Raw genomic sequence first — 140,594 nt, 5'->3', positions numbered from 1 at the left:
GACACAATGGAGTAGGCTATATGTATATACAGACAAAATGTATTTTATGAAAATAACACCAAATATGTATGTTTTCTGTCTGTCATAAATCTGTCATAAATCCTCTTCCCTTAGTACAGCCTGTTTTGCATAGGCTAGTAAATAACAATTATCATTTCCTAAAATAATTATCTCAATAGTTGATAAATTGTGATTAAGCACTCACTGCACTGAGGAGGATTTTGTGGTAAAACTCCCTGCACACTTAGTGATTTTTTACAGTTTTTTCAGTTATTTAACAATTTGTTTTTATATTGAATATTTTGTCTTTGTTGATAGAGAGGAAAAAAATATCTGATTTCAATCTAATTTGCACTTGGACATTACAGATGCATACAGGCAGCAGTCCGTCAATACACAAAGCTGTGTTTTTGTCTATAACAGGAGCCCAAGCGCTCCAGTGCTTGCGTGTTGGGTTTCATATTGACATCCTCAGTGGGACTGTTGGATGAGAGCAGAGAGCAATGGGATCCCCCATAAGGGACAATCGTGGCCATCATCTTCATATCGTGCTCCTGTCACTGGACTAATGCTCTGAGGAAACAACGTAAGTGTCAGACATTTAAAAAGCACATGTTAAATGTCAGTGTAAATGTCAAACATAGGGCTGCAGAGATATTGCTGGATTTGAATGGCCAGATGAAGGCTGTCATGAGCAGATGCAATTTATTGGGGAAAAAAGGGATATTTCACTTAATAGTTTATGAAAGCTGAATTGTTTGCTTTGAGAATGATGTATTAGTTCAGTGGAGGACAGTTAACAGCAGACAAATAGTGATTAAAAGAGGAAGCAGCAATCAACTGAACATAGGTCTTGTACACAAATCAGGATGTCTCTGTATCAGCATGCATATTTAACAAGGGAAAGATGCCCCGACATAGTAGATATTAATTTCATTGAATTGTAAATACTTTACCAGTGAGGAAACAATGCCCTGTGTGGTGTGCGTGTGTATGTGTGTGTATATGTGTGTATATGTGTGTATGTGTGTGTGTGTGTGTGTGTCTGTATGAGTGTATGGGCCATGTTAGCCTGTCTGATGGTTGAATGCATGGCTGCCTCTTCACGCTGGTTAAAGCCAGGGAGGAGACAGAGAGGAGGAGGATGTGAGTTAACCACAGGCACACTGAGTTATGGGCAAAAAGAGAGAAAGAGAGAAAGAGAGAAAGAGAGAGAGAGAGAGAGGAGAGAGAGGAGACAGAGATGAGGATGTGACAGAGTTAAAGCATTAATGGGGGTCATTTGAAGCTGATGATAATTGAACACATGGCTTGGGTTTGAACTATTGTATTTCCCACAGCTTGGTCTGCTTTTGTGGTTGTTGCTATGATCCCTAAACCTTGGCTTATCTTTATTATTGAGTGATAAGTAAAAGTTTGTCTGCTTAGCGATGACACTGAATTATCATTGTAATACAGCTTTGAGTCTGGACGGACAAATTCATGATGTTATTTAGTAATTTATGAATTTAATGATGAGTCATTAATTCATGGGCACATGTGCGGGGTCGTGTCAGGATGCATGTTAATTTAAAAGCAGCTGAGCGCTCTGAACACCCCTGGATGCACTGCTAATGTGCTAATTCATTACTGCTTGTGTTCAGTTGAATTGCGTCGTCACTGTGTTGTCCATCTCTCTCTGTCTGGATTCTCTCCGCTTCATAAAAGCCGATTATATGCATGTCCAGCCACTCTCTGTTGCCTCTTGACCTCATCACCCTGCCTGTTGCCTCGCCCACAGGGTGTTCAGGAGAGTGGTGATGGGGGGGCAGAGGACCAGCTGCCACCAGCACATAGAGCTCTATAGGCCTGGCAGAGGGACTACTCCAGCCCCCTGCTTCTACGGGCCTTCTGGCCCCTCAGGGCGAGGGGGGGGCACCAGCTTCATGCCACCAGCCCCACCTGTCTAGCTCCAGGCTGACGACTGTGACTGATTGGACACACAAAGCCACACAAACATATTGTTGCTTATTGACCCTGAAAATGTAATCTCTCTCACCTTTGATTTGCTTCATCACTGATAGATTGTTTTAATCTTCACATCCTACACATTTTATTATTTATTTCATACAGTAGTATGATAATAGCCAAACATAAAAATCTTGTATTTCCAAAAGTATTTTTGTAAAGAAGTAATTCTCTAAAAGTGCTCATATCCGAGGGGACTGAGTAATCTCTTATCAGAGCAACGTTAAAACACTGCCCACATGGGAGGGGTCTTTTGAAAACAGTCCATATGCTCATTTCCTGCGTGACCATGTCCACACACACAGTTACAGTGGGATACACAGGGGCAGTTTGCTCTGAGGCGTGAAAGAGCTCGAGCTAAGTGAGGCCACTCCGGAGCTCTTCTCTATATTGATTTCCCATTATCAGAGGCCAGTCCCACTGGAGTCATTAGTGCTGGGATCAAACAGACAGACAGAGAAGGAGACTAATCCCAGTCACTTACACCAGCACGGGCAGATCACCTTACCTCCCTGAGGGCTGGAGGGCCAGAGTGGAGCAGAGAGGAAACCAGAAGAGGGGGTGCAGTGCAGGCCAGTGCTAGGGCTAACAGATGGAGATGAGAGGAAGAGCCGAGGTGGGGTTTCACAGTGCAACGTTCACGGGCAAATGGTAGACACTCTTTGATCACTTTATTTGGCTTTTTCAGTATTGTAGCAGAAATGCATTGTCTTACGGTCTTCTCTCAATTTTCTTTTTTTTCCCTCTTGAGCGAGATTTTGTAATTCAAGATTGCAATGACAGATGATTTTCTTTTGTTCAACTGTGACAAATTGTAACAAATATAATCCCTCATCTGTCTTTCTGTCAATAATTTTATGGTAAAGATTCTATGATGAATGGTTTTCATGTTGCTCCACTTGAAAAGTCGACACCACAGAAGGAAAGAATATGAAATGTGAAATACTCTTTTGGTCCCTTGCTTAATAATTTTGGTGGATGTATTTATTCTCCATGGATTCGAGGAGAGCAATGAATTTGTAGGATGAATCAACACCATCCATCTTATTCACTTCTGCCTGCCAGCCTGGTTTGGTCAAGCTTTATATTGTATCCACACACATTCAGTGAGCATAAACCAGTCTACAGACTCAGTGCTCAGGCGGGGGTGACCCTGGCCTGACCCCCCCACTGACCTTCAATCTGTTCCCCAACCTTACACCACAAGCGCCGGGCCTCTCCAGGATGTTCTTTGCTGGCATAGGCCTCAGTGTGCGTTGTGATGGATATCTCCTCAGACAGTACCCTGTGTGGCCAGTGTGTGCGGTGCCTTACCCTCTGCCCCCTCCCACCGGTGTTAATTGATTCTTGGTGTGCTTCGCTGATTGGTGTGAGGACCCCTAGAGGCGGGATCTCTCTGCATCAGTGCCCCCTCAATCGTTTACTCTGTGGTAGCACCTTTCAAACGCACTTAGCACACATAATTACATTTTAGAAGGATCAAATCTACGCCACGGGAGCGTCTCCAAAAGAGCGGCACGGGACTCTGGTAGGGATTAAGATTGTTTGAGTTTTTCACAAATAAAAGTGTAAAAATAATCTCCATCAACAACAAAAGCAAGCAAAAACAATCAAACAACAACCTTAAAATCTCTGTGAAATAAGCTCACTCTTTTCCTAAATATTTACTGGCCACTCAAAAAAGTTTTGATGACATGAATCTATTAAAAATGCTGTAGAACCAACAGGGCCAGAGCAGCCTTAGACATGTATGTGTGTTTGAGGGGGTTTTCACACCCTGGTAAAGAGGAAGCTGGCTCGCTGACATGAGCAGATTGTATGAGATGATCCACTTAGAAAAAAATGAGTGTCTTCGAGGTGATTCATGGACAGTATAGGTGGGCGTAGGTGTGTGTGTGTGTGTGAGGGGGAGCAGGCCAAAAGACAGTAACACAGATGAATCTTGGGTTATTAATTTCCAGCCGCGGCCCCTGGGTGAGATGTTAATATAGGGCTGATTGTGACTAATTTCTTATTAATTGCTATCAGCGATTACATAGTGGCCAGTAATACGGCCTAATTTGTTGAAATGAATTTGGTTTTCAGAAGGCATTTTAAGTGCTGCAGGTGGTTGGAGTGTGCCCTTCTTTTTGTTTGTCAGTGGTAAAGTTGTAAAGTGGCATTGCTGTGTCCATGCTGTTAGTTTTGTGAACTACTTTTGTGGTGTAAACTGTTACTATACAGATAAATGCCTTCTTTGTCTTACGTTTTGTTTTGTTATGTTTTGTTATGTCTTGAGAGCTTGTACACCAATATGCTGTTTTAAATGCCCACGATGATTTTTATTTCATTTATAGAAGCTCACACATAAGTATGATGTCTGTGGTCATTACTGCCGGGCACAGGGACGTGTACGTTGTTGTGTTGCTTTGTTGAATGTTTATAGCTTCCGTTAGTGCAGTCGCAATGACCACTGAGGAACCAGTAGATACAAAATCCAAATCCCTCTATAAAAGAGAAGATGCCCTCTGGGCAGCCATAGCTCATAGTTGGCCTGATTTAGTGGCAGCCTGGAATCTGGGCTTGAATAAAGACAGAGCGAGCGAGGTGAGAGTGGGGGAGAGAGAGAGAGACAGAGGAAAAGATAGCTCCCCGTGTGATAAATAGCCCCAGCTCTTTCTATTGCATTAGCCATCCGGGCCGATAGATTGCGAGCCCAATAGACCCAGACGTATGCGATTGGTTTCTCATATAAAAGTTGCATATTAAATTCCTTCACAGGACTGTGCCCCCCAAGCATGAAGGAGGGATGGGAGGAATGGGAGTTAAAACGCAGAAAGTGCAGAAAAGACTGGAAGAGCAAGAAAAAGGCTTTTTATGAGAGGTGAGGCGCTGGAGAGAGTTGGGGAGGACTCAGAACAAGGAGAGGATAATGGCAGCAGGAAAGTAGCTTGATGGTACCAAAGACAAATGGTGATGTCATGTATTTAATAAGTCCGTGGATATTGGACGATGAGTGAGACCGTGCGTCCATTTAATCAGTATTGCTTCCCAATGAAGATTTCTCTCCTGTTTTGTGCTCGCTCCCCCTTCTTGTTTTCTCAGCCGCTCTCCACATGCTAACGACCGCTCTAATTGTTTCCAAGCTCATTAAGATGCTGATGTTTTAATAGTAATTAATCCGTCATTTGCCTACATGCAAACACGGGCCACTGAGGTTTGTTCCAACACACTGCTAATCCAGTAGCCTAGTCAAAGGAGACAATATCCTGCTAATTTAGCTCATCACGGTTAATTGGTTGTTAAGTGCCTTTAATTACCAAGCAGGCTGTGGGATTTGGGTCGGCAGAAAAAGAGGGAAGGCAGTAGTTATGTGCTGTGTGTCTAATGGCTCTTGTGTGAACTTTGATAGCTGATGTAAACGACTAAAGGGCACACAGACACACAAGTGTTGACCCGCTTCTGCATCCTTTGCTCCTTTCCTTCTTTACTCTGTCCTTCCTTGTCCCTTCCTCCATCTCTGTCTTCCTCTTTCTCCAGATATTATTAACTCATTAAGTTTTTTTCATTATTTTTAATAAAAGATGAGTTATGGCTTTAGCCTCAGTGTGGCAGCATCCCCTACCTCCCCCTACCTCTGCCTCCATTTCTTTCTCTCTTTCTCTCTCCAAACCTTTTAACCACTCCGTTCCTCCTCTGTCCCACCCTCCAGGGCCTTTCTAGTTCTTTTTGACCATATTGTGTACATCCTCTTATCTGTTTGACCCCTGAACTTCTGCCTTTGACCTGGGTGTCGCTGGTTACCACCTTCTGTCCATCGTTTTTGCTTTCGCCTCATTCACTTGCGTCTATCAATCATGTCTCCAGCTCATAGCGCTGAGCAGTCTTTAGATGGCATTCATAAGATTTATGATTCATGAATCCACAGCGTTTGATGGAGAGAACAGACAGAGAAAGTGGAAAAGAGAGCGAGAAGAAGAGGGCTCTGTCGATGACACACTTGAATAATGACAATGGGTATGATTGATAGCCTGTGTAGTGCTGGCCTGTTTGTGTGGCATTGCTCTGTTGAAAATGTAGCGTTTTTACCACGGATTAATTTGATGTAAAAGAAGCAATGATTAATGACCTTCATGTAGTTTGGGCGGTCAATGGTCAGCTCAAAAAGCAGAGAAAATGAAAGTGCGGAGGAGAGGAGCAGTTGACCAGAGGTGTCAGGGGACGCATACAGCTTATAGAGGAAAAGAGACGCTCAAAGAGATGAACTCTGATGAATGCCTCACTGCTGCTGCTGTGTTAACCATTCACGGTTTTAGCCATTAAAAGACTTAATCAAATATTAATGCCACTTCAGTGTCATTTCCTCACGTTTATGACCCCTCTTCATATTAGTTTTAGGAGGTTGTCCTGTCTCTATTGCAGAAAAAGTTTAATATAGTGACATTTGTATTAAGAGGTGTAATAGTGTCGTACAAAGTTAAGTGAGTGGGAATGAATTTTAGATATGAATTTAATACTTCAAAAAGTAATACTGTATAAGGAATAAAAGGTAGGTGTGGCATACATTTCTGTTTTCATGGCCAGCTGGAGTCTTTTACTTCCAAGATGTCATATTCCCTCACTTTGTACAATTTAAAATAAGTTAGAAAATAAGTACTTGGATTTTTTTTTCTTTATTATATGTTTTCAAATGCTGAGACATGATAGATTTGCATGGAGCATTTATGGGTTTGTACATTCACATCAGGAAATGCAGGAAAAACTGCAGTTGTACAACAAATTCAGATTGTGGTAATGGACTTAAAATGTCAAATTATTAATTATAGTCAGAAACATTATAGTGCATTGTGGTCTTCAAAAAAAAAAGTTTATTTGTAAACATTTTACTAAATATGACTTAAATGAAATTGTACTCTTAAATTAAGTTTTATTTCCATTTATTTGCTTTATTTAGCAACTGAATTCATTTATACCATAGCCTATAGGAAGTTGCAGATTATGGTATAAATGGATAAATTTGCCTTTACACAGAAAATACTATGGCAATACAATTTTCTATTTCTGAAACAGAACCTAATCTTGTTTATGTAAAAGTCCAAGTGGCATTTCTGTAGCAGTTAACATGGTTTCATCTTACACCAGTTATATTCACATGCATCTACAGTCTGCCGATGGTAATGACTGAAACAAGAAGCAGGACTTTTGGCAGAAAACACATTTGGCCATATGGCTTCATCTGGGGCTTGAGCTGGTGTCACACATTGTTTGTTCAGAGCTACACATTGACACAAAGGACACTGAAGCAAAGTTAACGTCTGTAAAAACTAGACGCTGTCCATTTTAGCTGGTGTCTTGGTTAACCAGTTGTACCTTGTCTTCGAGACAGCTTCATCTTGACAATTCTTCCCCTGTCATAGTTTACGCTCAGCATGACCTGGGCTTAAAAAGAATTAAATGTGTTCAGTAAACATGTAGAAACCTAGTGTCAATCCTAATAAAAAGTATATAACTGTAAAATTACTTATTTTATTGCAAAAATAAATAATATTTGACAACTTTTTAAACATCTATTTCTTTCTGCTTGGATTAGTAAAACTTTATAATTACTACAGCTTAATTTGCCTTAATAAAGCATGAACAAAGACTTTATAATAAACAAATAATAAAATTCAAGATAGGATAAGCCTGAATTTGTATTTGTGCTAATTAAGTGATTAATTACAGCTAAGCCTGAATCAGTCTTAATAAAATATTTGCTCATAATGAATTCTTTGTTCATGTATTATTAAGGCTATAAATCAGGTGTAGTTATTATTTGGTCTGAGATGTTTGTCAGCTGGTATATGTAAAGAAATATAGAGAGCATTTATCTTGAGTACCTTCACGCCATCTGATAGTATGTTTTGGTTCATTGCATTTTTGTATTTTACGGACAAAAGGCTGACTTCTTTAATATTTTAGTACTGTAACAGGGACTTACCTGTCATTTCCATTGACGTCTGTGGGTGTGGTGCCATTTGTCAGTTGTACAGCTGTGGTTGGAGCTGCCCCGCTGTGTATTTCTTGAAGACTGAAGCTCTGGTCTGTGAGTCCTGCCCTGCATGTGTTGGGCATGTGTCCACACAATAGTGTCACCTCTGTAAGGTTATCTCTGGCTAAAGGTAAACAAGATGAACGTGTATGAGTCAAATTTAAATATGTTTCTCACTAAGCTGAACTGCTTCACTTTTACCTCCGGTCATAATGGGCGATGGCTGTCTGCTCCTCCACCCACTGAAGGGCCATCTACACCTGAGTATGTGTGAGTATGCTGACCTGAAGTCTCTGTTCAACGCTCCATATAGAAAAGGGTTCAGGGCGGAGTTGGCATAACCCAGCCACAGCACTATGGGGTATTCTGGCACTGTGTTGGGGTCAGGGTGCTCCTTTAGACCTAAAACTGTGAACATGATAAAATATGGCAACCAGCAGATCACAAATGCCCCTATGACTGCTGCCAGTGTCACCGTGGCTTTGTGCTCTCGGAGTGTTATTGCTGTCACGTTGGAGACCACATGGGTAACAGTGGAGGAGTTTTTGCGGTTGTATGTGGTTACGCAGGTGGGCCGAGAGCTGGTGATGCGCTTGGCCTGTGCTCGAGCTATGCGCAGTATTTTCAGATAAGTCCAGCACATTGCTATAAGAGGAAGGTAAAAAGTGAGAAGAGAATCAGTGAGGACGTACGGCCGGTTGAGCTCAAATCGACATCTCCTCTCCGATGCATATGGGCCTTGATTTTGCACTGTCCCGTTCACAGTGTTCCAGCCCATTTGGATGGGCAAAAAAGATACAGCTACAGACACTGTCCAAACTGTTATCATTGCTACTGCTACTTTCCAGGGTAAAACCATAGAGGTATATCTAAGAGGCATGGTTACAGCAAGGTACCTGTCAACACTGATGGCCAATAATGTTAGAATAGAGGCTGTACAAAGCATTACATCCATGGATATGTAGAAGTTACAGAAGACGGGACCCAGAGGCCAGTCGTTGTTGAGCTGGAGGAGGGCAGAGAAGGGGAGGACCAGGACCCCCAGTAAGAGGTCTGTTATCGCCAAGGAAACGATGAAGCAGTTTGTGAGGCAGCGGAGACGACGGGACACGCACACAGCCAGACACACCAGGACATTACCCCCCACAGTCAGAGCGATCAGCAGGCACAGGATCACTGCGAGGGCCACATTCACCATGGTGCCATTGACTTCTCTAAGGATTCTGTGCTGGCATCCTGTTTTCTGCAAACTAAAAAGACAATATTGATTTAGTATTTTTATCACACTTTTGAATTACTGATTACATTAGAGCTGCACAATCTATCACAACAGACTCAAAATCACAATTTGAATTGGCATAATTCACACAAAAGGCTGCAATTATTTAGATCATACAATGTCCTCTGCAAAGAACAATATTTCGTGTTTGTTTTTTACAGAAAAAAATAATAATTTAGACTTCTACAAACATGTTCTGAAATTTATGAATTTGTGAATCAGTTCACATCACTTGTTATTTCAAATGTTAATATCATACTTTTTAAGCATATACCACAAAATCAATCTCTCTCTACTTAGAAGCCACTAGAAAGATGGCCTTTTTTATTTGTTTCAAAACTCTAGATTACATAAAATTATACTTACTGGGTGGTCCATTTTAACAGTAGATACTGTCATCTGTTATTTTCTTTTATTTGAATGTAATATAAAAGCTGCTGTTGAATTATCTGCCTAACCTGGATGCCATATAATCATAACTGTATTCTGGCTTCTGTAACCCCTGGTATTTTAGACATATGGCTGTGACATTTTAAATCCTCATTTGGGTTGGGTGTGGAGTAGTCTGTGATGCCAGTTTCTTTCTCCATTTCTCATATAGTCAGCGGGCCATTGTGTTTCCCGTCGTGTCATCTGTCCTGCAGTGACCCCTAGCGGAGAGAGAAAAGTATTACAGTCAGTAAATTTTTTTATTTTTTATTTTTATATGGCCATCAATCTATTTTAGCTTTACCAAACACATTTTAGCTTTACCAAACACACTACCCGGACCATTCCTAAATAAATAATAATAATAATATATATATATATATATATATATATATATATATATATATATATATATATATATATATATATATATATATATATATATATATTTTCATGCTCATTTGATTGACACAAAAATTTAAATGGGGTTACAACACTAAAGCCATTATTGTGTGTTCTGTTGGATTAGAATTATTCCACCGGGCCAATTCAAATGTCTATTTATTGTACACAACCCCGCACTATTAAAAGAAAAAAAGTAATTTCCATGAATAAATTACTTTCTTGTTATCTGTAATGGATTCCTTACTTGCTATAATAAGCAGCCTCTGTGTTGACATTGTTAATTTTCTAAGCAAAGACAGCTGTAGCGTGTCTGCAGTCATGTAATAATTAACCCTGTGGAGTTTTTAATGAAAAATTCAGTGCTCGTAATGAAAACTGGATATTTGTGTGAATGTTTGAATTTAGGTGCACTGTGTACCTTTTCTGGAGTGGGTCCACAATCTATTTGGAATCATGTCCATGGAGATGTTATTGGCTTACTTTAAATTGTCCACAATATAGTATTAAATTAGTTTGTCTTGCATTTATTCAACTAAAGGTGTAACTCTGTAATTTGGCTTACAAGTCTCTGTGGAGATTCATAGTTTAAGTGGAACATTCTAGGAGACAAGCAGATGACTGACCCTCCAGCAGACACAGTGCACAGTTACACAGTGCACTGTTAAATTATTGGTTAAACTTAATGTTAGAAAAAAATGTCTCTCCTTTTTCAAAATGCGGTGTTACATGCTATAATAAACATAACAGTGTTGTTTATAGCTTTGTGGCCATTTAAGGAGCCCCACACATGGAAAGTGTGCTGTGCATGAATGTACGTCAGTGAGCAGTGGACACTGTTTGCTCTTCTATTTTTCAACACTGTAATGGATTATGGGACATGGGCCAAACACGGTCCAAAGCAGCTTGCTTATCACCTCAAAGAGATACAGAGTCCTTCAGCTCACTAGAACAGCATACAGAGCCACCATAGAAAAACCCATACCCTAAAGAAAATGTTGACATAAAATAGTCAAATTATATAAACAAATTAAATCATACAACATAGCTAAACAGATAATAATAATCAGAATACAATACAGATAATACATAATCAGAGTGGAGACTAGAACTTTACACTATAGTGGGGAGTAATGTAGCCAAAATTTTACTCATGCCAGGATACTGTTAGTTTAAAAAAAAAATGCAAGTAATAGAAAATAATCTTGAATCTACACATTGAGCCATCCATATTAGTCATGAAAGAGTGAAAAAGTATTGCAGGTGTCTTATTATCAAGAAATAGACATTTTGACTAATAATTTGTTTATAATTAAGTTGCACGTAATATACAAAAATACAGAAAACCCATGTATTCTCTTTAAAATGTTTAAATGCCTTTATTGGCTATGGCATGTCTAATAGACCTGAGTTCAAATGTGTTTCAGCCTTCTGGCCTTCATCAGCAGGACAAACAAAATTCAAAAGGTGATAATAAATACAAGTGTTTCACCAATAGTTCTCCACGTGACAGGCAATGTGAAAAGTAAACCTATGAATCTATGAAGTGAAGAGTGACTAAAAACAGATGATGGTGTTGTGGTGTTACCCCGCTACCAAAAAAACACATTTAAAAACAGTGAATAATTTAAACAAGAATAGTAAATAACTATAAAAAAAAAGGCCCTCATTTAGTCCGGGGTGTTGAGGTTGTAGAAGTGTGCAGATCCAAAATATTTATTGTTGATGCAATTTTTTAAGTCTGTTTCCTTTTCACTATTCATGTATGCACTATTTATTCTGTGTGCTTGGAGGCCGGGCTGTTATTATGGAAGTCCAAAAAGTGTCTGGCCATCAGGGAATTTGTAATGCCTGTACAGTTTATTTATGTTCTGCCTGTCTGTCCTGTAGTGGATTTTTTGTCATCCCTATGTAAAAAAAAACAAAAACTTGCAAATTCACCAGATCAGCCTAGATAGATAGATAGATAGATAGCAAATGAGGTTTGGCAGGAATTTAAATGCTTTATATTATATTCTTTGTGTGAATTCTGCCTCTGAATGTCCAGAAATCTTTTAGTCTGATGTTGTTATAAGAACTACAGTTACTGCATTTATAGGAGCCCACTGGTCTAGAGTCCTTTTGGAAATAGGGGGTTGATAGCTGTGGACCAGTGGGGCATCTTTTGAACTTGATTCTGGAAAAAAAAAGTCACTTTAAATTGTGTAGATTAAAAAATATATATATGGCAAGACATGCCTCTAAGACTAACAAGAAGCATTCTATTTTTAGTATCACATACAATTCTGAGGCTAACACAATAAAACAAATCACAAAAAGGAACTGGAGTACTATTGTAAGTGATAATACTACCCGTTGTACTACCTCTTGTAACATTTAAAAGATGCCCCACCCTCCAGGATAAACTGGTCCACAGCTATCAACCCCCTATTTCCAAAAGGGCTTGGCTTGACTATTATACACACAAAGAATATGCCATAAAGCATTTCACTTCCTGCAAAACCACATTTGATATCTACAGAATCTGCCAAATTTGCAAAGAGAGACTGATGGCATAGTAAATATAAACATAAAATAAAATAAACAATAATGGCTTTCTTTAACTGAAGGATGTACTGGCATTTCCAACGCCATAAAAACAAGAAAAAAATCTGAAAGGGCAGGGCTAGAAATACAATTATGTCCCATTACTGATACTGCACTGAAAAACATGTTGCTCAAGTATAGGAGTAAAGGTATGGAGTCTGAAAAATATTCCAACACCAGTAAATGTAAGTTCTATCTACTTTACAATAAGATATTCTTGGACGTAATAAAAAAAAAAGTAGGCCTACTCAAATAAATGTAAATATTTCACTGTATTCAAGTGAACAGTTTTGTTTCGATTTGTGAAATAGTATGTGGTCTAATCTTTCTTTGGTCTGTTTCTAAAGTAGATCCAGAGAAAACACTGATAGCAGCACTTGCCTCTGAAACTATATCAGCTCTGCTCTGTGAAACTGGAGCATATTCAAACATTTTCATTATGTAAAAAGTCACTCAAAGGTATGATCTCTTACCCACTATTGAGAACAGTAGTCTGGACTACTGGGAACTGCTTACAGCAGAGTGCATTTATGTAGGTCAGCCAACTGTATAACAACCTTGTATAACCCCAAAATGTATAATGTATATTTAATAGATTATGTGTGAGCTTCATACAGTTGTTATTCCCCTGAGCTGAATGGACCATTCCCATGCTGCAGTTTCGGTCTAAGTGTATGGCTGTATTTATTTCCTGTGCTTAGCCTTGAGTAAACAACTTTATTTAGGAATTAGAATGCACAAGGATTCCTATCACTTAACAGAAAATGATTAATGGCCATTGTGTACTTATAAGTGTAGAAGGTATGCAGAATTTGAATACTGAGTATATTATTTATAATAAAAAAAAGGAAAAAAAGTGTGTATTTAAACTTCAACTAATACATTTGAAGTTATATTTCAAGATATTAATTTTTATCAGTGTTGCCCACCCATAGTGACATGTGTGCAAGACAAATTTGGTATTGTTGCTAGTTGTTGCTGTTGTTGTCACAATTGTTGTCACATGTTGATTAATGTGCACTGTCCCATATTTAATAAATAAACATAAACATAAACATAGTTGCTATGAGCACTTCAAGAAGGGTCAGTTTGCACCTGGAACCTAGAACTAGAAGTAAACTAGGACTAAAACAGGACAAAAGCAAGTCTACATCTGGACTAAACTGGGGTTAAAGCAGGACAAGTGTGAACGCAATTGTTCTTTGTGATGTGATTAATCACTATACTTAATAGAACAATCGTGTAATGAGGGTTCTCTTTTGTTTTAGAAAAGGGACCAAAGATTGTAACTGGTCTTCATAGATTTTTGAACAATGGTTCTTTGTCTTTCTTCAGTACAAATTACACCATAGTCTTCATTTATAACCATATGTAGTGCATGTAAGGACATCCATAAAAGTTAAAACTGATAAAAAATACATATAATTAAGAAGATGAAATAGTACATCATAGCTCACAATCTCCTTTATTTCTCAAACTTCTCTTTAGTTTTGCGTAGTTGCAAACACACTATCTGTGTGCAATGTACTGAGGAGGCATGCATCGTCTCCCCATCACCACATGAACAAAGGTGCATGTCCAGGTAATGGGTTTGGAGGACTGTAATGGACTATAACAGCTGAGTGTTGTTTGCAACAAGATGTTACAGCTGCAACACTCAAAGACGAGCCCCGAATCTTCACTGTGTTTTAGGATTCTGTTTTATCTCATGTCTGTGTAGTAAGGCTGCATAATATACATGTACCCAAGTGTACCCACTTGGCAAATTACTGTGTAAAAACAGCTACATCATTATAGTTGCAGTATTTAATAAGCATTAATTCATATTTAATGCAGTTTATGAAGTTTGTTAATGCAGTTGTGAACAGGTTTCATTTTCCAAGATTATACTGCAAAGAGAGTTTTTATTTATTATAAAATAAATATAATTATTTAGTATTTATTAATTTTTGTTTAAAAAAAAGCTGAAGATGTTCATTGGAAGCTTGCTGACAATAGTGGGAACAATAGAGGGGAGACCTATAGCTGCAGGGCTCAAATTACAAAATTCCTAGTCATTAACAAATTCCTTAATGTATAATATTGTAAATTTTGCTGTCGCTGCAGGTTTACAGTAGACGTAAGCTGCAGATGAACCTGAATATGCCCCTTGTAGACCTTCCATTACTGTGTAAGTGATGTGGCAAAAAGGGTCCAATCTGGTTTTTGGATGAAAGGCAAGAGGAGCTCTGGTGCGGTGCCTCTTTAACAGGCATGAGTTTGAGCGCTGATATGAGTAATGAGCTTATTTACCTCTCAGCTGGGACACCATTTGTGAGATTCTCTAAATACCAAGTCCTCATCTTTTCTGTGATCTTTTTAAACCAGCCAGATGTGCCCTCTTTGGAGAAAAACGCAATGAAATGTTTGCTCTTCATCCAAAAATATGTGAAGGGGCTGGTTTCAATGTTTTACCCAAAGTCCTGATTTCATTTCATCTTTCAAACATCATTAACGGTGGTATTTATAACACCAGTAGGGTGCTCAGTAATAGATAAAATGACTCATATTTCATTCAATTATTCATCATATTTAGCTTAGTCATTTGCTAAAAATACCCACAAGTTATCGTATAATTCATCCTTATAGATGTCTCCTCTCTTTAAGCCATTTACATTCTTCTCAATTATATGTCTGGGGTTTTTATGGGTAGTGAACAATTGCAAATCTATATTAATTATCTTTTTATAGCAAAATGGTTTCTTTTAATGGCGAATTTAACTTTCCTTGCACTGTAGCTGTAATAAAAAGGTAAATTTACAACTTGCATAGACTGCACAAACTAAGCACGAGGAACCGCATAATGCAATCAGACAACGGGTTACCTCATTATATGAAAAAAATGAGACAGCAGAGTCACGGCCACTTTCTCATTTCCATCTATATTTGACATGATATCAGTTATGTTATTATGTTATTGCACACAGCAACATCCTTATGGGTGGGCTTTTTGTTGTCTCCTTCCTGTGTGACATTGTGGAACACCTACGTGATCCTGTGAAAAAACGGTTAGAAACTAAAAGGTGTTGAGTGACAGACGTGGCCGCTGACAGGGATTCAGACACATAAAATATTTATAGAGTCCTATCAGCGTGCGGTACTGTGGAAGTCAGGCATAAACAGCACATTAGATGGCTCCCCTTATGTCAGTTCTGACCTTACATCACCTCCGCTATGTCAACAATACAGCTTCTCTATTCATTACCAGTGCCACATACTCAGACATTAGCCAAGACAAATAGTGTAAGGAGAAAGCATATTTGTTCTGTTGTGCTGTGGTGACTTTGACTGCGTACTGACCCCGCCTTGACACCTAACCACATCCTCTTTTCACCTAACATTCATGTGATGTATATTTTTAATTTTGCAACTGCACAGTACATTTTATGTGGTTTGGATTTCACATGTTTTTCATTTCTAATAAGTAATCTACAATCTTAGTGCATTTTAGTGTATTTCTATACTCTGTTAGGGACTCCACAGCAAATTGCATACTTTCTATACAGCTAATACAGATCCAACAACTTCTTAATTTGGGTTTTGGAATAGAATAACTTAACTCATAGTCCCCAATGTATTAGCATTATAACATTTTTTAAAATCAGTCAATCTATCAATCATAATACTACTGCATTTTAGCTGTGCATAATAGTGTTTTGCCTATTATTTAAAATGACTGGCCCAGTTACCTTTACACGTGTTGGTAAAGTGTAGTCTTTCTTGTCCTTGTTTAAGAAGCTATTTAGACTTATTGAGGTCATTTTTAGCATAGAGCAAATGGCTCAGGTCCCAATTTGCACCTTGACACTGGAGTAGAATATATGTCTTGGCACAGGTTGTACCCAATACAGTATACATATAGTAAAATCTAAGTTAGTATTATACTACTTTGTAGTATATGAACTTATCTTGTAACTGTACACTAAGATCAATGCCACTTGTCAACTACTCAGCTATTATAACCTCAACCTTTACTCATACTGTGAAGCCAGTTTATGACATGACATTGTTGTTGCTTCAGGCTTGACTTTCTACATTCAAATACTTTACAGCCTACTTTGCATCTAGCTTCACAAGTTAAATCTTATTATATCATCCCATTCACGATAACATCACTAGTCATCCTTATGTTTCTTTGCCCACACCTGTTTCCTTAAATATATAGTAGTAACACTTTAAGTCCTTTCAGCCTTAGACAAAATGAATTCAAAGGTGTTGATTTTTAGACTTACCTCTTTGCTGCAGAGCCTGCCTTGTGCCGACTGCCCCTGCTAGTCCGCTCTGCTCCCGGAGTGTAGGGGAAAAGCACAGTCTCTCTCTCTCCTTCTCTCTCTCTCTCTCTCTCTATCTCTTTGTGTGCTTTCTATGCCTGTGCATGCTTGTGTGCGTATGTGTGTCTATCTACTATGTGTGTGGTGTGTGTGTTTTTGAACTCAATGTGGGAACGAGAAGTGAGGCAGCGCCACAAGCTCTAGTCACAAGCTCTGGTCTTTTTTTTGTGCAGCCTATGTCTACACCTATTATTGCTCTTTCTGTTTCTTTAGACAATTTGTTCTCTATAAATTATTTTTATAGTGTTTTTAATAGCTTTTCTGCTTCTCATCATATAGACTTCTTACACTTACCTTTGCCAGTTTCGCTCCAAAATTCTACCATTACATGCTGTTGGGAGTGACCCATATGCAAACATGCTCAGTATTCAGTTCAAAATGGCATCGCTTGCAAATGAGCATTATTTGAAAGGGCGAGATAGTGGGTAATTTATGCATGGATACGTTTTGTTCCCCCCTCCGTCAAATGTCCATGGCTTCTAAACCACGTGAAAAGCTCCTTTTCCTATATTATGCAAAACTGACTCTTGTGAGGTTTAAGCCATGTTATAATGGTGTTACTTTCTCAAAAACATACCTGGAGTTGTGTTTTGTTTCTTTCACAGATGTCTGAGTAATCCTTGTTCTTACTCTTTCTACATTTCCAAATCTCTTAATACTCTGTTCCACCTTGTGATGTCATGAAGGTGTAGTTTTCAAGTTATTAGCAATTAGCAATTATCAATTCCTTGTCTGAAATCATGATTGAAGGTGTATGGAGTTTAAAACCACATTAGAGCACTTCCTGTGTTACCACATGACATCGCAAGGTGGAACAGAGTGTTAACTCCAGGTATGTTTGTGAAGAGGAAACCTCATAACATAGGTGAGAAAACAGTGTAATATGGGCCCTTTAAGCTTCCTTCAGGATAGTGAGAGTCATGAATAGCTTTGGGGGTAAAGCTCTGAGAATTGGCACCAGATGGACCACTGTGATGTCAATGACCCCAAAGGTCCAGTGATTTCTAAATGTGCCTGTCTATTCCTGGTGCATGCTTTTTACTCATGTATATTTTATGAGGTTTTGGTGGCCAAGTGTGGATTTTGCTTCTTTCCGTCAGTTACATTTTTTTAGGGTTTTGGCAGTTTAAAGTGCCTGTGACAGGTTAGACCACTCATTTTACTAAAACACAATTAAGATCATTAAGATTTTTGCAAAAACATTCACTCTCGTTTTCCCAATTTGGCAATTCTTTAGGCTTAAAATTTTACTTCCTTGTTGAAAATTGTAACATAACACCAGGTAATTCCTGAACTGTTACTTATCAAAACTCTGTACACAGACATTACTATCTGACAAATACAAATATAAGAAACCTGAAGTATGAGAAAAATGTGTATATGTAAATTGTGCCAAACTTATGGATAGAATTTAGTGCCTTGTCATCAATATGTTTAGAACTCTTCACTTCCTGTAAACTGGTGTAAAACTATAACTATGTATATATATGTATATGTCTATATATCTATATATATCTATATATATATATATCTATCTATATCTATATCTATCTATCTATCTATCTATATCTATCTATCTATCTATCTATCTATCTATATATATATATATATATATATATATATATATATATATATATATATATATATATATATATATATATATATATATATATATATATATATATATATATATCTTTGTCCCTCTTGGATAAAGCCCAGACTTTGTTATTGCTATGTTCAAATCTAAGTTGGCTCAAAATTTAATCTTCCTTCCTGAATGAATATCCTTGATTTGACATGTTTGATTTATATCCCATTGTGTTAGTGAACAGTTGTAGCTGTTGCACGTATTTAACAGTATTATCCCTGCCCCCATTTCTCCTTGTGAGTCACTTCAACAACTTTTTACTTTTGTAATTCAAGTGTGATAACGTATCGGGTCTTATCACTACTCCACTATTCCTCTTCCGCCTTTCCTTTGAGAAAAAATTTAAACATACAACAATCAAACATACCTTTACTATTCATCATGCTATGTCTTGTGATTGCCAGTATTTGACGTAACCCTATACTATAATAACTGCTTTGCATAGTGTATTTTGACCTTCCTTTCAGGTCCAGCTTTAACTGACATGAAGAAATTTGAGCCACAGCTCAACAGCTAGTCTGTTAAACCAGGAGCAAGCCCTTGCTTCCCTCAGCACCTGTTATACACCTCTTCCTTGAATCACTTCTCACAGCTCTCACTGGAGGCCCAAGGGGGAAAAGGCTCATTAGTGGGCGCTGTAAATGTGTGAAGTTTTACAGACTTTAACGTTTGCTTGTTGTGTTTTTTGGTGTACGGCGTAATTACCCATGGACATTCCTTCACATTCCTTCAAAGACAATCCTGATTAAATTCAACACGATGAACAGTGGGGTAAAGACAAAACAGTGCTGGTGTTTGCAGAGCATGCTTCGTGTCAGGTAAAAGAAATTATGTTTATATCTACTGATGTGTTGTTTTTATTCTGTACAAATCAGCAAGTTTCTGCACAATAAACTAAATATTGCTAACCTTTGGTGCACTAGCAAGTGTTAAGTTAACTTGGTTTAACTTGGTAAACAGCATGATGTTGTGTGTGCCATCCTTTGTACAGCTGCTTTTAAATTCATCCACAATTATAGTTAGCCAATCTCAGAAGGATGACATAAAATTTATCTTGAAAAAATCCCAAGCAATCCAAAAGTCAATAATAATTAAAGTAACAAGCCAACATGGTTAAACTATACTTCTAATGTAGACTACTCCAGAAAGAAGGATGTGCTCTACTATAGTTTTATCCACTCCACATGTTTATTTGTTTTTCAGTAAATTGATGTAAATGTTTATTTTTATTTTTTTTTATTTCATCCCACTATTTTACAGGAGAAGCTTCAGTGGATGCCAAAAGCCCCATACTTGTCCCCTCTGTGTTTTCTGTGATCAGCAGGAGGGTCTAACAGGTCAAAAGGTGGAGGTGTAAATTTATATCTTTGTACTATATTTGATTACCCAACCTCTTGTACGTAGCCTGTATTCATTTTTTATTTACTATATTTTAAAAGTTTATAATTCTTTATTTGTCTTGCTTTTCAGAATGCATGGATTTTGAATGTGGGTAATATATATATATATATATATATATATATATATATATATATATATATATATATATATATATATATATATATTAGGGGTGTCAAATTATCGCGTTAATTGCGATTAATTAATTATTATTAATTATTTTTATATTTAGCGCGTTATGTTTTTTAATCGCGTTAATCTCATTTTTAATCTCTAACTTTAGTGTTTCTGTATGCGAGTTGCTTTATTATAAAACCTGTTTTTACGTGTTGTTGGGACAACAACAACACACACACAAAAAACACATTTATACATTTCTTTATTCATTGCCGGAAACCCACACAAAACGCGCGCAGTAAGAGCGATGTAAACGTCATGTTAACGTTGGCGGCGTCAGTCGCACAGTGGACGAGGTCGTAGAGCCAGTAGAACAGAGTCAGCAGTGCACAGGTAAAAACACATTCGTGTCTTGGAAATTCTTCTCCCGACGTGAAATATAAAAGAAAATAACAAATATAATATCGCCTACAACTTAAATGTCACTGGTGAAAACAACCTGCATAGGCTCATGATGTCTGCACTACTGTCCTATAGTGACCTGCCACATGAGGGGACACGCACACAAACACACACACAAACACACACCTTCATCATCGTCATTAACCTGAGAATGCGCGGACCACGTTTCCTTCCGTAGACACTGCGCGGACACTGCTGTCCTCCCATGAGCCGCGTGTGGATCGTGTTTTCTCGCGTACGCGGCGTAAACCGCGCTTCCTCCTGTGCGCCTCTAAACCAGAACTAACACCAAGACTAAAACCAGGACTTATCCAGTCCAGGACTAAACCAGGTCTAAACCAGGACTAAAACCAGAACTAAAACCAGAACTAAAACCAGGTCTAAACCAGGACTAAACCAGAACTAAAACCAGAACTAAAACCAGAACTAAAACCAGAACTAAAACCAGGACTAAACCAGGACTAAACCAGAACTAAAACCAGAACTAAAACCAGGTCTAAACCAAGACTAAACCAGAACTAAAACCAGAACTAAAACCAGGTCTAAACCCGGACTAAACCAAACTAAACAGAAACTAAAACCAGAACTAAAACCAGGTCTAAACCAGGACTAAACCAGGAACTAAAACCAGAACTAAAACCAGAACTAAAACCAGGTCTAAACCAGGACTAAACCAGGACCAAACCAGAACTAAAACCAGAACTAAAACCAGGTCTAAACCAGGACTAAACCAGGACCAAACCAGGTCTAAACCAGGACTAAACCAAGACCAAACCAGAACTAACACCAGGACTAAATCCAGGACTAACCCATTCCAGGACTAAACTAGGACTAAAGTAGGACTAAAGCAGGTCTAAACCAGGACTAAAACCAGGACTAAAACCAGTGATCTCATATATAAAGCATTTCTCTATCAATAATATTTTTCATATGGTTAAGGAAAGACTGGACTTTTTATTGTCTTTAAGTAGACAAAAGTTATTATGTTCAGATTTCCTCGTCTTTGCTACTTTACAGCAAACAGTTTCTTGTTCATGGAGACTTGGGCTCAACAGCCAGGTTGGGGAGATTTATTAAGCAATAAATGACTTTATAAAGTCACTTTTTTTTGTTCTATATCAGTCTTTTGATCTGCCACAATAATGTAATAATGAATTTAAATGAAAATACCTCAAATTGAAGGCTTTTCTCAGCAATTTTTAGGTGAGATTAAAATGAGATTAATTAGATTAATTAATTACAGATCATAATTAATTAATCTCTCAGTTTTTTTAATCGCATGACAGCACTAATATATATATATATATATATATATATATATATATATATATATATATATATATATATATATATATATATATATATATATATATATATATATATATAACATTTTCTTATCATTTATCTTGAAAATATCCCAGTTTTTGTGAATTTTGATACTCAGCTTCTTTTTTTACCACACAGTTCAAGATGAGCCAGTGATGCTTCATGGTCAAGAGGAAGAAGATGTCCATGAGCCCATGATCACAGAAGCATTATACAACAGCCAGAAGAAGAAACAGCTTAATATCTTAAGGGCTTATTATTATGCACTCAAAGAAGAGAGCAACCAGCTGAAATATTGCTTCTTGATAACATGATAACTGTTATGTGTGGCTTGTACTAATCTTTGGACATCTGTTGCCCCTAACAACTTTGTCCAAAATTAAACAATACTGAGTTTAATTTGAGTATAATACTGTGTAGAAGCAAATGTAACCAGAATTATTGTACCCTTTTCCCCAAAACTTTGCTGCCCTAACTGTTGTCACTCTGCTGTCCACTTCGTTACTATTTGAACAATCCAGAAATTTGATAACAAATTGAAAATGCAAGATGGTGTTTCCCTTTCACTTGTACATTGTGCACTTGACTTTTACAGTGAATGTAGTCCTACACATATTTATTCTACTGTAATTACATGAGGCTTATCCGATCATTGCTTCCCAGTTCTTTCATACCAGTAGCCATATTTCAAAATATTTACATTTATTGGACTAAAGGAGAGGCTTAACCAGAAAGTTTTGTTTGACCATTTCTCAGGGATGTTATGGTTATACATAGTTTTGGTTATAAGGCATCCTCTGAGTTGTGTCTGTCGCTTTACTCAGCTAAACACTTGGGTCAGTGGATCCTCCACAGCTCTGTCAGGTCTCCATGCCATTCCCGTGCGACATATGGGTCCGCCGGCCTGCCTCCATCGGCTTTTACCGAAGTAGCTTTTTAGCACAAAAGCTCTTCACTTTTGCCACCATTTTAGCCCCGCCCTCAAGAAAACAGCACAATGTTTACAAACTTTGAAGGGGTCTATCTATTGGTAATGATTGTAGTATACACAGTTGTCAAAAAGAAATAAATAGAAAATCAATACACATATGCAACATATTGCAAAAGATAGTACTAAAATTATAGATTCTAATTTGAACAAGTTAATACTTGATCTTTATTTCGAGCTATATCACAGCAAAACAAACAGAAAGACTGACTCATAGACCGACTCATCCAAATGAAAGATTGATGTTTGAAATGGAGCGGGAAGAAATACTGAAAAAATTAAATAAATGGGACACCTTTTTTTTAGAAGTGTTACTATGATCTTGATCTAAGCCTATATTAGAGTTATTTGACCACATTGTAATTTTGTGCTTTTTAAAATTGTGATATGGAACTCAATCATAGAGCCTTCCTACCTTCCTTACTTTATATTCTTCCTTCCATACTATCAAAATTGAATTTGAAACTGTACATAATTTTACTGTGCTTTTCAAGAGAGACCCCAAGATGCTTGACAAATCAACAAAGGGCTGTAACATAAATAGAATAGAGGTTAATAATGACATTTTTTGATGAGTGTATTGCGTCAGAGGAGGGGGAGTGAGTTCTTGAGGGTGGGGGCTGCAATGACGGAGACTAGGATTTTATGTGGATGTGACAAGGAGTTGGCAGAACGCAGGCGGTGGGAGGAGTGGAGGGAAGGGCGGAGGGGCTAGAAGAGGTCAGTGAGGTATGAGGCGCCTGATTATAGAGGGCTTTGTAGGTGATGAACAAGACCTTCAAATCAATGCGCTGTCTGTGGGATGGGGAGCCAGTGGAGTCATTGGAGGACAGTGGTGATTTGTAACGCGAGCAGGACTGAGGAAGGAGCAGGGAGTTCTGTGCATATTGTGATTCTTCAGGAATAGGTTCAAGTATCACACACAGATGGACAGAAAACATATCATATCATCACTTTATTCATGGGTTTCTTTTATAACATTTTGAGGAAGTTTCACCATTCAATAGATATATTTCATGTTGAAGTATGCTATGGCCAATAATTCATCACGTTGAACTCCATGGATACCCTCAACAACAAAACACTGGTCAGTATATTTATTTTTTATTTATAATCTGTTCTTGTAGTCTGTCTCCTATTTATTTTAGTTTTAGATTCTTGATTGACGATGTTTAAATTGTCTATATTACACTATTTTCTGATGGTAATACAGGAAGTTCTCCACTGTGTTTGTAAACTCCATACGCATTCACTAGAATGATTTGAATATTTCAACTCCGAATCTCTATGAAGAAAAGGTAAAAGATAGCTATTAACTTGACATCACAAGGTGGAACAGAGCATTTTGAGCTTTGGAGATGTAGACAGACTAATAATAAAGGATTACTCAAACATGTGAAACTGAAACAACACACAACTCCATGTTCTTAAGTAGGTAACTACATTCTATGGCTTAAAGCTCAGAAGACAAAATTTTGTGTAATATGGGACCTTTAATGCCATACTTTTCAGGCAAATGCAATAGGATCTCTATGAAAAAAAGCAAGTGGCACGCCCTCCACTAGAAAACATATGGGATGCAGCTTTAGACACACACAGTGATTTCAAGCCAGTTCAGAATATTTCTAACAGTGAATATTCTTTTAAATGTGGTCCTGATGTCCATATGGGTGTATAAAGCCTGCTGATGAGAGCTGGCTCCTGTCCTGCTCCATGTTTCCATAACAACTGAATACATTTAGGTCTGTGTGGATCTGTGTGTCTGTTTGAAGGTGCCAATGCTGTTTACCTGCTTAGCACTCCACTCACCTCTGTAGTGCCATCTGTTGTGGAGATAAGTTAAGTTTATGCCATGGCTTGAAAACATCCCTCTATAAACAGTGATTTGTGATCGTATGTTTGAAATCTAGTTAACCGTTAGCAGTGACTTATTTTGACCTTGCCAAGGTTGTAGTGGTTTATTGTTATTGTTTGTTTCCTCCGTCACGTTCAGCCTACCAGCAATGCACTTTCATTGTCATCTGTTTGTGTCTCCAAAGTTTTCACAAGTTAACTTTTTGTTCATTAGAGAGAACTCGATATGTTATTGTGTCAGTGTCATAAATTAGTATATATAGTATAGTATTATTGTTTATGGTCTATATTTTCTTCAGCAATATATCATACTTCAAAATGTGTTATCATGATAAAGAAAACTGAACTTCTACCTAAAATCTACCTAGACTGGATACTAAAATACCAAGCAATGCTAAAACTACTGAAAATAAATACACAATTTTAATGCTGAAAAAATCCTAAAAATACATCGATTTGAATAATCTTGATCTATATCAGATCGCAGAATATTGAAGAAACTAATATTATTTTATATGCTTATTCAAATCTCACATTTTGGAGACTGATGTTATATCAGTGGGTGTATGTATGCATGTATGTATGTATGTATATGTATGTGTATAAATATGTATGTGTATATGTATGTATATGTGTATGTATATATATATATGTATATGTATATGCATGGTATGTGTATGCATGTATATGTGTATGTGTATATATATGTGTACAATACAAAATGCATTAAAAATTATATTTTGTATGCATAATATGTAATTTATTTTGCTATATGTAAATATTTGTAAAGTTCCGTGATCAATGTACAGAAACAACATTTTTGAAACTATGTCATGAATAGGGGTGGGTTCATTTAAGTTTTTCTTCTTCCCACTCCTTTTCGAGAAATGTGCTTTTCTGTTGTTTACAATGTGTATGTAGTATATATGATTATTGTTTCTCTCTTGGCACAAACTCGAAATAAAAACAAATCAATCAATCAATCAATCAATCAATCAATCAATGTTTAAAGACACACACTTGGCTATAATGTGAACTATTAATATAGTGACATGTCAAACTCTATCATATGTAACTTTGTAACTTTTCTATTGGAGGATTCACCATCTGCTTGTCTCCATGGTGATCTTGTTGCTTTGTTTGTGCTAGAATGTCCCGGTATGGCATTAAATGTATCCATCTTGCATTTACACATAACATGAGTTAAAAAATGTGCATATTCTGTGACTAGGCTCCCCTGTATATTCTCATCTGATGTCTCCTTGGAGATAAATAAGTGTAATGCCATACTGTGAAACATTCCAGGCAACATCTCCATGCTGGTGATGGACCCTCTACCAGAAAAGTTACATATTGCACCTTTAAGGAAAAGCCTCAATACCACTTTTGATTCAACCATGGTGCTATCAATGCAATATCATTTTAATAGTTGTCTTTAATGTTACCATGTTGTCATATGTCTTATATACTTATATATCTGGAGATAGAAACCATTTGAGAATGGTTCAACTGTATAATTTTTGTTTTTAAATTTTTTCATTATCAATACTTAGCAAAAGATAGTATTGATTAATATCACTGATTAAGTCTTTGTATGTGATTAAATCCTGCTTAGCTGTGGGTCGTCCTGATCATTACATGAACATACATTATTCATGGATGCCTGTTGTTGAGTTGTTGTCAAAGTGGGTTGATGTTACCATGTCAACATCATATGAATTAGTATTTATATTCATCCTGGAGGTGTGACTGACTGACTCATATTTTAATATATGATTGAGGCTAAGGAAAATATATTTTGAAGAACTAAAAGAGCACTAATCACAAACAAATATAAATGAAAATGTAAAAGATTATAACTATTAAATCCCTATGGCTGCAATTTTTCAGGTAGTATAACATCCTCTGTACACACCTAACAACCCATGTGACTCCATTTGGTCTTGTAGCTTAGACCTCTACAGAAATATTTTAAAATGCTTGTGATTCCTGCATTGGTTTACCAGTAAATATTCCAATCTATTCTCAGGTGTTAATTTTTCTGACCATGTTTACAATGTGCACCGTTAGAGGTATACCACACAACTTTTTTAGTGGAGGTTCAGCCAGCTGCTTGTCTCCCTGGAAAATCATGCTGTATCTAGGATGTTTCACAGTATAGATTGGTTTAATCTATACTGTGAAACATTCTACATACCTATCACAAGAGAGACAAGCAGGTTACAGCAGAACAACCACATTACAGTTCAGATCTGTGGTGAGTCGCCTCTATTTACAGGAGGAATTATTCTATTTTTGAGCAATTAAAAGACTCGTAATGAATAAATGCTAGATGCCAAGATAAGCTTAATGTCATACCATGGAACATTCCAGGGAAAGCCAACTTGAATAAATAAATAGCATATTTAATCATAATTGCAATACCTGTCAATCACAATTGGCTATTTCCCCAGTATCATTCAAGCAGAACACAAAATGCTTGGCCAAGTTGTGAACCTTCAGATATCTCCTTTCTTGCCACTTTTAGCTTGAAATTCACCTTTAAAAAAAAGAGAGTGGCAGAAATGGTCTCATCTCCTGTTTTCCTTTAACTCTAGTGTCATATTGCTGTGTGTCATTGCATTGATCCTCCCAAGTGTATCGAGTAGAAGCGTCAGGAGGCGAGGGGCAGGTGAGGACAAAACATCTACTCTAAATGAGGATGAGAAGCAGGCATTTCCCTTTCAGCTTATTGCCTGAATACTTTTGATTTGTGGGGAGATTGTTCAGGCAAAAAGAGATGCCAAACAAACAGCCAATGTCAGCCAAGGTTAAACATGTGAATTTAGAGTGCTTTGTTATCTATTTCATAGAAACCCCATTGTCCAGGGCAGTGTTCAACCAACGGTACAGGGGCCTTTAGGGGTGTGGCAGGGGGTAATAGTTTCAAGTTTCAAAAGAAGGTGAAATTGAATTTGAAAATAAAAATAATACATTTTTACTAAAGTTTACATTGTTTAGAAGGAGTCTGGATATATGTTCTACTTTTTATATGGTTAAAAGTAGAACATTTAATTGTAATAACAGACAATATTGATACTTAGCAGTGACAGCACGCTGGGGATTTTTTACACATAGACAATCATATGCACACATAGATATCCATGTCTGTGTAACTGCATGGTGTAATTTTCTGCTGTTACCATGGGAATATAATGAACCCATTGGAAAATACAGCCAAAAAAGGTTTAAGATGGATGGATTTAAACGACTAATTTTCAGGCGCCTATGATCAATACAAGCATTTATGGTCCTGTTAGAGTGATTTTTCAATAAAAAGTGAGAGGGACTAACAGAAGCTTGTGACTGTAATTTTATGTGTGAGAGACTTGTTTAAGAGCATAAATCATCTCATTTGTTACCAGAGCTTCCGATGGAGTAGTACCTTCAGTTAGTGTAACCACCTCAGGGAATGCTGGTGGCATCAGCTGCAAACTATCAATACTACTATTCTGTGAGGCAAAGTTCGGGGCAGTGCTCTAGACAAAAAAGGCTTGGAACCTCTGGGACTCTCCTGCAATACTTTAGGGGTACTTGATTTTGTCCTGGTTTAGTTCTGGTTTAGGTCCCATAGTTTGGACCCAGTTTGTATCTAGTTCAGTCTAATTTACCCCCATGTTCCTAGTTATTACTACTTCATTTCAAGGTCCCTTTTTGTATTTCTAGGCCATTCAATTGTTCAGAGAGGAGGCTGCCCGGATAGTCTCAGAGGTGGTACTTTGTATAAGGACTATATCCTGTTTTATCCCAAGAATCACCTTTAATTTGACATTATATAGGGCCAGTGCTTACAACTGAGGCTTTACCTGCTGCATAGGACTTCTCTACGCAGTCAACCACTTCCTGTCAACTCAGTGAAGGAAGCAAGACTCTAGAGGCAGAAGAGGAACAGGCGTGAAGGGGGAAGGGTCTAATGCTTTAAATTAAATGAAAAGCAGAAGTAAGAAGTTGAACAAATGTCCCCAAACTGAAAGGGAAAGAGTAAAACCAGGAGGTAAAACAAAAATAGGAGTAGAGACTAGCTAACTGTGAGCGGAGAAGAAGGTGTGCTTTAATTATGGCGCCTTGGACCCGGACTACAACAGAACGCTATGGTGTCGGTAAGTCTGTTCAGATTGTTAAAGATGAATTTGTGCTTTAAATCCAGTTTTTCTTGCTATGGATTAAGAATTAGTTAGTGGACATGTTTTTAAGGTACAGTTTATGCAATTCTGTTCTGTGTACAGGAAATGAGCAGGTGCCACACAGCCAACAACCAAATTTTCGTATATCAAAATAGGAAGATAATATAAATAAAAAGCTTTTCGTTTGCATACTTATTTGCACATTGGCAGAATTGTCACTTTGCTAATACATTTTGGTTAATTTGTCACTTTGCTAATACATTTTGGTTAAATAATTTGGTTGTTTTTATCAGCTTCACAAAACATATATGCAAATTGTAATTGTTCCCTTGGAGGTAAAACTTTGGCCAGACTGTTTTATACTTATAGGTCAGTATTATAGAGAATATTGTATAGGTGTTTTGATTTTTACCTAAAGTGACTTATCTTGTATGGATATGCCACTGTGTTCTGCTGATAGAAACATTGTCTAGCAACACATGCAGCAAACAAGGAAGTAAGGGGTGTATCAGTTTGAACCCTGTAGCAGCTGAAAACCACATGAACTCTGAGGCTGTTAAATTGTAACCTTTTTGTCTATTCGCTTCAACATGCTTCATTCCTGTTTCCATTCCTGTTACAGTAACTCAGATTAAGTTACAGTAAAGCGATCTGATTCATACTTGGTCATTATCTCTGTGAACCAAGCTTCATTATGAAACACTTTATTAGACTATTTAGTAAAAATAGCAGATAAAATAAAATAAACTTGTAGTGTTACATTTTAACTTTGGGTATAAAGTGATTTCTGAACTTTTGTGGTTACTTTTACAGTCCATTCACTTTTTGTGTGAAACTTGACTTGGACAAACTTTATTTACATACAACAGAAATTACTTTGATGTAATCACATATTACAATATTACAGCAGAAAACATAAATGGTACTAAAATTCTAAATTTTACTTGAATCCCAATATTGACATTTACAGAGAAGTTTTAACACATTTCTTTTGGATTGAGAAAATATCATCAGGGTACCATCCTTGGGCCTATTTAAACATAAATTATACATTGAGAGGTTCATGTTGTCAATATCACCTCCTCACCCCAACATTGGATGGTTAAGGGTTGTTTTTCTGACCTTGGTTTAGCAGCTGGTATTTCGTGTGTGCTCCATTTTAGTTCTGAAATGCAGAGCAGACAGTCTCTATAGGCACATAACCCCACAGAGTGCCTTTTACCTTACATTACTTCTACTTGAGTTCACCTCAAAGTGCTTGGTACAAAACTTATGTTACTCTAACACTGAAGTTTCTCTTTACTGTATGATAAGCTCTGGAGTGAATATGTCATTTTTGTACCCTTGTGTATCTTTTGATTTTCTGTCTGTTTGTAATGACAGAGATAATGTGAGTGTCCTTGCTGTACTGAAAACAAATTCCACTAAATTGTTTGTGTGGCCATTAAAAAGATTCTGATTCATTCTGTGAGTAGTGGTGGTGTAGGAAGAGCCACAGAAAAGCTCTAGCCTAATTATTTATTATGTGGGCATTTTAGTAAGACTAATGGGGTTTATTGTCTATGATATATTAAGAGTTATGGCGTGCAGTGTATTAAGTGCAATAATCTTCCTTTATGTTTTAGTCAAATGGAATTTCCGAGGCAAAGGAGAGCAGCAGCTTTCTCTGGAGGTGGGAGAAACTGTTCACATACAAGAAGAGTGTGAAGGTATGAGTGCTATTACTATAACATGTAAAAATGAATTTGTAGTGATGAAAACTAAACCTTAATTTTTTTACTAGAATTTTGCCATTTATTGATGCAACTGCATGTACAGTTCAAAAAACTATATTTTATATGTTTATTTAACTTTTTGTGCAATTTATGCACAGGCTGGTATAGAGGATATCTGGCAAAGAACAAGACACAAAATGTAAGTTAGCACACACATCAAATCAACTGATCTAAGCATTTTTCTGCATTTATTTCATGCTAATTAAGTATTGTGAATATTATTTTTTCTTTAGGGAGTGTTTCCAGCAAGTTTTATTCATGTGAAGGAGGTCCTCATTGAGAAAAGAGGGCAAGTTTGTTTTGCTACCTTATATAGTGTACATCTTAATACTTTGCAGCCGATGTCATCAACATTCCCCAGGGTGTGATGCTAAGTATAGATTCTGCTCTGTTTGAAGCTCTGTTACTCAAGTTAGACTTTAATCTGGGCTTTATTTTAAAACAATCCGACTAGAAAGAGATGACTTAGATGAAACTACAACAGCTGAGATGATCTGTGCTCTTAAAGAAGTTTCTTACGCATAAAATTACATCCACGAGTATTTTTTCTTGAGTTGTCAGGTAATCTAAAAACTTTTTGGTAGTTATTGCTAATATGTGCATTGTCACCATGGTAATTGATGAACTTTGCCCCATAGAAATACACCCTCAAAGTGCAAAGTCAATACATTTCGCATTTGCCAATAACATTTGCCAATAACATTTGACAATAACATTTGCATTTACTTATGTTCAGAGATGAGGAGGTGGTCATATCAGCCTGACATGCCTTTGGTCAAGGAGGTGACCACTACACTGAGAGAATGGGGGACTATGTGGAAGCAGCTCTACGTGGTACAAACCAACAACAACAAGAGCCCTTACAATCTATTTAAATACAGGTGACTCTGGATAATTGTCTCATTTCTTCCCTTACAGTCGAACAAAGAGGCTAGGGTCAAACAGGTCCAAAGGCTTATGTGCGAGCTGATGGAGTGGCGTTCCCAGCTCTTGTCTGGCACCCTGCCCACAGACGAATTCAAAGAGCTGAAGCAAAAAGTCACCTCCAAGATTGACTACGGCAACAAGTATGACTGCTCTCAGACTACACGTGTTTGCCCCCATTTCATGCCCTTTTGTAGTCTAAATGCAGCTGCTTCTGATCTTATCTTAATTATTGCTTTCTAATCTACAAATGACTAATTGCCTGTTACTTTGCTGCAAGGATTTTAGAGCTGGATCTGGTGGTGCGTGATGAAAATGGCAACATTTTGGATCCAGAAAAAGCCAGTGTCATCAGCCTGTTCAGAGCTCATGAAGACGCCACCACTAAAATCAATGAACGCATCAAAGAGGAGCAGGTATAGGAGGCTTGTGTGCTCAAATTAACATGGATGTTTTACATTTTCTTTCATGATGTAAGACTGAAGGTTCATGTGCAACTGAACACAGCCCCGTCAGCCAGAAATATGTATAATGAAGTCATTTTCCTAAGTGCATGAGCGTGTCCTGATTTACAGAGAAAGTGACACATACGGTTTTAAAGGTGCACTTTGTAACTTTTTGGTGTTGGCCACCTTCTTGTCTGATGAAAATATTACTATTTTGCCTTGAATGTTCCATAGTATAGCATTAAATTGATCTACCTAGTATTTATTCAGTTGCAAGTATTGCTTCACAGATCTGACCTGTATCTATCATTTTAATGCTATACTATGGAAGCAAAGCAATAATATTTTCCAAGTGACAAGCAGACATTGGACCCTCCACCTGAAAAGTTAAATAGAGGGCACCTTCACAGATTGTAGAACATTTTACCAGAGCACATGAAAAGGCTCAGTATCCTAAAGCCTACAAGTTGTAATGCCACAATTAAAATTAAAACAGTGATCTAGCAGATAATAAAACAGATTTGCATATCTTCATGAGGTCCAATAGAATATACAGTGAAATTACACAGACATACATTATGTAATATAGTCTCAATGTTAAAAACATGAGGCTAATGATGTTTCTTTCATCTTTTCCAGTCAAACGTTCAGACAGAGCACTGCGGGATCTCAGCACGGATCCAGTCCTCCCCGACCCACAGTCTGTATGTGTTTGTGAGGAATTTTGTCTGTCGAATTGGAGAGGACTCTGAACTCTTCATGTCTCTGTACGACCCCATCAAACAGACCATTATCAGGTAAGAATCACACTAAAGTTGCACTATGTAACCTTTTGGGTAGGAGGGCCACCACCTGTTTGTCTCCATGGAAATGTATTGCTTTGTCTAGAATGTTCCATAGTAAAGAACAAATCATTTATTCAATTACAAGTAATTGTTTTTTCATTGCCATTACCTTAAAATCCATTTTTAATGTGAGAGGGCTCGTCTCTCCACAGTTCTGCCCTCTAACTTGGCCTTAAGGTGCCCCTTCTTGTCTCTGTGGAGATAGATTAGCCTGTATATTGTGGGACATTCCAGGCCAAACGATAACAGCTACATAGAGAAGTAGGTGGCCGATCATAGATAATAGGATAGAATAGGAGAGAGGAGATACTTTCCCCTATACTTGCTTATGTCTAATTATAGAAACGTGTCGTTTGGTATTTGTTCATCAATCTGGCCAACTGCAGAGCTAAAGCTGCTACCGATTAACCTTTAATTTCCCATGCACTTATATGTTTTCCCTAAAAGTCTGCCTCTTGCTCCCCATTTCCTCTCTGATGGAACAGCACTAAATGACTGTGTTCTTAAGGCCTAAATAAGAATAGAAAAGCAGATGACAGGGTCATAGATACAGTGAGCGACAGTTTAGTGTGGTGTCTGACAGAGCTGATGGCACGTCCTGTCACTCACTGTCATCCTTAATACTTCTCCTGTTCCTCCATTTAGAGCTTGAATTATGATATACTTTTATAGACACATGTATCCTCTTCAGAGTTATACTTTGTAGTCATACATTTCTACTGTTCAGCATTAGAAAAAATGTTTGCATGGGTATTTGGACAGATCTGTCACTATTCTTGTAAGTGTATATTTTAGTACACATATAACCTATCTGTGCACCTCGAATATCTAAAGTCTTTTCTATCTTTGAGGTTTCCAAATAATTTAAACACCTTTAAAGCAGTCAAACTAATGTCATTATTCTATTCGGTCTTAGTTTGCTGTGGTTGAATGTTAATGTTAAGTGTTGACACTATTTATCATCAGTGTGTCCAAACCTAATCAGTTGAGTCAACTCATCTTACAGTGCTGTGGCATGCACCTATCAATAAAGCATGCCCAGCTTGTCTCAAGTGGCCTTCTTATCAATATGATGCCAAGCCAACCCAGGGCTATTTAAACCTTCTGTGGTAGCATAGACAGACTAAAATAGGCAATACTACCACAATATGTAAAGATTTGTGTCTCTAGGTAAATAAGCTCTGCAAAATGCATTTCACCCTCAGTTTACCAGTTACCAGGCTACATCCATTTTGTTTTACCATGCTGTAGCATACAATCTAGTTTTCATTTGTCACTAAATTCTCAAAAATGCCCTTATTGAACTCTAATTCTATATTTTTATTTATTTTTTTGTACAGTGAAAATTACCTGGTCCGCTGGGGAAGCGGTGGCTTTCCCAAAGAGATCGACATGCTCAACAACCTGAAAGTTGTATTTACCGTAAGTCACCACAAGAGGGCACTGTCATTCCACACTGTATGCACTACTCACGGTGCCATGAGCAGTTTAATGTGTTTTTTTATTGTTATGTTTTAGGATTTAGGAAACAAGGACTTGAGTAGGGAGAAGATTTACCTCATCTGTCAGATTGTACGAGTAGGAAGGATGGATTTGAAGGAGTCTTACAGCAAGAAGTTTACTCAAGGTTTAAGGCGACCCTTTGGAGTGGCAGGTACACCATATCTCACATTCACAGCAGTCACTACAGTATATATTTAGTTCATAGTCTATTTCTTCACATTTTAATTTACTAGTTTGTTGCTTCAGGTAATTTGGCCCAGAATCTCTCTAAGGAAAGTTCTGTGGTGCAGCCATAATAATGATACATCCACAAACAAAACTAAAATATTTATGATGACCACTTGTGTTTTTGTTCTGCTTTAGGCCTTTTTGTTTTGTATCCTCCAAAGAGTTAATTTAACACAACAAAATGTTAAGGTTAAAGATATGCTATACTTTTTGGAACTGGCACATCATCTGTATGATTCAGTGAAAGTAGAAAGTTAAACTATACTTCAGAACATTTTCCATGGAAATAGGTGAGTTTATTGCCATATTATAGCAAATATTAACAAATAAAAAAGTGTCAGGTTTGTGAATATGTAAACCAGCTCACAATAAGGATACACGCTTTTATATCAGTTTATTTTTGGGCTAAATAGTTCCATAGTGTGAATTATTTACTTGATGAATAGAGCAAATATACTTCAGTGAATAAAGTAAAGGCACAGGTTGAAAGTGGTTAATTGAGAATGGACATGTTTTGAAAAGCTGTGTAAGATACCGTTGTTTCTCATTTGTTTTATTCCTGACAGTGATGGACATCAGTGACATCATTAAAGGAAAGATCGAATGTGATGAAGAGAAGCAGTTTTTCATCCCCTTTTCTCCGTATGTAATATGGCTTAAATTCATAAACACACATAATGACCTATGGATTTAGTATAATTTTACTAGAGATTATTGATTCAGTATTTATTTAATAGCACCATTACACTGACTATTATGGTATGCAGTGAATGAAACTTTAGAATACTAAAATTGCTTAATGCTGTAGGTAAGCATTATGTCCTTAGGCTTGTTACCTTTCCCTTGCTTACTTTAGTCGCAGTGTGTGGCTGGTTGCATCAAGAAGGACATCCAGCACCATGCATACAAATTTTGACCAATCATTGCAGATTGATTGATTTGTTGTAGCAAAAAATTTACTGAATCAATTTGTTTGCTCTATATACTTTTGAGTGAAAATGTTTTTAAACAGTTACTTATATTTATTATATTTATACTTATATTTATCACTGTTTTATGGTTTTCAGGGTTGTTGCTGAGAATGATTTTCTTCACATTTTACTAAATAAAGTAACAGGGTCGAGAGGAGACAGTGGTGGCCAAGGTAAAATGCTCCACCATTTATGTAACATGACAATATGGAAGTTACTGTTGCAATAATGATGGGACTAGGGAAAAAGCTAATTATCCATGATGTTTTCTATTTGTTTAAACACGGACTGGAACCGGATTATTCTATAATGCATTTCTATTGGCAGAAAGTTCAGCAGTTTTCCACACATTAGCAAGCAGACAAAACAGTTTTAAGATTGTCTGAAAAAGAAAAACATACACAATATATTGAAACAGCATATTTTCAGGAACCTTCTGTTTATCTGTTTGTCTAGCTTATGACTGTAATTTTATATGAGAGAGACTTGTTTAAGAGCACAGATCATCTCACCTGTTGTAGTTCCAACCAAATCAGCTTTGTCTTGGTCAGATTATGTTAAAATAAAGATCAGATTTAATAAAACTTGAGTAACAGAGCTTCTAACAGGGCAGTGCTTCCAGTTTGCTTTACAACCACAGAGAATGTTGAGGATATCAGCTGCAAATGATCAATACAACAAATTATTCTTCAATTATTCTCCTCTCTAACTTATATTGTAGTGTATAGTTAGTGTTAGTTTCCATAACATCTTTAAATTCTCTTAAATATTAATAATTATTTTGATATTATTTTGGCTATGAAAATTATGACACAAAATATAATTTTTGTCCCATATCTAGTTATAGTGTGTCCTGATTTAGAGTTATTTATGGTCAGTCAGTATAGTCAGTCTCTCATTGCCCCCTGTCTGAGTACAAATGAACCACATTAATTTGATGGATAGCATTTGCCCTTGAGCCCATTTTTAAAAACGACTGAGCCTTTACTTCTTCCACTACAGCTTTCACTATTGTCACTCACTATCTCATGTTTATGGGGGCTTTGGCTGTTCTGAATGACACTTTTTAACATAGAAAAAAATACTGGTTTCCAGCTGTGATGTTTTTCTCCTTTCCCCTTTCCTCCTGTCCCTGAAGGCTCCATGTTTAACCCAGATAGATTGTAAGAGAAGCACCAAGGAATGAAGATTTAGAAACCATAGAATCAGGCACAGTTTGTCCTAAACACTATGGTCTTTTAATTTCTCCTTCCTGTCACTTTGAGGCACTTTCATCACCATATTATTTGCAAAATGTTCCCTGTTGGATCTTAAATCTGTCACTCTTGTCATTAGATTTTATGAGTTGATCAGCCCTTAATCTTAACTGTTTTGCAAGTTGTCACAAACTAAACATTGTTATGGTTCGCTGTGTTCCTCAAATTATGTCTTTGAACCCAGACTTGCATTTCATTTATCTGAATTCATATAATATATTACCATTTAATTGAATTAATTTAATGTTGGGAAAGGATAAAAAGAAATCAACCTCCTAACAACCGGGTCACATTAACTGATAAGGGATGGAACAGGATTCCCTGCAGAGAGCGTAAGCCCCAGATTTAAAAGCAATTTTCACAGTCTTTCGGTCTGTGAAATTACATTTTTTATAGTATTTTAGCAGTAAGTTGAGATATTTTAGCTTGTGTACCTATATCATTATTTTGTACAATACTTTCAGACATTTTTTGTCATCAAGAGATTTCAGTAATCATAGACCTTGTGAGGAGTTCTTCATTTGTTTGACTTAAACTCCTCTGACATTTTCAGAAATGGCATGTGTTTGCCTCTATTATTGCTTTTGAGTGTTGCTATGCGACCACCAGATGCCTGTATTTCAGTTTGACTTAAGTTGTTTCTGTGCTTTAAAATAAAGAAGTCTACACTTTTACACTTTTTAACCGTTAGGTGTTTGTACACACAGATGAAAATTAGCACTAAATAAATTGATTGTCCCATATAAAAAATAATGATAACCATACAATTTCTTGAATTTTGTCAGCAACAATGAATCTCATTTTAATATTATAAGATCTTTATTAAATTGTGACCTACTTTGTTATTTTTGCTCTTGATGATCTCTTCTGTGTATCCATCTCTTCATAGGCCTATGGGTGACCATGAAGGCCCTGGTTGGAGATATTGTGCAAATCAGGAAGGAATACCCTCACCTGGTGGACCGCAGCACAGTTGTGGCTCGTAAACTGGGCTTCCCTGAGATTATAATGCCCGGGGACGTACGCAATGACATCTATCTGACTCTGCAGGGCGGAGACTTCGACAAATACAATAAAACCACACAGAAAAACGTGGAAGTCATTATGTGGGTCTGCGATGAGGAGGGCAAGGTCATACAGGTGAACAGGGGAATTTTTCCACTACGAGATTGGTTTGTTGAAACAGAGGTGGGGTGGGCCAGATAGAAAGCCTGGCACTTATCTAGAGTTTATTCAAGCTGTTGTAGTCTGAAGCGCATGTGGTGTCATCCTAGAGAAAATAAATCTATACAGTAAATACACACAAAATATCTTTAGCACAATGTTTTTCTTTCTCTTTTTTCACAGAACTCCATCTGTCTCGGAGCCGGGGATAAACCAGTCAGTGAGTACAGATCTGTCATCTACTATCAAATCAAACAACCTCGATGGATGGAGACTTTTAAGGTGCGCTGTCACTGTCGTGTTCATTTAAACTATACAAACAAACTGTCATGGGTAATATCAATACATATAAGTTATGTACTATGTAATATATGTCAATAGCCAAAACCATTACAACTATTCTATTTTTATTGTTATTTATTTGTTAACTTCAGTTCTGTCAGTTCTGATTATGACTGCATGAATTGGTGATACTGTTGATGCAACTGGTGAACTAATATTTAAACAGCAAGTACAGCATTGTGTTCACAAGCACCACATAACATAATAAAAGAAAGCAAGCATTTTTAGGGCTGTTTGGTCATTGAAAATATAGCATTTGAATTAATTTATGATGTTCTAAAATTTTCAGGTTTTTACTGTCCATTTTCTGTATATGCAGCACTCTAAAGCCATGCTCCCTCCAACAGCTAATTTCGGTGGCAAAGAAATAATTTAAAAGACAAAATTACTTTAAATGACCTCATATTCTAATGCTTTATATCGTTTTATATTACCCATTAACAGCAGTACTGTATTTGCTTAATTCATCTGTCCAGACCTAGACCTTGTATAAGATAAATTTTCTTCTATTCTTTAATAACTTGTGTTGTGCCCCAGGTGGCTGTCCCTCTGGAGGAGATGCACCGGATTCATTTGCGCTTCATGTTCAGACATCGCTCTTCCCAGGAGTGTGCGTATCTGGCCTGTTTCCTGTGTTTTCACTTTGACGTGATCATCCACACTCTAATCCAACACTTTGATCCCCGGAGTGTAATTTGACACCAAAGAACCGAATGATTGGAAGCTGTTTAGGAAATTACCCCTAGCTTCATTACACACCCTTGATTATAGGAATAAACAAGCTTATCTTGCTTTGAACTATTTTGTGGTTAGACTTTATCACCAGTGGAGTACCAAATATGTATTTATATAACTTTTTTTTTTTTTTTGAGTTTTACATGGTTTAAATATTTTATTTTATTACAAGTTTTATTAGTTTTTATGTTTTATGTTTTTATGTGTTGTATTTATATAATTTATTTTAACATTGGTGTTGAATGGTAGAGCTATAACCTAATAATCATAATATAACTGTTTCAAACCTGACCAGCTATACATAAATGATTGATTTGAAATAAGGGGAAACTCTTTAAAAGTGCTAGATTGATGAAACGAAAATAACAGTTTACATGATTAGAATGTTCACTATGTAACTTTTCTGGTGAAAGGCCTGCCACCACATTATGGCATTAAGTTTGTCTGTTCTGCATTTAATCATTTACAGTTGTTTTAATTGCTAAAAAGTACCTCAAAAACATGTATTCTTACTTTGAGCCTCTCCTCAAATGTGAACTTGGCCTGGTCTTCTGATTGTCTTGGAAAAACATTTAATGCCATACTATGGAACATAACAGACAAGGAAATAAAAAGTGCCAGGTGTCTGGCTCTCAACCAGAAAAGTTACATTCACACTTAATAATAATTTATTCATTTCTTACATTGTTTATCTGTAGCTAAAGACAAAAGTGAGAAGAACTTTGCAATGGCGTTTGTGCGTCTGATGAAGGAAGATGGGACTGTGCTGCAGGACGGGCTGCATGACCTGATTGTGTTCAAGGTTAGGAACAGAAACAAATAGTGCAAACATGGTTTAGGCAGAAACTTGACTTTTCTAGGCAAATGTTTACTCACTGCATTCACCAAAACAACCTTCTGGATTGTGCTGGAAGAGTGTAGTGGAAGCAGTTGGGTTGTGCTCTTCTTCAATTCCCAAGACAGAAAAACAAAGATTGACACTGAAATATGATGAGGCACCAATAAACAATACAGTGCATTTGTTTACAACGTGACTGTATTTTAAAAACTAATAACACATCTTGTATTATTTTATATCTTAGCAAACCTCAAAAGACTTAACAATCAGTTTATTTCTCATCCACACTGCGCCACAGCAAAGCATTACTATGTAGTATTTGAGTCTGTTCAAAAATTATATGTTTGCTAATGGCTCAACTGCTTTTGTCACTAAGTAACTTAAGAAAGCAGTTTGGACAGTCTGCCAGCAGGTAGTAAAACACAAGGGAAAATGCTACTCCTAACTAAAAAAAAAGAAGCTTTATATAAACTGTACATATATGCTTTTATAGTATTTTGCAAGGGAGCAAAAAGTCATGTTTGTTGTTTGAAATTAGACAGCATCCAAGAATGTGTGAAACATACTAGTGTATAAAAACAATTATGCACAATGAGATCTGGGCATTCATTTTCACAGTTTGGCAGTGATTTGAGTTGTGTTATTGGCAAACCCAAACTTACAGTAAATTGTGTTTGGTTGTAGATTGAGGCCACCCAGACAGGTTGACTGAAGCCAAATAGATTTCCTGCCAAAGGGAGCAGAGCTGAGATTGAATCCCGTATTGATTAAACGCCAAATGCAATAAAGATTAATTACTAGAGATTCACTCAAAGACTAACTAGATAGACCTCTGCAGTCTTCTTTCCTAAATGTCTCTCTAATCCCTGCACTTCTCTCATTCGCTGTGCCACATATGACCTATTACGTTTTGCTGCATCATTAGTGTGTTAATTGACTTTCAAAAGATGAAAGTTATCACAGTAAAAATACAGGTTAGGCTATACTGTATTGAAAGGGCACCATAGCTTTATTGTAAAAGTTCTATGCTACCTATTCTCAAACAGGGAGACAGCAAGCGCATGGAAGATGTGTCCTCCTACTTGACTTTGCCCTCCACTCGTCACCACCATGGCGACCTCCACAAGGGGGCAGCACTGGGCCGTAGCTCCAGCAGTTTATCTGGAGGTGCAGGAGGGCTTTCTGTCAGCTCCAGGGACAGCTTCACCATCTCTACTCTGGTCTGTTCCACTAAACTCACTCAGAATGGTATGTTTATTTTTACCAAGTCAACTACAGATCAGTTGTTAAGTTAAATTAAGTTTTTGCCCCATAATTGAACTAGAATGGCTACTTTGGCAGTACATTTGTTCGTGTCATGCACTATGTAACTTTTTGTCAGTGTTCAGGCTGGAATCTTCCACAGTATGACAATAAACAGCTCTACCTTACATTTATGAAATTACAAGTATGTTTAGTGCTCAAAGATACCTAGAAAGATTCTGGCTTTGAGCCTCTCTCCTCAGATCTGACGTGGGTTTGTTTGGTCTCCGTGAAGATAAAACGGTTTAATACTGTTTGTGAAACATTCCAGTAACATCTCCTTAGAAAAAGGCATTTGATGGACTGCCCACCAGAAATGTTACACAATGGACTTTTAATTATGTCAAATATTGTGTTATTTGCTTAAACAATCATATTACATGTTTTTCACTAATTGGACTTGAGGTTAATGGGATTAGCTAAAGAGTACACCGTTGGTGCCAGACAACAGTGTCTTTATTTTATCATTAAAAACTCCACACAAAGTGACTCTCCTCCGTCCAAGTGCTTAGTCACACATCCGCACAGGTACAGGTGCTCTACAACAGCTGTTACTGAGGAAGCCAGTCCATCACTGTAATGAACATTATCCTGCAATATTAATCACCTGTGCGGCTGGATCAGACACTTGTGCATGCTCTCTCCCACACACACACGCGCGCGCGCACACACACACACACACACACTGCATCTCATGTGCACGCTGTGACCAGGGCCACCAACAGATGTGCAGCTTTGGCCTGAAGTGACTGAAGGGGAGGCAGTGACTATAAAGTGGCCAGCCCTTTGAGACACAAACATGTTGTGTGTCAGTTTTAAGAAGGATTAATAACTGCAAAACATTTCAAATGCCAACGTGACAGTGTGCTAGAGAATAATCATTTCAAATAACAAAAGTTGAACAATTTTATGTGGTTTTACAGTTGAAATGCAGACAATTCAAAGGTTGGATTTGTTTATCACCTTCATGTTAGTAGTAATAATTACTTTAGTTCATACACCGTTTGTTAGGCGTGTCACAAATGCATTATAAATTATATAACTCACACTTTTGTATTACAGTTGGTTTGCTTGGATTGCTTAAGTGGAGGACTCGCCCCGAGCTTCTGAAAGACAACCTAGAGAAATTGAAAATTATTGATGGAGAGGAGGTGGTGAAGGTCTGTGGGCTTGTGCAACATGTATGAAGAGTGCACTTACAGTCTATGTAACTCTCATCTTGCCTTCTGTACGAACAGTTTCTACAGGACACACTGGATGCTTTGTTCAACATCATGATGGAGCACTCTCAGACAGATGACTATGACATCCTTGTATTTGATGCCTTGGTGAGTCTGAATCTAATACATCTTGTCATTAGATGGCTTTGATTGTCTGATAGCGTATGTATGACTCTACGGTGACACACAGACATGTCTATCACTCTAACTGTTGCCATACAGTGAATACTCTGCTTTTCCAGATACATATTATTGGGCTCATCGCTGACAGAAAGTTTCAACATTTCAACACAGTGCTCGAGGCATATATCAAGCAGCATTTCAGCGCCACACTGGCTTACAAGTAAGTCATACAAACCATAATGCTGTGCAGCCAATGTCTTTCCTATGTCTGCCTGCTTAAGTTGCAATATGAATTTAAAATCAATCCAAGATGCTTTTGAAATATTTAAACTTTATTAGTTTGGTTATCATCTTTCCTGTCAGGAGTAGAAACTGAATTATGCATGAAGCATAATTTCATTTACTAAAACAAGACACCACACCAGACACCCTAATTAAGATTTGCCTTCTATTTTCATTTTGCACTTTTAAATACAAAATGAAATTGTTCTCTTGTCTTAATGTTCCCATACCTGCTACCTGTCATTACAGCTGTGTACCTTCATAGTTAAAGAGTTAAACTCTCTCCCCCACTTTGAAATAGTAAATCTTCTGCAGAGAAATAGTCAATTCATGTACTAAAAGACGTCTGCTGACGCAGTCACTATATTTAAATTGCACCCACTGAGACAGACTCTTAAAAAAACGTGACGACTTGTGGTAGGATATAAAATTACACAGAGCACTCCATGCACTCTTTACTCAAAAGTGCTTTATTTATTTATGGATAAAAGCCCTGCAGGGGGCACATGTGTTGGAACATGGCCGCTTTATGCCATTCATCTGCAGGCAAATCCAAACCTCAGTAAAAGGTACATCTGTTGAGGTGTGAAATACCATTTGGCCATTTTCTCTGCCTCCTCCTGCTTTCCTATCACATTTTATTTTCTCTCCTATGCTCTCTCCACCTGCCCCCAAAAATAGATTAGCCTTTTATCACAAAATTCACTTACAGTTTTACCTGCACGGTTGAACTTTATGACTTGTCATTATACTTTTGATGTATCTTGTTCCCTATAATGTTTTTGGGTAATAGTGTTATTCATGTGACTTTCTATCCAGGAAGCTGATGTCTGTGCTGAAGAGATACCTGGATGTGTCCAGCCGAGGGGAACAGTGTGAGCCCATCCTCCGAACTCTCAAAGCTCTCGAGTACATCTTCAAGTTTATTGTGCGCTCACGGATGCTCTATTCCCAGTAAGTCTTGCTCCAACTTATTAATAATAAAACCAGTGTATTAATACAAATTTGACACACATATATTAACCTTTCTGCTTGCTAAACATTTTTTAATTTTTACAGGATTAACAGTGGTAATTTGTATCATTCCTGAGCTATTTTAGTTAAAATGTATTATTTTTAGCATTTGAATAGGTTTTGTAGTGGTCCATATACAATTGTGTCATGTAATAGGTTAGTAAACAGAGCCTTTCTGAATTCAATACATTTCAGATGTATGGATTATTTCATTCTTATGTGCTCTTTGTGCATATATTTCAGGGCTCAAATATCCAATTCAGTCCACTTTATTTATGAATATACTTTACAAATATACACTTTATAAATATACATGATTTTTGTGAATAAATGTTTGAACATTGGGTCTCATTTTACTCTGGTGGTCTCTCATCGAGAGGAGCACTTTGGACACATTGACAGTGGAACCTTAAAGTAATGCTTTTTGACGCCCCCTTGAGAGTGGGCTGCTGATTACAGCACTAATGTCCCTAATAAGCATTGATGATGAAGTGTAGTGGTGTAGTGGAGCTAATGATGGGGCAGGGATGCTGAATGAGCAGACAGTGAAACACCAAGCAGACCAACCTCCAACACCAGAGACTTATGACACCCCTGGTGCTGAGCCAAGAGCTGCGCTACTCGATAAATGTAAACACCATTTATAACTGCGGCTCGCAAACTGATGCTGACAAGTCAAAACCACCATCTACTATTTTATCCTATGTTTGCCTGTGGGTTACTTAAGGCTTCTCCAGCCAAAGGGACTTACACAGGTGTCAGCCACAATAGCCTGAAGGGAGGCTTTGGGCTTAAAGCGATTTTTCCACAAAAGGGCCATTGAGAGAAAGAGACTAAAGAAGCATTTCCATTTGAAAGTTTAGCCTGTTGCTGGTATGAATTGTGCTGCTCACTCACAGACAAAGCTGTTTTATGGTCAGCCACCTTTTTTTTCAAACCTTTTCAAACCTTTTTCTTTGATCCAGTGGTTTCAGATGTGTCTTGCAGTCATATGGTTTATTTTTCAGCCCTGCTCTACTAAATTGTATTTTTTACATAACATGTTAAAGGTGCATAATTATGTAGTATTTTTGGAGGGTCCTATAACTGCTTGTCTCCATTGAGATTATTGCTTTGCCTGGAATGTACCATACCTGGGCAATATCTATTTTGCTTTTATTCAATTACAGGTGTTTTATTTCTCAAAAATACCTTGTAAGATGTGGTCACTGCTCTCAAGATCAAATCTGTAACATAATCTAGTGCATTACCTGCTTGTTGCCAGGGAGAAAGATAAAGTAAATGCTGCAGTATGGGATATTCCAGCCAGAGCAATGTGTAGACAAGAAGATAGCGGGCCCTCCACCATTTACATAGTTCACCTTTAATATGGTGAATCATACTTTCAAATCTTGTTGTAAGTGGATCTGTCTATAGGTCTTCATTTGCATTCTAGGTTCAAACATCAGGGCACCATCATCAGTGTGCATGTATGAGTGTGGGTGCATTACATTATCACCTTTATTATTCCCTCTGCAATGACTAATTTCACACCACATTCCAGCAATGGCCTTGTCTTTCTTGAGAGAAAACCAGCTGTTTTCAATTTAATTTATTTTTGTAGAGTTCAAAATCACAATAGCCGTCTTCTTGCTGGGCTTCACAAAACTGATTTAACTGACAAAAAGTCTGACAACGAAATAATCACTGGTCAATAAAAGACAAGCAGATCAACCTTCAACCAAAAATGAAACCAAAACTGTTGGTGACTGTCAAATGCTCTTCATGCTCAGTCAGTGTTTAGTGCTGTCTGGACAAGATCTCATGCAAAAATAAATACAAATGGCTTGAACTACACAATTTAGTTAATGTATTTAATTTGGTTTAGTAAATTATGTTCAAATTTTGTCTTGTCTTATTCTCATGGACGAAATCTCGTGTCTCATCTTCTGTCTTGCCCCCCCCCTACTGTCTACCTCAGAAAGTATGTTGGACACTTGGAGTAGATTGTGCACTTACCTTCACCTCTCTCTGTCCTTCACGCTACAGCTTTTGGGTGGACTAGTTCCTGTAGTCTGGATCACTTCTCCTTCCCTAAAGCAGCAGTGTGCTCCCCATTCCTCCTTTGTGCCTCTGCCCTTGTGTCTTCTCTCTTTCATCCTTCTATGTCCTAAAATATTTCCGCTCATCTCAAAAAACAGATTCTTTTCAATTCAATACGTCTATAATTTTGATTTAGGTTTTCTTAGACGTTTCAGCCAGTGCTCATTCATCTGTCGAGCTATAAGAGTATTATGTGTCATGCTAGAGATTTGAAACATAACCGCTGACAAATCGTATAATGTTGAAATTAATCTCTTCCACCACAGCCTTCATCAAACTCTAATTCACTTTTTTCATTTTTATTTCAGCCATTTTAAAATCGTAGTTGCTCTTTTTGTCATTCACAGCCTCATCTGCTAGTCTCATGTGTTTTCTGTCCTCCATCTGTCATGAATATTATTTGCTGAACTAACTGACATTTGTGTTGCTGACTTTTGCATGTCCACATTGTATCCGTTATAACACATGTTCCAATTTTGTCTGGTCGTGCGTAGATGTGCTGAAAAATCAAGTCATGTTTTTTAATTTTATCCTGAATTATGTATTTATTTATTTATTAAACCAGTATTTTAACAGGAAAGTCCCTTTAGATAATTCAGAGAGATCTATGCAAGAGGCACCAGTAAACAGTTACAAATAATTGAGTAATGTATCATATATGGAATTTAAAGTTCCCATATTATGCAAAATTGATTCTTGTGAGCTTTTAGGCATGTTATAATGTTATTACCTCTTTAAAAAAGCGTATCTGGAGTTGTGTTTTGTTTCATTCACACATGTTTTAGCAGCTCTTTCCTATTATTCTATCGACATCTCCAAAGATCAAAATGCTGTTTCACCTTGTAATGTCATGAAACAGTAGTTTTCAAGTTAATCTTTTGTTGAGATGGACCATTTTCAAGGTTGAAATCATCCAAATGATTTTAGTGAAGGTGTATGGAGTTTAAAAACACAGTGGAGCACTTCCTGTATTACCACATGATATCACAAGTTGAAACACAAGTGTTTTCTGTTTGAGGGAAGAAATCAGCCTAAATATGCAGGGTTTATCTGTTAAGCATGTGAGAATGAAATAAAACATAACTCTTGATGAGGAAACAACTTTATAACAGAAAATAGCATAATATGGACCCTTTAAGAGGTAAGTCTATCTGCTAGGAGTTCATACACTAGTACTACAGTGTGATTGGTTAAATTTCACTGTGAGGCTGGCCAACAAGAGGAGTGGGTGCAGAAATGTGAACAACACATCATGTTGGTCATGGAGCTGCATTATACAGATATGCACCAAATCACTTCAACAATTTTTCCCAATTGGCAGATCACAGGATCATATATTACATATAATGACCCTAAACACATTACCTTTCAATGCACAGTGTATTACGGCATCTCTCTATCACTACCTGCATTAACTCAAGCATCAATATTTCATAGTTATAGACCATTGCAGTATGGGAACACTCGAGAGCTGCAATCGCATAGATTGCATGGCCTCTGATCCAGCCATTTGAATATTACAAACACATCCACTTGCATATTTTCAAAGCTTTTAGTATATCACCTTGCTATGAATTTCTAAACAAACAAAATATTTTCTTTCAGGCCGAATATTACCCAAGCTTCTTTGACTTTACGGTCCATTCTATATCATTTCTCGCATATCTGTGTTATGGTCTAAAGACAACAACATAAAGTGCATCTAAGAAGCTATTAGGACACTATATGTGAGAATGATCTGCACCATTGTTACACAGTGCTGAAAACTCCCACGCTTACACGCACTGTTAGACTGGATTAGACAGAACAATCAGAACTGTACCCTGTAAAAGCCAGTGATAATACCTTGTGTTTTAGGCCTAATCCTATCCCACTTGCTAAATTCAGCACGTGGTAATCCGTCCCCATAGCACTCATAACTCCCATTGTAATTAATGGGCACACAGCTCCATGGAATTCCAGTGAGATGGTGAGGACAATGGACAGTTCACAGGTGGAGAGAAAGAGCAGGGTGACTCGTGGAAATGAGCCCTGGGACATAACTTATGAACCCTAAAAATACATATATTCACACTTTCAAAGTTAACCTTTATGGTGCTAAATTAAGGATGATTTATGTATTTCTCTCAGTTTTTCTTTCATTTTGGAGATTCTTTTCCAGTTTTTTCATCAACCAGTCTGAATTCTAGTACTGCGTGAGATGAAGAATGCATTGATTTGTTTTATATCTGATGCCTTTCTGACGTACATACCTCGAGTTATATATATATAATTCTTTTTGTCTTCCAAGGTTATATGAGGGAAAGGAGCAAGCTGAGTTTGAAGACTCCCTGAAAAGACTTTTTGAATCCATCAACAATCTGATGAAAACAGACTACACCACCACTCTGCTCAACAGGGTATATATGTCCACTCTTCATTTGTATAGACATGTGCTGTGTTCCTATCCCCTTCTAATCTTTAGTTTCTATTGATCATCTGGCCATCTACAGTGTCAGTGTTGAGGATATGAGCTGTTGTAATATTTAAATACAAGGTTAGGTTAGGTTGATTTATTCGTACCCATAGGTAAATTTGCTTTGCAGATTTGAGAGCATAGAATCATCCCTATAATAGCTTTCACTCACCCAAATAGCTTTACAACTGAGTCCACAATCACAACGGTTAGTGGTTTGGTACAGCTTGCCTGATTGTGCCAATGGCCAAACACAGAATCATAATAAAATATTCACACGTAGGAGGAAGTGTCTTGTCAAAGTATACAACTTTGAGCAACTCAACACCTGTAAGATCTAAAATGCTTAATGTGACTTATGCAAGCAGAAAAACACATTTTACTTTAACTTTCACAATGTAAACAAACAACAAACTTTCAATTAAGTTGCTATTAAAATAATTAATAACTTTTAGCTCCAAAATGCACCTCATACAAGCAGAAAAACATTTTATTTTAACTTTCATAATGTAAACAAAAAACAGGCTTCCCATGAAAATGCTATTAAAAAATTAAACATGTTTAAAAGTTGCTTATATTACAGTAGTATCAAGTATACAACCAGTTTCCTTGTTTGTTGACAGGTTGCTGCTCTGAAATACCTTCCAACAGTACTCCAAGATGTTGAGAAGGTTTTTGATGGAAAACTGCTCAGGTAACCAGTTGATGTCTACCATAAATATGCCAAATGTGATCTCCAAATTATTCCTATTTTATTCCTATTTAAAGATTTTATATTAACAGGATTAAATTGATTTTTGTGAGCTTTAAGCCATGATATATTGTTACAAACATACCTGGAGATGTATTTTGTTTCATTCACACGTTTGGGTAAACCAGGTTTATTAGTCTTTCTACATCTTTAAAGCTCAAAGTTCCACCTTGTGATGTCATGAAGTGGAAGTTTTCAAGTTAACATCTGCCATTTACCTTTTATTCAGTAGAGACTGGCAATTCCAGGGCTGGAATTGTCCAAATGACACATGACATCACAAGGTGGAACAGACAGTTTTAAGTCTGAGAGAAGGACTCAGCCTAAATATGCAGGGTCTGTGTGTTAAACGTTTGAATGAAACAAAACACAACTCCAGGTATGTTTGTGATGAGGAAGCAACATTATAATGATAGATCAGAAAATACTTTAACACGGGCCATTTACCAAAGCAAATATGACCTCAAAGAACCACTGTTTAACCAGACATTTATTGACGCTGTTTTGCTATTTCTAAAATTCATTCACTTGTCAAGCACAATTACCACCGCTGAAACTGGAAGTATTTTCTCATTATAGCCTCATTACTTTAGTGAAAGAATAATTAAGATGTTTGACCAGTCAGCTCTACTGTTCATTATCAACTGACCCCTCTGTGACCTGTGTCTTTGCTGTTTATTTGCAATATTCACATCTGCCCCACCAGCTCCGCAAATGAAAACATGCCAGCACTGTGTCACAAAGGTGCTACCTCCAACACCTGCACAGCAACACCATTGGAAAGGCAATATGTCATTGACCTTATCCTTAATAAAACTTTTAAAAACAGTATTATGCTACAGATAAACATGCAAAATCACCCCAAGCCTGAACTTTAAAGCAACATCCCTTTTGAATCGTTGATCAGAAGTGCCCAAGGCTGAAACAAGTTGTGTGAATACCAAACATAGACTGAGAGGTGGACATCAAAGTCGTTGTATTCTTGTCAAGTTTCTTTAAGCTTGTAACCTTGCGATATAGTGGAGAAGTGTGCTTAGGGGGTACAATATTGTGTAAAAACTAATGTGCGTAAAGCACAAATACAAACTTGACACACATAGAAATGGTGTCATCAAAATGAAATAGCATCAGTCAAACAAAAAGCTTACCCTTCAGAAAGAAAATACATTACAAAAATCTAAGAAACATTATTGATTTTGGATTTGCAATGACACTGATTAATGATGGAATACAGTTTTATTTAACCAGCATTTTTATTTTAACCACATCTGATCATGCATGGTTACAGCACTATGGCAGTTTGTCTTGATTTGATTAAATGCCAGTAAGACCTATTATGGAAGCTAACATATTACATTCACCTGCATGTGACACTGGTGCTACATGTATGCTAATGGTAATCAAAACCCAGTGGAACATTGCATTTAATGGTGCTGTATTTTCTATAATCATTGAAAGTGCCTGTGCAGACTGTGTAGCAGAGTTAGGGCCCATGAAACAAAGTGGTGGACACAAAACAAATGAAGATCGAATGGTTGCCATGCTCCTAAGCGCTCAATCTTGCTAAGTGGCTCCTGCACTCCCAACCAGCCTTTTTAATTATTCTAAAATGGTATTTGGGTTCAGGCTCTACCTGTGTCTTCATTAGGCTGTGTTTAGTCCGTGTCTAATTTTTTATTCTCACACAGCCAAAGTCATTACTCAGCTGAGGAACAAAAGCAAATAATACATTATCTTGTGTAAGTGTTGTGCTTCTGGAATTACAAAATGTAGCTACCTCAAACGGACAGTAAACTGCGGATTTTAACAAAACATTTCTAGCAAGTGAACAGTCTGTACCCCAAGTTAATGTGCTAGAAGCTGGGAAATTGTACATGCACTGTCAGAGCATCTCAAAAAACACTTATCTTGTGGCATGTACTTGGACTGCAGTTGTCGAGATTTGTCACATGTAGTCCAGGGAAGGAACGGCAATATTTTTCTAAAGTGTATTGCCCAGTCTCTGTGTATGTGTGTGTTTTGTACTCTGGCTATCGTAAAATGTATTTTCTTTTCTCCATCTAGCCAGTTGTTGCATGACTTCTACTCCTGCATTCCTCCTGAGAAACTCCAAAAACAGAAGGTGCTTTCCATGACTGAGATTGTCAGCAGTCACCTCTTTCAAAAACAAGGTTGGCCCTCTGATTTTACACAATGCACAACTTTGCTGCTCTCTCATGTGCCACTGTCCATTTGTGTAAACTCCTTTGTTATGGCATTACACTTGAATGGGAGATTATACTAAAAGGTTCAGTGTTCTGTGGTTATGTCATCCATTGTCAGGCGGTTTTCCTCTTTGTGCTTTATGACCATATCACGACTCTGTGCTCCAAGGCTTTTTTATATGATAGCCTTTATTATGAAAGTGTATTGTCATGCTGCATTTGCTCCTTTGTAGTCCAGTAACCCGCTATAAAGGCACCTGGATCGTCCACTTATTTGGAAGTTTTAAAAAGGGGTTTTTGGCCATTATTGTCAAGGTCTGTAGTGAGTTTTACAACTGCAATTAGATTTAATGAAGAATAATTGCTGTGACTGACAATGTAAAACTAATCCGTGCCGGAACAATGATTTATGTGCCTGGATGTTTCTACTGAATGGCATTAGACTGATCAATTATGTCTTGCAACTGGGACTACCTTTCCACCGATCTTACCTGAAAACCTGAAACTTGAAATGTCACCTGCTGTCTCTGTGGAGATATTTAATTTAATTACAATACACTGAAACATTTTAGGCACAGCAATGATATCCCCAAGGAAACAATTAAGTGATGGAGCCTCCACCAGAAAAGTTTCATGATGCACTTTTAAGACAAAAATATACCTATGTGAAATTGCTTTCAGTGTCAGATTTGTATTTTTGTGCTAGATTTTCCCCCATATATAATAACGATTTTACGGCAGAAAAGATTAATGCATTGTTTCACCTTGACCCATTTCTACTTTAAAAAAAAATTTTTTGTCTTACTCAAGTGGGGTCTAATCTTAAAATAGGTTGGCTTCCACAGAGGCACAGTGGGATGTGGATTGCTGTTGTATAAGAGAAATATGAATGACAGCTCCACAGATATGCCAAATATACTATGGAGTGATCACAGTTTAATGGCCCTGTACCTGATTTTTCCCATGTATTTTTGCCCCAGCATAGATATATTGCACATGCCAGCTCTTGAGGCCAAATATGTCTGCTGCATGATGTCTGCAGTAATTATAAAGCACTTTATGGTCTGATAATCAGGGTTTACATGATCAAAACTCTGCTCTGATGTCTGAGAGTTATGAAAAGCTCAGTGAATAAGTAAGATGCTTGGAATAAATAAGGTAAGTGAGGAATAAATTTGGACCACTGCAGACTATTTAAAATGATCTAGTTCTGTTTTTCATGTTTTTAAGAGAGAAAAAAATCAGGTACAGCACCTGTAAATGTCAAAGGATATGGCAATTGTTCTATCAGAAATCAGTAGTCCTTCACCCACCTCTTTCCATTTATACTAGCATTACAATCAGAGCAACAGCAACACAATCACACACACTGTTATTATCATCAGTGTAAGAGGGACCAGTCCACATGTGCTGTCCTGTTAGACCCTGCTATTGTCAAAAAATACACTATTTGTATGGGTATATACTCATAGGAAAGGATTAACTATTTTATTTAAAAGTAGGGGTTTATGATATCGGCTGAGATACATGGTGATAATGGTCTGTGCTATGAAACAAGTGAGAAGTCGAAGCTGCAAATACAAATACACAAATGCGTTGACTCACTGTTTCAATTATAATACAAACGTCATTAGAAAATGCCAAGTATCTCATTAGTTTTGTAACACTTTTCCCTTCTTGGATCTATATTTTAAAATATAGCATGCACAATACATGGACATTGGCTTGAATGGTGGAAACTTTGAGTCACTGTAAATTATCAATTTGCATGAAATCAACTGAAAGTAAAAGGTTTAGACATTGTGATTATCAAATAATTCAGTGCATCTGTTATTATTGCAAAGTGCAGGCGCACCACTCATTAATTATTTTTAGACAGCAGAGGTGTTGCCACTTCAGAATTGGACCCTTGTATTGATTCTTGCTCAAATCATTCATTCCTCAGTGGTCTGACCGATGGGCTCTCCCTCTGTCCACACACTCACAGCCACTACCCTACGTGACATTGAAGAAGGGTCAGAAAGAGAGAGAGAGAGACAGAGAGAGAGAGAGAGAGGACAGATAAAATAAACATACAGTATTTAAACACAGGGAGGGGTAAAAACAACATGATCCAAGGCATAACCTACGGCTGACTGCCTTTGGGACCCATAAATATATTTAAGCTATCCATCCAGTGGTCAGAGTGTGAACTGTTTGTTGTTAGCAATGGGAATTGGAGGGACAGACCAGCAAAACATGACATAATGGCTAGTGAGTTGACACAAGTAGAAAAAATAGATGATGAAGCAATGTGAAAGATGAGATTTGAATTATGAATAGGGTGCAGGCTGGAGAAAACATCTCAGAGACGGACAAAGGGGAAGTTAATGAGAAGAAGACACAGGTCTTACTTTGCCATTACTGTTTAGAAATGATTGATATTTGAGTCCTGCTCACAATAAAATGCATTTCTCTGCCCCTCTCCTCCCTCTACAGTGCCTCAGATGGATTTCTTATTTATTCATTGCTTCATTTACACATTGGTCATTTACAGTAGTTTCTCTCCCGACCCATGCTTTTCAAAATGAGCCCTGACAGTCAGTGAAATTGAGATGCATTGGGATGCTAATCAGAAGGCCTGTATGTGATGTGATTTGGTCAAGAGGGTGAAATATGTAGGAGCTTTGAATTATATATTTATAATGGCTAATGGCCTGAGGTGTCCTATCACTGCACTGCAGTACATATTTAATAGGGCTACCTGTCGACCAGAGCAGGGCTGGACCTGTCTCTGGGGAGATCTGTCAGGCCACTGTCAGTGGAGCAGCTCACACACATCTGTGTGACATACGCCTCACATGGGTCATTATTTTCCTTCGTTTCTCTATCTAAAAAAACAAAATGAAGGCCCTTGGCACACATTTGACTCAAAACATAACAACAGTCAACAATGTATTTTTCTGGATTTAGATTTCAGCACTGGCTGTGATTTTAATGGGCTTCTCGGAAGAATCTGCTGTGGTGCAACAGTGGTGCAGATCTGCGTAATCACAAACTGTTGAGTGAGGGAAACTTTGTTCTTATAAATGGTAAATGGTCAATGGTCACATTTTTCTATAGCGCTTTCCACCTTCAAGGCACTCAAAGCGCTTTACAACAAGGAACCACTCACCCATTCACACACACATTCACACACCAGTGTACGCAGACACTGGTGTGTCACACATAAAATAGTGTTCAGGAATATTTATACCATTTGGCACCTTCTCAAAGTACAAAATGTTATTGCCACATGCATTGCAGAATTGTAGGGAATACAAGAGTCATGAACTTTGAGTGGATTTGTTTCATTGATGCAGCATACGGCCCTGGGATTAGAGACTTGGCAGCACACAGTGTATATACATCAAGCAGCACACACAGTGTATACATAAACATAGTGGGGCACATGCGCTCTCATCCCATCATATGTATTAATCTGTTTCTGACAAAATTACATTTACAGGCCACGTTATGGCTCAATTTAGGCAAATTACGCCTCACAGAACAGTGTGACAGATTGAGAGCAGCTGCTTAGATAAAGAAAACAGATCAGGGAGAGCAGAGAGCAGGCTTACATCGGGATGAGTCTGTCATTTTGTTTGCCGTCTAATTTTCCAAAGCTGGTCAAAGCCCCGGATTCACTGCACTGAACTGAGCGTCTGTCTGGAAAGAAAGCAGATTAAAGAATGGAAACTCAAGTAAACAAGTGGTAAATAAACAGTCTCTTTCATTGTTTTAGTGTGTTATTTTAGCCATATTCACACATTGCTCTAACTATGTCTTTCGCAATATGACTTAACAGATGCAGTTGTCTGACGAATACCAGTGACTCATGAACTGTACAGTTATTATCACAGATTTAATCGGAGATGAGTGAGCTCTGTTGGGCCCACACTCTCCACCAATCAGCATTAGCCTCGGCTCACTTTAGACTTAAACTCTCATCATAATGAATGAAGGTTTATCCATCTGGCTCCAAAGACGTGATAAATATCACAAATTACACTGTTTATTGCTTTAAATTAAGTTTGGACGCATACATTCAGACTGGCTCAGAGGAAGCAAATAGTTTTACACATTTGGGTTCACTTAAGGATAAGTGTTAGTGTGAGCTCTGGGTAATTGTAATTCTGGCTGAAATGGCTGACTGACTATACGCTGGTGATTTAGCAAGCTTGTGTTTGTTATAGCAAAGGGTAGAGAGATCTGCAAACACAAAGGGTGCTGTTCCTTATTGAATTCATTTATTATTTTGTTATTACACAAATATCGTCCTACAGTAACAAATATGCAAGAGTTAGCTAAGAGGAGACTTTTCATGTTGTTGTCCTTGTGATAAATAGACGGAATAATGAAAAACATAGGTCTAATTAATAATGAGCAAGGTTTTTATGAATTAAAGTTCCATTGAACACATGCAAATTAACACCAATAGTTGCAAAGAATTAATGACACAAATTGTTTTCCAAATTAATTGTTAGAGCAATGTAATATTATGATAAACATCTTTCTCTGTTACCTATGGGATTTTGCAGTGTCTTCCATATTACATTAAGTAATCAGACTGAGAGGTATGCGTTTCATTCCATTATCCATAAGTAGTATTTTATTTGATGACAGCTGACAAAATGTTAGCAACCAAGCATTGTCTTGGCAGTAATTCACTGGACCACTGCAGCAAATCTGTTCTTACTTTAGCTGCTCAACAACTAATGGATGGTTTAAAACTTAATTAAGAGCTTTGGAGTGATATAAAGTTTCTCAGTGTAAGAACAGCATTATAGCTGTATAGTTGCTGACCATTTAAAAGCAATCTTTGTGAATTATGAAACATTTAATTACGTACATTTTTGTAGCCAGCAACACAAACATGAACAAGCAAAATTAAAGGCCACTGATTGCTTTCTGCCACTTTTGAATCTAATATAATGTATTTAATCTATTTATCTGCTTAGAGTTACAGGGTAAAAAAGAAAAGTTAGAATGTTAGATCACACTATTAAAAATTATATGTGTAGTAATTTGCAAATTGAGAATATTATACTGGAGAAGTCATTTGAGTTTGGATTTTGGCATGAAGAATACACTGACTACCCCCTCTTCGTGGATGGACTGCAGCCAAATTGATACAACTGTGCGTGTGATGTTAGATTTGTGCTGTCAATAGACTGGGCACTTGTTTTAAAATATATTGAAACAGTTGGAGCTCTGAACGATAAGAAAAGAATGAGGTCTAAATAAGAAATGATAGAAGGCACCTACAGTGACATGGAGGGATTGAAAAGCCCTTGAGAGTCATTTAGTCAGTCCCATGCAGGGCAGCAGTTGGCATATTCCCAACCAGATTTTGTTGTTGTTTTGCCAGCAAACCACTACATTATCATCTTTCTCATTACTCCATCTTCCAGGGAGCCAAATTGACAAATTAAACGGTGGGAAAAGTGAGATTTAGATGTCCCCCAAAAAAGAAAAAAAAGACTCCTATTATGGCGTGCTATAGTTTATGGTGCTTGCCTGTCAATGAGAAAATAGAGTGTGAAGACGATGAGCTGTCTGCTGAGCCATCGAAATTATACTCAGTGTTGATGTGACAGACTGCCAGCCAAACACATCCTGCATTTCCTGTTTCTTTTAGCACATCAAATTGTATGAAGGCCTTGGATTACATAATGGGCAAACCACAATGCACACACTAAGGGGAGGGTTGAGGCATTTATTATTGTTCCTGTATGAAATTTGGTCTCTGCTTTTGGCCCATCTTCCAGTAGTGCTGTGGCAAATCATCAGGAGCTCAAGCTTATGATTTCTTTTACCCTCCATTTGAAATGAATACATTGCAGTTTTCCAATCAATTTAGGATTCTAGAGATGCCAATTGAATAATAAAATACATTTACATAATGTCTCCAAACAACTCAAAATAACATAAATAAAGCTCCTGAAAGCTAAATTGAAACGATTTTCTATTACTATTTTTTTAATTATTATTTTTGTGGTGAATATATGAGTCTAAACTGTGGCTGCAGTGGATAGATTCAGAAGAATTGTCTGTGAATTGTCTGTTCTTGTGTCCTGTGTCTGTACTTTAATTAATAGTTGTTTATAGAGAGCTTCATTTCTCCTAACATTGTTAAACAGCTTAACGGCACCGTAGCAGAATAAAATCACTAACCCGCTGTTAAAAAGTGTTGTGTGAAACTGGAAATGTCACGGTCCAATTGTTTGGACATGCTGTTTTATGCTCTTACTCATCTCTTTTTGAAAATGCAACTCCACAAACATCTGTCTCCCTTTTGTTTGAAGATGGTCCAACTGAGTTTTCTGAAGACTGTCCAGTGCAGTGTGTTTGTTTCATGTGCATTGTTTGAACAATTATTTGTCTCTTCCTCTTTCTCTCTCCTCTTCCTCTCCTCTCACTCATAGTTGTATTTTTCTACTCTGTTTCTTGTCTTCCAAACAAGACTCGCAAAATGGTTTGAGGTTATAGGATTATAGCTGTGACTGATGTTAGTCTGCCAATCCCGGTAGGATCTGTCGGATTTGAAGAAAACCCCAAAGTTTTGTCTAAAAGGCTCAGGCAGAAAAGATCTAGGCCACTACATGGCTTGAAAAAAATACATCTTTCAAGATGAAACATGCAGGTCTCCAGAGTTGAAAGTAGTGCTGTACTTGAAATCTGGTATCGAATTATACTTACTTTTCTGAAAACACACGTTAAGTTTCAGTGCTTTTTGGGAACATTACATTGACGAATGGTGTACGGTAATTACGTTGATTACTGTACACCATTTGTAAGCTCAACCATAATTACTTACCTAACCTTAACCTATACCCCAGTTGTAACATATTTTAACCCATATCTGAACATAAAACAATGTTTTTGTAGAAAGATTTACATCATGGCGACCTTATTTTGGTTCCTATAAGGAAGGCAGGTGTATTGATTTTATGTGATAAATGCTCACCCATTCTAAACTATTAAAAGCAGTTTGGGTACTCCTCATAAAATGAATCAGCAAAACAAATATTTCTTCAATTTAAAGCACTAACATAAAAAAAAAAACTATTAAAAACTATAATCTTGTCAGTGTTAAACCTGCATTATTTATGGTATAAAGTTAGAAAACAACTTTTTGTGAGGGAAGGATAAGTTTGAAACACAAATGGTCAGTACAAATGTAAAAAGGAACAGTATTTTTGTTTAAGGGATCAACCTATTTCCATATGTTAGTGGTCTAACAGAAGAACTTAAGAGGGTTAACTCTACATTTCACTTTATAAAGCTGTACAAAACAATAATATGTAACAAATAAGAATGAAGGTCAGTAGTGTATTTGTAAAATCACCTGTAAAAATGTAACTGATATTTAAAAGGTATTGGAGGGTACAGGCTTCAGTCTACATCTTTATAGATATCATGTGCTCACTCACTCACAGTTAGTAATTTACCAGAGCAGGACAAAGATAATTGAAGAAGTGTGAATACTTCTTTATGGAGAAACAGTTTGTCAGTGCATGAATTAAATATGATTAGTTTTCTGGTTGTAATGCTCTACATGTTTCCATCTCTTTCATCCACATAGAAGCAGTCTCCTCTTTCATTCAGCTTTGAGTACACTCTGCAAGGTTCAAGGCCTTGAGGAATTATGTATAGCAATCATTTTGTAGTAAAAAAAATGACCTAGACCTTGAGTGGCTAGTGCTTACAAGTCTGAAACCTGCTAGAGCAAAGGGGTCTATAGGAACAGCACTTGTGAGGCTGAGGCAGCAGATTTTAATGCTGCTTATGTGAATGGAGAAATACCTGGAGAATACTTGAACAGCCTAGTGTAGTTCATTATTTTTGATGTGTACATTGAGGCATTTCAGAGATGTGATTTAAAGTAGAACCCAGTTACAATCAAAGACAACACAAACACAGTGCAGGGGAAATGCTCGATGTGCATCCTTTGTTATTGTTCCTGAGATACAAAATAGATGCTGACAGAAGAGAGACTGAGCTGCTGTTTAAACTGGGTTGCTTGTTAGTACCCGAGTTGTTGGTAGTTGTACCACAAGGGTATTTTGTGTGAATCAGACTGTTTTGATCTGAGATGTTTTGAAATCGAAAGGGTTTTGGTTGGTATATTGTCCCCGAAGGTAGTGGTGGACAATTTGTGTACAAAAAATAATATCTTGAAGTTTTGTTTTTTTTTGGTTATCCCAATGATGATGATCAGAGGATGTTTTACCAATCATATGGGAGTGTGCTAAAATATGCAAATGTCCTGGTTGAGGTTCATTAATAAATTAAACCTAAAAAAAATATAAATACATGAAATATAAAATTAATAAGCTAGCCAGTATTAGCCAACAGTTTTTCAGTCTCTCATCTTTTTTGTTGAATACAAAATCAAAATGTGTTGTTTAAATCCATTTTATATTTTTTCTTGAGTTTTCACATTGTAGAACACCTCCTGCATGATGCCACTGCAAAATATTAATACAGAGGATGTTCAAGATTCTACTTTTGCACCTCTCCCTTCCCATGCTGTTTATTTTTTAATACATCTCCCACCTCTAATCAAAGGGAAATTTGTCCTCTGCATTTGACACATCATTCTGTGTTGCAAGGGTAACCCAACAGAACGCTGGGGAGCACCGGGAAACCAGATCCTGTATTTATGCTACGTTAATGGTCAGTAGTACTTAGCTGGAGGATTTGGCAATTAAAAGATTTGATGCCATTCTTATATAAGACCAAACCCAAAGCGTATCTATTTATTTTGTTCACACGGATAAACAAACGCAGCTACTATATCTTTATTGTCATGGCCTAATAGATGAGGAACTCTAAAGTGCCTGTTGGATTAGTTTAGTCTTTTGATGGAGTGACTGTTGTTGAGGGTCCACTCAGCGGCGCGTTCTTAGCTTCGTTAATAATGACACTAACGAGCGTCAGTTGAAATGAGCTTTTAATGGCTTCAGCTCTACCTGCAGCTTTACTGAGAGGGATGGGCTTGGTGGGGGGCCAAGGCTCAGACTGATGGGACAAACGTGAGATGTCAGGGATGTATATTTATAGGGTGCACTTGAACTTGAAAACTGATCTTGTGATTTTACATTGTGTACTACATTTTATTTAATATTACTGTGACTATATAATCATGATAATTTGCTTAGTTGCTTGTATCTTAATAGGTATAGATGGTATTATATTATACATTTACATTTACATTGCCCAAATTCCAAATATTTTTATACATTTTAGAAATTTTAAATTTTTAATATGTTAATATTTGTTTACTTAATTGGCCTGAATTATTTTAATTGTCTCAAAATGTCAAGGCAATGTTACTTACACTTCTGGCAAATCTGTTTTCTAATTTCTTGCTAAATCATCAGAAATGTAATGAAGCCAATGAATTGCTTTACACCACATAAACAAGAACGTCTTAGGCAAACTCAGGCAAAACTACATAAATCTAAATACATATTCTTACTTAAAGTTACCCTAACCATGGTTATATATTCATTTTCAGATTCCTTTTCTCTGTTTTCTTTATCATTCTGTTGTGTTCTGAAAATCTATCTCATGAATTTTCCCTCTGGAACAAACTTATAATTCTGATAAATCTAATTTTTGTTTGCCAGACAAATTGAGCCAATTCGTTTTTCCTGTTCTGCTGATTTCCTTTGCTGTTGCATCTGTGACACAGTGGTGACTGTAGTTGAATGTGCTTAATAACTACAAGCACAAAACAGATTTAGTAAGCAACCCTTCAGCACATTTTATTAACTATTCAGTCATAATGCGATGAAACAGCATGGCAAATCTGTTAACATATGCAGATATATTTCAATTATTCCATGACACTAATTACTCTTCTCTGTAGATATGGTGGCATAGCTGACATATTAAATAACAGACATAATGATGATTAATTAGGAAAAAGAATTGAAAAACTTTATGTTTGGGTGATTGATGTGTTGACTTCCTGGCTGACAGAGCAGTGTTCCTGGTTGAGACTGTAAACAGACACTTGATTGATACGACTCCATTGTGGGGTGAGGCTGAATTTCTTCTTCAGGGGTCCATGGTGTCATTATTCATGGCACTGTGGGTGCAGCTGTCTCCACAGGTGCAACACCAAATGATTAAAGGCCTCTGGGACTCTTTGCACTAGTTTTGATCTCATTTCCAGAGAACATGTATGTATGCATTTTGATCTATTAGTCATGAGCAAGTGTTTTTCAGTTCCTTTCAAGGTGATGATTAACTGATTTCAATATGTCGTCTTTAAAGACTTTTCTGGTGTGGCATCCACCACCTGTTTGGCCCTGGCATTAAACTTATTTATCATTTAAAAATGTTATATTGCTCACAAAGGACTACACAAATCTGAGCTTCCAGCAATAAAAGCAATAAAATCTCTATGCAAATAAGCAGGTGGTAGACAGCAGAAATGTTATAAAGTGTATCTTCACATATGTTTATTTTTTATTGTTTTTTGGATTTTATATTTGATTTGTTGAGTACTGTAATATTGTTTTAACTAAACCTTAAAAAAAAAAAAAATCCTTATCAAGTGTCCCTTTCTCTCAGATTGCCGTGATGTTTTACTACCCATGATGCTGCGGGAGCTGCGTGTGGCGTTGGCCAGCATGGCCGATGGACCCCATGATGATCGAAGGAACAGCCTGGAGCTTCTCAACAACATCCTGGAAGTCCTCAGCAGGGGCAATGTGGTAAGTCATGTGACCACCGACTGTGGCCTGTGAACTGTGTTCTGTGTCACTGTGTCACCTCTGTGGAGGAGCTTATCTAACAATATTGCTGGGGGAACTCAAATAACAATGTGGACACAAACATCAGGTGCTCTTTGTAATCTTAAAAGAGCAAAATCTGAAAATATTTCAAAAAAATTCAAAGCCAACATTAACTCTGCCCTACCTCTTACCACCAAGTAGGAATCAAACAGGCCACATACCTTTATTTTTTATGATCTCAAACCCATACATACACAGAAATGCACTGGGAGGGGGTGGCAGCGGCTCTTTAGGCTTGCCTACTAAAGCAATTCTTTCTCTGACCAGAGCCTATTGTTGTGCCCTTGGGCAAGACAGTTTGCCCACCTTGCTTATGTTTGATATGTTTTTACATAATTGATTGGTGGTAGCCAGAAAAATGATGACGCAGATTACCCCAGGGCACCTGAGGTCTGTCAAGCTTATAAAGCACCATACAAATGTAATGCATTAAATTGCACTGTGAAACTTTTCTGCAGAGGGACCTGTTTGTCTATGGAGAGATGTTAATACTTTGGTTTAAATTATTCACAGTATAGTAATGCGTTCATTCAACTACAGAAAGAAATCATTGCAATACACATGTTGTTGGTGATAAGTAACAATAATGCCTTACAAATAGATGGTATAAATATAATATAACAATGCAATGAGACAGGTTGGAATAAACATGAAAAAAAAAAAAACACATTTAATTGGACATTTGTCAGTACCCAGCTGGGATGATTATTCATACACAGAATATGACCAGTCCACAGAGTCTTTGAATTGCCTGCTCAAGGTCTGCCTAATATTTATGCAAGAAGAGGCAGTAAAGGCAACAGGGAATCTGAAATCTGCATAAGTATATTGAATTTTCTCTAAGCGCGTAAAGTGGGGTCAATTAAGGGCTTACATATGGGAGTCTTTTTGCAGCTTTGACCTTATAAGCATTGACACCACTGATTTATTACTGTATTGACACAGTGTCCAGAATGTTAATAAGAGTTTTACATAGATTCACTCTCTGGACTGTACAGTGCGCAACAATTTATTCTATATTTTTTTGTTGTGTAACTCGAGAGTTTGATGAATGACAAGTCAGTTGTGTAAGCCTCCTTGATAATTTACCAACTTTGTTCTGCAGCAATTATATGTTTGTCCACCCCCTTTCATTTTAGCTTTTGGGTTGTGATAAAGTTGTCAAAGTGCACATTTTTCTAAACTTGACAGAGAGATGCACACAGGGAAGTCAAGACAAATGGTGCTGAGAGCCTGTATCGAATGCATAAATAAGTCTTCTTCTCTGGCGCACACTCAGGACTGTGCTTAGTGATAAAGGATAACACAAACTCAAAGTCAGTCATGCCTGGCTTCACCTTTTCTCCCCGTGTCTCTTCCTGTGCGAGGTTTTGTTTTGTCATAACATTGATAAAACATCCACCTCAGGAAATAAATGAAGCGGTTCCTGAGTTGGTGCTAGGATGAAGACGAGGAGTGAATGTGGCCTTTCCTGTCCATTCAAAAGGTTATTTAGTGTAACACATAATACAAGGTTATATCTTCATAACCAATCCTATCCTTGCTTTTTTGTCAGTGTTGAGAAGTATATTCAATTAAGTAATGTATGGATTTACAAGCACATATTACTTGAAATGAACTCAGCTATAAAACTATAGTGGAGGTAATGCTGAAAATGAGTGCTTACAAGCCTTTATAAAGTTTAACATAACATTCCTCAATGCCATTTTGGCTTAAAATCCGGTTATAATTCACTTTCATTTTTACCACAGTGCTTCTTCCTCCAAACACATTTTCTGTGACCATGTCTTGCCTGCCACTCTCCATGCTTATGCTAATGTTGTCATTTCCATATTCAGATGTTCAGAGTTAACAGTTTACACAACCCAAACATGCATGTAATTTGGAGGATATTATTTTAATTATGCACAGGTATATACACAGCTGTACTCTGTGGTATTAAAGCAGAAGTGTGGCTTGAGCAGATGCTTCATTGCACACTAATGACCCAAGGTAATACTGAGTATCTGCTTTGACCAGCTTATATGTACTGTAAGCCAGTGATGACGGCAAACAGGGTAATGGAGCTATAAGCAGAGAGGAAAATTGGTTTCATTTGGAACCATGTATTCAAAATGTATGTCAAAAATATATGAGTAGATGTTGCAAATTCCCCTGCCATGTGGAGGACCTCAGTATATTGCCAGTGCATGATCAAGCATATGCAGGTAATTTCCCTATATCTTATCTAATGTGTTTTTTAGTTAAATTATTCTAACAGCTAGGATTTTATTATTCAAATATCTAAATAATGCTGTTGAAAGGAGTGGAAATTAAAACATTAAAATGTAATAAGGACATCTATCCGATACCAAACCATGCAACTGCAAATGTACTGTAAAGTCTCCTCTTTTCAAAAGAACAAACTGTTCTTTTTAGACGGGTTTTCAAATGTGTAAACGGTTGTAACTTGACTGTTCTGTAAAGTGTGTTTTTGAAAAATGTCTGTTCGTTTTTGTGCTTTAGGGAGAAACATTTCAACACGTCCAGGACATCGTGGTCTCTCTGCTCACCATTATCAACAGGACAGTCATCACAATGGGGCGAGAACATGCTCTCATAGTAAGTCAAAGAGTCCTCTGCAGATAGCTGTTAATAGGTTTACTCACTTATTTGAGAAATAACTGAGTAAACTGAAGTTAAACTGAAAGTATGCATAAATACACACAAGCACCTGACAATTTATAGCTATTTTATGTTGTAAGTCCTGCATGTAATGATTTCTCCCCTTCTCAGAAACATGTGACATCAGTTAGATGTAGCGCAAGACAGAATTAAAGCACAGTGATAAAAGACAGAAATATTCCTCACACATAAAAGGTTACAAAGCTCGATCCATTTTTATTGGACACACTAATAGAAGATCAGAACTTCAACTGCAGGATTAGCCACTACATGTGTTTTTGAGCCACAAGTGGACTCTTGTGGGATGGCTGGTGATCATGATCAACATGAGGGGGAGGCTTGAGTACCAGGATGACCACATAGACCCAGGCATATGTGTGACGAGCAGAGAAATAGAGATGTATCATATCAGTGGTATTGAGATTCACAGTTGTTCAGGTTGCACTTCCATAAAAATGACCCAAAAATATACTCTCTATTTATGTAAGACTCATTAGAAGAGTTCTACAAATGCTGGATATGTTTGCTTTCTGTGAGAATGAGTGACCTGAATACAGGCTAATAATAGTACAGTAGAGACTGTATGTTTCAAGTATATTCATGTACAACAGAGTCTGGGTGTAACATAGAGTTTATTTTCTATTTATATTTGCAATAATAAGGAGAATATTTCTGTCAGTCACTATTAACAAATACTGGCACATGGCCCATCTAGGATGAGATGAAAATGTCTCTTACTGCAGCTTAGCACAGCCCTCTGAAACTAGAACATTCAATCAAACATTATTACACCCAATAGTCCCATTACAAAAGCATGTTTTGTATTGTACTTAAACAGCTGTTGAAAATACATTCAATTTCAGGCATTTATGCCATTCATTACAGCAGTTGTTTGGTAAACATCTTGAATTTTTAAGTCATTTATTTTACCCAAATCACCCACAGATTGAGTGGAAAGACTCATTCCCAGCATTGCGCGTGGATCTGTCTTGACATAAATCCAGAGACATGTCTGTCCGTCTGTCTAGACAACCACTCAGCACCACGACAAACATTTTGCCTGTGAGCCTTCGGAAATGCCATCGCTTCATCAAAGATGTCAGCACTTGTTACCTCAAACCTGAGCTCTGACTTCCATTTCACTGTTGATTACAAATTACTGTAGCAGGGGCCAATGCTCTGTCAGCGTCCATCATTCCTGGTTTGGGAGGCCAGCACACTCAGTAACCCAGCGAAATGTTCTGTCACCAATGCAAAATGTATAATCCTCAGTGGATGTTTAGAGCCACCAGAAACATTTTTTGCGCAGTTTCTTGACTTTCGCCTTGGTACTTGCACGACTGGAGGAGGAGGCTGGCATTGTTTTGGTCTGAGATACAGGCACATCATATTCCCCCTCCAGGGCTTCCATAACTCCCCGCAAACGTCCTTCTTGCTGCCGGAAATCATGCTCCACACTGCAAAAACAAGCAAATGTTTAAAAAAACAAAACATAGAAATAGATATGTTTTCTAATATTCTGAACCAATAAAATTATATTTTACTGTATCAAAGACAGAGGATTAAAAACAGGGGGTGTATATTATAGTGGCATTAGCAAAAAAGAAGCTGTGATATAAAGCGCTGACAACCCTTTAAACTTATGCTAATATAATTTTCAAAGTGAGATTGTTTCTATCTTACACAAATGCACCCTCAGCATGCTCACACTGCACACACATGCTTGGATAATATAGGCTTTTACTTTGCACTCATTTCACGTCCAGATCCTTTGCTTCTTCATGCACCAGTAGATCACAGGCAGCTGGGATGGAAGATGAGGGAGGAGAAGGAAAAGGTAGAGGACAGAATTGGGGAAAAAAAAAATGGAGGAGCTAAGAAGGACGTAGAGGATAGAGAGGACTTCTTTGCACTTTTGATGTTTTCAAAGCTGCCCCTCCTAGGCTCTTACCGTACTCTAGTTCTCCTATTTCTCCCATCATCTATGATCTTACTCTTACTATGGCTGCAAGACATACTGTAGTAGACTTTGAGGTGCGATTTTCATTTTTGTGTGTGTGTGTGTTATATTTTATTATCTTTATGTAATTCTCTAGTTTGAGAAAGAGAGAGAGAATTTGTTTTGGGTGGAGCTGCAGAAGGCTGGCATCTGGGGCTAATGAGCCATGTGACCATTCAAGAAGAGAGGAACAGATCCACCCACCTCCTGACTTACTTCATTGAGCAAATGAAATGTACTTATATGTTAAATTGTTTATTAATTATTAATTATTTAATTACACATTATCATCTACATTGTGTTATATATTAAAAGTGCATTGTGTAACTTTTCTGGTGGAGGGTCCGTCACCTGCTTTTTTCTATGGACATGTCATTGCATTGCCTGAAATGTTCCACAGTATGACATTAAGCAGCTCTACATAAAGATAGAGAGGTTTAATACCATACTGTGAAACATTTCAGCCAAAGAAATAACATTTTCATGGAGAAAAGCATTTGACGGACCATTCACCAGAAAAGTGCAATGAATGTATTGTTGCTCTGTGTTTTAGATTGGACTATAGTCTTCCCATCTTGATGTGGACTACTATCAGTACCGATCATTCATTTGCTTGTCTATTTTTACTTGTTGAATGGTGGACATTTTTTTATTTCTAGTCTGTTACATTGTTTGATTTTCAGACTGTTTATCTGTTTGAGCAGATCAACAATTTCTATAAAACCTTCTGAGCTGCTGCTTTTGTGATATGGGGCTGACCACATCTCACCACTGCAGGACTTGTCCACCCCTCAAGAGCTGTATTTTTGACCCAGGCTTCTTAGGCTTATCTGACAACAGATGTATTGCAAAAGTGATATGTCTGGAAATGTTAGTCTGGGGCAAGGACTTCAGTTTCAATTTTCAATTAATTTCTATTCATTCTTGTTAGAGCCCAAAACCACAACAATACACGCCTCACATGGCTTCAAAATTGTTAATTTAACCAACAGAAAAACATTGGTCAATAAAAAACAAGCAGATGAACCAACAGGAAACAAGCAAACCTCCTTAAACCTCCTCAGCAAGGAAAAACTCTAAGAAAAGCTGTGGGAAAATAAGAAGGGCTTTTATTGACAAAGTTTAAGCTATATTATAATGCTGTTACCTCCTCAAAAGCTTACCTGAAGTTGTGTTTTGTTTCATTTACATATGTTTTAGTAATCCTTTATTATTAGTCTGTCTACATCTCCAAATCCCAGAATGCTCTGTTTCATCTTGTGATTTCATATAGCGGTAGTTTTTATTTAACAGCTACTGTTTACCATTTATAATGTAAGTGTATGGAGGTTAAAAACACAATGGAGCACTTCCCATGTTTGAGAGAAGGCCTAAATATGCAGTGTTAAACATGTGTGAATGAAACAAAACACAACTCCAGATATTTTTTGATGAGGAAACAACATTAGATCAATCTGAAAATAGCGTAATATGGGACCTTTAAATGTTCACCAATGGCAATGACGTCAGCTGAGTCACAGGTTGTGCATTTGTGTTAGGATAGGTGAGGTGGTATGATAAGTAAAGATGTTCTAACAGAGACCTTATATATATAGTTAGAGATGTGAATGGGGGCACAAGAAGGAGCTACTGGAGTGAAATAGATTGCTAGTAAAGACAAGAAGCCCTAACTCCTCCCAAAAGAGAATTTGGCCAAAAAGTAAAAAGTAAAAAGTAAAGCTGTGAGTTTGGAGAGAGAATAGAGAAGGAAAGATGTCTGTTATGAATAAATAATACAGCTAGTACCTTGACTGCCTTGTGCAAAGAAAATATTGTTCAGACACTTGTAATAAATATAGATTTCTTTCATTTGGGTTAAGTAGTGCACCTGCTTCTCTCTCACTCACTTTGTTGCACTTGGAGTTTTTGCTGTTGTTTTACCCCTCACTGTTATAGCCATATGCCACTCTTTTGTTTCTTCTTTATAACAGACTGTGGCAAGTCTGTTAGGATTAGTAATTTTATGCAAGCATTTTTGAATTCTTCCATTCTTTTCTTCTTGGTCTGTACTGCATATCCAAGAACCTGTCTATTGTCAAACGCATTAATTATCTCTAGCACAAAGTATATGTTTTTTTCCATCTGATATTTGTAGCATGTCTGCGATCACTGTGACAACCCTTGCCTTTCAGAGTGTCTCCTTTCTCTTGTTTTTCAATGTTCAGATTAATTAGGGATGACGGCGGCAACAACAACCGCGAGCTGCCAGCCCTTATCAAACTGTACCTTGTACTTTTCCGCATCCTTCATATTTTCTGGCTGTTACCCTTAAAACCAGGTTTGTGTGGCTTTATATAATACTAATGCATTAAATATGTGGTTAAAGAACAGTGGTGAGGGCAATTCTGTTTGTAAACAATTCACAAAGCGGGAAAATATCTTGTGTTGAACATTCATGTCCGTGCATAAATATTTCTCACGCTTATTTGCATTTTTATGAGTTCTAATGTTGTGTTCACACTGAATGCATGCAGTACATCAACACACAACAGTGAGGGAAAAAGAGTAGATACGTTCTCATTGGAACTGGCAAGTGTGAATGGGAGTATTATTTGTCATGCTTGTCAAAAACAGTTTTCTTTTTAAATGAAAATTTTTCTGTTGATATAATCTTGAGAGGTCCTTGTCTCTTACGAAGCAGAGAAAAGATCGTATTTAGTGCACATTGCAGACATTTAGAACCCCGCTGTGTTAATTGGGATATAGAGAATTTAACGCTGTGAGATTGGATGCATATTTGACAAGCAAGAGAAGTGAAGGAGAAATTTACATGATATGAGACAAAGCAGAATTCATAGGTTTTGCCACTCATTTCCACTCATTCTTTGTAACCAAGTTGGGATCTCTACAGGCACATTATTTTCTTCTGTCTGTTTTTATTAAAAGAACAGCGAATTGTTAATGTGAGAACAGGGCATATGGGGAGATTATTGTCAAAAGAAAAGATGATTCTCATAATAAAAATGTTAAAACACTAACACGCTTAGAGGATTAAACCAAAGTATACAATCAGATTGTGAGGATGCTGCTCAGCTGAGGATCTGTGAATGCAATTACTTATTTAGGTCACACTCACACTGGGGACGGCTGAAAAGGGAAACAGATCATTTAGGGGGCTGCTGGAGTCGTGTGTGCAACAACATTGTGTTATGGGTAAATGGGTTTCTTGGAAAGTGTTCAATATTGATGAAAGGATGACTAATTCTGAAATTCTATAGGCTCTTGAACTATTGTACTGTGTTAACCTGATTAAAGGAAGTATAACTAGTACAACTACAATTACAAAGAATTTGATTTCCAATTAAGTCTGCTGTGACCTAGACATCAGTTGGCTCATCGCAAAATAATTGAATTTTGTTTTCTCTAGACATCCCTTTGACACTGGAAGCCATTTTCTTCTTTATTTACTCAGGCTTGGGTCCATCATAAAGAGTTTGCATGTCAACCCTGTCCCATGCTGACAATAACATGCCAAAATAAATGAATGTCCTATAAACATGCTTTCTGACAGTCTGAAAATGTGGAGTATGAAACAATATTTACCTGTAGATGATACATGCTGTCTTTTGGCAGGTGGGACAGTTGTTTATATCTTGACCAGTTCTGTATGAGGTTCGACTGTAGAAAAAACACGTATGAGTCAGGCATCTATCATTATTTTTCTTGAAGAATTTGCCAGTTTTTATTAGTCAAAGGCGCATTGTGTAACTTTTCTGGGAGAGGGTTTGTCAGATGCTTTTCTCCATGGAGATGTTATTACTTTGTCTGAAATGTTTCACAGTATGATATTAAACCTTTCTATGATCATGGAGACCAAACCAGACCAAATTACAGGTCAGGACCACCAACCAAAACATTATGTAGTGCACCTTTAAGATCCAACGTGCACAGTCTTGTCTAGTCATTGACTGATCTTGAAATGGTGTGAAATGTTCTCATCAATGTTGTAAATTTCCCAAGGACATACTATAAATGTACCACATGGCGAAAATTTAATTTGCTCTGGCCAAATAACATAAAATCTCTCTGACTGATGTTCATAAATGCTGTGTGCAATGACATTATAAACCATAGCAACATTATCAGTGTCAGTGGTGATTAAAGACAGCTCAGAAGTGCAGCAAACTAGTGGGATCCAAATGACGTCTGACGAGCTCTTTCTGAATGCCATGTAATTAAACGCATCAGTTTGCCAAGATATTTTGACTGCCCATCTTGTGCACGGTGTGCTTGACTGAAAGGCTGATTTATGATGATAAAGAAGACATTTTAATCATGCAAAGGTGTAACTGTCTTATATCGAACCTGAGCACAACAAAAGTTTAGTATGGCCAGTTTTTTTTATGTATTAATAAACCATCATACTTACTGAGGCCGCCAATAGGGATCATGCCATTGATTATCTATAACCATCTATGTTTGTCCTATTTGCAATTTTTTGTGAAATGAGGACACACATCCTCATTAAAAGCATGTACACAACATGGTAAAACATGTATTAGTAATCTTCTACACTCATTAGCACCAGAAGGCCCTTATTTTGCAGCACTGCATTAATTACCCTCTTTAAAGCTAATCTGAAAGGGCTTAGCAAAGAGTCAGGCACACGTGTTGACCCTGAACAAAATGAAGGTGGTGTAGGAGAAAGCATGCCACTATAAAAGAAAAGACCATAGCTGGCTGTGTGGACAAGAGGGTTGGTTTAAAGGAGCACAGCACTGGAACCAGGAGAGAGCAGAGAATTGTGGCAACTGTCTTGTAAGAATTGTAAAAAGCTAACTATTGACAGCAGAGGTCAGAGGTGAACTAAGAATGAATACACATGAGAAGCAGAAAAGGAATGCACCCTGCTCTGTCTGGGGCTCAGAGAATGGGGTGGGTGTGAGAGGGGAATCACAATTTGTTGGAGACATTGATATCACTGAGGCAGGAAAAGCAAAGGAGATAAGAGAATGTATTAATTAGCAGAAAAAGAAAGAAGTGATTCCAGAGGTGATGAGAGGGGGAATAGCTGGTGGCAGTGAAAGGAGAGAAAGGTGTTGATTGAGAACAGAAAAAAGCCACATTTGGAGTGACGAACACGAGAAAAATCAGACATCAGAGCAGGGACGAAGGCATTAGAATTAACGAAACAAGCTTTAACTAAGGACGATGTTTTACTACCTCTCCAGAGGGACTTTTTATAGTGGTAGAGTCAGCGTCTTGAAATAATCAGATAAAAGGAAAAAGGAGAGAAGTCTTGACTACAGGCGGGCAGGTGTTGTACATCCCTAGAGGATTAGATCACACTCAGAAGTACAGGCCGCAGTGATTCTCCAAAGCTCTGACTTTTAAATCTATTACACTGACTTGAAAGCCTGTCGGTACATATTTCTATAACAACTCGAATATAACCCACTTCTCTATATCCTCCATTTTCTGTGGCTCTGCTCACTCTGTCTCATGTAATATCTAATTTATTAAGTTGAGTGTAACTTAATCTCAAAGATGTAAACATAGAAGTAAGGCAAAAAGTAACTTTACTGTTCACTGGCATAGTTTACACAAATGAATGGTTTCTAACTTTGTTTCAACATAAGTATATTAAACAGAGTAATTTTATCAAAGGTTAAATCCAGCTACACTGGTCTTTGAATTTAGTATTTTCAGCCATATATAATTATTTTTTCACTCCTAATTTTTCCATGCTTTTATTTTACCATAATTATATTTAACTATTATGACTCATTATTTTATGCTGCATCATATCGCAAGTAAATTTTAGTTAGTCAGTTACAGTTATTACATTTTTGAATTCAGATATTTTTGTAAAACAATAAAGATTTGTTAAAATATATATTTCAGACACATTCCAGTCTCTTACCCTTCACTGAGTGCTTTGCTTTTCTCCAGGTCTTGAATGACATTGAGAAGCACCTTGATCTTCTCCTGGTTGGACAGTAGGTTCTCCTCCACTGTCTGAAGCTGTCCTTCCAGCCCTCGTGGTACATGTCCCACATGTGCCCCAAACAGCCCACCTGGGGCCCCATTACATTGTGCTTTCAAATGGGTTGTACAAGGCAGGACATGATCCTCAAATGATTTACTTTTCTGTTTTGTATAATCCTTTTGTTTGTTATCAGTGCCATCTTGATTTTTGGTTTGCAGTACCGGTGTCGAGGGTTTGGAGCTGACTTTAGGGGGGAGAGGTGGAGTGCTACTGGATGTCGTGAGATTGGAACAGACTGGAGGTTTTGCATTATTAAGGACTGGTGCATGTGCTTGTGTTTGATCTATTTTCAAGAAGTCCTCTTTGTCTGTTTCTTTTACCTCCTCTGCAGATGTAGCTTGTTCTATGCTGTTGTTATGTGTTTCTATTGTTTGTGTGGCAGAGTTCTTGTACTGGGTGAAGTCTGCAGACATGGGACGTGGCTGCTGGGAGAACTGATTGGTTTTGTTCAGTGAATGTTTTGAATGTGACCTCTGTGTTTTTGGTATAGTGTGGGACAGCTGTGGTATTTGGCTGGGCTTCACAAATGTGTGGGACTTTGCCACATGTGTGGTTTTGGCATTGGTTTGGGTGTCCACAGTGGATGAGTCTTTTTGGGCCTGGTGGGCAGGCATGGACTGTTTCCGAGCCGGATTAGGTAAAGTCTGGCTGGCGGTGATTTGAGCAGTAGGCCTTCTGCGACATGCCCCAGTACACTGTGTAATCTGTGAACGTCTCCTCCCACATGTCCCACACAGACGGGATGGGGACGAAGCCATGACACGACAGGGGCGAGGAGGCGTGGCATGGACAGTGGTACAGACACTAGTTGTTTTAGCCACAGAGCGATGGCCCTCTCCACGCAGGGACTGGACTCTTCTCCTCTCTCTGATTGGCTCTTTACTGTCTGCGCCCTCACTGCACACCCCACCCACAGCGTCCGAGGTAACCACGCTGCCGTTTGCATAGCGAGCAGTCTTTTTACCTCGTGCATCCTTGGGATTACTCTGTATAGTTTTGATCTGGCAGTAAATGCCACTGCCTGAGCCCTGTGACCCCATGTCGTCTTGTGTCAAGCTGTTGATCTCATTCTGAGATGTCTCCTTGGACACTGGCAGACGGTCGTTGTCACTAGGGATGGCAGCTGTCTCCACGTTTGTTGTTTTCTTGGTTGTTATGGGCAGTGACTGTTGTGAGGTGGAGGACTGTCTGGTGTTTTGTTTGATTGAGCGGAGAAGTCTTAGTCCTGGAGAAGTCTGGACCCCAACACTGCATAGTGGACCCCATCGTCCCCCAGCCAGAGGAACTCCCAGAGCAGGCACTGGGTTTGTAGGGTCCGTGACCCTCCTACCCATAATGCCCCAAGGGGCCCCCTAGCCCCCTGAGGAGCTGAAGAAGTAGACGACATGTGATGCCATCAGCCAGGGTGAGCCGGAGTGTATTCTGAGAGATCACACACACCAAGATCTTATGCAGCTGTTTTTGAAACCACGAGACAGTTCAGTATCCCACAATCCAATAGTCCTCATTAATGACTTCCTCCTGGCTGGATAAGACACTGATGACTCTTACTGATTTGTACTTGAGGATCTCTTCGTTTTTCAATAATAGACCACACATGATGAAGAGGGGGTGAAGACTTTAAGTTTGACCTAAAAAAAAAAAAAAGAAAAAGAAAGGGACAATGAGTAAGTGAATTGTGAGGAAGAAAGTGAAAGCATAAAATGGTCAGATTGGCAACTTGACATAGACTTTAGACACTTAAAGCTCCATATTAAGACTTCAGCCTTGACTGAATGTGCACATTGACTGGATCAATAGAACTCTATCAACCTCTTATTAGATCAGCAGGTGGGTGGGAGTTAGAGAGGCAATACTCTAAATCCTGTCCAGTCTTTTTCTAAAACGAGCTACAAAGCATGAGAATAATGTTGAGTGTCTGAGTAGACCCTGTGGGCTGTGTTAGTACTAAATGTTTACCTCCTTTCCCTGCTCAATATCCTGTTTATTTCATTTACAACCATTGCATGTTCTTATTTTTTTGCATATGTAATAGTAATGTATTGTTGTAATTGTAATATCTAATATTTTTCAAATTTTTTTCGAAACAGTTTATTCATCAAATAAATTGTGAATTGTAACAAATGTCAACCCTCTGACCAAGATTAGATGAGGAGATGGGTCCCTGAGCATTGCACTGTGGCTGCACACTGCTTCTGTCAGATTGTCTCAGTTGCACTGAATAATCATCACACGCACAGGACAAATTTCCCTACAGGGAGAGTAATGAATGCCTTAACCTTAACATAATTAACCAAAAAATATTTCTATAATCAATTAAGCCCTGTATTTAAGGGCCAATGATGTATTACTGCTTTTAAGGTTGTGTATTGTAATTTGCATGATGCATAGATATGTTCCTCATGTAGCTTAACTGTTTCTTTTACACATACTTGAATTATGTGGCTTTATATTTTATTTTAGTGTCTTTCATTTTTTAAATGATTTCTCCCTACAAAGTGATTTGGTTGATTGTGCGCCGAGTATTGAAAAGCACCAGGTGGCATAAATTGTCATTGTTTCTTGTGACTGATCTATGGATAGAGAAAGAGAATGAGCTTGTAGGTCCCAGCTGGTGTGTGTGCACATTTTCTCTGAAGAAGGTCAAAGGGGGGAAACATGGCAATATTACATGAAATACAGCCTTGATTTTATGGCTGCTTCAAGACGGTTTTGAGAGGCCTTAAGACGTCTTCACACGGTGGATTGGTACTCTGGATTTTCTGTCAACATGGAGAGCTCCGTCCGAAGAGACAGGTGTTAATGCAGACTGACTGTCAAGGGCCTGCTGAGGCGCTAAAGGGTTCATGAGTATTCTGGAATAGTGTCAGGATTACTGTGATTCATACCAATGCCCACTTTGACCAGAGCCATGCCACTTTTCAAGGTGAAATATATTAGAACTTAAAGCAATTGTCAGAACTTTAATTGCTTGTCTTTTTACTGTTTTTACAAGTATTAATACAGTGTTTCTATGTGTCTTATAAGTGATGACCCAGAAGAAGATATTAGTGACCAAACTTGGGCCGTGACTGGACTGACGTTTTAAGGACAAGGATTAGTGGGCATAATACTCTGACGTTGACTTTTTAAGAGATTTTGAGGAGAGCTTAAACTAATATTTTTTTACTTTATCTTCATCGCATTCTTGGGCTTTTGCAAATTTAATTTATTTTCAAATTAAATATAATATCTGATTTATATTTTAATCGAAATTCACTCCTCTATAATCCTTCACTAGTAGCACCATATGTGATACTTGAGGTATTTTTTGTCCAAGACTTTTTTCAGCTTCTCTTTTTGGGCCATTGTCTGGCTTTAGTATAGCCTATAGGGTAGAGCATATAGTTTGGAAATGGGCCAAAGACAAGGGAGGGAAACTCACAACACATTGGCAAGATCCACATTATGCTCTGCTGCACAACCACTGAGTCACACGGCAGTACATCAGATATGAATCACTGGTCCTAACTTGCCTTGACTAAGGTTTGGATTATTCCCTTTCAGAGAATCAAGTTTATTTGATTTGACTCGTACCTGATGTGCTAATGACTCAACCAGTCTGGGAACAGTCTTTAATGACTTTGATTTCGACTCTGAGGATGGGAGCATGAGTTGGCCCAGAAAAGTGGTGACTTCACACTTCTCAGAACTCACGCACTCATCCTCCCACTTGTATTTTCTGGAGCTTAATTCTGTTTGTGAATCAGCTCCAACTGGTAAATAAAGTGCGCACAGGAGCAGGTTGTTTGCTGAAAGAAACTGCCGATAGTGTTGATATTTTCTTGGGAACAGCTTTTGTGAAGAAGGGCGCAGATGTTCATGCATATGTTATAGTGAGTGTTTGGGCCTATTTGCTGTGCCTTGGGATTTTAGACTAAGTCAATTGGAGGTAATATTACTGCAGCTCATTTTCGTCCATCTAGCAGGCTCTCAAGCACCTGCCAAATCACCCCCTCTATGTCTTAACACCTTCTTCAACGTGCCCCATAGTCCCACCCAAACTTCCCAGACAAACATAAATAGTCACCTTGTTATTTACACGTATGCCTTCCCCCTGCTTTGTCATCAAACATGGCTGCCGACCTGTCACTCTTTCATCTTCTCCAGTGTTTGTTCTCACACCTCCCCCATCTCTCTCTGCTGTGTGCTTCTTTGATTTAGCTTTCTCTCGCTTTCCCCCTTGGTCCCTATATTTAATCGTAGACAGACGCCCTCGTCACATGACACCTCTGCTTGTGCAAAAGGAGGCGAGGAGGAGAAAGAGGTGGAACTGCTTTTGGGAATAATAAAGAAGCTCATAACAGAGGTATAGGAAGAAGGCACACAAGTCATAAGGGTATTCATAAGAGGAAGACAGCGATAAAAGTTGTGTCACGGCATGATGTAAACACGCTCCTTTTCCATGTCTGGCTTTTTTAGATAGAGACAGAAGACATCAGCCCACTGCATTCCTGTAATCATCTGTCTAGATATCCAATTTTTGAGATTAAGCATATGCCTAATTAAGGGGGTGTCCTGTGACTTATTTATTCTCTTTAAATTATTTAGGAAGGCTTCTGCAAAGACCTTTAGAACAATCGCTATTATACTAAGCCATGAAAAGTATAGTTTTGTATCCTTTTACATCTTGTGCCATTAAATAGCTCTTTATTTGTCCCATATATTTTGTTTTAACAGGCTTAGTTGGCTGGAGGTCTTTATAAACTTGTTGCTCATTATATAACCTCTTTATTTATCCTTCTCAAATGCTATGCAAAAAACAATTCCCTTTTTTAAACATGTTTTATAAAGTTACTTCAATAGTTTTTGTTGAAATAAAACTAATAGATTAAAGGTTCACTGTGTATCATCATATTGCTTTTCCTTGAATGTTCCATAGTATGACATTCAACTTTTAAACATTTTTAATTACAGGTGTTTTTATTGCTCATATTCAACAAAAAACTTGAATTCATACTGTAAACATCTCCACAGATTTGACCTGTAACTTGGCCTGGTGGCGGTACTTAACTGCTACCATGGGAATAGATTTGCTAAATGTCATACTCTGGGACATACCAGGCAAAGCAATAACATCTCCATGGAGACAAGCTGGTGGCCCCACCACAGAATTTATACAGTGCACCTTTAAGGATAGGAAAAAAATAAATAAAATTGACACATTGTATATCAGCTGCCTATATCAGGTCTTATCAGGTGCACATTTTCGTTAAATCTGTTGACACTTGCTATATATTTAATTTACCAGTCGAGGAGTCAGGACTTTCACAGGATTATCTACACAGGCCGACAGTGAGTCCAATTTTGTGGCTGTGTAAAGGAGCGGGCACCACCTCTGGGCTCGTGGTAACAGAGCACCCAATGCTCCAGTGAGTCGCATCGCTGTCGTTTCAAGGTGACGCTCATTTTTCAGTCCGATTGAGTGTCTGTGTGTGTGCGAGTGTAGCAGGGTTCGCTTTTTCTGCATCGTAATCTCTCGACTTCACCTGACTATCACCTGCCTCCTTACCGCCAGGGTAAAATAAACTGGCACTTTATGAGCCCTCTGTGACAGCCATTTTCGGCATTGTGGGCAATATAGTCATTTATCCTACTTGGCTGTCTCTGAGGTCTGTTTCAATATTGGTAGCATTTGTATACAGTTGTAATCCTCAGGCTTCAGATTCCTAATTTACTATGTTAATAAGAAAACATTCAATACAGAGTTCAATGAAAAAAATATTGTAATTATGTTTCCATATAGGCTTCTAGGACAAGATGTGGGGTTTTAGCATTAATTAAAACAACACAACAAAATAAAACATGCTTTAATATGCGTTCTGATCTTGGGTGTATGGTGCTCTACAGCTCTTGATTATGTCATCATAGAATTTTCAGTGAAACAATAGAAATTTGAAGATGATAAATACTAAACTTAAACAATATTTTGGCATTTAAAGGCTCTTTCTTTCTTTCTTTTTTTTTTTTTAAAATAATGTTTAGGCTAATGTATCTCTATGAACTTTTGGGATGTGTTGCCGCAAACACCATGTTTTTAACCTTGGATTGCAGTTAGATCCTGAGCTCTATTGACTTATTTGGAGTTTTTAAAGATTTGAAACTAACTGATATGGATTCCCATCTAGAGGGCCGTTTTGGATATTTTCCCCAAATTTAGTAATTTCAATTTGCTATGAAGTCATCCACAGCCCTGTTTTACCACAAGCCTATGAGAAGGCAGTTTAGAGATGCTTTGTGCAGTTCTCTCTTCACACTAAAGTGTTCAAATGAAGCATGTGTATTCTTTAGGCAGCAGGTTGGCCTATACAACAAATTGGCCTGTGCTGAAGATTTAAGGCCAATAGCCCATATGCTAAAAAGGGAGCCCAATATATCAGCCAGCCCATATACTGGCATATCAAGTCAGTTAGGACACTGGACACTATAAAGGCTTAGAGACTGATTTTATTCCATCGTGGATAACTGGGGATGTGACAGGAGTGAAGCCCTTCATTTTATTAGAGAGACTTCACTGATCTGTTAAAATATGGAGTGATGTGTCTATTACAGCTTTGACTTTACTGCTGCACCTGAATGAACTGAATAAATTCTGAGAACACATTTGCCTGCAAAATCTTCCAATAGGCTCTTCTGTGTCTTTTTATGTGTATAGATCTAAGTGTTGTTATTGCCACATCACTTTAATTCAACAAACAGCTGAAATATTTCGAGTCTCCTAACAGTCAATACATGTAGTGATTTTTTCATTAGAATTAGCTAGGGCCTGTATACTGCAATGCAGATAGAGATAAAGTAGACTTTGCCATTGATATTAGATGCATGAATAATTCTTCAGTTCTGAATAAGAACAACGTCTGTCTGATATGCTTTAATTAGTTAATGCTACTGTCTTTTCGGTTACTGCACTTAAATTAACATTTTTTCCAAAAGAACACAAAAAGCCTCAAAAGTTAATATTGGTAAGATGGAGCCAAGCATCTTTTTCAACATAATTCAAATTCTCACTGAGGCATTGTTTGAGGCGACTGTGCCTGTTCCTGATAGTAAAAAAACCTCTCTCATTACAGGCTTCCCAAAAGAGCAGTAGTTAAGGCTATCACTAAGGCTGCTATTTCACTAGTGGGCTGCATATTTTTATGGGAACATAGCACATGGTGGTACAGCTTAAAGGCAGTGAGTGAGCAATGTATTCAAATTAATTTTACCTTTCTGTATGCACCTGTTTTTCTGTTAAGGCTTTAATAAAAAATTATAACTTCTAGCTCTCTTCTATGAATACCTAGAGGGACGTTGTACAGAAATATAGTTGGTTTTTTTGACATTGCAAAGCTGTTCTGTGCTTGTCCGAATTACATTGTTTGCTACTGGGTAATTGCTGTACTGTACCCGTGACTGCAGTCCAATATCAAATATCCAGTAGCTACAAAAAAGAAAGATTAAAGCAATTGTTAATTTTCAGTTTTTACTCATTCAAATACCTGCTCGGTTCTTTTGATGTCTTTCAAAACAAGTCAATATTTTAAAATTATTTGAGTATTACAGTCGAGAAAGAGCAGTCGCATACAGAAGAAGGGTATTGATAAACCTATCTACCTGCTTCATTTGTTTGCTTTGTGTCTGAGAGCACTCTTCAATAGTCAAGTTGGACATAACGGTGATTTTGGAATTGTGTAAGCGGTTGGACAAACTTAGTAGTAGGTATTATTGTACTATAGAAAACCAAAAAAAACCAAAACCAGGACTGGGACTTAACTAGGACTAAACCTGGACTGAATCAGGACTAAACCAGAACTTAACCAGGATTGAACCAGGAATAAATCAGGTCTAAACTGGGATTTAACCAGGATTAAACCAGGATTAAACCAAGACTAAACCGGGATTAAGCTGGGACTGAACCAGGACTAAAAGGGGACTAAACCAGAACTAAACCGGGACTAAACCAGGTCTAAACTTGGCCTGACTTTTATGTCAACTTGATATGCTGTCAGGTTCGTTCTTTATTTAAGCTTTCGGATGCTTATCTTTATATTGCAACCCAGTCAGTGACACCTCCACTTTGACATGTCAGGACACATTGATTGATTATATGACCTTCTCCTGTGTATTTACAGAAGCTGCTTTCTGTTTTTCAACTTGAAGGTGATGTCCAAACTAACTAATCTTGCACTGCTATAATTTTGTAAAATCTTCTTATTACCATCCACGATTACAAGATGCAAACTAAAATAAATTTCAATTAAACAAATCAAAATACTATCTTGAGCACCATGTGTCAGTGGATCCTATTCTAGTGGTAGATGAGTCAGAAAGAATAATCAAACCAGTAACCTTTGGGTTGGTGGGCGACCGCTTCTATCACCTAGTCACTGCCTCCACAAAATTCATCAGCTTAGGTTAGGGTAGTTTATTTACAAAAAGCTCAAAGTGCACCATGAGACATTAAATACAACCACCCATAACTTTAAAGTAATTCGTCATTAAAATAGACCCCTTGTGTGGTGTCATTTTGAATCTTAACTGTGGGGTTTCTTACTGTCACCTCCTCTCTTTATCCTCCCCTTTTACCTGTCCTGATCTCCTGTATTTCTCAACACCTCTCTTCTTTTATCCCATCTACTGCCATATTACTCATCCTGTCCGTGCACTCAGCCCAATCTCTCCATCATTAACCCCCAATCTATCTGTCCTCCTCGCACCCCACTCTCTGGCGGTACCCACCATGTACTGCTCCTCTCCTCGTGCACATCCATCTTGGCGTCCTCCTGACTTATAGTCCTTTTGTCTTTCACCTCATCTCGTCAGTGGCGTGTCTCGTGCTCACAGCTTGTCTGGAGAGTTTTGGAGTGACAGTGGCGCGCAAACACCCACCAATTTATATTGAAGCGCCTCTGTGTCCATGTCACCCACTTATGGCTTTCTATCATCTGACATTTAAGGGTGCATTTAACGTCATTGCCTCTGAATAATTAGGCTTCTCAGGTCTCTAATTTGCATAGCTTGGTATGCTCTCTACACTTAATGGTATATCAATGAACTTAGATGCATTTTTTAACCTTTAATTTTACAGTAAATCTCTGCCTAATGGCATTGTGATCTGTTTTGACTGACTGATGGCTGTCTATATAGCCTGATGTAGTGTCAGACACACGCACACACACACACACACACACACACAGGCAATCACACAATCACACACAGACACACACACACAATATTTACAATGGAAATTGTACAAAAATGCTCTCCCTTGATCCATCTAAGAATTTCATTGAAAATTTTAAATCCATTTTGGTTCTTAAATTTTTTCTTTTATCTATTCTGTTTTTTCCAAATACAATAGCAAACTGCACCTGCTGTGACAGAATATTTTATTTTTTGAACCAGGTGTGCGAGTGGTCAATGGAGGCTGAAAAGTTGCATACAAAGCTATAAAAGCTGAAATTTTCATTTTAGTGTTGTGTGTGCAACGGTCTGTAAACAAATTCCAGTCGAACATTTGCATCTCCCTTCAGGCATGAACTCTCAGATATCAGTTTTCAGGGGACATTTCAAACTCTATAGCTTGAGCCTATACATAATTACAATTTTCTGCATGAATTCTTCTGAAATCTGTAATATAATTAAAAACTCTGAGAAATGACTCTGGAAAATGTATTTTTGACAATATCTTAATTACGAGGATAACTAATGCTGTAGCAGAATTTACCCCTGAATGCATGGCACCTGGCTTTGTCTTACTGTTATCAAATAGATATACTCATAGTTTCATATATAGATTCATCTGAGAAATGGTGCTCTTTGTAAATTTAAATGCATTTCTTAAAGACCTAAAAACAGTCTTCTACCAGATACAGTACACTATCTTAACACACCATATTATTATCTTGAGCCAAAATCCACCTTTAACACTTTCATTCTATTATTTGCAGTATCCAGTGCAAACAGATTTATGTCCCCATGACGACACATATCCCCCCCACACACACATGCGCAGGGGCAGCATTAGTGTATAAGAGAAGGGTTATTGCAATATAATCCCATATTAAAGCTACACTCGCCGTTCGGACGATTGCTTTGCAGGCTTCAAATACAAATCTGGCTTTTGCACACAAACGCACCACACACACCTAGGCACACACGCACACACGCACACACACACACACACGGGGAAAGCCTGTTAAAACTTCATAAATGTCACCATAACACAAATGCTGGCTTACTTTCTGAATGCATTCTTCTGATTCAAATCCCCATGTGACAGATGGACTGGATTACTCACCATTAATGTGGCCACACAAACATAAGAGTATAGATCACTTGCAGCATCTGACCACTTCTGCTCTATCCCTGTGTCTCTATTTCATTTAGAACTTAAGTGAACAGAAGATAGAAATGTAGCTTTTACCGATAAGAGGGGACCAAGTATTGAACACTTTGTCCTGTGTGGTCTGAGGTTAAACCCGAAGGATTTATACAATTAAAGCTCTCCACTCTCCAGTTTGCCAATACTCAATTACTCTTAAGCTTTTAAACATTGAATAAGCTTGCCTTATTCAATGTTAGGAAAACATTTCTTATGACTGCAATAGAAATGAGAAATTTACAAAGACCTCTCCCACACTTTCAGAGATGCACTTTGTATGCGTCTAGTTGCTTAACAAGTGTCCTTCATCCATTAGCATTCCTCCTTACCTTGATTCCTATCTCCTCGGCATGCTGGTCACTTCCTCTGTTGCCTAGGTGTCATAGCGTGCTGTCAGCCACATAATCCTCAGTCACCAGTGAACTCCGCCGGTGTCTCTTGTTCGCGTTCTGTTGCTGCTGGTTTCTGTATCCTCACTGAGCGTACTGATCCTCCGTCCTCCCCCCCTCACTCTCCTTTCTAACTCCTGTTCTCTCTCTCACTCTCTCTCTCCATATCGCTCACCCATCTCCATCCCTTTTTGTATCTAGCTGCTGCAGTCTTCTCTATGTATCACCAGGTTATTATTGAAATAGCTTGGACACATGTGGTCTCTATGTTATATGGTTGCACAAAGGAAGTTCTCAGTCAGGGGTAATTTTTTCTGACAGTCCTAAGGCTGGATAAATAAATTGGAAGGGCATCTGGCCATAATCAACAACAATATAGTGATTATTACACAACAGGAAGGTGATGATTTGGTGTGATGGTATTCACACTCCAAATGTATGCCACCACTGATTGTTAATAATATATTTTATGTTGGAACCAAATTATGACTTTGAGTTTACAGTGAAATAAGACAAAAAAGTTGCACAGTGGCAGTGTTAATTCATTTGCATATTTAATTGTATTTTTACAATTGTTAATGGAGGTGTTATTGCTTTGTTTAGAATGTTTCACAGTATCTTAATAAACCTTTCTATCTTCATGGAGACAAAACCAGACCAAGTTACAGGTCAGATTTGTGCAGAGGCAACTCTGCTCACATCCAGATTGTCTGTTTTTGTAGTTATTTTTAGAGTCATGTAATTGAATAAATGCAAGATAGAGCTGTTTCATGTTATACTGTGGAACATTCCAGACAGAGCATTGGCATATCCATAGAAACAAGCAGGTGTTGATCCCTCAACTAAAAATTTACATAGCGCACCTTTAAGCTGCTATGACTGGTTTGCTGCGTGTCAGCACTGACCCTGGCATGGTGGTAGACCCAGCTAAACTTTGGCACCACAAAAGTCTCTGCTCCTGGGAGCCAAGCCAGGACACACACACACACGCCCTCGCGCACTCACGCACACAAACGCACACTCGAGCTGCTATCAGTCACTTTATTTATATCTTTCCCTTTGTGGCCACTATTGCCTCTCTCTCTCTGGGTCTGGAGCCTCTATACATTCACCCCATGGACTGAATTGACACTGCATCATTTGCCCTGTTTAAATCCTCTTTCACATTTTGGTCTTTAAAGACAACAATATATAGGGTAATATTCGTGCTAGTACCAGGCCTGGATACATTTTTAAAATCATTATTTTCTCAAGAAGAGAAAAGCAGAAAGGAAAGAAGATTCAGTGTTTTCTTCTTTCATAACTGGCCCTGGCTCAACATTTCTTTTCTCAAGTTAATAGTTAGCTTTGTCATGGGATAAACAAACAATTACAAATAAAAGTATGACTAAACGCAGTGTGACGTCTGGTTCTAATTACGTTTCATTTGGACTCCTTTGTTTTCACGCACTGCTGGAGTCGCACAATAAATTAATTTCTTCATCACCCATGATGACTTCAATATTTTTCCCATGTACAACGCATCATTGCCTTTTATGGTTGTGCTTCTACAGGAAGTAGTAGCCCCATTTTGTCAAGGAATATTTGAAAGTATATTATGTAACTTTTGATGGCAGATCAGCTATCTCCTTGTCCTCGAGATGTTAATGTGGAATCTACCTTGCATTTATTCATTTACAGAAGTTTTTCCAGCTCCAAAATACCCTTATGCTGTGTACACAGCACGGCATTAAACATATCTATTTTGCATTTTTTTTTTATTACATGTTATTTGGTTGTAGGTCAGAAAATACCTTGAAAAACATGCACTCTGTACTTGGCCTAATGGCATCACCTACTTCTCTTTCAAATAGATATGTTTAATGCTTTATTGTGGGCCCTTTCAGTAAAAAGCATCATCATGGAGATAAGCAGATGGGATCTCCAAAAAGTCACTTGATGAATCTTTAATAGCAAATATTATTAATATAGTCAAAATCAGTGTAGCAGAAAAAGATATGCAATATTAAAATGGGGTCTTGTATCTGAGTGCTTATGCAAGTGGCTTGAGTTATGCCTGTCAGTGCGCAGTTGGTGTGTATGCAGTGAATGAATTATTGCCTTTAGACTTTGTGTTCCCTGAGTGGTCCCTTGATACATGGTGCACGCCTCTGTCCCTCCAGCACTGGAAATAAATGACGATGCAAAGTGGTTGACTCACCTTGTGTTGTGTTTCCAATGACCTCCAGTATAAAGAGAGCAAATGGTAGTTGTGCATTTTGCATAGCTGGCTAGAGGCCAGTGCACCAAAGTGTATTCTATAGTTTGAAATATTGACCACCCATCTTTGTGTTTCCCTCACCACCCATTATGTTTTGTTCCCTTCATTTTTTTGGCAATTGGATGGACTCTTTACTGTAAGCTCAGCAATATGGCACACATAATTTGCTCATTTTTCCAGCCCATTACAGTTGAGTTTGTAAACTTTCACTGTAATCCAAAAGTAAAAGTACAAGAGAATCATCCAAATGAAAATGAACAAAATATGAGCTTTCAACTATGTTATAATGATTTCCCCTGATAATTTGCTTACTCTGATTTGTATTATTTTTTTTGCATATTTGAGTTTTCCTGTATTGTCCTGCATTCAAAGGTCAAGTGCTCATTTGTGTCCCCCCTATCCCCTATCTCCCCCACCGCTCTCTACTTACTTGTGGTTCTTGGAATCATTTAGACTCAAAGTCATACATTCAAGGTTCTTAAATGTCAGTAGAGAGAAACAATTTTGATGTTGCATTCAGATTTTGTTTAAATTAAGACAACCTTGAACATTTGCAAATACATTTTTAAAATCTTCTGCAATCATAAAACATTTAAATAAATTGGAAGGCTGCTAGGATACCTTTTTGAAGGCCTAAAATGACTCAGATAGATAAAAAACGCAGCAGGATAACTCATTACTACCCATCTCATCATCTTCAGGCTCTGTTCTAAACACAGAGAAGCCCATTGTACTGTTGTCACTGCCTTTTTTTGTCTCTTTCCAACACACCTGAAGACACAGAAGCTGTTTAATTACATCTCCGCTGCTTTCTCTGCTCCCCCAGCCCCAAGTGCACCACGCAGGTCAGAGATGTTTCTGATGGTGCAGTGACACTCGGCAGGCTTTCAACAACACTGTTTTTCCTTTACGTGCCCTTTTTAAAAACTGATGAAAAATCACCGTGAGAGCACTGTAATGACTTCCCACCTGGGGGGAAACCACAAAAGGGAACAAGAGTAGAGGAGGAGGAAGAGGGGAGGAGGAGAGGAGGGGGCTGAGTGCAGACAGGAGGTAGCTGTAAATGCACCGTTCTCAAAGACTACAATTGCCCTGATGTGGTATTATTTGAATTGATGTCCGTTATTATGTTCCCCCTCCAGCAGATGAAAACATTTATTCGTCCTGTTAGTTCCTCAGCACTGCGTTTGACACTGTTCATTGTGTGCCTGTTCAGCCTGTGGGCCTTTGTAGCTTGAATGTATTTAAGATAACTGATGAAAACATTTGTAAACACACTGCAATCTTGTCAAGCAATGGCCAGGTTAACGGGCCTTTCCCGTAATCAAATGGCACATATGGTGGAAACACTTATGCTGTTTCTACATAATTTCCAGTTGATTTATTCATGTTGAGAGAAAAACAGTGGTTATTACTTGGTCTATGTTGTAATAATAATGCATTACTCTAAAATGTTTGTAGAGGCTCAAACTTATTACTACGTTCACTCATGCATCATTAATTTCCTTACCACAGTGTACTGTTAGAAAAGTGGCTACCTTTTGTATTTTTATTTAACCTTTATTTAACCAGGAAAACACATGTTGAGATAATTCAATAGGGATCTACATGGACAAGAGGTCAGCCTATGTCATAAGCATTACAGTGCTACAATACATAGTTAAAAGAGTGTGATAAATGTAAAGTGACACTGATTGATACAATGTGCACCAGTTCACATTAATAATTCAAAAAGTGACCACGGCCTCTTCGACTACTCATTCACAACATTATTACAAAGGAGAGATGGGGGGATTGTCTTGCCCAAGGACAGTATGCTCTCCTGTCAAAGGCTGAATTCATCCACCAGCCATTGGGGTTGTGCAGGAATAGTCTGAGCCTGCTGTTCCAAAAATATAATTTTAATTTTAATCTATATATTTTTGGGGGGCTTTGGTCGCACACAAAAAGTATGCAGGGTAGATTAGAAGAAGAACTATTTGCCCAACAGGATTTCATTTGGTTTGTTTTCCTTCTGCCTATGAGCCATTGAGCACGACTCTGTCCCCTACTGTATTTTGTCACATAGCGTGGTAGGAAAGTCTTTTGGCACAGCAAGGTTCCAGATTTTTTCAGTCATGCCTCAGGGCGACTGTGGCTGCAGACTTGGCTTTGCCCACACCAGTGTCTGATAGTAGAGTGGGATGAATAATGGACTTTAGTGAAGCACTATCATTGCCAAGAAAAGAGCTATTTAAATCATATCCATTATCATTAGTTTTATTGATCATTTTTATGTCATAAGATGTCTTGTGTAAAAACCACTTTGTGTAACCTATTCAGCCCCAGATATTGCATTTACCCATAATGTAGATTTGGGACCTATTAGTGTCATGTTGGTGAATTTGGAGTTTTAAAATGAGAGCTTTTAATACATTACTGAGCTGAGTAACTAGTGTGATGGAATGAGCAGACGAAGGAAAAGAATATGAAGCTGAGATGGGAGGATGAGGGGAGAGAAATCCCAGAGCGCGTCAGCATCTGTGCCCTGTTCTGTCACTAATCTGCTGCTGTGTGTTGCATAAGGCATAGCTCTCAGTTCTCTGTCTCTGCCTGTCTGTCATTGCACTGCAGTGGTCAGGCGTTTTACATGTCAAACTATGTAACCACATATGACTCTGTGTATAGATTTGTATGTGCTAGTAAAAAAAAAAAAAAAAAAAAAAAAAATCCTTTAAGAGGGAGGATGAGACGCTAATGAATCTGACCAATTAAGTTCTGTTGTGGAGGATGTTGAAGGAACAGAACGTCCTCTGAGGCCAATTACAATAGAATGAGGCAATGGTTCTCAAATGGTGGAGCAGGTACCGCAGAGAGACAGAATTCTAGTGATACTCATGCTATTAACACTAGGACTTTTGCTTTAGTAATAAAACATTTTTAGATCCTTTCTGGACACTTAAGGTTTCCTCACAGCAAGACATATAGCACATCCATTGTCCCATAATTAAGACATATAGGATTTTATTTAACCCAAAGGCTACTCCTAGAGAATACAGTGCTAATGTGCGTTATCTCAGTAGTTATCATCATTTTGTCCACATTTAGCTTACCTTCTTTAATTAAAAGCTATTTTTTCACCCACAGAATTCAGACCTTTGGGTACAAACTGTCATGGTGGGCCTACACTATTGTGTTTTCTATAAAAATTGCACTTTGCAGACTAAGGATGGATACCAGTGATTTTTTAAATTCAAATTGATACCAAGTAATATTATTGCAAGTCCTCCTTATACCGATACCAAAAGTTTGTGCTAAATGCATGAGAAAGTCCTCTACAACAACGAGTTTTCTGTGGTATAGAGATAATTATTTTTGCTTGACACCAGACCAACTAGAAGATATATTGATATTTTTGTAGGTAATGAGTAAACAAGTTCCCTTTACTACCCAGTCCAATGCCCCAGATTATAAATAGCAGGGATACTAAGAAGTTTGATATTGTCTGAGATGTCTGTGCCAGTTTGAGAACCACCAGAACAAAGACGGCATAGCTTAGGACTTTAATCTTTGCTCAAGAACACAGAGCATAAACCCAGGAGATTAATGATGAAGTGTGGTTGGGTTTTGTTTAGTGTGCCGAATCCTGTTACCAATCAACATTTAACTGTGAAGGAACAGAGAGCAGACAGCACAGTTCAAGGCTGAGTGTACTACATAATCCATCATATTTAAATGAGAGTGGTTAGCCTTTTGCAGAGAGAAAATGTGTGTTATGTAATAATTACACAGAGGAGCATTGCAATTTGTGTATAAAACGTTTAAAAGGTATCAGGAATTACTTAACAAAGACTGCAGATAAAGCCTGACACTTTGCAAAATCCTCTTTATCAAACATCTTTCCTGAGGATACCTCATTTTTGTATGTGCAAAATTAATCTTTATAAATGACTGAGCGCAGGCCAACTTTATCAGCATTTAAAGGTGCACTGTGCAACCTTTCTAGTAAAGGGTCCACTGTTTGCTTGTCTCCATGGAGATGTTATTGCATATTGATAATGCAAATACAATGATTATTTCTGAGAATAGCGGCACCACTCCACAGAGCAGAATTGTAATGTAGCATACTGCTTGTCTACCTCATGATAGATATTTAACTGTGGAACACTCTAGACAAGGCAATAAGTTTTCAATGGAGACAAGCAAGTGGCGGACACTCCACTAGAAATGTTATGCAAATGTTAAATGCAGATCTTAAATGTTAAATTAAAGAAATAGGTTGTAATGGTGTGAATAGTCACCCATCTGCCAAAGTTGACTATCTAAATATATTTGGTATACATGCAAACTGTATGTGTCTCTGAAGGTTTAAATGATAACCAACAACCTTTTATGTTTGATTTGGTCATTATTTAGTCTGCATTGTGCTAGGTGGCAAATCCGTAATCCGTGTCAGTGAGCCCAGGCTTTAAGTCACTGTTTGCATCTAATATTGAGCAGCCATACTTCACATGCACTGTGTTCTTCATAATGTTTTATTTCGCTTTTGCTCTCCATCTAAGTATCTGTAGGTTGCCCTCTTTTGCTTTGGGCATACTCTGGCTTCATCAAATGATTTTCCTTAATCCAGCTCAGTGAGTTATGGTGCTTAACTTCTCTTCAAAGTTGCTTGGCCAATCCAAATCTTTCAAGAAGATCTGATTTTCTCAGTCATGACAGACCCTGCTGTTTCTCTCTCTCCACTCTGTCCAGTGCTCTCTTTCATCTTCTGGAAGTTCAATTTTTTGCATCAACCCTGGCTTTTTTTCACTGAGCAAGTATTGACTGACTGAAAATACTTTACATTGTGTCACAACTTTTTGCATCTTTAGAAATAACTGCAAAAATGTTCAATAAAAATCAACCACATCAAACAGGGTATCAAACATTCTATCATCCAGTAAGTGGGGAAACCTTCGACAACATGGACTGTCTGTCTCTTTCACAAGCTTTATGTAAAAATGTCAGAGGAATAAAATAACTTAAAAGACAGTGACAAGCATCTAACCCAGGATATAACAAATACAAATCAATAAAACTTGTTCAATGAAAATGTATTTCGACATTATGCAAAAATAGTGCATCATCCAACTGTGGTAACTGCCAGTGCATTCATTCCACTGTCTCTGTTTATTTTAATTATGTTAATTCTGTAAATCACAGTTGTCGGAGCTTGTCGATAAATATGTAAAGGATCTTTAAAAATAACCTCATGTTAATTTCCCCTTTCAGAGCTCTGCACTTTGGCCCAAGTCCTGTAGGCAGGATGTGTTAATGATGTTGTTGTTGTTTGGGCTTGCATAGATCTGGTCACACATTAGTGAGCTGCAAAGTGGCCTGGGGATCCATCCTTCGCTGAGTATCTCGAGACACCCGCGGGTGACAAATTCAATAAAGAGATTAAAATACACTGCAGTTTTATGTAGAGCAGCTTTGCACCTCAAGCATCAAGCTATAAGATCACTGTACTTGTGTATAAATGTGTTTATGTTGTGTTTACAGTCCAGAGTGATGGCGTGCATGACAGCTATCCTTAGCCAAATGACTGACCAGCACTACTCTGCATACCTGGAGACCTTCACGGGAAACTCTGACCTGGTGGTAAGTGCTACTACTTTATACCATTTTGTGACCACCAACTATAATAATATTATTAATAATATATTAGTCTTATATAGTGCTTTTCCATATGTTCAGGTGCTTTACAAATGTGTGAAATATTCATTCACATCATACTCGGTGGTGGCAAGCTACTGGTGTAGCCACAGCTGCCCTGGGGCAGACTACAGAAGTGAAGCTGCCCCACTATAGTACCAGTGATTTCCCATTAAAGTATGACAAAGTCCTACTCTGCTTAGCCTCTGATATCTAATATCAGACACCAAGCACCAGGCACCAACTATAGTATAATACAGTGTTTTTCAACCTTTTTTGAGCCACGGCACATTTTTTACATTGGAAAAATCTTGCGGCACACCACTAACCAAAATGTTACAAAATGACACTACAGTATATTTAATTACAATATAATTTCTACATTAATTTCTACTTACTCTGTGTGAGACCTGCGCCTGTTTAGATGAACACAAAGCTGATATCCTGGCAGGAATAGAAGAAAGACACACATGAAGCTCTTCATCAACAGCTCTCAGTCTCTCTCTGTTTTTAGTTTTTATAGCAGTTAAGCTTGAAAAGCTCTTCTTCTGGGTCAGAATCTTGTCCAAGGCCCAGTTCGGAGTTTGCATTCGTCCGTTTTAAAAACTTCTCCATGACTGTCACCACGCACATGTGTTACTAATTCTTTTAAAGGAATGAGGCAATTAGCTGCCTGTTGCCACCCGGACAAATATGAGATCACTCTGCCAGTCATTATATACTACACTGCAGTATAGTGTCCGTGCTGTAGTAAGTACAACACGGACACTCGACAATGACATAATATTTGCAAGTAATAATTAATAAATTTTAATTTAAAAAAAGAGATATTGAATAATTTCTCACGGCACACCTGATGATCTCTCATGGCACACTAGTGTGCCGCGGCACAATGGCTGAAAATCACTGGTATAATATACTATATTATATTATAATATAATATATTATAATAATGACTTCCTAATAGTAGTGGTAGTACTGGTGGTAGTAGTAGTAGTAGGCTATTGATTTTTATGTTTTTGATGGTCAGGATCTCAAGTCCTTAAAATTTTATTAAACTAATTATTACTCTGACCTGAAAACCACTTCATGGATCAGAACATTCTGTCAAAGTAGTTACATAATGTCAGTACAAGCTAGGAGAATACCTGATATAAAATTGTAAAAGTTCTTAAAAGTGTGAAAAAATATTAATCTTTGTGCATTCAACTTTAATTTAATTTTCCACAGTACACAAACTTGTTCTGAAAATGGTTAGTACAGAAAAATTAACTGTGACTTTTTCATTACTTGCAGGACTTTCTGATGGAGTCCTTTCTACTCTTCAAAGAACTGATTCGAAAACACGTCTACCCGTCTGATTGGATGGCTATGATTATGGTCCAGAACAGGTACAGTCCAGTTTCTCCTACCCTGGTCTCACTCGTCTCTGGGGTGCTCCAAGCGTCCCATAGCACCTTATTTGTGGTCCAGAAAGCATTGATATTTTGAAATTGCTTTGGAGACTCGCTGTGACTAGTTTATTCTTAAAAATACACAGAGGAATAAGATGGAGGCAGCAAATCAAAGCCACCTCTTAAAGTGCTGACGAAATGTTGTTGTGAGTTTTTTTGAAAGTGTTATACTGTTGTGGTTTTAAATGTGCATGTATGGGTTTCACCAACACTCCTTGTCTTTTTGAAACAACGACCATCCAGTTTTGTAAGTAAAAGTAAATATTTGCTTCATATCTTGGTGTTAAAATGATTGTGAGAAGTTACAATTTACCACAATACCAATTTGTATTGGCAAGCCTGTCTTGTTTATTTTCATTAAATCAATACATAAAGCCATTTTCAGCCAGAAAAAAGAAAGAATCAAAATCAGTAATTTTGTAAATATGAGGGAAATTTTTTTTTAATTATTATTATTTATTTTATTTTTTTTAACTGCCAACCTACTTTTAAGAGTACCTTACATGTCACCAGTGTTGCCCATACCAAAGCATGATAACCACTGCTGTCAGAAAGCTGGAATATGACATAAAATGAGCATGAAGACAAATAGAAATGTAGCAAAGAGAAAGCCTCACATAAAATGGAAAAAGCATGTGGGAGGCAAAGGCGATGGGCTGTGTGGTAATAATGATGGATAGATAGTGGTTGGGCTTGAGAGCTATCGCGCTGAGGTGTGCCATTTAGCTGTGGAAATGCAAAAGTCACTACTCCCCAGTATACTTTTTCTAATGTGTACTGAGGTATGGTTTTGATCTATCATTCTGACAGAAGTTTAGAATCTGAAGCAATACGAGTCTCTGGGTGCAGCGGGAACCGTGGAGTGTAAAGTGTAATCACAAAAGAACAAACAGATCTAGCATAATACCTTATCAATCATTTCTTGTGATGTAAGAAAATATTCAGGACATTAAATCCTAGGCAAAAGCACATATTTATTTTTCTATTTTAGTAATGCATGTTGGGAATGTTTTCCATTGAACAATTTAATTCAGTTCTACTTTATTAAGAACACATCAGGTTCAGTTAAAATTTATGTTGAACTGTTTTGTTAGAACAAATTAGGATAAAAACTGAGATTCAATTTAATGTATCAATGATCAGATGTATTCAACTTAAAAAACTAAACAAAACATAAATACACATGTTAATTTAAAGTTGGAGTACTTGACTTGTTATTTTGTAAAAGCAACACTCTGTGACAAAATCAGACTGAGGCTCACTGTCTGCATCTGATAATCAATTATTTTAGCTATTGCAACCCTGGGAGTAAGAGTCTTAAGACTGACAGCTTTGGCATCCACCCCTGTTTTCTCTGTTTGAAAAAAGCAGTTCTAAAGCCACGCATGAGACCAAATAGTGATGCATGTGAATATTAACGATGTTCCAAAGGCTTTGTGAGAGCTAGAAACTATTTAAATGTGCATTGCACAACTTTTCTGGAGGAGGGTGTGTAACCTTCTTGTCTCCATGAAGATGTTGTTGCTTTGCCTGTTATGACATTACACACATCGATCTAGCATTTATTCATTACAATTTATTCAGTGTTTCTTTTGCTCAAAAATACAACAATTCTCTCTGTGAGTAGGGTTGCCTCTCCACCATAAATCCTCCCTAAATCTCTATCAAAGAACATTCTTGGCAAAGCAATAACATCTTCATGAACACAAGCAGGTGGTGGACCCACCACTAGAAAATTTACGCAGTGTACATTTAAATACATATATGTCTTTTTTTCTTGGTTTGAAAACAGAGTAATGCACCTTTAGTATTTTCTTTCTTTAGAGTTTTTCTCAGAGCCATCAACATCTATGCTGACACCATGAACCAAAAGTTCCTGAATGATAATAACTTTGAAGTGCAGGTCAGTCCCCGACATTTTCTCCCACGTGTTTCCAGTCTGGCTCTATCTCTTCACATGTGCTCTCCTCTCACTTTTGCTCCCTGTCTAGCTCTGGAATAACTACTTCCACTTGGCGGTGGCATTTATTACCCAGGAGTCGCTGCAGCTTCAGCACTTCTCTCCCACCAAGAGGAACAAGATTCTGGCGAAGTGAGATTCAGAGTCCTATATAATTTGCTTATTTACCACACCTCCTCACCCTGCTCTAATGAAGCACTCAGTGATTGATGATCTATTTTGGGATCAGCTTTAGCTACACACCCACTGCCTATTAAAACCCTGTGTTGCATACAGATAAACATTCAATGGAGTCCATGTTGGGGTGGATTACTGCAGTGTTATCTCTCCCAGTGGGTCGTACATAGTCTCACAATGGAAATAAGATATTGATTGAAGGACTTTTCCTCCCTGCATCCCCTTCTCTTTATTTCAGGTATGGTGATATGAGGCTACTGATTGGCTTTGCTATCCGAGACATATGGTACAAATTAGGTATGACATTTTGATTTATATATTATTCTATACTGCTGTGTTTTGACACATTTATTATTCATGCAGACTATTCAGAATTTATACAATAGAATAAAGGTGTCTACTTTAAGCATTTGGACAACAAAGGAGCATATTAATACATTTACAAGTGACAAGAATCAGCTGACTTGGTCCTGGTTTGAGCCCAGTGTGGTCCTGCTGTAGACTTGTTTTTGTCCTGTTCTTGTCTTGTTCTACTCCTGGTTTAATTTCAGGTTTAATTTTGTCACAATTTTGATGTGTGTTTGTGTGAGTGTGTGAACACTCAAAAACTGAATATGATATTTCAATCTTTATGCACAAACTTATATATATGCGTTCCTCGATCCATCTGTCTTGACATGTAGCAATAAATATGGCTACTGCTGCATAATATTATTGTTTGATATATCTAGGCATTAGGGTGTGTGTGGTGTGATAAGTATAATGGTTGACAGGACACATTTAATTTGGATATTTTATTTTTGTGCTTTTGTAGGCAATCATAAAATCTGCTTCATCCCTGACATGGTTGGTCCAATCCTGGAGATGACACTGATCCCAGAGGAAGAGTTGAGAAAAGCTACAATCCCCATCTTCTTTGACATGATCCTCTGTGATCATGAGCATTCTGGAAACTTCAACAAGGTCGGACCACAAATGATAAGATCAAAACATTCATTAAATAGTTTACACAGGGAATGCACATACACTTTAATGTCTTTAAGTACATAAGGTGGTACGTTGATAATTTGTAGTTGAAAATATTGCTCGGGTTTTAGTGCTTTACTTTTTATATTGTGATATCAGACTTTAGGGCTGTTGTCAAGTTAAGAATTTCTTGGTTAAATAAAGCATGCCATATGCATCCTCAACTAAATAGGGGCACCACATTCTGCTGACAAAAGCTTTGAAAATTAAGCGTCTCTACTTTAGAGTTTATGCTATTAGACATATTAATACTGAAAACTACTAAAGCGTATTTGTCTATAAAAGGCAGATTTAACTATCAATACACTCCCTGATTTCAAATGAAATTACTCCAACCTTTATCCTTTTGCTTTTTGCCATAAAAGTCCATATAAAAGACATTATTGACCAGTTAATTAACCAAATGACTAAAGGCCGACAGCCCTATCTGACAAATATCTTTCTGGAGTATGCATTTTTTGTATGTTTGCTCATCTTTCTCCTTGTGTGTCCTTATTGATATTTTCCATTAGTTTGAGAATGAGATTATACAAAAGCTGGATCATGAGGTGGAAGGAGGAGGCGGAGATGAACGCTACATGCAACTGCTGGAAACCATGTAAGTTCACAAAACTATTATACTAACTCGACCTTGTTCTTATTTTTTCCTTTTGTGAATTTGTATTCATGAGGTGTGTACATTCAGATTACGACTAATGTTGTAAGAAATTAACCTTGTATTTTGTGTCCATCAGCCTGCTTGACTGTGCAGCAGAGAAGCACACACTCCAGCCCCAAGTGCAGCACTTTGTTGCACTGGTGAAAGGACTTCTCATCCGTCTTCTGGACTACCGCACTGTGATGAGCGATGACAGCCGAAACAACCGCATGAGCTGCACTGTCAATCTCCTGGTACGTCCAGCCATCTTGAAAATGGCATACCAATGAACTGGCGGAAATGTCCTTGGCTCAGAATAAGTGTCAAGTAGATTAGGGATCTCTCTGGGGTTACTGCACAATGGCGTTTGGGGTTAGAAAAGAGACAGAGATGGAAAACAATCCTGTCACATTGTGCTGTTTGAGTCAGCCCCAAGCTCTGTTGAACTGAGAATGTAAATTTTAATAATTAACATAATACAGAAACTAAATCCTAATATCTGTATTTTAGTTGGTAGATTATTGGTGCACTATATAACTTTTCTGGTGTATGGTCCACTTGCCTAAATTTTTCCACAGCATGGCATTAAACTAATCTCCATGCAGGAAGCAGATGAAATCAGATCTGTTTTTCAGTATTTTTTTTTTTTGTATTATTAAATATTACTATTTTATTTTATTTTTAGTATTAAAATGTAACTGTAATTGGATAATTGCAACATAAATTTTGTTTATTGCTATACTTCAGATCATTTCTGGCCAATCAAAAACATCAATCAGGTGGTGGACCTCCCATCAAAGAGGTTCTATAGTGCACATTGACGTAAAAACATAGAATAATTGATACAGATTATACTAATGTATCATAATTAAAATGAATGAATGCTTTGTTGGAACATTCATGCCAATGTGGAACCTCTGTTTTTCCACTTGTTTTTCCATTTGGACTATGGACCTTATTTTCACTTGTTTATTGGCATCCACTTGTTGGTGATGAAATGTTGTCAAATCTCAGCTCTCCAAGTTTCATCATACTTCATATTTTGTACTGATTTCTTCAGCATGGCTCTTAATTTGCCCCATTTTTGTGGCACTAGACTTTCTTCTCTTTCGGGCACGTGCATGTATGACCTTATTATTAATGGATAATTTGAGTCAATATCTCATCCACACCAGAGCAACTGATCTAATAGTGTATTATGCAGTGTTCATTCAGATCTTTCAATGCCTTTGTATTCCTTCTTTTCATTTAATTTCTCTGATGACTAATCCATTGGAAAACAGAGGATTGGTCCATCTTTTTGCTTGCTGACTGTTTGCAGCAGTTTGCATCATCCCCTGTCTGTTCCACGTGCCTCCTTTATGTGATCTCCTTATCTGAGTCTTACCCACAAAGGCTTTAGCTTTAGAAATGAACACTTTTGTCAATCATTTCCCCTTAACTGAAGCTTTTATAGATTATCTACTCTTACTACTATCAAGACTGTTACTGCAACTGCTACCACTGTCACTACAACTACTTATGTATCAATACTACTCTTAACACTACAGCACTCTGTAACTTTTCTGGTGGAGAGTCCATCACCCGCTTGTCTCCATGGAGATGTTATTGCCACCAGATGCCACCAGACCAAGTTAGAAGTCAGATCTGTGATGTGGGACCATGAAGGAATAACATCTTCATGGAGACTTGTAGTTGGTGAACCATTCATTAGAAAGGTTACTTAGTGCATCTTTAGTACTACAGCCAGAACATGTACATCTTATTTTGCATGGGGCATTTTGATGCATGACAAGAAGAATTATGACAAGTGGATAGAGAAGCTTTTAATATATTTTATATGTTCATTCTAGCCTTTAGCTTTTTAGGCTCTGGCACATACAGTGGTCGAGGGGTTTGTAGCCTGTGGCAGTTATGCATTACTTATTCTCTTTCATTTGTTTGGCCAGCTGAAAATAAAATCTCCTCCAGGCAGGCATGCTCTAATGCACTCTTCTTATTTCTTATCCATGCCACCTCTAAACTCAGGAAATACACACAGGCAAACAGGCAAAGATTTACCATTTGCTTTGCTTCCTTCCTCATACAGTTATTTACAGCTGTTTTGATTGAGTGTTTTAACCATATAATATGTGAAATTTAAGTACACATTTCTCTCAAGGATATATTGTGAGCAGCAAATATACTTTTTTGTCTGGTAATTTCATATAAATTTTAGATATTGCCCAATTTATGCATTCAGCTCCTACAGCTACTCATTAACAAAAAGTGCAAAAGCCTAATATTACACCTAATGTTTTTATATGTAATGTACTTTCTATTTCTGCATATTTTAAAACAATATGACAGGCCTGTCACCTTCTCCAAAATCTTGGATGTGGTGCTGTTTAGCTATGCTGTGACTCTTGCTCCATCTATGAAAATGCATGCACTAAGATTTGAGTATTTATCATGGATGTCATAGACAGAGCAGGAGAGTTTCTTCTTATTTTATGTTGAGTTAAAAATCAAAAATGGTGGCTCCCGATCAAATAAATAAGATGGACTGAGGCAATCTAAATGTGTACTAGCTCATTACAAGGACTACTAAAGTTGAACAAATTATTTGCAAGATGTATTTCATTAAGATGTCGGCCTAAAGATATAATGGAATTTGACAGTACATTTTCAGATACTTTTTGCCTATGACTTTAAAAAAAAAATGAAACAGCTTCTGAAGAATAAGAATTGAGCATAGGTATCTGATCCTGAATATTGCATTGAACTGTGGGGTATTTTAATGTTTATTTATTTTCCAAAGACACAATGCAGTTGGATTTTCTTCACAGATTTCACTGATCTGTCAAACCCACTGCTGTGAGGCACCGCTGAGGCAAAACATCTGACATTCATTTAGATGGGCACCTTTTGTGGGAAAATACATAACTGCTGTTTGAATGCACTGATCCAAGCAATTATGGGTCTGACCTTTGCATAAACAAACCATGACAGTGCATGAAATCCGAATGCAATACAATATCAAACTGTTCTATTATTTTCAAAGGAAACTCACAGTACATGTAAGAGAGGCACTGCAGCTCAGTAGTAAAAATGCTACTGAAAAATACACCCAGGCATGTTGAAGATACTAACTAACACTGACAAAGTTCTTTCAGTTCATAAAACCTTATAAAAACATAAAGTTGTAAGATAAAGTATACATAGTAATGACTCAAGTTGTCTCTGTGGAAATGTTATTGCTTTACCTAGAATATCCTACAGTATGGTATTAAAATAGTGCATGCCACAATGCTAAATTACAGGTCACATCTATGTGAGCCCACTCAAATTATGAATGTTTTTTCAAGTTATTCCTGAGCAATAAATGCATGTTGAATAAATGCAAGGTGCTGTGGAATATTCCTGGTAAAGCAATAACCTCTCTGTAGAGATGGTGGTGGACCCTCTTCCAGAAAAGGTCCATTTTCATCTTTAACGGCTACTATTACTACACTACACTGAATGCACTACAACTGCTAACATTGCATAGTATTACTTGATTCTGCTGGTTGATTAGTACTATACTGCTATATCTGCCCCCGCAACTATTATCGTGCACTTTTATCTAACCCGCATACCTCATCATATATCATATATTTGCAAACTCATTAGAAATGGCTGGACTAGGAGCTTTTGTATATGTGTTTGGTTTATTGTAGATTGGTGTTGTGGGAGACGGGGAGCAATACTGAAATGTGCTTGGCAGTAAAGTACTTTATTGTGTTTCAGTCTATTTGGACTGCAAACTGTAAAGCTTCCCAGACTTTTAGTACCACTCCAAAACCCCTCTGTGATATTGCATTGGGATGAACAGTATATCAGTGCTATTATTTTTATCAGATTTATGTAATGTATCAGGCAAATTTGTCTGTTTCTAATGGAAATAGATTAGACTAAAGAGGTGGCGGTATATACAAAAATCATAGTACAACAAAAAAAATACATTATATGTAAACTGGTGATTGTGTTATAAAAGTGAAAAGTTCAGTTTTGTGCTTTACTACAACTTAAATTAAATTTGTGGATCTGGCCATTGATTTCAAATATTGATATAGGCATATTGGCCCAAGCAAGACAAGTATTGGATATCGGTATTGGACGAAGATTTAATTATGAGATCCTCTCTTTTATTACATCCACACAAGCACATCAACTAATTTCCTTTTTTTTCTTTTCATCCTGCAGAACTTTTACAAGGATATCAACCGCGAGGGGATGTACATCAGGTATATTACCGCTGACCTTTACGTGCTACTTGCTTTGATACTTCTCTTTATGCATACTCAGTAATGTGTGGGTACCAGACGTGTATTTCTTTGTGTGTGTGCCCACGCTTCATAATCTGACAAGGGATTATACTAGTCTCACTGAATTAATGTCAAAATCCCTGGGATCAGGCTGTGGTCTGACTGGAGGGAGAGCAAGGAAAAGCCCGCATGATAGAGGTAAGGGAGAGAGAGAGTGAGGGACATTTACTTTGAAGTAGGAAAGAGAGTAGATAGTGGGGAGATCCATTGTGCTGGTGTATAGATACAGGTATCAGTATGCATCTGTGAGTGAGATGTTATGTTTCAAAGCAGAGTAAATGATAACTTTAATTAATCTGACAGTTTAATCTCTCAGATCATTGTGCAAAGTTTAAACAAACATGCTGCATTTTTAATTAAAACTAAGCCTAATCCTCAACTTTAACTCTCAAGATCAAGTCTATGTGTCAACAATGTTACAATAGACTTGTGATATAACTGTTCAAAATCAAAAGCACTACAAGCACCTAACAAATTGACCACAACAACACAATATTCAATTTAAATACAATTTGTTATACCATAATTTTAACCATAAAATCTAAAATATATGATTTGGATCAATTTACAGTAATGAGATGTAAAAAGGTGTCATGATGTATTTACAAAGGGTCAATATAAATTTTTTGTGGCGACAGCAATTTAGCCTTGATAAGATGTGCGCTTGTCAAGGCTTGCCGTGGCTGTGAGATTGTGCCACTGCAAATGAAAGAATGGCAGCTGAGGTTTATTTTTGTTACTTTGAGAACTGCACCTGGATTATCATAACCAGCACAGTCGAAAAATTGTCCTCAGGCAAAGTATAATAATGTGGCTATAGATGTACGCTGCAGGGGAGAGGAGGGATACAGAGAAACAAATGAAACAAGATAATGCTGAGAAAGTGAGAATTATAAACATCTATCTAAGAGACAAGGAACAATCGACCTATGAGTGGATATATAACAGTAACAAACAAAAGAATTGTTCATTTAGGACATTTGGGACTTATTTTTTCTGTTGTGTCATCATGCCGAACCCTTTTGGCAATTTAGTACAGCGTCTATGACAAAGAGTCTAAATTAATGTTAGCTGTTATTGTTTAGTCCTAGTTGTTGTTTTGACCTTGTGAGGCTGATGAAGCATTATTGAGCATGTGGCATTTTGTTGTGTACAGACCTATCCATCCAGGACACACACACGCACACACTGTCTACCATGCATAAAAACGTAATACCCAAATCTCATACAAATATTTGCGGATATGTAAATGTGGAATTAGGAAGTCTGCAGAAAAACTGAATAGCTACCTAACAGTGGCCTCTAGTGGACACATGTTACTGCTGCATATTAAAATCTTGCTATGATGTGTTCAGGTACTTGTACAAGCTGAGGGACCTTCACTTGGAGGGGGAAAACTACACAGAGGCAGCATACACACTGCTGCTACATACCCGGCTGCTCAAGGTACAAACTACAATATTAAATGACTAGTCATTAGTTTGCCTTTTTGCACATACATATTCATTGCTGTCCTTTAGCTCACCCTTATCCCATGCACTTGTTACATAATTTTGACCGTGAACTTGATTCTATTTACAGATAGGTTTTTTGTACTTACACAATGTCTTTATTTCTTCAAATCCATTATATACTAAACATTTATCCCTACATTTGTATAGCTACTTTTTATTGCACTTTTATGTGAATTAAACCAGAGAGCGCCAAAGTGTCCTCTAATCTTCTCACTAAGCACAACCATTAGCTGTACATTAGTACCTTCATGCCATTTGTATTGTCTTAATGCAGTATATTGAACAAAACAAAGCATTGCATTAAATGTATTGTGTATTGTGAAGTGCATGCTTTAGCTTTGGCTAGCTCAGAACTACTTCTTAGTTCACTAATAAATATTAATATTTTAATCTTCACTCATTGTTTGTGAAGAATTGCAAATCATTTTACTAGAAGATTGCACATTTGTAACTATTATTTCTTTCTGTAAGTAACCCCTTGAACAAATAATAATAATAATAATAACAATAATAATAATAATATGTATCATTGTTGCTGCTGAATAATGAATTTCCTTTGGGCTGAATAAAGTATCTTTCTATCTACCTAATATCCTGGAGACAATATATATCCCTGAAAATACTATTGTAGTAAATTGTATGTTCAAGTTAAAAGTACAGGTAAAATAATGTTCATATTCTATCATTTGTAAACAGTAAACCATGTGTAAATACACCAATCCAAAGACTTACTTCTGCAAAATAATACAACTTGAAACAAATACTATATTGTGCTACAACTGGTGTGAAAGCTATGCCCTGCCTATTTCTTTTCAGTGGTCCGATGAAATGTGTAACCCTCTTCATGGCTCTCAGACACAGAGACAGCTCAAAGAGACACTCTACGACACCATCATCGACTACTTTGACAAGGGCAAGGTCAAGCACACTTTTCTACACTCTCTGTATACATGGCATTAATAGTGCATTATCAGCTGCAAGTTGTACAGACTGAAAATACCTACACCAGATGGTCAACAACAAGAATAAGAATGTGTTTTTTTTTCTCCTACAGGACCTAACCTTGTACCCCTTGCCCACTTTAGCATACAGTGCACTTTCACTTTTCTATGTTTAATGCTGCAAACTTATTTAGCATTCTTTGTGAGTGCCTTATATTCTTCAAAGCACTTATAAATATAATTCCCCTCTCTACAGAGTCACAACATTCATTTGGTGAGACTAAGGTGCTGCTGCTGTCACTTTGTAAATAGATTGTTTAATGGAAGATCTTTCTTTCTTGTTTCCCCCTTGTTTGTCTCCAGATGTGGGAAGAGGCCATTACTTTGTGCAAAGAGCTTGCAGAACAGTATGAAAATGAGCTGTTTGACTACGAGCTCCTCAGCAAGAGACTGGTAAAACATCACAAATACATGCCTAAACATGTTTTCAAAGAAATCTATTAAAAATGTTGTAGTCTTTTAGTTTGGGAATCTTTAGTATTTTTAGGTATTTTTAGACAGTTTTATGAAGCACAAAATAAATAAAACATGTAAAGAAACTGTATAGGATTTAACTTCTCAAAAGAAGTAGAACTAGAAAGCAGAATAGAAATAACAATAATTTATTCAGACTGAATAGTAGAAAAGAGTAAAATAAAGTTGCAGCTGCACTGTACTTCTTTTAAATAATATTACGCTGTAATTGTCCTCAGGAGTCTTCTATATAGTATTTTGTACCATTTTATATTTTGTACTCTAATGCTGAATCTTTATGATTTATAAATGACAGTCATTGTCCTTGGAGTGGTGTGCACTTTTATCCACATCCCACAGAGGTCGAGCGTTGTGCTGAGGGCAGCTTTGTCAGTGGCGCACGCACAGACTTTGTTCTTTTCAAAGCATGAGTGCACATAGCCAACAAATAAAACACCATCTCTAAATCTGCCCTTGTCTCTGCAGGAAAAACAGGCCAAGTTCTACGAGAATATAATGAAGATCCTTAGACCCAAGCCTGACTACTTTGCTGTTGGGTTCTATGGACAAGGCTACCCTCCATTTCTCAGGGTTAGTATGTGTTACCATAAAAACATGCCCTGTGCATGATATTCAACTAAAAGCGGCGTGGCATTTCAAAACCTCTCAAAAGTATCTCTATTTGATCCATGCATGCTCACAGGAAAAACAACTATAAAGACATAGTTCTAAACTGCGTATCTGTGTCTAAACGGAGATATTAAACACACAATGCACTCAAAGAAATCAATTTTATACACCCCATGGTTCTCCTTTCTGCTGTGGTCCACAAAATACACTACTCACAATAAGTTAGGGATATTGTTATTTACATGAGTGCTTTTCCTGTTTGGTCTGAATTTTAATGAAATAAGCAAGAGTTCCCTTTGATAATAATAATAATGAATGAGAAGAAACACCATTTTCATTAGTTTAATATTCATTACCCCAAAAATTTAGACAATAACAAAGATAGCCCCAAGTAACAAAAATTAACAATGTCAGTAGCGGGTGTTTCCACCATTTGCCGCAATGACAGGTTGACAGCGACGTCACATGCTCCTCACTAGCCTCATGATTTTGTTCTGAGGCAATGTGTTTCACTCTTCCACAAGTGCTACTGTACACATGGTTCTGCCATGTCATGTTGGGGTGGGGTACAATCATCCAGTCTCTGCTTCAGCTGATTCCAGACGTGCTCTATGGGGTTCAGGTCAGGGGACATTGCTGGCCATACCATATGAGGCACACTGACTTCCTGAAGTCGAGCTGTGGCACGATGTGGTGGAGCACTATCATCCATGAACAGAAAGTTGGGGGTGTGCTGGCGGAATTGGGGAATGATGATGGGTTCTATGATGTGTCTGAGGTAAGAACGTGCAGTGACTGAGCCATCTACAGTAACCAAATCTGTTTTGCACTGGTGATGCCTGCCCAGACTGTTGCACCTCCTCCACCAAAGCGAACCCTGGGGACCATGTTGACCTCGGCGTATCGCTCACATTGTAGAATCCCTATAGTGAAATTTTCAGATGGTCTTCATCTTAAGTCATGAGTTGTGTTTTGTTTCATTCAAATATGTATGAGTAACCCTTTATTATTATTCTGTCTACATCTCCAAAGATCAGAATGCTCTGTTTCACCAGCTCTAGTTTTCAAGGTCACAGCTACCTTTTACATTTTGTTCAATAGAGATTGGCAATCCCAGGGATGAACTCATCCAAATTAATCTAATGAAAGTGTGTGGAGTTAAAAAACACAGTGGAGCTCTTCCTGTATTAACACTTGACATCACAAGGTGGAAAAGAGTGTTTTCTGTTTAAGAACTCACCCTAAATATGCAGGGTTTTGTGTTAAACGTGTGAATGAAATAAAACACCATTCCGTGTATGTTTTTGATGAGGAAACAACATTATAAAAATAGCATAATATGGGCCCCTTTAACTGTCAGATTGTAAAATTGTTGGCCTGGTTTATGGTTAATATCTCTATCTCATCTAATTTATTTTTTCACAGTTCCATTCCTTAGTACAAAATAAAAAATCGATTCTACAACGTGAATGCAACCTATTGACTAAACTCCTGACTGCTCCAAACCTACAGCACTAGTGTCAGATTCAATCTTGGCAGTACAATATTGATGTGGAATAACAGAACAGAACACGTTGAGGTGAAAGTGTTGAAGCAGGGTGGAGCTGGTGTTGAAAATATCAAGTGTGTTGTGTAACAAAAGAAAAGGAAAGGTGTAAGAAAAGAGAGCAGTGGCCCCAGATAAAAGACAAGAGGCAGAGCTGTAGCTAACAGGGTGGGAAACATAAACATGGAGCCTCCCTCTGCTTGTGGAGGTTTGTTTGACCTAAAAGATGGATAGAATTAAGAATGAGGACATTGCTGGTACTTGTAGTGTTGTAGATGTTTTGAAGGTCAAAGAGGCAGGGGGCTTGGAATGCTGTAAAGGGTAAGTTTACCCAGGGCTTAATACACAGGGCTATCAAGAATATTGTGATGTGAATTGATCATAAGAAACAGACCCAACAATATAGTTTAGAATTAGACTTAGACTTAGACAAACTTTATTAAACCTCAACGGAAATTATTCGGACATAGTAGCTCACACATCACAATAAATATAATAACAAAAAGCAAAAATATAAATGGTAATAATAAATTCAAAATAAGTAGCAAAAATAACAAGAGACTGGTGTCAAATAAAGTATAATGATAAAATGTATATGTGCATGTATATTTGTACTCAGTGTCCCTGAAAAGAGAACAGACAAAATGCTTTGGAAATGTGCAGAGGAAGGAAAATGTAAAACAGTACTAAGTTGAAGATTAGAGGGATATACTGAAAAATTATGGCATAGAAAGGATGAATATATTTTATATTTCTCATTCTTACCTGGTTTAATTTGCCATTCCAACCAAGCATGTCAAAAGCAATTATAGAAATCTAAAAATCAATCTGCGGGTGTATTGACATAGTTAGGTCAATCTAGATCTTTTCAATTATATTACATGGATTCGGTCAATGTACAGTGTGAGTGTCTTATTAGATTTGGACATACTTAAGATGCATTTTAGTATTGACGGCACACTCTTGCCTGTATTGACAATAGAACAAGGTGTTTATCCATCGTGGGAAGGAGTACGAACGCAGGGAGGACTTCCAGAACCATCTCATGTCCCAGTTCCCCAGTTCTGTGCGCCTCAACACAACCACCATGCCTGGGGACGACATACGAGAATCTCCCCTACAGTGTATCCTTAAATGTGCAAAATGGATTAAGTAATGCTTATTTATGTATGTATTTATGATTATTGATACTTTGCAGCTCACATCATCAATATTCCCTGGGGGTATGAAGATAAACTATGAACTTTATTTTAACCTAATTTGACGAGAAAGAACTGACTTTGTTGGAAGTAAAAGAGGTGAGATTATTTATGCGCTTTAAAAAGTCTCTCAGTTAGTCTCTCTTACCTTTTTGTTTAAAAACAAACACCTAAACAGGACCATGAATGCTCGTATTGACTCCTGAAAATGTGTTGTTTAGTACATTTTAATTAATTTATTTGTTCTTTGTTTTTTTTAGTATTAGAATTTTCCGATAATCTAAAAACTTTTTTGTTGTTGTTGCTCATGTGTGCATCCTCTCACCATTGTAACTAATTGCCCCAGCAGCGTGATGTCCCTGCGAAGTATCTATTGGCAAATGCAAAAGAACTGAAAGATGGTAAGCTTTAGCGCTGTTGCCTCAAAGAAAAAAATGTTCTGGATTTAATTCACAGACTTTGCATTGTGGAGTGAACTTTTTTCATAATTAATAAAAAATTTACACTTCTGCGGGCCACTTCTGTCAAACATCAGCCTATACAACTGGTTAATAGTCCCCAAGCCCTGTACAGCTCTTGCACACTACTCGTGATAGGTGTCAGTAAGTGTAAAAGAACATTTTGAAGGGTATAACATTTTTAAAGGTGCACTTGGCACTTTTCTGGTGGACAATCTGTCACCTGCTTGTCTCTGTTCAGATATTGCATTGCCTGGAATGTTCCACAGTATGGCATGAACATATAACAGTCTCAATTGTGATAAGCAGGGGACATCACTTGGCCAAGTTACAGGTCTGATCAGTGGAGAGGCTAGCCTGCTCACAGTAACAATGCATGTTTTTGAACAGTTGTAAATGAAGAAAGGCTAGATACATTTAATGCCACTGTTGAATTCTCAAAACGGCAAGTTAAGCAATAATTATTTTGCTATTTTTGTTATTTTGTTATTTTTATTAGGAAATGTTGTTTTTGCTTTACTGTTTGATTCCTGAGTAACCCTGTTCAGATATACAATGCTTTACTGTGCAACCTGTGCTGGAGATACCCCCTCGCCTGAAGAACAAACCAGTGCCTGACCAGATTATCAAGTCAGTTCTATTTGATCTAATCTATGTTTGTATGGACCAATATGCAAATTTAAATTTAGATCGAAAAGAATGTGTCTCTGATAGTGCCACATTTTCAATCTTGTAGTGGAAACTGTTTAATTTGTTTTCGCTGTTTGACTTGCCTTCGCTCACAGCTTCTACAAGTCCAACTACGTGCAGCGCTTTCACTACTCCCGGCCTGTGAGGAAAGGACCTGTGGATCCGAACAATGAGTTTACTGTGAGTTTCTTTTATGAATAAATTGATTTATTACCATGACAATGACACAATACTTTTACATTTATACATTATTCGCCTTACAACACACATTGATGCTTAATACATTCTTACAACTCTTACAAATTGAAAACATTGAAAATCGCAGCTAGTGCAGATGTTATAAATGATTTGAAAGACCTATTCAGTTTTCGTTTGCCATGTTTTTGCAGTCCATGTGGATAGAGCGAGCCACATTCACCACAGTGTACAAGTTGCCTGGGATCCTGCGCTGGTTTGAAGCCTCTGACATTAAACATGTAAGTCTGTTTGAACTCTGTGTTTGCTTTCAGCTCCATTGCCTCCAGTGTTACAGCTCCCATTCCTTCATTGCAGATTCTGTCTATTTTAACTCTTTTCATTAATTATTTACTTTAGTTACATTGTCACACATAGTCACCTACTGCCTCCATCCCATTGTCTTTTGTTATCTATGTATTTATTCATGGCCAGACGACCTTGTCACCACTGGAAAATGCCATTGAGACGATGGAGTCCACCAATGAGAAGATCCTGACCATGATTAACCAGTATCAGGCTGACTGGAGTCTACCCATCAACCCTCTGTCCATGCTGCTCAATGGCATTGTGGACCCAGCGGTCATGGGAGGCTTTGCTAAATATGAAAAAGTAAGTTAAAATATTAAAAAGTTTGAATTAGTTCTGTATAAGCTCAGCATGACATAACATAATTCTATGGTGTAGCACAAATTTACTAAATTTATAATGAAAAACATTATAGGTGCAGTTCCTTATTTGTGGTAAATTGGGCATATCCTTTATACCCTTTTAAAATCAAAAATGTACCTGGAGTTTTCTTTATTCATGCTTATTATTACATTAATTATTTTTACAAAGCCGTCTTTCTTTGAGAAATCACTCAACCACTCAATATCTCCCCTGATTATTATATAATATTAAATACAAAAACATAAAATACAAATGTCATGCTGACCAAAAGCATGTTTGAAAGCCTCTTAAGGCAAACATGTTTTCCCCCGATTTAGGCCTTCTTTACTGACGAGTACACTCAAGAGCATCCAGAAGACAGAGACAAACTGATGCGCCTCAAAGACTTAATTGCATGGCAGGTGAGAATCAGTCATACATGCTAATAGCTAATTTTTGTATAGTATTTAATTGATTATGACATTATGTTTATTTAATAGATCCCGTTACTTGGAGGAGGAATCTCTCTCCATGGAAAGAGAGTGACTGATGACCTCCGACCTTTCCACGAGCGTATGGAAGAGTGTTTCAAAGAGCTGAAGAAAAAAGTGGAGAAGGAGTACGGCGTGAGAGAGCTGGTAAGAAATGAACAGAAGAGGACAATAAACAAGATGTCATTACAGGATCCAAACATTTCATCTCAGAACGTTGTGGCTCTTATAAGCAATTTCATTAAGTTGCAAATTAGCTCACCCAGGTAAAGATCAAAGTAGTCACAAAAGTCATTGAGAAGAAGTTGATTTGTGATTTTAACTTTTTTTAAATTCAAATGCACCTTGACTGGACTGTGCTAGCATGGCTTAATATGGTCATTAACTTGCAAATAGCCTAGCTCCTTCAGGACAGTTCACGCTAATGATGTGCAGGCAGGCTCATTTGGAAGAAACTCTTGCCTGAAAAGTAAAATCCAGCTACACAGATTTCATTTGTTTTGCCTAAAGCATTTTTTCATGTGTTGTAGCCCGATCTGGATGAGAGAAAGTCCACGCGTCCTCGCTCCATGTTGCGATCTTACCGTCAGTCAATCATCTCCATTTCATCATTGCAAGGCTCTGAATGTAGCACCCCTACCAAGCTGAATATTGACAGGTAAAGTTTAAATATAACAGTCATAATGATATGGTTTGCTTTGTCTCTGTAGTGTCATGGTTTCACTGCATTGTGTTGTTTGTATCTGTGTACATCAGAGGGAGGTGGTGATTATAATGTCATTGTTTATTTTTTCATTCAATGACAATAAAGGAATCAAGCAATAAATCAATGATGGTAATAAAACATCTAAAAAAAGTCTAAATTGTTGAAAGTATGTAGTTTTTTAACCATAACTTTCAAGACTATTATGAAACTATGAAACTTTATCAGTGTCTTTTTGCTGTCCATGTTTTCACCTAAATCTTAAAATAATGTCAAATAATAATTTATTATTTATTTTATTATTTATATTTTATTATTATATTATGTTGTAAATAAAAAGTTTGGAGGAGGCACCACTGGGTAGTAGTAAATTCGAGTAATAATAGTGTCTTTAATTTACAGTTATAATTGAGAATTTCTTCCCAAGTAAATGTTCTTGGTTAAGTGCAAATTGTCACTACTGCCAGAGGTCAAGATTTATCTACTAACCTTGGAGTAGCACAAGAAGCCCTCAGATCCAGTTAGAAGTACCCTCCACTGCATTAAATGACAGAGATTTGTCCTGATTTACAGCCAGCCTGAGCCCCAAAGTCGATATTTAACACTGTCCATTGACTTTCCCCTTGTCCTCTGCTCAGGGATATACCACCAGAGTCACCGGTGTGGCCGTCTACTCTGCCACGCTCCAGCGGCAGTGTGAGCACAAACACAGGGGAGGAGGTGGTTACCGTTGGCGATGCAGAGGTCAGACTCAGGAAGAGTAAGAAGAAGAAGAAAAGGAGCAGTATGATCTTCATCACAGAGGAGAGGGAGCGGACAAGCACACTGGAGACCAAGAGGGTAGGATGCAAAGTCACATTAGAAATGTTAATGGAAAACATGTTGAACTTTGGAAGTATATTTTTGTTGATACATGTAAGTACAATATCATTCAAATGCTAGGCTGTGAAAGAAAGAAGCAAGATTAACAATCAATACAGTGTAATTGTAAATCAGTGAAGAGACCCACAAATCAGTCAATCAAAATTACTTAATAGGGGCAATTTAATCACATTAAGCTGTGAAATACAATAAAAAGCTAAATCAAAAGACTCTTTACTCTTAACAGGTAGGTGATCAGATCCAGGGTCAGGGCAGTTTAAGGAAATGAGTAGCTCTCAGGACAAAAGTGTCCCTCCTCTGTGTCATCTGTATCCTGCAGCATAACAGCAGCCTCCAGGGGGAGACATGTGGACTTTGGAGACGCAATAGGAAAGCCTCTTCTAAACCTCTCTTTCACTCCACTTTGTTGTCAGTGTTGAGACGGGCCATTATTTCCTGTAAAATGCATTCTGCCAAATTTGATGTAGAAAGCCTGTTGCATTGTTGTAAAGTAATTGTTGTATTGTTGTCCAAGCAGATGGATACAGGAAAAACAAACTGAAGAAACTGCTCAAATCACCTAATCCTGTCCTAGATCCTTAGCTTCTGTCCTTTGAACTGTATAAGCTGCACTTCCCCAAATATTAAGTTAAAAATGTAACAATGAAAAAATTACAAACTGTTCAGTGTTCCAGCCAGTCAGCCACAAGAGCAGCCGAGCTCGACCATGGCACGACGGATAGAACAAAGTTGGATAGAAAGTCTTTTTAAGACCTAGAGACGTATGCAAGCAAATGAGAGAGAGGAAAAAAAAGATTAAATAATAGACAAATAGGAAAAATAAATAATAATAAGAGAAATGTAAAAAATGCAAAATTATAATCAGTTAAAGAAAGACTTAAACATTGATAAAGGACTGCCTTTATGTATGATGTGCATGATCTTTGTCTCCCTCTAGCTGTCGAAGAAGCAGGAGTTCCGCAGTGACACCAACCTGTGTGAGCCCACTGAGGGGACTGTGAGGTTAACCAACTCTAGATCCCTACCCACAATAACAGGTGACACGCTATAGTACATCAATTAACATTAAACTCCCACTTAGAATGTATTTAATATCCAGAGAAATGGCTATACAATATGCCAATTATTTGCCACTAACTAATCAGTTAATTGAATAATAATCATGTGAACTATATATGGATTTTTTTTACCCAGACATGCATATATATATATATATATATATATATATATATATATATATATATATATATATATATAACAAAGCTTAAACTATGCACTACATTATAAAAATATATAATTTGAATCTTTTGGTCCCCCATTTGAGTCTCACTTCCATATTGTACCCAAGTTTGCACAGTCACCTTGCACAGTACACTAATTCAGAAGGCTCAGTGCACTTATGTTCCTTTGGCCTTTTGCCATATCGGCCTGTGCCAGCAGGGCCTGTATCGACCCTGGTGTTAATAGACTTCCTCTGATTAGCACTGCTGCAAACACAATGTACTGTCTTAGCGAACATGCACGGCCCGGTAGAAAATGCTGCTGTAGCAGAGTGTCTGGCTGCTTCACTCTGTCCTAGGTCTTTTTATAATTGGGTTGTCATGGCGGCACATATATCTTTAAAATATCTCGTGCTTTTTGCTTTATGTCCAGGTCTTTCATTGTCAGTGGTGGGGGGGCCGGAGGAGGTCGAAGCTGCTCGAGCAAGAAGGGACAGCAAGAGCATGTCCGTGTGTGTGACATCAGATCGAACTGCAGACAGACGATCAAAAGGTGTTATCAACCTGCTCTTCAAATCCAAGGTGAGAGAGTGCAAGTGTTAAAGTACAAGTTGTATACTGTTACAGGCCCTCACTGGTACATACACATTCTCATCTGCAATTGTACACTCTTTGTCTACTCATTTGTATGTATTATATCTTTGTGTAGTTAGTTAGTTAATTTTCTTCAGTCACTGACATAATCATTAATCATGTTACAGTGATTTATGAATAACACAAAAATAACACATAACACTTCAGTAATTCTAGGCTGAAGTTTAGCATTTATTTTTTATTAACCTTTGCCTAACATATAAAATAGAATACAATACAAGATGGCAGAAAATGTATTTACAGTACTTGTCTATATTATGTATAAAGTTATATGTTTTATATGCTCTAGCTAAGAAACTGTTAATTAGAAGTAAAAAAAAAAAAAAAATAAATCATAATACAGATTTAAATATTTTTGCAACCAAATGTTTAATTTATATATTTTGTATAGGGTATATGCAGTATAGATTAGGTGAATGATTCCAAACAAAATGTACAGAGATTCTGTACTGAGTATGCAGTGAAGTAAAAAAAATATACTGTACAATTATTTTATATGCATTGAATCCATTTATTTGTTTTAACAGAGCTCCAAGACTGAGGACGCCAAGCACAGTGATTCTACCAAAAACATTAATGAACATTTCTGAAGTGAATCATTTGTTTGACTCAGCATTTTTTTATTGATTTATTGAATAGAAGTTTACATAAACAACCAGCTGGAGGCAATGCTGTTTTCATAATTACTCAGCTCACCCGTCAGAAGCACTATAGCTCTGGTCTAATGTGACTGATTTTCTTACTTATCAATAAAGGCTATTTTTGCTGTGTGACCTTTTTAGAGGGTAATTTTAATGTTTTTGCAGTGAAGCTAAATGCCATCTTACAGCTTTTCAATCAATGTTAGCCTCTGCTGCTGAGTGCACACAAACATCCCATTGAAGTGCCTGATTAAAAAGCTCCATGTTGTACAGTTTTCACTACTGTGTCTGGGTAAAGTTAATGGGAAAATCATAATTTAAGCAATGTTCAAAGGTTGCCTTGACCTCTCAGTAAAGGGCAGCAAAACTCATGAACACAACTCAAAAGCCTTCGCAGCAAGATGAATAAATGCAGTTGCAAGTGGGCACACATCAGTTAACTAAAATATTATGGAAATTATATGCTATTAAAAATGAAAGAAGTGGATTGTAAGCATACAAAATTAAATGGTTCATTTAATTATTTATTTCAGTTTTGACTTGTAAGGGAATACTGAATTTGGCTTCCACTGTCAATGCACTTCTATTGACAGTGCAGCAGGACATTTGGGAGTCAGTGGAGAGATACTTTTTGTTTGTTGAAGCTGGGATTCAAACGATATTAAAGTACGGTAAGTTTGTACATTATAGCCCCGGCAAACCCCCTCTCTAGGCCTGTCACAATAACAAAACTAGTCTAAATGTATAATATTGTAAAAAAAATTAGCTGCAATACATAAATGGCAGAATTAAACACTTTAGCACTTAGTTTCCATCTGTAATGAGTCGTAGAAGTTATTAATTCTACCTTTTACAGCTTAAATCTTATCATGTAGCCAAAAAATAACCAAAAATGCTCTAGTTGTGCAAAGAAAATGTACACATGATAAATACTGACCCAAAAAATATAGTTCTAGCTTTCATGTATTGAATGATAAGTCAATACAGTAATTGTCGTAACAGGCCTAACTATCTCCCTAATTTTTCAGATTTTTAATGAGTGGTGTGCAGTTCCTGTATGAGTCCACATTTTACTGTATGGGTCTTTATCCTAAATGATCTATAAGCTCTTATAGTAAAATGCATAGCCATATGCTTGGACATCACCCGCTTTGGACTTGAAAGACTGTGACATGCTTATGTTTGAATGCTACCTGCCCACCTGGCCAGTTCTGCTGATGCTGTTGTCAATTTGATGAAAAAAGGCAGGGAAGTGTAAATAAGGAAATAACCCCAGAGATCTTCAAGGTCTAAGTCTACACAGCTTTTGTGATTGAAAAGTTTGCTGCACGCTGGATGGATTTTCTTCAGATTACAAGAGAATTTGTTCTGGGGCGTAAAGGAACGCTTCAATGGTGATAAATAGAAATAGTGAAAAGTCATGAACTGCACAAACGCAGTGGCTTTTAACCCATGTGGTTGTATTATTTAATAAATAGGCTAAGGCATTCATCAGTTATTATGATTACAGATGGTAAATAGATCGTTCCACAAAAAAACAATACTTTAATGGTGCAATATGTAACTTTTTTGATTGGGATGTTCACAACATACTTGTTGCCATATAAATGTTATTTCTTTGGCTGCATACTATGTGTGTGCTTGCCTATCCACAGACCAGCAACTCTGGTGAGATCACCTGCTTGTCTTCATGAATAATTTCAGGCAAAGCAATAACAGCTCCTTAGAGTCGAGCATGTGGCAACCCTTTCAACAGAAAAATTGTGTGTTTTTTTTAAAATTATAATTTAATAATTATTATTACTTTATTATTATTATTATTTTTTTTTTTTTTTTACAGTATTTTATATACTTGATACTCTGTCTTTGGTTCTTTATTGGTTTAAAGAATAAAAGGGATATGAGCACACTTTCTTGACTCCATTGACATTATTTAATACATTGCTATTGGTGGTTAAAGCGAGGCAATTTCATTTGAATGGAAAAATGACATTAAAGTCAGTAAGAGAACTACAACCTCAACTCCACAGGCTAAAGGTCATGATGTTATAAAAATACATTCACATTTGTTCTGTTTTAATGATTTGTGAATGCAGATGAAAGTCAGTACACATCACACAACCTAGCATAAAGTCCTTGCTGACAGTACTGCAGGGATATATACAGTAACTGGCAGAACCCAAATTACAATGGACATATGTTTTCTGACTTATTAAATCCATCATTATTCCACAGCACGCTGACCACCAGATTTCTTCAGAGCTAAGCCTAAAGCTGTTACGAATGCTTTGAACAATCCAATGCAAAATAAATTAAAGATTTTGAGAGTATAATAAATAGTTTAATAGATCTCAGACTGTGTATTACTGAAAAGTGGACAAGCCATTTCAGGTATGTAAGATTTCCCTATCTCTAATCCACCTCTTTGTTTATCTGAACAGTTCATTGTAAAACGTAGCAATGATGCATGCCAAATAGGCTTTCATTATTGGACAAAGTTTTCAGAGTCAATATTTATTTCAACAGTATGCAGTCCAACTGACCTGTTTCTACGACCTTTGATTCAGTGACTAAACTATCTTGCATATTTAAGTGGTTGAGGTCAATGTTATTAATTCTGACATTTTGTTAATCGTGTGCAGCATAAATTACTTGGGTGATAATACGCCTCATAGGTTTTCTGCAATTTTCTGATGAAGTAATTTAATCTGTCAAGACCACAATATTCATCCCAATTATCAAAAATGGACAAACGAACGCACACTCCATGCACAGCTACTACAGTGGGTAAGTAAACATAACCCGTGTCCATACTAGGCTATGTCTCGTCAGATTCCCAGAGGACAACACTGCTGCTGTAGAAGAGTTGTTTCTTAGGTTTTCTTGTCCAAACAGAGTGAACACAAATCTCATGGGATTGTTTTTTTTACTGTATTATTCATAGAATGCTCTTGTGGATTACCATATTGGCAGTAAACTTGTCACTTCTGAAAACAATGGAAGAAATTGACACGCATGCCTACATGTTCTCATTATAATAACTACTAAATTGAAAATATGCCTGTAAATATCATAAATCGTTATTTGTATAAACACGGCAGCAACGTTGTTTAGCGTTGTAGTATGTATCTTTTACCACAAGGAGGCAGAAGAGCACTACTGTAAGCCAAACGGGAGCGGGAACTACTGTCCTCAGGTAACGAATATCAACAATGGATCTATTTTATCAACTCAACATATTATGATTTTGAAGGAAGAAATGTCGAATAAGGATTACGTAAGGCCAGTCAATAGGCTTAGTTCTGTTTTTTTCCTTTTTTCTTTGCATTGCATCTCAGTTTGTCGTGTGGCAACTTTCTCCTGTGGGAGCTACTCACATGGTCTGTCATTGGAAAATCACATTCTTCTCTGGAAAGATGGTGAGAACTGTCACACATAGCAGTCCCATCATGCTCATCCTCTTTTTTCTAAAGTCCTGGTAACTCTATTTACCTACTAACCAACCAAGCATTTGAAAACTATAATATAGATTTGTGTGGTTATTGGTTAGAGGTTTCTCCCAAGATTTTGTCCCTAAATTATATGAGTACGCTTCCCTTGTCCTATTTAAAGGTGGACTTTGTAACTTTTTTGAGAGAAGGTCCACCTGCTTGTCTCCGGAGACATGTAACTGCTTTGTAGTTTGCTTTGATTTGGTGTTCTTGCCAAGAAAATAGCTTGTAAAAATATTATGCGAGGTGGGTCATCTCTCATTGATCTGACTTGTAATATGCATGACCTGCTTGCTTCCATGGAGACAGATGATCTTCATGTCACACTGTGGAACATTCAAGGCCATGGAAACCAGCATGTGGCTTACCTCCCCCGAATGGTTACATAGTGCACCCAAATCATAGTAAACCTTAATCTATTGTGTCTTAATTTTTGAAGGATCATAGCGGTTCACATGTGGTAACGTGAATCTTTGTAAAACCAAGTTAATTGATGTATTTATTTTTTCTACAGGGCAATGACAATTTGACGGTTAGGTCAGAAGAGGGCAGTGTTGCGACACACCAGAGGAAAGTGGCTGCTTGGGGGAGTCGTCATAAGGTGAGCTGGTGAATTGACCATAGAGAGTGGTAAATCTGTAATGACAACAACCGGCAAAGCACAGTTAATCTTTCACTCCATTTCTCAATCTTTTCTCGTCAAATTGTCTTCGCACCTCTGCTTCAATTTTCATTGGGCACAGCTAGTGTAATCCTGTTATGCCTTTTTGTTTGCATTTTAAGTAGGCTATGTCAGCATTCATGTTATCTGTACTTTGACAGGTTTGTAAACTGTGATTGAATAGAAACAAGCAAGCAAACGAATAGTGTTGTTGATTTTAATGGGGCTTCTGTGTGATCCTTAATCTGACAGTTCATCAAAGCAGAACCTGTTATGGCCCTAAGAAAAAGCCTTGCATCTGCAGAAAAATTTGTATGGTTTAGACTACAAGTTTTACTAAAAGATCAGAGAAAAGTTGTCATTAATGAATCCCTGAACTGCATTTTTTTTTTTTAAATGTCTTCATTCCTCTGAACACTACTTACATTCTAGATATTGATCAGTATGTCAAATATAATATGCTTTCATTTAAAGAGTCAGTATGTAAGTTTATGATTAAAATAAATAAAATAAAAATGTATTTCTCTCACAATGGGGAGATTACAGGACAGGGCCAAGTTGTGCATGTTTATAATTTCATGTTTCAATTCTCAAGATGATCCAGTCAGAAAGCAGACTGAGCCTCACATGAGTCTCTTATTTGGGTTGCCAGTTTAAATGCTGGTTGAATATAACATCTCATATATTACTAAAGTAAGTTGAGCAAAGCAAAGATCTAAAACTCAACACCAAAGAATCAGAAAGTGCAGATGTCATGGCCCGGGCAGCCAGGCAGATTCAGAAATGTACTCTTCCTGTGGCAGAGGCTACAGGCATAACCATCTCTTCACCCTGATTGCATGGATCACTGATGGCTTGAATTAAAGCCCGTTGAAAGGCACTGTTTATGTAGTTGCACTGAGTGAGACTAACTAGCATGGCATTTGTAGGCGGCATCAGGACAAGAAGCACCAGAATATGATGAGCCAATGTGACAACTTAAATTGAGCAGCTAATTGGTGACGACCATACTGTATGTTCACCAGGCTGCTGCAGTGACTCAGATATCGACTCACACTGATGATGGGCGGACAGAGACACAATACCTGATGGTTATTATAGAAGGAGAAAGATCTAAACACCCAATAAAAAGGATATTTATCTTTTTGTATGGTGACAGCTTTCTCTTGAGTCCACTGAACTGCAGAACTGCATCTGCCCCCTTTTGTCTCCAAGGAAATTTTTTTACTTTGCCTAGAATGTTCCACATTTTGGGATTAAACTTCTCTGTCTTCATGGAGACAAGCAGAATGCACCATGAGACTAACATCTGGTGATCTGCCATACAGTGTTGTCCATTTCCACATCCATTTCTTGGGACTGGTTCAAATGAAATGTGTTTTGATTTTGACTACAGTATAGATGGATTAAAAAGCAGAGTTCAGTATTATTTGTTAAGTTTTATTTACTTATATTTATCTCTAGTAATATAAATTTAGGTTGAGTTTGGTTTAGATTATCTTTTTCGAACCAAACAAGTTTAAGAAATCGACTTTCACACAAATACAATATTAATACAGTCTGAATCATCATTGTACAACAGTTTGCTGTATGTACTGTTATACTTGGTCTACAGTAAATAAAATATTCACAGCACATAATATTCATGAGGTAGAGTACGAGATGCAGAGATGAATGCATTCTACTCATTTACACATCTATGCATGCTTTTCCCAGTACAAGGTTACATGTAGAGGTAACCTTTTGGCGGACTCATAGGTGAAGGCAAATTGCTCGTCACTCAGACCAGTGACCCTTACTGCACCTTACATAGACAAAAACTGTGTTAGAGCAGTGTCTTGCTTTGTACAAACTCTCCTTTAGACCTATCTTATGAAGCTATGATTATCTCCTAAACCAATCCCATTATTCTTTCTGACAGCAGCCTCAGCCTTATTTATTATAATGCACTTTAAGGAAATAAAGGCTTGTTAGGGCTGTCAGCAGCTCAGTGCAGTCCCCAGTGTACAGAGTGGCGTTGCACAGATCGATGCAGTAATGATCTGGAAATGTTCCGATTCCAACAGCTGTCTGCAGACTGCCAGCATTAAATGGCTTTGCTTGAAAATTTTTTTGTATTGTAATAATTGAAAGCATTGCAGTTTATTATTGATTTGTCCATTCACAATCCATTGTTTTGTAGATTGCAGCCAAGAGAAATAGTATTGGGAAGGGGTATCTGTCATAATATTAAATCAATATGCAAGTCAGCGTGGACCTGTAGCTAGATGTTTTGCCTTAGAATAACAAGGAAAATAGAAATCTGTTTTACATTGTTTTACATAAGATAGAACATCCCAAGTTTTTCAAATGTATTGCATTGATTTGTTTGACTTTGAAGCTTAAAGGTGCACTGTTTAACTTTTTGTTATGTTATTCAATTCCAGGAGATTTTATTGCCCATTGTTGTTTGTATTATTTCATAATTAAAAACAAATCCTCAAGATCAAGTTCACAGAAGATGTTTTTGTAAATTTAATGATACATAACACTTATATAGCGATATCAAAAGACACTTTACATGAGCAGACAAACATAGACAAACAGTCCTGGTGTGGAGAGACGTGATGTTGGCATTAGCTGATTGGAACGCATGGGTGAAGGAGAGGGTAGGTTATGGAGGAACTTCAAACTGGTTTGTCTCATTAAAGCCATTAGCTGAGCATTATTTCATTATTTTCATTATAGCATTATCCCAGCTGCAGTACATGTTGACTCCTTCTCCAGTGGCATGCTGTGAGAATAATCCTGTTTTGTCATTAATAGTTGGACTAATCCATCAAGGGACTGGACATGTCTGAGGAATCATGGGTCTGTGTGTCTGTCCGCCTCCTGATTAGGTCGTGGTCACATGGGGGCCCTGTTGTCACGGTAACGGCCCTCCACCACTGTTCACTTCCTGCTGCTCTTTCCTCTCTGCTGCACTCTGGCGCTCCTACATGCTTCCTCATCAGTTTCTCTTCAAAAGCCAAAGACTCACAAAGTTGTTGCCTATACAACATGCACACATACAGTAAGTGCACATGTGTGTGTGAGGCAGTATTTTTGCTTTCAGGCACACAAGCCATCTCCGTGGTGATGGGCTGCAGATGCCACAACAGCTTGGTCTCAGCTGGTAAAGAACTAAAGAGCACATCTTTGGCTTGTTTATCCTTTTAACGTATTATCCCTCCATCGACAAACATTAATTACTCTGTCATTGTTGTCTCTTGTTACACTAATGAGGCGCTCAAGCTCTTCGTCTGAGTCAGAGGAACTTGTTCCTCTAACTTTGTTTAGATTTTGTTTAATGTGTCTTTTCACAATGATAAATGATTTGGGCTGTCTTTCTCCATGATTATTGTCCTCTGCAGAGCTAATTTATGACATGATGTGCATTTTAGCACTGAATGATATTAACTTTCATAATGTTTACATTGATTATAAACTATTCCTCTAGTAACTCTATTTGCCAAGGCTTAGAGCTTGTGTCTATTTGTGGCAGTATTTTTTAAGTTAAATATTCTTGATTTTCAGTTTGGTCATTAATAAAATCTCATTATGTGTAATGCAAATTGTCTGTCCATAAAGACAGAATTGTCCTCTTTTTCATCCTTAAAATAGGCATGCATTTCAAATGTTATGGTCTTCCTTTACTTCCTCAGGCTTTCACTTACCCTCCTGTGTCTGCCTCATTCTTTCCTCACGGCTACATACTGTATCTCTATGTCCCCATTGTTGAAGCTGCCGCTAAACTGTGAAGGGAAACTGGAGTTGTTCCCCAAATGACCAAATGTTGAAATAAATATTTGATTAGTCATTTCCCTGTCTCTTACATCTGTCATTTCTAACAGTTGCATGTAGCATTTGTCAAGTTAGCTAGGGTTTATATTAATATATTTACATTAACAAAAAGAAAACTACAGTCAGTGCCAAACATTAAGTTTTGTTGCATGAATCATCTTTTGGTATGGACTGCCATAGCCTACAGAGTTCTTTAATATTAAAAATATCAGCAAAACTGTAACAGAAACTGTTTTCTACATTTATTCAAGAGCCAAAGTATGGCCACAAACATACACTATGCAAGCCTAACCCTGTGGATGCAGCTAGAACAATAACCAGATTGCTATGGCAACGGATCTAATGTTTCAACATTCTGAAATGCGGATAGAAGAGCAGACCCCAGACTACATATACGCAGCCTTTAACCTGTGGCTGTCCAGACCAGAGACAGGAGCAGCAGATATAGCGGGTCAGCTGCTGCCTCTGATGCAACCTGCACAACCTGACAGTACACAGAGAGCCCTTTGTCTCCCCCCTGAACACTCTAAAAACACATTTCCAAGCCCCCCCAGCCTTTGGAGAGAGAGAGAGAGAGAGAGAGAGAGAGAGAGAAAGAGAGAGAGAGAGCACCTTTCCCTCCATCTGTGAGAGTTTGTCTGCCAACCCCTGCTCTGGCCAGCCACCTGGAACTGTGTGCATAGTCGGGGGCATATGTAATCTCTGGGGTCATGATGGCACCCAGCGTCGTCTCCTTGTAAAACACAGTTTGTTGCACTAATCCCTGAATTAAAATGCTGTGTTGGGCTCTTGCATAAACACTATATGCCTGGAGATAGAAGTAAGTGTAGAAAAACATGCTTACTATTGCATTAAGTTATGGCCACAAAAAAAGGAATTACACTATGTAAAACTATTCCAATGGCAGTGGTAATATTTCCATAAGCATTATTAATCATAAACAGTATTAAAAGGTCCTCTCCCATTCTGAGGTAACTGCTTTTTAACTTCCATGAAAATATTCATTTTTTTGTTTCAGCCTTTCCATACTCATCTTGGAAGCAGCTTTATGTCAGATGCCAGCAATACCCTCTCCCTTCGACTTAACTGGGAAATTTCAAATCATTCAAGAAAGGTATGCACTTTACAATGAATTTTACGAAATCTTTATTGAATGTTTGTATTACTTTTTTTTTTTATACGACTCCACACATGTATACACTATTTAGAAATGTATATCATGTTTGCATGATCTTCCAAATTAGGGTATAAAGTGAATTGAACTTGTGTGGGCAATTTTATAGACAGTAAATGTGACTGTACTTTCTGATAAAAAACCTGAATCAATACATATGTAGGTATGTTTTAGCACCGTTGGATCGCTCACGCCTAACAATACAGTGTTTTCTGTCTATATAGCTAGTTCATTTTTGGACATATACTTTTTCTCTTGCTTGAATAGTAATTGATCTTAATAATAAACTAGCAGGCCCACTGGACACTATCCTCTGCGTGCGTCTAATTAAACTCTGGCTCTCCCTCACTGTCTAATCCCTTCTTTTGCTTCACCCTTGGTTTACCATAATGCACTGTGGGCTCATTAATTACCCTAGAGTTTACAGATCGCCGTATTGTGTCTCTCTGTCAGCTATAAGGGCACAGAATGAGTGCGGAAGTATAGCTAGACTAATGGATGCCTTGTGGTGTGGTTGTTATCTTGTGTGTTTTTTCTTTAGTGTGTCCATGGTGTGTGTGTTACTCTGCTGTGGAGTGTGGACAACTGTTTACCATCATAATGCTCTTAAGATCAAACAAAGAGATTCAGCTCTTGTTTAGACGTATTATACAGGAAATGGAGTACCAAACACAACACACTTAAACAACATTGTAAACTGCACAACAAAATGTTTGTTAATTCTTGGAAAATACATTTTGTGCATGATTTAATTATCATTTTGGGAGTTGTAAACACCCACAATGGTAAATAGAGACAAAATACATTACAACAGTCTAATAAAAAATTTTAGTAGGTGCACTTATATATCACAAAGACTGCAGTTATTTAGATAATAGAATGTTCACTGCAAAGAACAAGACAAAGACTACAAACAACATGAAATTCTTGGCACTAGTGTAATAATTTTTGAGTTTATATTTCAGTCTTCTTTCAAATGTTAATGCTCCCATGTTTGTTAACAATGTGCTCATAATCCTACTTTTTAATATTGATTGTAAATCTAATAGTAGTTGATTTTTTCCCCAAAACTGTACAGCCCTACAACTTGCACAGCTTAAATTTTGCCAGAGTCCTATAGACAATATTACTTTTTCTGTAAATGGCATGCATGTTCATATTACTAAAAATTTGACAACTAAATATTGGTTGTCCTTTAAATGCAATATTACAACAATGGATGAATAGAAGTAAGAGTATATTATATTCTGTATCCTAAAACATAATTTGGAAACTCAAAACAAACTGTAGAGAACAACTAGCATCTAATATATATTTAAAATGAAACTTTATAGAATCAGGAAAACATAATACACAGTATGGTCTGTGTCAAATCACTGAATATCCCCTGTGGTAATCATGTATAAGAACATCTACCTGAGACTTTTACAAAACATACATTTAAAAAAAAGATATGTTTAAGCATTTGCTCATACACACATGAACACATGAAAGTGGTAATCCTATATTGCTATCAGCACGAGTCCGCAAGGATACTTTTGTTTTGTTTTGGTGTCCGGGGATGCTTGGAGGTTTGCACAGGACAAGATGTATTCTGAGACAGAAGTGCAGAATATTAGATGTGATGGATGTTGCTACCACAAGGGGATTTCTATTGTTCAATTTCGTCACCATGTTGTCACAGAGTTTGATGCCAAAAGGCTACATTTTAAAATGACTTCAAACTGGGCTAAACAATTCCCCACATTAGCATACTGTGCATCACCATATTTTATGACATAAAATTTTCCAGTAGTGTTCATCAGGACTCTGTGTAATTATTTAATTCCACGTATCTTATTAATATTATTTAAAAAAAAAAAAAAACATAGATCTACAAGAAACTTTAACTGATTAATATATGGTAAAATTATGGTAATTTATGGTAATTTATTGTGGAACGGTCAAGAGCCTTTCCAATACTTATTGGTCAATACTATTGGTCCAGATTGACTGCCTTGATGAAAACAATCTTGTAGTGTTTCCAAGGAAAAGACTCAGTACTTGAAATTGATTTCAAGACCACAATGACAATAAAAACACAGTTTAAATCAATATAGTATATTCATCAATTAGTCATGTTTTAAACCCAAAATAACTCTAGTTTCACCAGTATTACCATGTGATCTTGTACTAGTTCTGATACCAATTAAGACCCATTTGAAAATATTCAGAAAGCGACCAATTTTGTCCTACTAATGTAATTTTTTGAGGATTGATAATTTTCATTAGTATTTTGATACTAGTTTTAGTATTGTGTGGGTATAGATACTGTTGTATAGACAACAGCACAATCCTAAGTCGCTGCTAAAGAAAGTGTAATATATGCCAGACAGTGGTTTGACAGTGGTTTGAGACCGCTATTGAGAATCACCATCATGACCATGAAACTGCTATAGTCCTTGGGATGGAGCAGTTGAAGCTGTAAGCTAGTGGCACTGTCTCACCAGAATCTTTAAAAAGGTAGAAGAAGCCTTGGAGAAGCTGAGAAGTCAATATAAAACTCCAGTATCTCACTGAGTGTCACTAAAATACAGGTGAGGCGAATGACAAGGAGCAGAGCAAGAGCAGACCTCTTGACAGCGTGATAGAAAAAGACCAAAAAAGGACTTGAATGGGTGTTAAAAAAACATTTGACTGAGCTGAAAAAGGAGGATAAAATGGACAGTGGGTGTGTGGTTGAGAGAGACGTGGCGGTGGGTATCAGCTTCCCTTTAAAGCAATTACAGCTGGAGCAGGTGTTGTCAGATTGGTGACAAGATTTGCCAGCAGCTGTCAGGGCACTGGAAAAACAGAGGATCAGATCTTGGGGTAATTCGCTGCACTATTACGGACATATAAATAAAAAAATAGCTGCTAATAAATAAATAAAGAAATAATTACATTAGTTTGTGAGAAGCAGTGCAAGCAGATGGTTAAGTCGCCCTCCAGCTTCACTATAAATCTGGTACTGACAAACCTCAGGAGAGAATAAGGACAATAACAAAGGATGGTCTAGTATTTTTGTCCACTGTTTGGGTTTAAAATGGGACAAGTGGAGCCACACAGGTGAAATAAACATTGTAGTGTTTGGCCATAGCAGCGACCCAAGAACTCTTTCGTTATAGTTATTCTATGTGTGGAAAAAGTTAGATGGATTTAGATTAAAAAGTCATTATAATTATATATGAGTAATGAATTTCCACTGCTGGTTTGGAACTTTGATCCAGGCCATCACATCTCAGAGAATTTTCAGTTAATGTTAAACCAATGGGGGCTGTTCATGATAAAATACATTCAGTATGATGCAAGAATCCCTTTCAAGTAGGCACCAAGTTTACTAATTATTTTCTTTTTCAGTTTGAAGCAATAACACAAACAAGTATTTTGATGGGCGGGTGCTCTGAATGAAACTTTGGGAGGTAGTTATTTCTGAGTTTCATCACCTCACAGTGTCTACACTCAAACAAAATATGAAATTCATCTCCCACTGAGCTAATTGAACATAAATTACAAATCCTCATTTATTTGCCAGCAGTCTTGGGAATCCTGGTGTTAGGGTCAAGAATTTACAACAACAGTGATGAACAATGTGTGTAATGCAATAGCCAAGGTGTCTATATTGGAATAGTATAAAGTTCATATACAACAGCCATTAAATACTTATTTATCCTTGACATTTTTCTGGATTGGAGCTGATACCAGTTTGAATAATGGAACCTCCCTAGTTTCAGTGTGATGAACCAGTTATTTCAAACTATTATAACATAGATCAGAAAATAATTCATCGGTCAACTAATATAAATTTGGGAAACTAAGACATCATCAACCAATTAATTGACTAAATGACTAAGGTCAATAGGTCAATTCTCTCTCGCTCTCTCTCTAAGCACGTCTTACTGTCACATACTATAGCATGTGTCATCTCACCAGCGCTTCATTTTACACCAGAAATCACACAGTTCACAAATTTGAACTAAGTGTGGATTCTGAGGATTTAAGTAAATTAAGTAAGATGTATGGAATTATGTTGGAAAGAAAAATATGTATATTTTGTATTCAAGTCCTCAAAGTAGCCTTACTTTACTTTGTTAACCGAGATACAAACCCTTGGCTTTCTCTAAATTAGCTTCATGAAGAAGTCTCTTCATCGTCAGAAGAAATTGTGCGTTTATACACCACTTTCCTTGCTGCAGGAGGGGCTGTGCTCTGCAGTTAATAGCAAGAACTCTCCTTGGTGGGATAGGCAGACTTACGAACCTGGGCAGATGAAAACGCTGCACTACTCTGAGGTTGAAATGATTATTGTTTTGTTCAATCAATCTGAATATATACGGCGGGGGCCTCGGCGACCGGATCTCCGGACATGGAGACTAGCTCTGGGGACATGGAATGTCACCTCACTGGGGGGGAAGGAGCCTGAGCTGGTGCGGGAGGTTGAGCATTACCGACTAGATATAGTCGGCCTCACCTCCACGCACAGTTTGGGCTCTGGAACCCAACTCCTTGAGAGGGGCTGGACTCTCCATTTCTCTGGCGTTGGCCGCGGGGAGCGGCGGCGGGCTGGTGTGGGCCTGCTCATTGCCCCACAGCTCAGCCGCTGTGTGTTGGAGTTCACCCCGGTGAACGAGAGGGTTGCATCCCTGCACCTTCGGGTCGGGGACAGGTCTCTCACTGTGGTGTCGACCTATGTTCCGAACAGCAGTGCTGAGTACCCGGCCTTCTTGGAGTCCCTGGGAGGGGTACTAGACAGTGCACTGACCAGGGACTCCGTTGTTCTACTGGGGGACTTCAACGCCCACGTGGGCAATGACAGTGACACTTGGAGAGGGGTGATTGGGAGGAACAGCCTCCCTGATCTGAACCCGAGTGGTGTTCTTTTACTGGACTTCTGTGCTAGTCACAGTTTGTCCATAACAAACACCATGTTCGAGCACAAGGGTGTCCATAAGTGCACGTGGCACCAGGACACCCTAGGCCGGAGGTCGATGATCGACTTTGTCGTCGTGTCATCTGACCTCCGGCCGCGTGTCTTGGACACTCGGGTAAAGAGAGGGGCTGAGCTGTCAACTGATCACCACCTGGTTGTGAGTTGGGTTCGCTGGCGGAGGAGGAAGCCGGAAAGACCTGGCAGGCCCTGGCGGAGCCCTCTGTCAGAGGGACCTTCAACTCGCACCTCCGAGAGGACTTCTCCCGGATTCCGGGGGAGGCTGGAGATATGGAGTCCAAGTGGGCTCTGTTCACGGCCTCTATTGTCAATGCGGCCGCTCATGGCTGTGGCCGTAAGGTCTGTGGTGCCTGTCGTGGCGGCAATCCCCGAACCCGGTGGTGGACACCGGAAGTAAGGGATGCCGTCAAGCTGAAGAAGGAGTCCTATCGGGACTTGTTGGCTCGTGGGACTCCTGAGGCAGCTGATGGGTACTGGGGGGCCAAGCGTGCTGCAGCCCGTGTGGTTGCAGAGGCAAAAACTCGGAGCTGGGAGGAGTTCGGGGAGGCCATGGAGGAGGACTATCGGACGGCCTCAAAGAGATTCTGGCAAACCGTCCGGCGCCTCAGGAGGGGGAAGCAGTTCTTCACCAACACTGTTTACAGTGCAGCTGTTGACCTCGACTGGGGACGTTGTCCGGCGGTGGAAGGAATACTTTGAGGATCTCCTCAATCCCACCGTCAGGTCTTCCGAGGAGGAAGCCGAGGCTGGGGACTCGGAGGCGGACTCATCCATCACCCTGGCTGAAGTCACTGAGGTGGTGCAAACTCCTTGGTGGCAAGGCTCCGGGGTGGATGAGATCCGTCCTGAGTACCTTAAGTCTCTGGATGTTGTGGGGCTGTCTTGGCTGACACGCCTCTTCAACATCGCGTGGCGGTCGGGGACAGTACCTCTGGACTGGCAAACCGGGGTGGTGGTCCCTCTGTATAAGAAGGGGGACCGGAGGGTGTGTTCCAATTACAGGGGAATCACACTTCTCAGCCTTCCCGGTAAGGTCTATGCCAGGGTACTGGAGAGGAGAATCCGGCCGATAGTCGAACCTCGGATCCAGGAAGAGCAGTGTGGTTTTCGTCCTTGCCGTGGAACACTGGACCAGCTCTGCACTCTCCATCGGGTGCTCGAGGGTTCATGGGAGTTTGCCCAACCAGTCCACATGTGCTTTGTGGACTTGGAGAAGGCATTTGACCGTGTCCCTCGTGGTGTCCTGTGGGGGGTGCTCTGGGAGTATGGGGTCCGGGGCCCTTTGCTAAGGGCTGTCCGGTCCCTGTATGACCGGAGCAGGAGCTGTGTTCGCATTGCCGGCAGTAAGTCAGACCTGTTCCCGGTGCATGTTGGACTCCGCCAGGGCTGCCCTTTGTCACCGGTTCTGTTCATTGTATTTATGGACAGAAATTCTAGGCGCAGTCAGGGGCTGGAGGGGGTCCGGTTTGGGAACCACAGGAATTCATCTCTGCTGTTTGCAGACGATGTTATCCTGATGGCTTCATCGAACCAGGACCTGCAATGTGCACTGGGGCGGTTTGCAGCCGAGTGTGAAGCGGCTGGGATGAGAATCAGCTCTTCTAGTCCGAGGCCATGGTTCTCGATCGGAAAAAGGTGGCTTGCCCTCTCCGGGTGGGTGGAGAGTCCCTGCCTCAAGTGGAGGAGTTCAAGTATCTCAGGGTCTTGTTCACGAGTGAGGGGAGGACGGAACGTGAGATTGACAGGCGGATCGGTGCAGCGTCTGCAGTGATGCGGTCGCTGTATCGGACCGTTGTGGTGAAGAGGGAGCTGAGTTGAAAGGCGAAGCTCTCGATTTACCGGTCAGTCTTCGTTCCTACTCTCACCTATGGTCATGAGCTCTGGGTAGTGACTGAAAGGATGAGATCGCGGATACAAGCGCTCGGAATGAGTTTCCTCCGCAGGGTGGCTGGGCGCTCCCTTAGAGATAGGGTGAGGAGCTCAGTCACACGGGAGGAGCTCAGCGTAGAGCCGCTGCTCCTCCACGTCGAGAGGAGCCAGTTGAGGTGGCTCGGGCATCTGTTCTGGATGCCTCCGGGGCGCCTGTCCCACCGGGAGGAGGCCCTGGGGAAGACCCAGGACACGCTGGAGGGACTATGTCTCTCGGCTGGCCTGGGAACGCCTCGGGGTCCCCCCGGAGGAGCTGGAGGACGTGTCTGGGGTGAAGGAAGTCTGGGAGTCCCTGCTTAGGCTGCTGCCCCTGGGCCCGGATAAGCGGACGAAAATGGATGGATGGATGTATATATATATATATATATATTTTTTTTTTTAATTTTTACCTTAGCAGTATGAGCTCTCTGATCCTATATATATATATATATATATATATATATATATATATATATATATATATATATACAGGATAAATATATACATATTTAAGCTATAACATTTATATTACCTGAATTTGATGAGAATGAATGGTTTACTTTTTTATCCAACCATTTAAAACAATTCTAAAAGTGTAAATTATAAGATACACCTGATAATTTTTCAATGTCACTTATCTAATTATGTAATTAACTTATCAGTGTAACACAGTATGCCTCCAGAAACACACGTACCAGTAAGTTGTATAAATAAGGAAAGGAATATAACGCTACAGTCCATACAAGGGCTGTAGTCGACTAAAGAAATTCATGGTTGATGAAAGAAAGCTGATCAATTAGTCTACGAAAAAGGTGGTGAAAAGCTCTAAAAAAAAACTATGTATCTGACCCAAACTGCCAAACCTGCACAAGTTTGCAACAGCTTTACAGTAAAATGTACAAAAAGAGAGACTGAACTTGTGAATCACGAGTTAAATCAGGCTTTCTACATCTACCAAGAAATACCAAATCTTCTGCTAACTCACTATCTTCTTTCTGTTTTGTACCAAATAAACCCTTCAAGGTCCTATATTACACAAAATGAATTCTTGTGTTATAATGCTGTTACCTTATCAGAAACATACCTGGAGTGTTTTTTGTTTTTTTGTTTTTTTCAATCACATGTGTTTGAGTAACCCTGGTCTATTTACATCTCCAAAGCTCGATTCTCTGTTCTACCTTGTGATGTCATATAGTGGTATTTTTTCAATTTAACAGCTACCTTTTACCTTTTTTCAGTAGAGACTGACAATTCCAAGTCTGAAATCATCCAAATGAGTCTTGTGAAGGTGTATTTAGTTTAAAAACAGAACCCTCTGTATCACAACATGACATCACAAGGAGAGTTTTCTGTTTGAGAGAAGATGGATTGTGTAATATATTTGTATGAATGAAACAAAACAACATACAAAGGTATGTTTATGATTCCAAAAAAAACAGATAAATGCCAAATACAGTGTTAATATTACATACAAAAAATACATTAAAATAAATGCAAAATCAGGTTGCATACCACATTGTTTACCGGTTATTGTTTTCTTAATCATTCCTGCGGTTTTGTCAGATGGATTAGTTGCATTGATGTAGAAGGATTAGGATTTCTGTGCCCTCATTTGTTTAACCAGATGTCATTCTCAATTTTCTCCTGCCTTGAAGTGTTGTCTCCAGGGACACACTTGCACAGTCATTCTCAGCATGGCCAGCAGGTGTCTCTTTAATGTTTCTTCACCTGACTCATGGCCTTACATCACCCCATTTTCATTAGCAAATACTCAGCTTAAACACGTTTTAGCAGTTCTCTGTCAGATGCCTTTGATCTTTATCTTATAAGTCTGCTCATACATGCCTTTGCAATGCCATTTCTACCGGGCAATTACCTCAATTTATATTTGTGTCACATTATGCAGAAGAAGAGGATCTCTTGTCTTCTTTTTGACTACAAGCTTATGAGGCTCAGCTCAAACTAAAGGGCTAAAATAATTGTGTACATGACTTGTTTAATGTATTTGAATTTCATGGATTTTGTAAATCTAACTGCGATTGATAGTTTCGTGGAGGTTGAGTGCTCTAGACAGTAAGAAAGACAAAACTTATACAAACTTTGTCATATAAAAGTCCAGTCCAATAAAGTTGAATGGTTTAGAACAAGTGATGAGAACACATGACATAAAATTGGATGTAGCTTTTCAATAACAGATACAACTAGTGTGATGTGTGTGGTATGCAAAGTCAAAGTCTGTAGAGAGAGAACATAGAGATTCATGACTGCAGTTGGAAGCTAGTTAACTTTTGTCAAGAGTTTATGTCAAGATTATTGTGGCATCGATGACTTCATTGTAAATGTGAAAGGAACACTGACAAGTCTGAAGCCGTCTGATATTGATCTTTCACAGACGAATAACATGGCGTAGGTGTTATATGTAACACCTACGCCATGCTTTTGTACAGTGATGCTTCTAAGCATCACTGTACAAAAGGTCAGCAGTATTGTTGATTATGTCATTTCTGGTGTTCACAAAAGAATCCATGTGTTAAATTTCTACAGGGTAAGAGGATCTATCATCAAAAAGTGCCTCGATCTATTAGCATAATAGGATCAATAAGTAATTAGCTTCTGCAGAGCATTTCCAACCAGTAATGCACAGACCATTACTTTAGCATGCCTTACTGTTCTTGATAAGGGTGTAATCACCTCACACTAAGACCATTTAAATTCATTGTCATTTACAAAATAGCCAGAGGTAGGAAGCTACTAATTTAGAGTCTTGTTGATTTTCGATATATTGTAGTAATATATAATAATGAAATAAATAGCAAAAATACTGTTAATTAATGACTTGGATTTATTTTGAACTTTATTACTGTCTACCTGATCAAATAACCCATCATCTGATAATAAAATGACTCCTCAACTATCTGATTCACTGTCTGCCATTACTACTGCATCCTTACTTTTGATCATAATTTTGTGTATTTAGGGCATTGCTCTAGGATCATTTTTCAAACATAAAAAAAAAAAGATAAATCTTTGAATGTATCACATATACAAAATGCCTTTAAACTAAAGTCTCTTTGCTCAAAAAGGAGTGGGATAAAGTAATACTTATTTATTCCCAACTCCGCATTGGTTGAAAACAATAATTAAATAAATAAAGTGTATTATAACTCTTCTATACTGTGAAAATATGATGTTTTCACAGTATACCCATGGGCTTCAGAATGCTGAAAAGTTGCTGTTGCCATAGAAATTTGATTGCACAATGCTTACAACCAAACATCTTTTTTAGTTTATTGTAATTATGGTGAATTAGGCACTGTTCCTGTTTTTTTGCTGTTTTAATATGAAAAAGCAAAGTAGTTCATTTTAAACAGTTTACAGCGGATCAAATTTGGTGTTTTTTTCACAACTTTTTAAGGCTAGAGCGCCTTTGCAGTCACAGTAATGCTTTCAGAAACTAACACTAACTAACACACTTTTTGGTTCATGGAGCATAAAAACCTTACTATCCATGGGTTTCAAAATGATGTAAAGTTTGTGTTGTTACCATAGAAATTAACAATTTAAAACCCAATATAGTATCTTTTGAATAATGAAAAGTCCTCAACATGTTACCTATAAACAAGAACTGAAACCCATGAATAATTAAGTGTAGACACAATGCAATGTACTGGGTCAAAAGGGCCTATATTACACTATTTTCTGATCTATGTTGTACTGTTTCCTCATCAAAAACATACCTGGAGTTGTGTTTTGTTTCATTCACACATGATTAACACACACATCCTGCATATTTAAACAGAGTTCTTCCCTCAAACAGAAAACACTCCTTCCACTTTGTGATGTGATGTGGTAATACAGGAAGTGCTCCACTTTTTAAACCCCATACACCTTCACTATAATCATTTGGATAATTTCAGTCCTGGAATTGCCAATCTCTACTAAATAAAAGGTAACTTAACAGCTTCCACTGCATGACATCACAAGGTGGAACAGACCATTTTGAGCTTTTGGGGATGTAGACAGAATAATAAACATACATGTATGAACAAAACAAAACACAACTCTGGGTATGTTTTTGATGAGGTAATAACATTCCGACATGACTAAAAGCTCACATGAGCCAATTTTGCATAATTAATTTAATTAGCTGAAACCATGTATAGTATAATTACTTTCAGACATCAATACAGTTTTCATACTATGTTAGACCTTTGAACAAGTTGCATTGAATTTTATGATTATAATAATATTTTGGGAGATTTTTAAAACCAAATCAGTTATTTTCATTGGAAACAACAGCAGTAACTATCTTTGAATCTCAGATTTCAGCTGTGGCGTTTACAGCACATTAACAGCTGATGAGCGTATCCAGGGCAGGATCTGAGAGGCTTTGACAGTGAGAGGAGATGCAGAAAGATTGTGTCTCTCCTCTATTGCTCCTTATCACAACTGCCACAGTTATCTCCAGTCCCAGTGGAACGATGTTATTAGCAGCCTGGGTGAGTTAGAGTGGAGAGAGAGACAAATGGTGGTGATGCAATGGAGAGAAAAAAAAAAACACGCTATAGATAATGAGGGACAAATTCAGCTTTGTGCGTGACATTGCTTTATGGTGACTTTGTTTGTTTTGGGGTCAGAAAGGTTAAGTATTTTTCACGCAAAGCCACAACCCCCATTATTTCACTGTGTTTGCACTGTTTTACATCTCCTCTTTCTCGGCTAATTACTTTTTTCATTTGACTTCATTAGAAATTACAATACCAATTTAAAAATGTAATCTTGAAACTATCATAGAGGCATGCAAATTCCGCTGTGTTGTAAGACTGAATATCAATTGTGTTTTCTTACGTACATGAATGAATTGTCAGTCAGAAGTACCCCAAGCTGCAGTTATTATTTGGGCCAACACTGTAGTAATTATAAACTCTATTATAAATAAGTTTTAGCTGGTGCTGTTATCAATGATGCTGCTGCCAGTACTGCACTAATGTTACCATACTGCTATGTTTACTGACCAATACTGAACCAATACTGGAGAGTCAATGTAACTTTAACCACCAATGTAAACCCTGCACTATTTCATAAAGTGGCTACCCCAATAATGCTTGACTAGCCAGATGTAAGCTGTGTGCATATTCTATATTATTCATAGTGGTTCATGTACATATTGTTTATTTTTGATGATCAGTTAAATATGCTTTTTTCTGCTTGCACATGTTCAAACCATCACATTCAAACAAAGTCAAAATCCTTTCTTCAAAACAATTACAATGGAAATTAGGGCTGCTGTGAATCAGTTTGCTTCTGGTCTCTGTCTACTATGATGAATGAAACGTGGTGTTTAATTACTTAATGTAGCTATTTGATTTTACTCTGTCAGTCTGTGCTCTGTATTTTTGCTGACGTAGTAAGGCTTTGCTAGGCTACCCCAATAACATTTGAGAGTACATTTGACAGTAATTTGTGGTATTCAAGTTGGTTCTTTTGCTTCCACAAGACAGACCTCCATTCAGTTGATTTAAAGCTCATATCGCATCTTCTAACTTTAAATTGCTTTTGGATTCACAGTCAGAATTGCAGCACTGTACCACCAAATTTCCATCTTGGGAACACAATTCTGTACTCTGAGCTTTGACAAATAAATGAAAATCCAATGAAAGTGAATTAGTCTACAAGAAAAATGGGGTCACATCATCCCAGAGCTTTATGCAAATTGAATTCTTCCTGTGTGTACCCAGATTGATGGAAAATAGCCCTAAAACTGTGCAGCAGATGCCAACTCAAATTGAAACTGTGTGGACGCCATAGGGTGTGTTTTTAACAGTTTTATCCCCGCTGATGTGTGACTTCACTTTTATTAGTTATCAGAGTCGCACCACAGAGCATTGGCTGTATTTATCTGACTTTGTTGAGTGGGTGTATGGGACCAAGAGGGATCCGTCACTTTAATAACGCTGTATCCTCAAGCTGTATTTAGTCTTTTTCACACCAAAAAACGTAAAACTAACAGCAAACAAGAAACTATTTTAAGGATCTAAATAATGAGAAAGTGTATTTTTAGGGATGGAGATTTTTCTGTTTTGATACATATTGGGCTTGAGTCTGCTATATACCGGTAGATAGAATCTATGATGTCTGTGTGGATCATTAAGTTATAATTTGGTGCCCAATGGGAGGTGACATCGCCATAAACATCAGTGCAACAAAGAACTGTGAAGTTGTTGGCACCTGCGATGGATAGCTGCACACCACACTAGCGAGTAGCATATTTCATTTGTGCACAACACTAGCGAACCCTAAAACTATCGTTGTTTAAGATTACTTAAGCATGCATGAATCGCATTAAATACAACTTCAAGATGGTAAATGAGAATGAAAAGCAACTATAACATCAAAGCTCTAAAAAGTCTTTATAATAGGTCTGCTTCAAGAATCAGCTAATCCCCAATATGAGCTCATACCAGTGTTGTAAAAAAGTGTAATTTATTTCTCTAAACACAATCATTATGAAATGTCCTGGGCCTACATCAGTCAGTAAATAGTTTCATTGCCTCCAGTTAAAGGTGCAACCAGGATATAAGCCAATATAATGAAACTGATACTCAATTTGGCAATTCTTTCCTAGCAAAAATATTTGATACCACATACCAGTATCAGTATTTCCGTATAATTTAAATTTTCACCAAAAATATATCTATAGTTGTCCTACAAATTGTTAGGCTAATAGATTATGTCATCTAAAAAACTAGTTCTACCTTAGCTATGCTTTTCATTGAGGTGCTAACATTTACAGAAACAACTAATTGGACAACAAACTGTGTAGTGTTTTGAGTCTTTTCCATTCAGACACACATAGCTGACTTTGCATTGCTTCAAGAATCGTTTTTGGTTACATGTTTTCAAAGAATAAAGCTCCCAGCTCTAATCCAACTTCAAAGTCTCTATTGAACTATTATTTCACCTCTGGAAATGTCACTGTAACACATAGTGTATCAGTGTTTTTTTCTTCTAGCACTGAGAAATTGAGATGCACATTTCTTATGGATTCATCCCTAATCCTAATTCTACCAGCAGTCCACATACACATATGAATATGGAAAGAGCACAGAGAAGATATATAGGTATAGTCTCTGTAGTAGGGCTCATTTGTTGTTATTGTTGATTATTGTTGACACTTTTAACACTCACATGTGCAGTAGAGTTTTTATTTACCTATATGTTTGCTAAATTGTGAGTTTACTGTATAGGCCTTACTTATTGTCCTTTTTTATTTATATTTTTATTTTCATTGTATTTTATTTTATTTATATTTTTAATTTTTATTTAATTTATTTTTATTTATTTTTATTATTTTTATTTTATTATTTTTTTATTGCCCTTACTGTATAGGGCAAGGCAAGTTTATTTGTATAGCACAATGCGTACACAGTAAGTAAGTAATTCAAAAGAGCTTTACAGATGACGAAAAGCATTTAAATCACAAAACAAATCAAAACATAAATGATTATCATAAAACTGATGTTAAAAGACAAGAGTGTGGAAAAAACTACCAATCCCTCTTTCCCATATGCCCCTCTTAATCTATGTGCTCATCCATATGTGTAGAGCATATGCAGATATAATCATTTTAACATATGCCTCATTACCTTTGACCTCTAGAATTACACCAGGAAGTGTCAGCCCCTTCTCTAATGGATATTTCCAGCTCATGTTGTTGGCTACATGGCGCGGTGCCTCCTTCGTTTTTCTCCATACAAGTGAATGATGAGGTTATCAAGCACATCAGTGTTGCGCAGCAGGCGGTTTTCATCTTACTTATTTATGACTTGCCATCTGCAGCATGTAAATATAAAGTATTACAGTCTACCTGGGTGTGAGCTGAAACATAAAGACATAGGGGGTAATGTTGTGTTTGTTTCCTTGTACCTGTGTTATTTGATTTCTGTAATTTATTCTCCAAATATAATGGAATAGACAGAGTATGTGAAGAGAAGGTGTAAAAGGCGAGATACATATAAGATACATACAGAAAGACATTGGACAACCTATTTTTAATATTAAATTGGTGAGAATTTTTCTGAAGTCAAAATCCACATACACACACACACACACACACACAATGCTTGCATGAGAAGACCAAATTACTGCAGGATTTCTATTTCCATCTAAACCTGGGTAGCCAATTATGTGGGTAGTTGGAGTTAATTCACTTTTAAGCAATACATTTTATATCTTTCGTATGGCGATATGGCTTTTTTCATGGCCGTTGCTGATAAATAATGATTGTTTAGAATTCAGAGAAACCGATGAATTTACTACAAACTCCCCCCAACCTTTTTTTTCACCTCAACCCTTCAAGGGAGCTGTGTAGTCAAAGATATCTCTTTGTATTAAAGTTTTAAGCTTTGTGTGTATTTTCAGCTAGTAGATTGACCAAAACAAAATATTGGTCTATGTTGGAGATTTAATACTGATAGCCAGTATGTTAAAAAGTCCAAATATTGGCATGCTATATATCTCTTCTTTATGTACCAAATGTTTGCTTGGATACTTACACTAGAACCCTAACCCTACATCCTAAAATGCTGTATTACTCTCTGTATGTAAAACCCTGTAACTATGGTGAGATTCCATGTTGTTTAAAACACCTTTTAGTCTGCACTTTCCATAGCGTGCACACATCAGTAAAATATTATAACTAATATTATTATTCTGTCAAACTGAACAAACATGTGCACTCATGCTTGTTTGCTTCTTGCTTATCAGCGAAGATACGGTGGAGTGTGTCAGTGGTATGTGTCTGTAGCTCTTTCATCTTATCATGAGGCAGCTGAAATGATGTTAAACAGAGGCCAGGCCTTTTATCTGCACAAGATTTCTCTGTTTTATTTTTCCATCACTGTCGCTCAAGCTATCTGTTTATTCTTGTTTACTTCTTCTGACACCATCGTCCCCAGTGTTGTGTCTGAGTGACTGTTTGGCTGTTGAGGTCTTGCTTTTCTGAAATATAAAGTCAGCAACATAGTATTTCTGAAATTGTCCAGAGAGTTACATGTCTGATAGAAATACATGTCACTTTTGTTTGAGTAATCCTTGAGTATCATAATTTGATGTTTTTTTTGTTTTTTTTTATTTTTATGAAGTTAGTTATATATGATGTATATTTACCTCAATACATCTCATTTTATGTAAAAACAACTTTTATGACCATTCCAGCTTACTCATAGTTGTATTTAAATTGATTCATCCATGTTTAAATATTCAGGAATTGTTTTGAAATGGGGCTTAAGTGCGCAGAATATTTCATGTAAATGTGTAAATGAAAATGCAGTTTTGAACAGGAAGTGAACGGACCTGTTTCTGTGGTAAACAACAAACAATATAAACTATATAAAAATAATATAAATGTATTCATATAAACTAATGCTGTATGTGTTGTACCTTATAGTTTAATATTAAATATCTGAAAGAAAGCATAATATAATAAATAAGATTTTTTTTTTTTGATGCAACCCTTTTTCAAATCTGATATTGTGTACATGTTGTGATCACTTTGACCTGTGTCTGTAGTGTCTGACAGGAAGTCCTTGTACAGCTCACTGTCTAGCACAGGGATTTGGAGAAGGGCTTTAATTTGGTTCTGCTGTGTGTGTTTTAATTTAATGGCTTGTCGAGCACACACCCACCTTTTCTGTCACTATGGTCACCGCTGGTTACTGTATGTCGCCATCCCCTTGTTAATCTCCTAGCTCTGCATATAACCATGTGTGCACTAAGAGTGCTTCCTTTGCTTTGTTTGATCAGGTCAGCCCAAAGTCTTATTGTTTTACTGGTTCTTCATGCTCAGATGGTGGAGGTAATTGTCACGGCCATGTTGAAGTAAACAGTCCTTGTAATTGCATGTTGCATAGTCTTTGCTCTTTGTGTTTGTGGTTTCCTCGTAGCGGAAAAGCAATGATACACTCGTATCTCATACATACAAGGCAAACCATTGTAACAAAGGAGCAGTGCTGTACACTGTTCCACAAGAGCAATATTACAATAATACAATGACGGGGATCGTGAGCCCTCATTGAAACATGATGTTATTGGACTGTAAATATTTGATGATAGGAGAAGGAACGATCTGTGCCTTTGGAAAGTGTTCTTATCAGAGCCGTATCATGACTGCATACACAAATTTAATTTGAGTGCAAAATCGACTATTTACAATTTCTTACCACTATTACTTACTATTGTGTTAAAGGTCTTATAAT

General features: G+C 37.7%; 3 protein-coding genes across 4 annotated transcripts; 1 reads left to right on the top strand and 2 right to left on the bottom strand.

The window, feature by feature from the left end:
* Positions 1-6,640: 6,640 nt before the first annotated feature.
* On the bottom strand, positions 6,641-17,144 carry hrh2a (histamine receptor H2a). Of its 2 annotated transcripts, none has more exons than XM_020927286.2 (5): positions 16,985-17,144; positions 9,663-9,946; positions 8,219-9,267; positions 7,967-8,141; positions 6,641-7,425 (listed from the first exon to the last, which is right to left on the bottom strand). In XM_020927286.2, exons 3-5 carry the CDS (start codon positions 9,213-9,215, stop codon positions 7,398-7,400), a joined length of 1,200 nt encoding a protein of 399 aa, XP_020782945.1. In that variant the 5' UTR covers positions 9,216-9,267; positions 9,663-9,946; positions 16,985-17,144; the 3' UTR covers positions 6,641-7,397. The 2 variants fall into 2 exon arrangements, with proteins under 2 accessions (XP_020782945.1, XP_020782946.1); XM_020927287.2 differs by having other exon boundaries at positions 6,641-7,420.
* Positions 17,145-28,774: 11,630 nt separating this feature from the next.
* LOC110162300 (dedicator of cytokinesis protein 2) lies at positions 28,775-114,595 on the top strand. The gene is given in 52 exon segments (XM_020927171.2): positions 28,775-29,015; positions 30,665-30,748; positions 30,913-30,953; positions 31,048-31,103; positions 31,551-31,575; positions 31,577-31,648; positions 31,733-31,881; positions 32,019-32,154; positions 32,824-32,981; positions 34,370-34,451; positions 34,548-34,683; positions 35,327-35,402; positions 35,828-35,904; positions 37,877-38,127; positions 38,335-38,433; positions 39,031-39,103; positions 39,927-40,030; positions 41,113-41,314; positions 42,431-42,528; positions 42,607-42,696; positions 42,831-42,931; positions 43,813-43,947; positions 48,380-48,488; positions 49,168-49,238; positions 51,360-51,466; positions 62,108-62,250; positions 64,837-64,932; positions 91,597-91,695; positions 93,046-93,140; positions 95,028-95,106; positions 95,195-95,295; positions 95,579-95,637; positions 96,155-96,303; positions 96,879-96,964; positions 97,101-97,257; positions 101,228-101,268; positions 102,705-102,795; positions 103,680-103,781; positions 104,168-104,257; positions 104,804-104,908; positions 107,476-107,617; positions 108,699-108,780; positions 108,936-109,020; positions 109,230-109,316; positions 109,510-109,686; positions 110,064-110,147; positions 110,226-110,363; positions 110,747-110,874; positions 111,558-111,759; positions 112,739-112,838; positions 113,455-113,603; positions 114,203-114,595. Coding segments are annotated over 52 exon segments (5,505 nt in total). The 5' UTR covers positions 28,775-28,972; the 3' UTR covers positions 114,266-114,595.
* Positions 65,967-83,950, bottom strand: LOC129410658 (protein INSYN2B). Its single transcript, XM_055159326.1, has 4 exons — positions 83,757-83,950; positions 72,897-74,653; positions 70,577-70,651; positions 65,967-66,452 (listed from the first exon to the last, which is right to left on the bottom strand). The coding sequence occupies exons 2-4, from the start codon at positions 74,354-74,356 to the stop codon at positions 66,275-66,277; spliced, it is 1,713 nt and encodes a 570-aa protein (XP_055015301.1). The 5' UTR covers positions 74,357-74,653; positions 83,757-83,950; the 3' UTR covers positions 65,967-66,274.
* Positions 114,596-140,594: the final 25,999 nt, after the last annotated feature.

Source organism: Boleophthalmus pectinirostris, unplaced genomic scaffold (assembly GCF_026225935.1).
Source record: "Boleophthalmus pectinirostris isolate CB_2022bp ecotype Guang Dong unplaced genomic scaffold, ASM2622593v1 HiC_scaffold_23, whole genome shotgun sequence".
NCBI lineage: Eukaryota > Metazoa > Chordata > Actinopteri > Gobiiformes > Gobiidae > Boleophthalmus > Boleophthalmus pectinirostris.
The sequence above is the reverse complement of the archived record's forward strand: the minus strand, read 5'-3'. Positions and strand labels throughout refer to the sequence as shown.

Excerpts from the sequence above, each read along its gene's own strand:
- hrh2a (XM_020927286.2), bottom strand. The coding sequence starts at position 9,215 with ATGGTGAATGTGGCCCTCGCAGTGATCCTGTGCCTGCTGATCGCTCTG. Across the intron at positions 8,142-8,218 it reads ATCGCCCATTATGACCGGAG|CCAGAGATAACCTTACAGAG; the intron begins GTAAAAGTGAAG and ends GTTTACCTTTAG. Across the intron at positions 7,426-7,966 it reads GACGTCAATGGAAATGACAG|CCCAGGTCATGCTGAGCGTA; the intron begins GTAAGTCCCTGT and ends ATTCTTTTTAAG.
- LOC129410658 (XM_055159326.1), bottom strand. The coding sequence starts at position 74,356 with ATGGGTAGGAGGGTCACGGACCCTACAAACCCAGTGCCTGCTCTGGGA. Across the intron at positions 70,652-72,896 it reads AGCAAAGCACTCAGTGAAGG|TCGAACCTCATACAGAACTG; the intron begins GTAAGAGACTGG and ends TTTTTTCTACAG. Across the intron at positions 66,453-70,576 it reads ACAGCATGTATCATCTACAG|TGTGGAGCATGATTTCCGGC; the intron begins GTAAATATTGTT and ends TTGTTTTTGCAG.